The 123,046-nt window shown below is 44.9% G+C and overlaps 1 protein-coding gene across 4 annotated transcripts; it reads right to left on the bottom strand.

The window, feature by feature from the left end:
- Positions 1-2,178: 2,178 nt before the first annotated feature.
- Positions 2,179-118,259, bottom strand: Not1 (CCR4-NOT transcription complex subunit 1). Of its 4 annotated transcripts, none has more exons than XM_089579803.1 (42): positions 117,744-118,259; positions 111,670-111,777; positions 109,374-109,472; positions 107,349-107,529; positions 95,101-95,244; positions 94,538-94,650; positions 94,200-94,255; positions 93,733-93,958; positions 88,355-88,525; positions 87,277-87,404; positions 87,063-87,198; positions 86,167-86,274; positions 80,942-81,184; positions 80,345-80,496; positions 78,377-78,536; positions 77,905-78,199; positions 59,886-60,058; positions 59,682-59,806; positions 59,494-59,604; positions 56,186-56,264; positions 55,899-56,114; positions 45,363-45,506; positions 45,126-45,305; positions 44,831-44,947; positions 44,629-44,739; positions 44,193-44,540; positions 42,470-42,625; positions 40,360-40,500; positions 38,017-38,172; positions 33,396-33,542; positions 33,216-33,320; positions 32,969-33,085; positions 32,650-32,859; positions 23,075-23,499; positions 19,893-20,136; positions 18,132-18,371; positions 16,340-16,744; positions 16,016-16,273; positions 14,243-14,492; positions 11,666-11,798; positions 9,304-9,438; positions 2,179-2,422 (listed from the first exon to the last, which is right to left on the bottom strand). In XM_089579803.1, the coding sequence occupies exons 1-42, from the start codon at positions 117,843-117,845 to the stop codon at positions 2,359-2,361; spliced, it is 7,212 nt and encodes a 2,403-aa protein (XP_089435929.1). In that variant the 5' UTR covers positions 117,846-118,259; the 3' UTR covers positions 2,179-2,358. The 4 variants fall into 4 exon arrangements, with proteins under 4 accessions (XP_089435929.1, XP_089435928.1, XP_089435930.1 ...); XM_089579802.1 differs by having other exon boundaries at positions 77,905-78,202; XM_089579804.1 differs by having other exon boundaries at positions 16,340-16,723; positions 77,905-78,202; positions 117,744-118,256.
- Between the last annotated feature and the right edge of the window lie 4,787 nt (positions 118,260-123,046).

Genomic DNA, 123,046 nt, shown 5'->3' on the forward strand with positions numbered 1-123,046 from the left:
AGTTGGGAGATAGCCACCTGTACACAGGGTGCCCTTATGCTCAGAGTCAAATGTTTCATCAGTCTTACCCATGCAAGATGGCTGCATCTCAGATATTAAGGCAAAAGCCTTTAATGCCTCATGCTGTCGTTAGCAATCCGTGTCGGCAGATGTGTCTGCGTTTTTGACGGGTGTCCACAGAGATATGTGAGACAGTTACTGCATAATTTCCTTTCCTCAGTACAGCCCCTCTTTTTTCTTTCATTGCCACTTCAAGAAAAAAAATAACGGAAGTGAAAAACAAAAATAACAAACAAAAAATAAAAAATAAGCAAAATAAAATATAAATAAAAAGTAAATAGAAACAGTGGCCAGGAAACGCTTTCGCCTTGCAGCACTTTAGAGAGCCAAAGTGCCCCCTGAATTTTCTTTTTTCATAAAATACGCCATGTGTTCGCAGTGGTCTTTGGGTTCCCCAAGCACCTAAATCCATGCATGCCTCAACCTCTGCACTTATTTTGGGACTGAGCATACTGTTTCACTGTACAGCCAGTCATTGTTAATTTAAATTGGGCATTTTTTGAGCGGCTGTGAGTCCGCATGTCTGGCAAGGAAGCCTATAGACGCGAGGGCTTCTCAGTACCTTTTGAAAGCTGTTTTAAAGGTGCACTGAAGAGGAATCTGAACTTGTATTTTTGCCGCGGGAACTCGATCTACACGTTTCTAGCATTCTTAGAAACTGCGACTTATTGCCCTGTACGGCCGATTTCCCAAATTAAATCGAATTAACAGCCGGCTCCCGCCCTTTTTTTTTTTTAATTCTGCCTCGTACGGTGGGCGGAGTCGACCAACGCGTGGAGTGCCTTTCACCCAGTCCCGTGGCGGCTTGCCGCTCTGCCATCGGCGGAGTAATACGTAGTAGTCCGTAGTAGCAAATAGTCCGCGCGTATTTTTATTTCTGCGGGCTTATTTTGCGGCTATATTATCTGCGAATGAAACTATTTATTCATGGAAACCTAAAAAACAAAATAAAGCGAAAGCAAAGACTCCACGGAGCTGGCTGAAAGGAACTTCACGCGTTGTTCGACTCCGCCCATCGTACGAGGCAGAATTAAAAAAAAAAGGGCGGGAGCCGGATGTTAATTCGATTTAATTGGGGAAATCGGCCACACAGGGCAATAAGTCACTGTTTCTAAGAATGCTAGGAACGTGTAGATCGAGTTCCCGCGGCAAAAAGACAAGTTCAGAATCCTCTTCAGTGCACTTTTAAGTTCCCCCAGGGTTAAAAATATGAGAACCCCTGAACTAAGATAAGGCAACATGTAATGAACTGCACCATATGCCCGAGGCATTTTCTGCAGAAAGGCAGCACAAGGAGCCGATTTTTTTGTGCACAGCTGGACTAATGTGTCAGCAGAGCACGAAAAAATTAGAGCAGTAGCTTTTTGCCTTTTTTTAGTAATGCGAGCACCGTTTGTCTGCCTCCTTACTCCTCTTACTCGTTTGTCACAATGGATTATCAGAACACAGTCAACAAAGGCAGCAGAAACTTAAAATTGTTGCACAACACCTTTACGAGACAGTATTTGCCAGTATGTGAAGTTCCTCACGATAGACAAGCTGTGATCGCTGGATTTAATAAAGATGGGTGCTTGAATAGATATGTGAAATCTCCAAAGAAGAGCACTTTCTCCATTTCATTGTTTTCGAATTAAACAGTTGCCTTTCAACATAATGAATTCCTAAAAAATTCTCCCTGCCAGGAAGCAACAGACGGGGAATTTTTTTCAGAAATGTGTGCACCGAACCAGTCAATCTGAGTCAACAATTGGTTTGCCCATACTGTTCATGAATAAACAGATTTTCATTCAAACTTGTACAGTTTAATAGTCTGCCTTATGTTGCTGTTCCTACTTTTAATTACTTTTCTCACTGTTGGTGCATGCCACAGCATCATACCAGAATACAGAATGGCTCAGTGGGTTCAAACAGTGATTACCACAGGAGTGCAAAGAAAACATTTGCAATATGAACAAAAGCCTCTATCTGATTCCGTGAACTATAGATTTTATTAACCATGCACGTCTTACAGCTTTTCTAAAACTGCATGACAGCGCAAGCAAACATACATTTGGGACCAGTCAAATTTAAATGCATAGTAGTCAAATGTTTCAAGAAACAAACGGGCCTCTGCAGTAGTCCACTTTTGTCCACAACCGTTTATTTACGACAAAATGACGGACTAGAAAAAAAAGGCAAATCTAGTATTTTTCTTTTCCTTATATACAAAGTTTTTATAAAAACAAGCAGCATGGGCTGCTTGCAGTCAGTAGAGAAAGAACACAAAGCCTATACAAAATGGGAACCTTCAGCTTGATGCTAACCAGAAGGCTCCGTGGGTGGCTTCTGCTGCATGCAAGAGCGTGCCACCGATTCGAAGAGCCTGCAAAAAATAAAAACACGCAATATTACTGCTGGTGAACAAATATGCACAGAGAAGGTACAGAAATGACAATATACTAGGTGCTTATGAATGTCAGCAGAGAAAAATGCAAAAGGGAGCATGTTTTGGAGCACCACAAACCCTTCAAATCCAATCTGGTGGCTGCCAAGTGTAGATAAATTTCTCAGCAAATATAACTAGTAATGGATTTCAAGCACATAAAAAGGTGCGTGAAACAAGTTTAGTTTATTTATTATACAACAAATGACCATCGAAGTGATGCAAGACTAGTCTGGTGCTGCCTTAATGATTTTCATCTGTGTACACCACTTTTCGATCAAGATTTTGCCAGTGGTGGGAATGGTCAAGAGCATTTTGAAGCAGGCTAACTAGTAGAAGGCGAAAATTCAATTTGTTGCAAAAGTGTACAGGAGAGTACAAACTGAGAAGTGAGCACGGCATGCCTTGGCATTGCATAAATGGACAATGCAGCTCTGCTGCGTAGAGATTTTGCCTCTTATTATTTGTTTTGTTCTCAAGAATAATTGCGTCATAAAATGTGAACACAGGAAGATAGCATACCTACAGCTGTCGCTTCCATGCCATGCTGAAGATCAACGTGTGTGGGATTTTTTTTTTAATAACGTGTGAACGTTTTGTAATATGCTGTCAGGGTGGCAATGATTCACAGTCATTTTGCCACATGCATGGTTGCCTGTTTTATAACATGTCAGTATATTTCGATTACCTGTGCACTTCATGGATTATTAAATTCTGTATAAACTCGATTGCTTCATATCTGCTGTCAATGTTCGCCTTTTGGACAGTTGTGCAGTGCTGCAGAAAGTTTGCTCATGTGATGGAGGACCCCAAAGATCTATGGTAAAATTTACACCCCTTGCAGCGGTTCAGCCAAGTTCTGCCAAACTTATTTCTTAGACCCACTGCTTAAAGATGAAAAACTGGACAGCGGCACCTCAGAGCTGCACTGATTTATGCAAAGCGCCCGTGCATTGCTTGAGTGCGCAGTGATCTCCTGCCTTTTCCATACAACAAACTATTTAATCTGCAGACATAGCTTACCTATATTCACATGGTAAATGCCTAAGAAACACTGAATATAAAACCATTTTATAGTAGTAGCTAGTGCCAGAGCCCTGCAGTGCTGATGTCGTTTTGTTGCCTCCTGACTTTCCGCTGCGCACCTACTGGCAGCTTCTGTCTCTGTATCAAAACATCCTCGGAAGCTTCATTGCTACTAGAAAGGTACTGAAGGTATCTGGTAGTACTACTAACAGTAACAGACTTCATTTTGTGCACTAGTGCCTTGGTTACAATTCTTCGGATAACAATCGTGCTCAGTGAAAAAAAAAGAAATGCTCACATGACAAAGAATTTAATGAGTCATGAAGCACTGTACGGTAGCCATGCAGGTACCCCCTTACTAGGAAAGTGATGGCAGCAGTTGATTATTGCAAGGGCAAGGCGCAACAAGCCTGCTCACAAAACGGAGATAAGAAGAGCAACCCGAGATGCAATTGCAAGTGGGACCATCTTTTCCATGCTCACTCGCAATGATTGAACACAAAGCATTGGTTGTGGAATGCCATCAGAAACACAGCGTTCATGACGACACGCAACCTGCTTAGCCCTCGTGTATCTGTTTAGCTGGGCTGCAAGTCGTGTGATGGGCCCAAACACTGTCGCGAATTGAAGGCGCATGAACGAAGCCACACCGCTGAAGCCCAAGTGAGCTGGCCACAGGCTGGCTTTGAGCCCGATCTTTCTGTCGTATGTCTTTTTCTCATCTTCTGTGGCTAAAAGTGCACAGTTTCTAGATTGTAACTGACGAAAATTGTGAACGGTCAAAGCAGCCACCACGAAAAAAACCGCAGCTACACAGCCTGCAACTCATCTGTTCCACTACCCTTCACAAGCTAAGTTTTCGCGAGTGCCAGGTCTCTTATTATTCATAACAATCTAAAATAAGAGAATTGCTGCCAGTCGGGTTCATGGCTGCAACCAGCTGTTGACTACATATCATGGTATGACACAATCACCTGCCACATGATGTAGCAATTAAGTCTTCCTACCCGCAAGCATGCAGCGAGGGTATTGATTTTATGCAAGGCCTGGCATTATTTCCCGCGGCATTGTGCCGCATGCTTGCAGTTAATTCTATAAGCCCTTTAAGGCCGATATTATTTTTAATATAGTCTATAACTTTTTTTGATAGGGTGGCAGGATTCTCAGGATCAAAAACTTTGTAAATTATATGTGCCGTCATAGCAGGTCTAATATTATCGTGATGACAAAACGGCAAGCTTACTCATAGACAAGTGCAGTTAAGATACTGCTGTTCACAAATTTCACGCCATTTCGCCGTGAGTTCGGATAAAGAAGAAATTCGCAATTTTGGCATGTTTTAGAGGTTAAAATAGTTAAAACAAAGTGCAGCATGAAGCAAATAGTAATTCAAATAATTTTGAAGCGAATAGTTCGAATCCTTGTGGTGCACAAAAAAAGGCTGACTGGCACAACAGACTGTTTCAAAATCATGTATTTTTCGAACACACAAGGCCACTAAATGAAAAAAATAAAAAGCATGCACTGCAGCTTTGTCACACTCATTCACGCTGTGTCGGCTGTGTCGATGTCCTACAAAAATGGCCACCGGTAATTGGAGTCGACCTACATGCAAAGTCGATGCATTTGTGGGGTGTAAGACCTCTCTATGGACCGCCCGTCTACTGGTTTTAATTGCAACTGCATCGTTGTGCAGCTGTTGCTTTTAGGCGACGGCTCCAGGAACACCTGCTAGGCGTGCACACTGCACCTCGCGCCCAGCGCCACCCGGCGTCGGAAAGGAGCACCCATCTCCATGTGCCTCATGCTAGCTTCCTCTCCTGCTAGCACTGTCTCACTTGATTTGCAAACTTCACGCGCAAAAGAGCAGCTGCAACACCTACACTCAGCTCTGACTTATTCCACGGAATTCAAGGGAGCCGCACATCCTCTGATTACAGATTTAACATAGCGCAATCCACGGCCGCTTCTGCTCGGAGCCAGTGTGCATGCACAGAGTGCCCTGAGGACGCCACAAAATGCCATGCGGCAACCAGCTGTTAGCACGCCTGCTGTCGAGACCAATCAGCACGTGCTAAAGCGGATCAGGCCATGCTAAATCTCTCTACTGATGCACGCCGCCATTCCAGTTACGGCGCGTGCACACCGCGGGTAGTGTGGCTGCAGATACCTGGCAGGTACAGATCTAGGCACCGCACTCCGTTTAGTACAAGCCTTTGTGATCAGCCGCATTGCTTACATATGCCCTTACCTACGTCTCACGACAGCTGAAAGAAAGAGAAAGTGGAGGCTATAATCAGAAAATGCGTCAAACAAGCAGTTGGGCTACCCATCCACACAGCGATTGGGAAAGCGTTAGGTCTCTGTCCTCATAACACCTAAGTGAGATTATTGCAGTGGTCGCAGTCTTGCAATACGAACAGCTACCGGCCACACCGACTGGCAGACACATTCTGTCCACACTAGGTTTAACATACGAACTACAAGGCGGACCAACAACTGACCTTCCCAAACATATATGCCAGCTTCTGGTCATTCCACCGATACCTCGGAACATGCATCCAGATTTCCACGCTGAACGTTGTGCAGAGATGGTCATTCCACCAATACCTTGGAACATGCATCCAGATTTCCATGCTGAACGTCGTGCACAAAGAGCCAAATCGTTGGGCAAATGTTTTCTTAATGCTACTTCTGTGGTATATATATATTGTGATAGCAAAGCCGATCTAAATCATATGATCTGGAACTGCCCGCAGTACCCGCCCGCGAGTCACTTCATATTCGACTCTGAACATTGGGAGGCCCTAATGCTCAACCCTGACCCAGGAACATATCAAGCTCCTCCAGCCGGCTGAAGACACCGCCGCTGCCCAAGGGATAGCGGCGGGGGTTCGGCTTCGGGTCGCTCCTCTGTATTCGCTGGAAACAAAGTTCCACCACCACCACGCTTCTGCCTGCCCACGTATGCTGCCGCCACCATGCGCAGACCAGCTCCAGCATATGTGCGGGAGTGCAGGCACGCTGAACCAAAACCACACGAAGCCTAAGTTCCAGAAACGTGATTCACTCGAAACAAATACTTCGAGATTAAAAGCACCAACATTCACATCGAATCAAATTCTTTCCTAAATTCAACCGGATATTCGAAATGACTGAATATTCGCATAGGCCTAGTAAATACTATTAGCAAAATGTTTGAATATTCGCACATGCCTAGTCCATAATTATTAATTTAGAAGACATCAGCCAGTTGGGGGAAATCGTTTGTATGAAGAGGGCCAAACTAAAGGCACCTTGTGAAAACAAACAGCACAGTTCAACAGCTTCCATCCGACAGCATAATACGTGGGCCACGCGGACAAACTTAAGGCAATTATTAGGTGCTTACTACTGGCAATAGCATTCGTGCGGTGCCACACACATAAATCTAATGGTGTTAGCCTTACTGCCATTCGTGACCTACAGAGTTTGCACAACTTCAAGCAGTATGTACTCTTGTCCCCATTCCACACGCAGAAAAGCATAGAACTTTGTTAGTAACAACTTCCTATCCAGTAGCAAATGGTTTCTTCACAACTTTCAGTCAGATCAGGCATCTTTACTGCATTCTGGGTGCGAAGGGCACCATTTTACTAGCCCTTCTGAGATACTCTCGGCTCATGTACTGAGACAGTGCGCTCATTAGCACTGTTTATATTCAGGTGAAATTTTGACCGTCTTGCAGGCGTATCATCATCATGACTTCCATATAATGACATTAAATATGGATGTATAGCACCAACTCCGAAAATAATGACATTAACAAACTTAAGGCCCTTGGCATTTACTGCCTTTTCTTGTGCACGTGTGGCACGGGTATAACATTGATGGTGAAGTCTAACTGTACGAATTAACAACGAAGGTGACATCAACACGAAAACAAGCCTTGCTGCCAATTTTGACAGCCATTGATAATTGCCATTGGCATCTTCAGGCTAGATCAACTAGTCTTAAAGAGACAGTGAGGACAAATTAAAACTGGCCTGTACCAACAGATTACAGTCAACCGAAAATTCGGACCCCTGACTATTGGACATGCTTGATTATTCACTTTTTTGCGGCACTGCAACATGGCCCATAGAGCCAATGTATAAGACCATCTAAAATTTCGGATGCATCGCAGCTGACTGCTCGATTTTTCGGACCTTGCTTGCACTCGCCGCCATAATGTGTGTACAGTGGAATTTTGTTAATGAAAAGCGCAAGAAAGATCGAAAACTTCATAAAAAATGAAAGCTAAAAGAAGCCCCGTAAATGGCGGGGCTGATATTATCCACAAGTCAACACACTGCGCCTGCATGGTTTCGAATTCAGACCACTCTTGGACGTCGCCCGCCGCACAAACTTAACACTAATTGCAGTTCGCAAAACTCGTCTTTCCCAAGTCTTTCGTCCCGACTACATGGAGAGGAGCCAAGAGTGTGGGAGGCGTATGGTTTCACGGAGGCGGCGAACGTAGAAGAAAATGGTAGTGCATTTCAAAGAGAGGTAGAGAGGTTAGCGTACCTACGCAAAACACATCGCAATCCTTACGTTTCTATCGTAAATCTGTCCAGAACTGCCATTTTGATAACAGGCAAGATGCATATCATTATACACAAGCCACTGTAGAGTGCTTGTCACCGGTGACGATGCAGATTTTGGCTCTAGTCACTAGGCCTTATTATGGAAGCCAACGTTGACGCCTTCTTGTTGTTCCACACTCTTCAAACCACGGGCGTAGCGCAGTTCCCGTAGCGGCGGGTTCGCTTTCGTGTCTAGACTTTGTCCCAGCCCATGCGTTCGTCGGCGATGTACCAAAGGCAGTGAAGCCATCACACACCGAGCTCATGAAAGCGGTCGCAGCGTGTCGCGTATGCAGGTGACGGGCGCTGAGATTTAGTTACAAGGAGCTTCGGAAGCACACATAACCATTGACCGCATTGTCCGGCATATTAAGAATAAGTGTTTTTTGTTTTGTTTTTTTTTTCCCAGTGAAATTTGATTTTTCACAGAATTTTGCGGTCCCTAGACGGTCCGAAAAATCGGTCGTCGACTCTGCCACATTCTAACGATAATGGCGCTACATTCGCTAAAAACTGTGCTTTTATAAGCTTGGAAAACTAAAAAAAAATACAAGTGTTGCCATCACTGGCTGATTTTGAAAGTAAACTATGCTGTATTGACACTGATTTTGGGGCGTAACGTTAATCATGAAGCCTTTTTCAGTGGACGTCACGTGCCCAAATAATGTGGCGGTGAACTTTTTAATGCAATTTTTTCAGCAATAAATCCATCTTTTGCTGCCGGACAAACACCAACATACCTAAGAAAGGCCATAGAACAGACTTTTACTAAACAGAAAAATTGGCTGGAATTGTCCTCAATGTACCTTAAGGAGCGCAAAATGCGTGGATGCGTGCCTACTATGCCTGCAAACTGACTTCGCTAGCCTATTTCCACTGCTTGAAGTATGTTTTTTTTTTTTGCTACAAGCAGCTGGAGCAGTTGGGCAGAAAAAAGAAAATACCACAAAGCAATAAGGTTGTACTTTAGAGCGGGGCTGAAAAGAAACAGAAGACTTCTCAGATCAAAGTGCTGTCGCATGTTATGATCAAAAATTTACGAAACATAATACACGTATGCGTTTCAGTGCCCTCCAGTGCAACAATATCAGAGAGCCATATTCTTCAGATGCTTCTTTGTAAAGCAGTGGAATTAATTTTTTTTGAGGCACATGCAACATGCACTCATAAATAAAATATTCCACTTACTTCTCAATCTCAGGTGCACAGCGCACAAACTCATGGGTCCAAAACTTGAAAGTTGGGTTCTTGATGAGGTCAATGAAAGTTACTAGGAGACCCCATGGGTGTGGCCGATTTACAATGAGACGCTCTAGCAAAACCCTGAATAAAAGGAGAGCACAAGAACACATATTAACCAAGAAGAAAAAACAGTAAGTGCTAAACGACACAACAATCCCCTGCTGGTTATTGCATAGCTTTAATCATCAGGCTGTATATATTTTACTTTCTTTCAGTAGGCAACACAATTTCCTTTTATTGTAATGAAAACAGCACATGCACACAGCATAATTTACTGCACTCTCAGCTTCAAGCATACCAACATCGAATTACCGGGTGCATGAGGTACTTAACACTATGTTGACTCCAGGCACAGAACCATATGTCCAGCAAAAATAGACGTATTTCTATCAAACCATTTCCAGAAATGCTCAACGAACCTGCTATCCACAGCAATAACCAATTCAATTACCGCCCGCATGTTCGAATCAGGCGGTCCTTGGAAATGTTGCCCACTGAGTCGGCAATGGTGGCTTTCAGCACGTCTTTCATGTTATGTGGCTGTTTGTTGGCCTCCCTCTCAACAACGCTCCAGACATATACTAGTCCAACTAATTTAAACCTGGAGAACTAGGGAGCCACAAGTTAGGAGCGACATGGTCGTGAAAGCTGTTGGCCAGCCACTCCTGGGTAATGCAGGCAATGTGGGTGGGAGTCGAATATTGCTCAAAGACATAAAGCCTTACTTTTGAAACAGTCTCTATCCAGGGCTTTACAATGGTGTCAGTCACCTCCACATACACAGCAGCATTTATGCAGAGTCCTTCCGCAAAAAAGTGTGGTGGCATGATGTCACCCTCGTGGCTGGCAACAGCTAACAATCACAGATAACGGAAATATTTTGCACGCACCACTGTAGGCACCTCATCACAGCTTGCGCAAAGCCACCGTTCATTATGACCATTAGCTTTTTGGTCTTGGTAAAAGTTCTTTTCATCTGACAAAATAAAATAGAAGATGATAATTAAAAAAAAAAAGAGGAGCATTCCACACTCCTCAGGCTCTTCAGCTTGCTTAAAGCACCTGGACCGGAGCGGAGAGTTTCATCGGACATGTATTGCCCCCTCCTCATGATGTAGGAATGGTACCTCAAGTCTTCGCACACAGGATAACATGTATTGCCCCCTCCTCATGATGTAAGAATGGTACCATGAGTTTTTTTGCACAATGAGCCCGACATCAACACTAGCCGCTTTTAGCATACCAGAGAGATACTAGCAGAGACATATACCGGTTTACCGGACCTCTCCTGCATACATGCAGTGGCACTGTTGGGGTCAGGCAGGACCACTCCGCATGCGCAGCTAGCATCCGGTAAACAGATATATTCCATGCTAATACATCTCCGGTATGCTAAAAGCATCTATTGATTTCGAGCTCGTTTGCAACGGCCCTCACGAACTTTCCTGGGTTATCAGCTGCTGGTTAAAAATCATGCGTTCTAGCAACAAGACTGCTGACTGTGCTTTTTTTGGCCACGGATGCCATGTCACTGTCAGAGCACATCAGTTCCTTCTGTACTTTGTAAACAAAGACTTCGCTGCGTTCAGAAAGGTGGCACTTTCCAAGTCTCTGTGGTGCGCGGCCAGGGTGAAAAACCTGAAGAAAAACCTTGAAACAAGCTGATGAACAAGTGCTGAAGACCAGCTCCACCAGCCTCCAGAGAGAGAAACAATGCCTAGATGCGTAGGCTCCCATTGAGAGCGCCACACAAAAGTTGCAGAAATTCTATGAATGGCTAGTACTTTCTTCCTTGCACAATGCAACACTTGCATGACACATATAAGCTTCACCACCAAGAAGATATTGCAAAACTTGTGCTCGTGCAAATAGGGGCAGCTCCCTGACCATCCTAATCGCTGTTGATGTCCATTAGCCTCCAACTGCTGACCTTGCAATTGCATTTTTTATGCGTCTGTTGCCTTGGGGTACACTTGAACGGACGATAGTGAACCATCAAGAGAGCGACAAGGAGTAATGCAGAAGCAGTTTATAACATTGCCTTAGGGTTCTACACAAACTGTGCTTCTTCCATTTTTGCCACCCTGGAAATCAGGTACAGTAATTACAGTAATTTGAACCACCTAACAAGGACAAACACCCAAAACTTCACTTCCCCTCATTAGTAACCATACTCTTTGTAGCCAACAACTTGAAGTTGAAATAACAAACCATGCAAACAGCATGTTTTATTACTACATGAGAACAACGATGAAAAAGCAGAAAAGAACAAAGGCCTCCAAGGTAACCTGCATTTCCAGCAACTTGCCTTGTTATTTGTTCCTGGATAGCTTCAGTGTTGGCTTCCGCAAATAAGTACAGCAGAGTACAGCTGAAGTAGTGCGTGTGACTGTTCGGATACCGCAGCTGGTTTGCAATCGCGTTCAAGAAGAGGTACCGTCCTGCATTAAAATGAAATGGTTTTATATGCACTCAGGAACGAAATTAGAAAGGCAGTGCACTGATGTCCCACACGCACAGAAACACCACCTCACTAAAAAACAGCTAACTAAACTCAACACAATACACCGAACAGCACTACATCTACCACTACATACTAGCACCACCAAACTGCTACAGCCAAGATTACAAACAACATAAGAGGAAATAACTGAGGTGCATTTGTCCAATCAGCAACAAAAACTGAAATACCCCAATGCATTCTGGAACAACGCAGAAGCGGCTCCGCCTGGCTGCGATCAATCGAGATAAATCTGGTCGCTTCTTGTATCACAAATAGTGAAAAAGCGGCGTGCCGGCAGCTTCAAGAATGAACAAATAAACACTAATGATTTGTGGCAATATGGGGCCCTGGGCATGAAGGCACCCCCAGAAATCAGTGCATTCATGCGTTTGCCTCTGAAATTAGCACCTGGGTGCCAGCGGATAGCCTCCCCAACCTGCACCCATACACTCACACCCCAAATGAGCCTCTCGACTACTGCACAGTCATACACCTGAGTTGGCGAAGAGCTTAAGCTGATCGACTATGCAGAGAGGGCTCTTTGACTAAGAATAAGGCATTTAAAATTGCTTTTAAATTAAGTTTATTCTCTCTCTTTCTCGTGTTAGAAATTACTGCATATGCCCTGCAGTGTGGCAATGCTAACGGCACTGCGAAGCACCAATATCCCACCCCTTTGAAAAATATAATTCACACAATGTTAAATCTCTGTTACAGAAATTTTTGTCAAAATTATTAGTTTTAAAGGAGTATAAACACCTAACTTTTGGATGCGTGTTTTCTTCTTTGTAATGAGGCGTAAGGCATTATTATGCATGGATTACCACGTGGTATTCTCCTATGACTGCTAAATAATTTATAATTGAATTTCTTATGCTGCTTTGGTTTCAACAGCCCATTGATGGCTTTGACGTCAAAGAGAGTTACTGATCATGTGAGGCATGAAAACTGCAATATACTCCGTGCTTCTGCATTTGTTGTCATTCTGGTTCATGAGGAAGGTTGGCTTTAACATTGGAGTAAATTAAAACGACGAAGCAGCGATTATATCGCGATTTTTTCATGTCTCACGTGACATATAACCTCTTTGACGTCACAGCCATTGTTAGGCTGCTGAAACCGAAACCAAAACAGCATGACAGAAAAATCGATTATAAATTATTTAGTGGTCTAGGCAAATACCCCATGGTGATTCATGCATAGTAGTGTCTTTTGCATCATTGTAGAGAAGAAACCATACCACCAAAATTAGGGATCTATACTCCTTTAAGGTTTACTTTGGGACAAAATTTTATTTTTATCTAAAGCAACAAAATTCCATTGCACTAGAAAGAATTAGTAAGATCATTTTTGTAAAAGAATTTCACTGAAAGTTAACAGACAACCTTATTTATCTACAAGCAAAAATTCCTCTTCAGAGCCCTCAAAACTATTCCAATCACGTGCTGGTTTCTAGCAGTTTGACACTGAGCATTGCTAAAAAGCAAACGTGAAAAATAAATCAATGCACATATTTATCTAGACAGTTAATCACATGCACAGTATACATTTCTCTGCATGTTATTTTCTTTCTATGGTGCTGTGTCAATCTAAACTTGTTTGCTTTCAGTTATAAAGACCATGCAGTATTTTCAGGGAGAAAAAAAAAAGTAATGGCAACATCTGCATATTTATCTTTTTTCTTTGAAAGTTTTTTTTTATTATAAACAGATATCTGATTTGATTTGAAATAAAAGATTTCAATAATCGCAGATGCCTAGAGTTAATGCATTAAGTAGAATCTTGTTCATACAATCCCACTTGACACGAATTCGTAAAATGCCCTGGCCAGAATGCATCCAGTGCAATGGGCAGAAAATCGGATGTTAAAAGCCTGACCAGATGAACAAGTCTTCACGCACTATCATATGGCCACAAAGGAAAAAAAAACACTGTAAAACTTACACAAAGACAAACTTTTTCTGCAAAATAATTCGAGATAAACTTAAATCACTCAAAATTCAATAATTCTAGACCCCTTGTGCATAACCTGACATCTGTTTCAGAAAGTTTAGATAGTACAGGAATGAGCGTCTTGCAATGTTTCGGCACTTTTTTTTTTGGGGGGGGGGGGGGGGGACCCCGTTTGTGCTTAGTGCTTTATAATGTTGCACACTAAAGGGAACTGGAATGCCTGTGACAACTCTTCACTAGGACACTAAAGGACCGAACTCTTCGCTAGGACCGAATAAATGCATTCATCTTGCTGCAGGTTGAGCAGTGTTTTTGCATCAGCCTAAAATATACAAGGAAAATTGCTAAAACAAACAGCTTTCATCAGCAGCGCTTCAAAATGACATATAATATCAAATTAAAAATTTTGCACAACATGAGCATTCTCACCTTCAGTGTCCAGGTCAACAGCCAAGTTCTGGAATATGTCCATGTGTGACGAATGAGTAATTGTGCTCATACTGGGAGTCAGGCTCTTGCTCTGAATATAAGCAATGGCCTGGGTGCCCACATAAAGCACCAATGCATTCATCAGTGGCACATTGTAGTTAATGCCAGGCTCAGTTGTTGCCTGCAGGTTGCTGCGAAGTTCTGACAGAAATGTCACAGGACCACGTGTCTTGATGTAGGAATCCAAATCCTGCAACGAAAGCCAAGGAGTTTTACTTGCAATAACATCCTGTGCCATTTTAATCGAAAATGTCCTCAAGCACATGCAAGCCATTTTTGCATATTACTTTACCCCAAACAAACTTCTCAAAGAGGCTTATATCCCTGTCAAGCAGACAAAATAAAGGCACCTGCTAGCATGCACTCAAGTTGGACACACTTTGAGGGCCAAGTATAAAGCCTCGGCGGCGATTTTTTTTTTTTCCATAATAAGTAATATATAACAAAATGCGCACACAAGTTGACTTTACCTGTTACTTATATAAATCCTTTATTGGTGCAATGGCTTGTGATAGTGACCAGCAAAAAATACACCACAAAAATGCGCAGTAGTCCGCTATGTTGTTTGTGGTCCGGATTCTGGATGTGCTAGGAACTTGTCTTGGCTTGCTACACTATTACCATTAAACAAATTTAATGTAATCGTGGTCAAAAACTAAGTTACGCTCATTTTGCTCATGAGCTCTACTACTCTAAACTGGCATAATTCTGAAGGTTTCGCTAACAGATCATCATTTTGAAAAATTTTGGTTTTAGCCAGCTGCCACTGCCGCATACAGGAGCGCACTCTGCTTTCCTGTTCAGCATCACATAACGTAAAGTGCAACTGAAGGGCTGAAGCACATGTTGGTTCTTTCTGGCAGTGGAAGCACACACTTTCACACTGGCAGTCGCTAGCTCGGACAAGCAGTAGATAGCCTGGCAGCAAACCTTCGATAATCCCCAGGGCGTGTGGAACCCGAAACTATGGTACTGTTACAGTTCAGTTTGCAGCTAATCACTTGGGCCGTACGTGAATATGGAAGGCAGGGTGGAATGCTGCATTTTGCTTATGATCTCCATTGGCTTCAGGCTGCTGCCCTTGTGATTGTTCATTACACAATCAATGCTTTGAATTGTGGGCCCGCCGCAGTTCCATCTCAAGGGAAACTACAAAACTAAGTACAGTGGCAGGACAAAGCAGGGAAAGGGATGGGTGGGGGAGGGGGGGGTGTCGCTCGGTACGCGCAGCAAGCAGTGAGCGGTGGCGTGCGACCAGCACAATGCTGACAATACAATTGAGCATTGGCGTGCAGCTATAAGTAAACCCCGCCAGCTGAAAACAGATCTATGTAAATTCTGCATACGAATTTTCTTTGTTTTGGATGATACACACTTAGGATATGAATATTTTTCACGACTCAGAGATTCGCATGACAGACTCGACTGTAGAGAAAAAGTAAACAAGCAGACAGTTCTAGCACTATATGTTTTGCCAAAAATACATGCTCTCTGGCCAGCTTTTTGTGAGAATCTCATGCAGTTAGCTCTTGTGGGAGCCACTGGCAGTGAATAGCTGGCGAAAAAGGCAGCCACTTGCAGTTAAAGCTTAATATATAGCAGGTGTACTGCTTTCACATGTGACACCAATAAAATAGGCACTGCAGTAAAAAAACTATCACAGTGCTAACAAGAACAAATGCCTGTCTAACACAGATTTTACACTGCACTTGCCTTTCTGAAGCTCTGGGGTTGGATAACTGTAGCAAAGCTTGGGAGGACTCTCGGCGCTTGTGTGATCTCTGGCAGAACTTCCACCTTCAGGTTTGGTGTGAAAGGATCAGGCAGCCGCATGTGTCGGGGAAAAGCACTCAAGATCAAGTTGCGCATCTGAATGCAGTTCGCTGGAATGAGGTCACAGAAGCCATAGTGGTAGTCGCAGAGGAACTCTGGGAAGTCATGCAGCAGCACCAGCAGTACTCGCAATGTGCCCTGAAAAAGAACGAGTCGTCGTCACTTGCTGGAAGCAGGCCTTTCAGCCTGACTTTCATGCCTCACCTTGTACAGAAGCTGAATAGGCTTCTCAAGGTCCACATTGCGCAGGAAAGGGGCCAGGAACTTGAATAAGTCATTAAGGAGCTGCGCAAACATTCCCCAAGCCTTCTGCTGTGGAGTCAGGGCCAGCACACGGCCAAGGAATACACGGTGAGAGATGAGCTCCAGCCAAGAGTAAGCAAATGCAGGGGCCTTGCATGGCTGCAGAACATGCAGCGTGTTGCAGAACGCCATCAGCACAGGAAGGCCAATGGCTTCCAAAACTGGCTCAGGGGCACTCAATTCGAGGAACAGCATCATAAATATGCGGTGGTAAGGAAGCTGCTGGAACTCCAGGCCCCGTGACTCATGATCCTGAAGCAACACACCAGCCACAATCCCAAGCACCTGCATGAATGAACCACGGTGCTAGAACAGATGTTTCACCAGATGGATTTTAGTTGGTTCTAGTTCGCCACCAGTGGATAAGTGATGCTAGAGACACCAGGAGCGTCTTTATATCAGACCTCTCTCCCACTTCAGAAAGACCCAATTTCAACCCACTCAATACACTCCAAATTCTTTGTACAGCAAGTGAAACAAACAACTTTTTTATCTGAAAAGTAGGCATTTTTCAAGGTTATGGACCAACAACATATGAAGTGACATTACAATGATCATTTTGTACAGCTCTGCACAGCACCAAGAAGGCAGGTAGCGTGCAATGGCTTTTGTCATTGGGCCTATCGGTATCAGAGCTGTAATCTCGAAACCGGCGATAACGAAACAGCTCATGGTTTCAGACTTTTATATAAGCAGAGAAGTGGAGCCAGACATTGATGTGTGAATTGTTTAAGTTCGTGTGGTCCTCACTTCGAATGGCACTGAATTTTTCTTTGCTCGCCACTTTTGAGAAGTCATAAGTTTCCTCTAAGCTTCATTGCCTTGTTTTTGCACATTGGACTTGAGCTGACTTGGGGGAAAAAGATCTTCATGAACTCTAATACCACCCAAGCATGCAGAGCAGTGAACGTGCATTAAAAGTTTAAGCATGCAAAATTTAGCATGTACGCATTCCTGCTACTGTGCGCCTAACACTCGGCAGGGAATGCCAGTTCAGCCATATGAGCATCCCACATTGCTTGAAGCTTTGCCTTAATCAAACAAATTTCTATATTGGAATTGGAGATAGAATTAATTCAAGACAACCAGTACTGCACTCAATCAGCAGGGCCATGTTGATATGTTCCCAGTTCATACATTCAAACTAATGAGCAATACAACTGTCCAAGAGGGTCACCCTTTTTCTTCTGCTTCATACATCCCTGGGTTATATGATTTTTCGGCAAGTACATGCATGGCTACGTCAAGTCTGACTGTACGCCATGTTCAGACATCGCGCTAGCATACTAAAGAGCAGAGTCAGGAGTCGCAGCAGTGACTAGCTGCTGCCAGGGCTGCTGGAAACATACCACCAGGCCAAGCTTGGGGTACAAGACGCGAAAAGCAGAATAAAAGCAGCAGACAGCCTCTAGGACATCTCCACAGAGCACGATGAAGCATTCAGAAAAGACATAACATGCCAGCAGGCCTTTTCCACAGGGTATAAGTGTAATGGGGCAAAACACCCAAAAACATGACGAGATCCCAGCTACTTTTGCCCTCGCTTGCCTCCAGAATGGATACTTTGAGAAATTTCTTTCAAGGTAAAGACAATGCAAGTGTGGACAGAAGTCTACAAGCAGTAGAATGGCCTGTTTAGTAAATGATTCTCAATGATCCCGCTTTCCCAGACAATATACTCCATAAAACTCACCTTATTGAGCAGGTTAACCTTGGTTGTTGGATTCGATGCATCCCCGCTCAGCTTGACCAGCAATGCAATTAGACGCATGTACGCATCAAGAGAGTTGAAACACTTTGAGCGAACAATAGTCGCATTGCTGGGAGTCTGCTCCATGAGGGCCCGGTAACAGTGCTCCACACACATCTCAGTGCTGAGGCGGAAGAATCGTGTGATCAGATCATCTGTTTTCAAAATGCCTTGCACATTCATCTGCAAAAGGGTTTAAAAGTTAAAATTAGCACCATATGAGTAACGCCAGACGGCCAAAAAACATGCTATTCAGCTTTAAACAAAATCCATCTTGGAGTGGCACCTTTGAACGACTTTCTTAGCACACATGTGAATAAAAATGCGATTAACATTATTCGTATTTTCCCGCTTTCGAAGTGGATGGATGGATAAGGCTGAACCATTTAAATCGGGCAGTGGCTCACGCCACCTAGCCATGAGTGCTTTTAGACAGCTAGCATCATCCAGTGAGTATTAGAGGAACCATTATTTGTTTCGATTTTGTTTTGTTTCTCCACCACGTGGCGATATTTAAAACCCCTCTGGCATCCCCTCTGGTGTCAGATGATGAGCGCTTGTAGTTTTCATGATGCTGTCATGGTGCGTGCCACAGCTCCATGAAAACAGCATGTTTCTGTAGATTTTGATGCATTTACGTGAAAGTTTCTGGATGATGGCAACAACAGTGACACAGAATACAACTTCGTGTCCACATCCTGTGAACCCCAAGGTTGCCCTTGTTGCTCTTCCTGGAGGTACATCTTCGGGAGTTTAGAATAAGCCCCAAAGAATGGAGAAATACAGAAACTGTAAAATGTGCTTATGAGAAAAGAAAAGTCGAGCAGGAAAAGAAGTTTTTGAGAGGCATGTGCAGCCAATTTGTGTTTCTCAACATCAAGGAAATGTTTTGCACGGTGCCGCAATACACACTAGGGTTAGCCTTTTTTTTATGTATCAAGAAATTCTGTACATAGAATTCTAATATTTGCTAAGATATAGCATAGGTCACTCATGAATAATATTAATATTAGAAAATTTCTTTATCTTTTGTTTGCGCAAAGAAATGGTGATGTTTTTATATATAGAGAGGGTGTTTTTTTTTAACCGTTTACAGATTTTTAAAAAGAAGGCACTGATAGCATCGTGGGTGCCGCTTTCACAGAATGCATATTCAGCTTGGAGGACACAAGTTAAGGAAATAGCAGTCAAAGTTAATTAATTAGCCAAATTTTGTTAATTATTTTTTAAACTTCTATCACCAACAACTGATACAGTAAAGAATCTGGTATAGTAAGCATTTTTGCTGGTCCAAGTGGCTTAACTATAGAGGGGCTCTACTGTATTGTACTTTTCATTTCTCGCTATGTTATAGTTTGGTTTATTGGGGTTTAACGTCCCAAAGCGACTCAGGCTATGAGGGGTGCCATAGTGAAAGGCTCCAGAAATTTCGACCATCTGGGGTTCTTTAACGTGCACTGACATCGCACAGTACATAGGCCTCTAGAATTCCACCTCCATCGAAATTCAGCTGCCGCGGCCGGGATCAAACCCGCGTCTTTCGGGCCAGCAGCCGAGCGCCGTAACCACTAAGCCACCGCGGCAGCCTGAACCGCTATGTTACGCTTAGACCACCTCATCTCACTTGTGCACACAGAGCAGCTTACAGCACAAAATAGCCTAAGACCATGTTCAAGAAGAAAGTTTAGCAGAGCCTAGCCTTACCTGCTGTACAAATATCTGGAAGGCTTTAGTGGAGTCTTTGCCAGCAGTGGGAGCATTGTACATCGACACCCATTCCCGCAGCAGAAATTCTGTCTTCTCGTGCAGACCAGGTGGGTCGTCGTACTCACGTGCCTGGCTGATGCCAGAGTGCATCATTGACATGGGCCCACTGCTAGGCACACCCCCGTACTCCACTGCGCCCCCACCACTTCCGCTGCGCAGCATCTCCATCACTTGAGACAACCTGAAAACACATCACCTTTTGAATACCTTCTAAAAAGGCCAGCACAAAAATAAAAAATAAAATAAGACGAAAAGACCCACATGCACTATATAAACGGTTTCCTATGCCTATTTTCAGATAATTTGTTTCCTAAGCCAAAGTCCACAGGCCCCAAACTGCACTTCCATTTCCAAGTGACCAATTCATGCTCTATAGTACAGTATATGAGGTTGTGTTCTAGCCCAGAGGTTGTCGGTTGACGAATTTTTATAAGCCAAAACAACACTGGACTATATCAGTACACCTCTATGGAGGGCTATAGATTATTCTCAACAGCGTGCAATTAAATATCAGTAGACAGGTTCCGAGAGGCAGTATTCACTGTAAACAACCTATGTCGAAGTCTAATAACTAAGGAGAATGAACACTGTGTGCCAGTGCTCCATGCTTCCAGAAGTACTAGAGGACTGTAGAAGATTCGCAGTGTGAAAAAAATTTTTTGAAAAGAATTCTTTTTCAAAAAGAAAAAAACTACACATGCTGCTTAACAAAGAAAAGTTATTTGACTGGCCAAATTTGAGAGACACACAAAAAGTTGCCAAAAATATTACACATATCCAGTGCAAAAATATGAGGATAAAAAATCAAATATATGTATAGTGCATTACCATACAAAAAATGAGTATTCAATTTTATAGAACTTTTCATGCTAAACTTTCTGGCCAGCAAAAAGAAAAAAGAAAAAAAAATCGGTTGCTTAGGCACAGCACTTTTGTCTATTATGCAGTGCTGTGCAAGGTCAACACTGACCCGTCTTGCAGATAACTGTCCTCTACACTGCTGGTGGCATGAAATTGTTCACATGCCCGGCAACTTCAGAGAGGCCCTAAAAGCAGTGAAACTGCTCAGTAACGGCAGAAACAAAAATTACAGAGGGGCATCTGTCTATATAGTCCGGGCTGGGAGGAGCAACCACCTCTGTCCAAATTGAAATAAAATAAATGGACGCCATTTTTTGCACAAAGCTGTCGCCTGCACCTAATGAGTCAAGTGTCGATGCTGTGAAATCGCAAGAACACTGTTGCTGCTCAGCAGAGCCAGTGCAAGGAAAGGACGCAATCTTGGGTGCCATGGCTGCATGACTGCTCTGTGTTAACAGGTTTTGTGTGAAGTTTAAAAATACTCCCTCATGCAGCTAACAAAAATCAATTCCGAATCTAAAGTACAGTCCTTTTGCAACCTACTGAATGGAGTTACTGGTACAGAAGCGACCTGGATTGCTTGAATGGGGCATTTTATGCCATTGTTCAACCTGAACGCTTTGAATAAGCTCGGCTAAGAAAAGAGTTAAAAGGGAGACACTAGTAAAATGGAAAAAAATTCGAACAAAACTGGCATATTTGGGTTCAATATGCCCTAACGTACTCTCAGTGGACACCTCAACTGCGTCATGAGGAAAATCATGAGTTAAGAAGGTAGAGAGGAAGAAGTATCGTAGTGGAGGGCTCTGGAGTAATGTCGACTTAGGGTTCTTTAACGTAAACTGACATTGGTCTTATTCGACCTCCAACTACCAAAAAAATTGACATTATTTGACGCCTCCAGAGCGCCGAAATGGCGAGTTTGGAGCAAAATGTGGCAGAACTTCGTGCTTGTCTGTTCCCACAACCACATCCCCTACGGCTGCTATCTTGGTCATGTTCGAAAGTTGGCCCTGTTCTCTATATCCTGGCATTACTCACTATTGTGAACTTCTCTTGGAATGTCCGCATTCAGCCATTTTCTGAGGTCTCTGCTATGACCTCTGAATGGCCAGTGTGCACACTTCAAATGCGATTTTCTTAACTTCGCGCTTTTGCCGATGTGGGTAGCCTTACGGAAGTTTTCGTTATGTTTTTACGGTGTAATTTCAATTTTTTTCTTGTATTCTATTTTTTATATTCTATTATATTCTATTTTTTACAGCTCAGTCAAACATACCAAAGTTTCTGAAAAATGTCACCTAACTATAATTTTTAATTACGGTGCTTTGAAATAATTGAACATTCTTAATAAAAAAGATAGCTCCGCATGGCAGGTCTTTGGCTACAGCTCCATTTTAATCAAAACCAAAAAATTTTGAGGGAGAGAGTCTTATTGACCCGTAAGAAACTGTCTAGTTAAGCTTCATTATTTTCTCACAATATGGGAACTCATTGAGATACACTCAAACTAATTATAATTTTGAAAACAGGAGAAAAAAATACATATACACATTCATTTAATTACGAGAACTCTAATAAAAATTCTCATTTTAAGAGCCACGTCTCCCCTTAAAGGTCCAAACACTCTTCTACGGCTCAACATGCCATGCACAACTAAGCATGGTTGCTGAGGTCCATGGTGGTGCACCCCTCACCACCATCTATCTGTTTTCACAAATGTCCCCAAGGATGCTTGAAAGATATCTCCTTATCCCAGTATCTTTAAAAATAACTCCCGAGGAAAGGTACTGCCGCCCCAGAGTGGAACTAGCCTACAGCATGCAGCAATAAGTGAATGATTGCAACTGCCTTCAGTGCCCAAAGTAGGCATGTTACCCAATTCTACAGCTAATGACGATGCTTTCAGGCCACCAGAACCAATATGCTGCCAGGTCACCGATTAATTTATTACATTTATTATGCCACTGCAGTCAGTACAACACATCAGGGACAGCATGGTGGAATGTACAAGGCTTCTCTAATTTAAAAAAGATTTCGAGTCCAAACCTGTACTCATGCCTATGAAATTCGTTGTAGTCAATTTTATGCAACACATCTACTAAGGTGAATAAAAGAAACCTTATACATTGCTAGCATTCATTTTAAGCTTAATCCAAGTGAAGTTTTCTGTCAGCGCAAGTGTGCATGTGCCACCCAAGCTACCCAGAATCACATTATCAGCCCAGACAAGGGCAAAGTGCAAGCAAGCTGCTCACCCTTCCTGTGGCTGCCTGGAGTGGGCATTGATGCGCACAAGCGTCTCCAAAGTATTGCACAGGTCCGACTCCGAGAGGTTGTAGTCACTATGCCGGGCTTCAGAGAAGTAAAGTCGCACCAGTTGCTTGGCAAAATCGACTGCTGGGAAGTTCATGCCATTCTCCATGGACTGCGCCAGATGAAGGTCAAAAGTGGGCAGCACCAGGAGGCCAGAGCGCAGCAGGGGGTCAACCACGTCCACATTCCAGCGGATCTCCTCGCGCAGCTCCAGCAGAAAGCGTGTAATGTGCTTGGCTGCCCATGGATGACCGTAACCTTCAGCCAGCGTCTTCAGCACTGCCAGGTGGGCATCACGAAAGCGCACTGCAGTCTCGGGGTCTGCTCCCAGCGAGTGGCTCAGTCCCTCAGCCATGCTCTCCACAGTCTGCACACCACAACAACGGGTATTGGTCTCACCTAACTCTTAACCCCTAGAAGCACAAGATTTTGAGCTAATGTCTTCATATAACAATGTGTACTCCAAAGCTTTTCTACATTAGCAATAAGCACAAAAAGACTGTTTTGCATACAGTATAGTTCAGTCCACATCACGATGTGAAAACATATTCATGTGTTGAAACTGACCGCTCGCCACGGCGCAGAGCATGCAAAGGTAATGTTTGCGGATGAGATTAAGAAGTTTGCGGGGATACAGTGGCGGCAACTGACAAAGGACAGGGTTAATTGGAGAGACATGGGAGAGGCCTTTGCCCTGCAGTGGGTGTAGTCAGGCTGATGATGATGATGATGATATGCACCGACCACAGCGGCACAAGGACGCTGCGGGATGTGGGTTAATCAGCTGCAGAACAGTGCGCGTAGCTAACCGGCGTGCCCGGCTATCAGTGGCAGTGCACCTCAAGGTGTGAATGCTAGATTCTCTGCTTCTATGTTGTGGTGGGCACAGTGCATGAACAAGGCTTGTATAGTAGTAGTGAAAACATTTATTATTTTTTTTCAAAAGGAAGGGTTAGGGAGTAGGGGGATGGGGATAGATAGATGTGGAGCTTCAGTGGTCGGTATTCCCTAGTCCAGGATCCCGTTGGCCTCCGCCGCTGCCTTGGCCCTCGTCACCAGCATAAGCTGTGTGCTCGGGTCGGAGTCAGCCAGGAGGGCCTCCCACTGCTCTAGACTATGGCTATTTACCTTTGGTAGTAAAGGGCTTTTTTCGCAGCCCCAGGTGGCGTGGTACGTTGTGGCATAGCCCCCACACCACACGCACTCTTTCGCGTATCTGTTCGGCCACATTTTGTGATACATGGCTCTGCTTGGGTAGGTGTCTGTTTGTAGTCGTCTGAGTGTGGTGGCCTGCTCTCTGTCGAGGATATCCGCCGGAGCCGAGTACTTCTTGCGCGCTCCCAACAACGCCTTCATTGCCTCCCCGTAAGATTCTGGCGTGCTGAAGGGTTCGACCGGCAAACCCGCCCTCCGGTTCGTGAACCCTCGGACAACGGTGTCTGCCATGAGATTTCCCTCAACCCCAGTGTCAGGGACCCAAATGATGGTGTGTTGAATGCTTGTGTTGTTTGATCCATGTCTGTGTTGTTTTTGTTCGAAGAGGATACTCGCGGCTTTTCGGCCGATCCTTCCATCTCTGTATGCCCTTGCTGCAGCCTGAGAATCCGTCGCTATCCAGTAACTCAGTCCCTGCTGATTGGCTTCAGTCAGGGCTAGAGCTATGGCGATCTCTTCCGCTGCTTGTGTTGTCCTTGTGCGCACTGATGCACCAGTAACTATATTCCCATTGGCGTTCACTACTGCTACCGCCCTAGCGTTTTCCTTCATTCTGTACTTGGACGCGTCAACATACAGAACCATCTGTTTTTTCTTTAGGAACCTGTCCAACTCCAAGGATCTCGCCGCCCGTCTTCCTTCGTGGTTCTTGGGGTCCATGTTTCTGGGCACTGGTTTAACCAAGAAAGTGCTCCTAATTTGGCTGTCAATGTCTGTCTTGTCTTCGCCCTCGTCTTCTGCCGGGTATCCTAGCTTGACCAGTAGTGCGCGGCCAGCGGCTGTTCTTTTAAGTCTTTCCATTTGAAATCTGAGCATGGTTTCGCTGTGCTCCTCATACGTGCCGTACACCCCCATGTTCATCAGCTTCTCTGTCGAGGCGCAGGTCATGACGCCTAAAGCTTGCTTATACGCCCTTCTGATGCATGTTTCCATTTTGTTCTTTTCCCCTTTGTTAGGTTGTAGGTACGGAAGCGCGTACGTCATCCTCGGTATGATGAGCGCAGAAGTGATCCGTAACGCATCTCGCTCCTTCACCCCTTTTCTCTTGTTCGTAATCCGGCTTAACATCCTGCATATCTGTTTCGTGGAGTGTTCCAAGAGCTGGATGGTATGGTCCCGTTTGCCTTTCTCCTGCAGCCACATTCCCAAGATGCGAAGCTTATTTGTCCTCCTTACGGGTTGTCCACCTATCTCAAATTCTATCGTTCCCCTGTCCTCTTTATTTCTGTGAAGTCTAATAAATTCTGATTTTTCTGGGGAGCACTGCATGCCGCTAAAGAAAGCAAATTGACCGATCTCATCCGCCGCTCTTTGCAATATTTCTTGCTTGTTTCCCGTCGATCCTTTTGTCGTCCACACTGTGATGTCGTCCGCATAAACTGAATGTTCGACGTCTTTGATGTTTTTCAGTCTCCTAGTTAATCCAATCATTGCTATGTTAAAGAGCAAAGGTGAGATGAGGGATCCTTGTGGCGTCCCTCTGTTTGGCGTCGTCTTCTTTTCTGACCTAATGTTGTTGATGCCGATCGTTGCTGTTCTGTTAGACAGGAAGGCCTTTACGTATGCGAAGATCCTCTCCCCACAGTTTGTTGCCGAGAGTTCTGTGAGAATGGCATTGTGGCCGATGTTGTCGAAGGCCCCCTTGAGGTCTACGGCCAAGATTACGCCTTCTCGAGTGCCCGATATTTGTTTTAGTACCGTGTCTCTTAACTGGAGCATCACGTCTTGCGTGGAGAGCCCCGTTCTGAACCCGAACATGGTATCCGGAAACAGACCGTTGTCCTCCATGTAAATGCTCAATCTAGTCTTGACCACTTTCTCGTATAGTTTACCGAGGCATGAAGTTAGGGAAATGGGCCTAAGGTTCTCCAAACTGGGTGTTTTCCCTGGTTTAGGTATCACGATAATCTCAGCGTGTTTCCACTCCGCCGGGACCGTGCCCCTTTCCCAGTGCTCGTTGATTAGTCCAGTCAGGCTTTCGATTTGGTCATCACTGAGGTTTCTGATCATTGCATTTCTTCCTTGTGAATGACCTGGCAGCCGCGTATACCTCGTAGTCTTTTATCGGTTCATCCAGCTTCGAGTTCCTTGTCCCTGAATATACCATGGTGCAGGGTGGCACCTGCGTGCTGCCGACGTACCTGGACCAAAGAAAATCTGTAATCTGGGCGTCCGTTCCCTGAAAATTGTGCGTGATACGTTCTATCGTTTTGCTGTTTTCTCTTTTTGATTTTGTCGGGTCTATGAGGTGCCTGAGCAGCGCCCATGTTTTAGCGCTACCCAAGTTGCCGTTTAGTTCATTGCAAATTTGGTGCCAATTATCTCTAAGTAAATTTGCAGTGTGGTCTTCTATCTCCTTATTGATTTGAGCTATTCTGAGTCTCAATTTCCTGTTATGTTTTTGTTTCTTCCATCTTTTCGTCAGCCCCCTACGAGCCTCCCAAAGATGTAGCAATCGTTTATCCGCACGTGGAAATTCATCGGTGACCTCTAGCTCCGTAGTATTGTCTCTGTGGACCTCCCGTAGTCGTTTGGTCCACTTTTCGATGTCCGTTATCGCAGTTCTTCCGGCTTCATTCTCCAACTGTTCACGGAATTTTTTCCAATCTGTGATTTTTGTCTTTCTCTGGATTGTGCTGAACCTTGTAAGTTTAATTTGAGTTTGAATTACGTAGTGGTCACTTCCGAACTGCTCCCCGGTGTTAGACCATTCGTAGTCTAGGATATTTCCTATGATGGTCAAATCAGGGCTAGTGTCTCTTGAAACGCTGTTTCCGACGATTTCCAGCCCGTGCGTGTCCACTCCATCTAGGATGGTTTTTCCTTTCTTTGTATTCATCTTGTAGCCCCACTCTTTGTGCGGAGCATTGAAATCTCCTACAATCACAAGGTGGTTTTGTTTTACCAGGCCGATCACCGCTCTAATGATTTCTCTGAAGTCATGTCTCTTCTTGCGCGGTGGTGAATATATGTTAAGTACGAATAGGCTCTTCTCCCCGCGCTTCTTAGGTATTACCTCTATTAAAAGGTGTTCTATATCTTCTTCTGGTGTCGTGTGCTTGTGCGTAGTGACCCCCTTCTGACATAAAATGGCCACTTTTTTAAATCTTTCATCTACTATGGTGTCGTAGCCGACTATCTTCGGCGAAGTGTTAGTTTCTTGCAGCGCTATTACAGTAGGAGGGTGTTTATGCTGCATTACATGTATGTTGAAATCGGTTTTTTTTCTAAATCCTCTACAGTTCCATTGCCATATTGTAAATTTTTCTTCTGCGTTAGCCATGATGTGACACTACTGCTGCGCCGCGAAGATCTTCGCGCTTTCGTTTAGGTCGACCTGTTCCGGTGCTCTCTTGTTTTGTCTCCTGAACAGTTCTGCCAATCTCTGATCGGTCGCGTTCAGTCTGCTCATGATTTGTTCCAGCGTCGTCAAGACTGTTTTCTGTTGCTCCTGTATTTGGTGTAGTGGTATAGTAGCATCTATTTCTTCCCTTACTTGCGGTTGTACGGCTGCTGGCCCCTGCGTGCTTGTTTTCGTCGTGGGCGATTGTACTCCGTGTACTTTTCCTCGGTTTGTATCATTTTCTTCTCTTTGTTGTCGCTGTTCTATAAACGAGAGCCTCCTTTTTAGTCGTTCATTTTCCTCTCTAAGTTCCCTGTTTGTTTTTCTAGAGCTTCGAATCTAGCCTGTATCGAATAGTCTAGAGCAGTGGGATAGACTGGAGACTCGCTCCCAGACTGACTCACCTTCTTGGACTGCTTGGTCTTCTGTTTAGATGCGGAAGCGCCATGAGCATTCCCTCGAACCCAGGCGTTGTCGCCACCGTGGTCGGTGGTTCTCGCGTCTGCTAACCCCGGAAAGTCTCCCTCTTTGAAGAACGGCGTTCGGCTTCTGCTGCCGCCGCGCCTGTTCCGAGACGCAGATCTCGAAGATCCGTTCTTTTCTTTCGTTTCGGCTTCCTCGCTGTCGAACCACCGCGGCCTGTGGCCATCGTGGTAACTGCTTTCTTTTTTCTTGCCTTGCTGGTTCTGCTGGCCTTTCCGCTTGAGACGTCTCTTACATCCTATATCGCCCGTGGCGTGAGCTTCGCCGCACCACTCACACTTGGGCTCCCCACACTCGTGTCCGTCGACGTTGGCACGTTTGCATCTAAGACACTGCGGAATGGGTTCTGGTTCCGGGCAGACGTCTGATCGGTGCCCCTGCAGGTGGCATCTGAAGCACACCTGCTTCGTAGGTTGGTAAGGGTAAACTCTGTACAGTCCTCCCATCACTGCGACTGTCTTGGGCAACCTCGGTCCGTCGAACGCGATGAGCGCTGACTCTGACTTCCCGAGCATTCTTGCGTAGACTGCACGAATTCCCGGCGTTGCTACTTGGATGTGGTTCATTAGGACTTCTTGCGTGGTGCCGGCCATCACTCCATGCACCACACCCCGGACAGTTCCCTCCGCCGTGGAGCAGTATGCATTGAACTCGAATTGTTTGTCTCCGAGGCACAACTTCCTCGTCTTTGCAGAGCTTCTGCCTTCGCGCCATCTGGCGTCCGGACTATTATTATGTTTGAGATGGCTTTCACCGCGACAAGCATGTCGCCGATGTATACCAGGTTGCATTCCTTCACAAGGGCTTGTATGTAATCGCTGGGCTTGAAATCTCCCACTCTTAGGTTGTGGCTCTTCGGTCGGAATACGATTTTGTATCCTCCTTTCGGGAGCTGTACGAAATCTCGCCTGTTACCAGGGAGTGTCTTCAGTTGGTTGTTTGCAGCGGACGCCGGTGGCGCGTTCGGGACCATGGCGTTCGGTCCCGGCGTCCCAGGTTTCTGCTGCTGTGGCTCGCTCGTTCCCACTGGAGTCTTGTTTGCCTCCAAAGGTGTACTTGCCTGACCGGTAGCTTTCCTATCCTTCTGGGCTCTGCGCTCCACTAATTCCTTCATCACTCGCCACGGGGTCTTGTTGACTGGGTAGACTCTTGGTTGTTCTTGCGGTCCCCTCGTAGCTCCAGCGTTGTTGGTGCTTGCAAGCTCCATGGCTTGGGGCTGGTCCGTACCCGGGTTATTTTCAATAACCGGGGCCGTAATATGTGCCGCAGTCGATGCTGATGCCATGCCGCCGTCGAGGCTGCTCAGCCCCGGTAGGGCCAGCGAAGCCCATGCGTCTCCTGCTTCGGCCACGGCCGACGCTACGTCGGCGTTAGGTGTAGCGTGGCTCTCGCCGCCTCAAGATTTCAATGTCCCGTAAGTGGAAAAATATTCTACTCACAGAGATAAAATTGGTGTCCAGATGGTCCTCGTAACTTCACGGAACACATCCAATGAACACTTTGCATTAAACTGGGGTTTTCCGGTCAAGAACACTGACGATTCACGGAGCCCATGCAGAGCACGTCCGCGTTCCCGCGCAGTTGGGTGTCAACCCCCTGTGTCAGGCTTGTATAGAACTAGCATTTTGTGTCATGGTTTGGTACCAGCTGCGGTGATCGTTGGGCAAGCTCATGTGCTGGCGCGGGCTGACCAGGCGAACACTGTACACTATCATGGATGGTCGTCGTGGCGTATGGGCCTGGGCGTTGTTATGTGTTGGCTGTTGGTGCTGGGAGTGCTTCGCACCCAACCAGACTTGCCTGATCTACAAGTATTGTTTAAGTATTTTCTCTCTTCGTATGCATGCTGGTATTTCATTACAATGGCCAACTGCTCAGTATCATCGGTGTTGGCGTAAACGCTGGACTTGGCGTGAAGAATCATTTTCGCATCGCTTAGCTAAAAGTGCCCTGCACTAGTACTAGTAACTAAAACGTCACAAATGCACTCTTGGTTTCCTTTTGGTCTCTGGGATCGCACATAGTGGTGAGAAGCTCTGCAACCGAACATGTGAACAGGGGTCCGATTCCAGACTTTGGAGGCAGTTTTTGTGATGCAGGCGAAATGCGGAAATGCCCTTGAGATTTCTATATACATCAGGGAACCCAGGTCACTGCAGTTAACCACGTTCTCAGCACGGTGGGCCTCATCACGTCACAGCGTTGGTTCATTACACCGCTGAAGCAATGTTTTAATGTATTTGGCCCAAACGTGGCAGTGTGCATGTTGAGGCCCGCCGTTTATCTTTAAGGGGGGACAGTGGTCTTGAAAAAAAAATTTTTATTAATGAAGTCACAGTTACGAAATCTTCAGGGAATATGTATTTTTGTGTGCCGATTCTAAATATGTCATTTAATTTCATGTAAAACAATTCCTTGAGCATTTATGCACTTTTTATGCAAGTATTTTGCGGAGAGTTTTGAAGAAAATTTGCTGCGGGAAATTCGCTGAAATGTATGCCATTGGGTTCTCTTGACACCAAGGAATACAATAAGGGTGAAATTGTCTTCCTGCCTATCATAGAACTTAGGTTATAGAGTTTTGAAGTTGTCGCTTCAGAAATGAGAAGGAAAGTGTGTATTCCTGTTTCTGAAGTGGCAGCTTCAGTCCCCTATAACTCATGTTCTATGAGAGCCAGGATGATAATTTTACCCTTATTGTATTCCTTGGTGTCAAGAGAACCCAATGGCATACATTTCAGCGAATTTCCTGCAGCAAATTTTCTTCAAAACTCTCCGCAAAATACTTGCATAAAAAGTGCATAAGTACTCAAGGAATTGTTTTAAATGAAATTAAATGACATATCTAAAATCAGCGCACAAAAATACATGTGCCCTGAAAATTTCATAATTATGACTGAATTAATAAAATTTTCTTTTCAAGACCAGTGTCTCCCCTTAAGAGGAGTTTTAGTTAACCGTGCTTCTAGCAATTGTGAGGATGAAGGAAATATCTAGTAATGAATTTATTTCAACGAGCTCCGAGGGACCACAGGGCCACATCCTAGATGCTGCTCCACCGATTCATGCAGTACTAGCAAGTATAAAACACGAGTTACAGTAATATGCCTCCATGTCGACAGCACTTTCAATCCTTCTGTGCATCGCCACACTTAAAAAAGCACATATACACACCATGGCACCGAACAACCACACAACGCCTGCATTACAGCCTCTGAAACTCTGACTCGACAAGCCTATGTCGCATGGTGCCATCTGTCCATGTTCAAATGCAGCATGAGGAGTGGCAAACAAGATCTGGTCGTGCCGTCGGGCAGTGTCAACCACCAAATACAGTCAACGACCGAAAAATCAGAGCCCCAATTTTTTCGGACATGCTTGATTATTCGGACTTTTTCACAGCACTGCTATATGGCCCACAGAGCCAATGTATAAGAGTGCCTGAAATTTCAGGTGCACTGCAGCTGACCGCTCGATTTTTCAGACCTCGTTCGCACTCGCGGTTTCAAATTCAGACCGTTCTTGGACGACGACCGCCGCACGAACTCAAACTTTAACACCAGTCACAATTCGCAGAACTGATCTATCCATAGTCTTTCCTCTCAACTACAGGAAGAGGTAGCAGTGAAGAGCATGGGAGGTATACGGCTTCACGAAGACAGCCAGCGCAGAAGAGAATAGTGATGCATTGCAAAGCAAGGTCAGCGTACACATGCAAAAGAACTGCAATCCTGACTATTCTATCGTAAGACTGTCAATAACTGCCGTTTTGATGACAGGCATGATGCATATACACAAGCCACCACAGAGAGCACAGCGCCAGTTACGATGCCAATTTTGGGTCTAGTCACTGGGCCTAATTAACAGAGGAGAGCGCTTGCTCCAGCCATTTGTTGGTTCTTATAGTTTCCCCTTTTTCGCATTCCTGTAGCTCTGGACCCTTCGTACTGCGGGCACAGCGCAGTTACTGCAGTGGCAGGATCACTTTCTTGTCTAGACTTAGCCCCAGCGCATGCATTCATCGGCGACGTGCCGAAGGCAGGACAGCCATCGTATGCCGAGCTCATGAAAGTGGCCGTGATGAGTGCTATACACAGACGACAGGCGGCAAGATTTAGTCATGAGGAGCTTCAAAAGTGCACGTAACTAGTGACCACAGCCTCCAGCATATTACAAGTAAGTTGAAGTGTTTTTTTTTTTTTTTGGTGAAATTTGATTTTTGAACTGCCCAATTTTTCAGACAATTTCGCATTCCCAGAGAGTCCAAAAAATCAGTCGTCACATGTGTATTCTTGCACCGTGGTATGCACACAATGCATACAAAAACAATTTCAAATTATTGAGGTTTTAGCACATTTAAAATAGCACATTCTCGGACACAATTTTAACCATTTATCGCTCAACAGAAAACACCTACATGCAAGAGAACAAGCAGAACAGTAATGGCTGACTGCACCGAAAAGTGATGCGACACACCTTCTGGAGGAGAGCCATGGCTGTAACAGCTTCTCTAGAGTTGCGTGCCATCAGTACAGCCTCATGCAGCACATGCAGAGCTGCAACTTGTGGGTTTGAGGGTACAACTGTGCCCAAAAGACCATGGACTTGCTGCTCCAGCTCGGAAACAATCTTGTCATACAGGTGCGTCATGTCATCAACATTACTTGCAAAGCCACTCTGTCGCACCTAGGAAAATACAACATCTCAACATTTGCACAAAGAAGAAAAGCAGAATACATAGCTTCAGAGACATTAATCGTCTCCAAGGAATGAAAAAAAAAAAAAAAAGACTAACCGCAGGTTTTGGGAGAAACAAAGAAGGCTGGTCCCTTTCAGAAATCGGTTGAAAACCTGGAATGTTCCGGGCAAATTCCTCATACACAGCCATCTGCTGTGGAGTCACACAACCAACCTGCACACACATGAATAAAAAAAAAAATGCTAAGAACAGTAAGAAGAACAATGTGTCAACTTAGCTCTAAAATTTATTCTTCATGGGGCAATTGAACAGGAGGAGCACAGTACTGCTCTGAAATCCTTGCCTTGAGCCGAATTTGCTCGGGCATCCGTTCTGCTTGGTACGTCAGGACAACAGGATCACAGTAACGCCGGCCTTCACTGCGAGCACTCTTGCGAAAGTCGTATTCCTAGAAACAAAAAATTGCAGATATAAGTGCACTGCACTACAACAAACCTGTTTATGAATGGCAAAAGATACATGCCTGGCTAAGCTTCTTGTCAATTTCAGGAATGGCCTTTTCAATGGCAGTCTTCTGTATAAAACAGCAGGCGAGCTCCACATTTTCTTGAGCCACCACTGTAGTTGCCTGCTCCAGGAGCTCCTTCTGAGGAAGGGTGGCTCCTTGAAGCTACACAATCAGAGAAAAAAGGAAGTTGGGTCAGTATTAAACATAGCAATGCCATTATACACTACATACAATGAAGGTTATCAAGAAACAAATACAGCCACCAGCCAACTTTTCAGAATCCTATAATTTAAACTTGCAGAGTATTCTGGACATTGTTGAAGGACTACTGTGCCCCTCAATGCAATGTGTACGACTTTACAGAAGAAAAGTTTGTATTCCTAAGAGGCAGCTTCAATAGCCTATAACTCAAGTCCTATGATATATGATAGGCAGGATAATAATCTTACCCTTACTGCATTCCTTGATGCGAAGAGAAACCAATCCACACCAACACAAGAGTTGTGTATGCAAAACTTTTCGAAAATTTGTTGGCTAAATATGCTGGTAACACAACAAAGAATACAAGCAAAACAAAACTAAGTTGCTGCACTGAGCCAGAAGTTCATTACAAAAAATTAAAATATACAAAATGTTGTACATGTTCTTAGCCACCATTTCTGTGATGTTGAGATGAGTACATAATACACCGCACTTTCCGTGGCCTTCCAAGTATGACTGCTGAGCCGCTAGAGAATGCAGTTGCGCGAGGACATGAAGTGGAGGTAGATACAAGATATGCTGCACATTACGCTTGTTACGAGTTCTGTTCTTTTTTTACAGCAGAGCTTGCAGTTCCTCCTTTCCTATATTTTTTTTTCTCGGTGGGTAGCGAATGGGTTCTATGGGTGAAAAAAAGGGTGTGGCCTTCCTCGGCATTATCATAATGCAAAATCTGCTCGAGCATTTGGTAAAACATCTTGGGAGTATGTTGCGAAGACCCTAAAGCACCAAATAAAACCACTCTCATCATTTACAAATCGAGCACACTACACAAAATACGGCCTGAACGTTGAAAGAAACACACGTGGGCTGGTGCCCCAGACCTCTCAGACGAAGTCTCTAGATCAAAACTGAAATCCGACCATTCTAAGCGGTTGACTAACTCACCACTTTTGCTCTAAAAAAAAGAAAAAGAAAGACAGCATAGAAACCAACGAAAGTGCTCAGTGTAGCCTTTTGACTTTGAGGAGCGCGTGGCAAAACGGACGCCCTGATCGGGACCGGCAGGACTATCAGTTTCATTTTTCAGGTCACCTCCTCGCATTAGAAAAGGACAAACCAAAAATTGAAACCAAGAGATGGTGTTATAGAAGCAAACTAAATGGCGCAGCTTATCCAGGAGCACACTTTAAATTTTTTGCGGCAGGTTCAAAACATTGGTCACATATGAACAATGGCCTGTGGTGCGGTAAAGAAAGAGTTAACAAGCTCTTCATAAAAAATTGAGTAAGTGCTGAAAAAACTGTTTTACATGAAATTAAATGACATTTAGAATCAGCACACAAAAATACATGTTCCCTGACGATTTTATAACTGACTTTAACAAATTTTATAAGACTCTCTTCACCCCTTAATTTTCGTTTTTCAGTTCCCACAAAGTCCTTACCAAGTCTGAAAAACTGGCCAGTGTCTGTACAGTCACACCAATGAACTGTTCAAATGCTGCAATTTTGGACATGCTTAATTTTCAGATTTTTGCATGGATTCATTGCACATCTCAAAGTCAATGTACAACTGTAATTGAAATTTCAAACATAGTGCAACTGCTCTCCAGTTCTGTTTGTTTGCCACACCAACTGTAACTGGCATATAACTACTGCTTTCATTTGAGTAAAAAATGTGAATAACAAAGTACTGCTGCTTTTGACATCTACTATGATATCTAAACACCACTTTGCCTAAGGATTAAAGATGATGCCAGCAGATTGGTTTGGTTTTACCGGGTTTAATGCTCCCAAGCAAATTACGCTATGAGGGCTCCACACAATTTTGACCACCTGAGGTTCTTTAACATGCACTGATATCACACAGTACCCGGGTCTCTAGCATTCACCTTCGTCAAAATGCAGCAGTCGCGGTAAGCAGGACACCACTGATGCGAACTGTGACAAAAACCTGAAAGAACCTGTGCCCACATGCTCCGTGTGCTCAGCATGGTTTGTCTACATTGCATGTAGATATAGAAGGCCGCGGTCTGAGCTGTTCGTTCGAAGTCCATCGATAACATTGAAAAATGTGCTTTCTTCGAGGCAATGGAGATGTACAAACATAATAAATTCACAACTATTTCGCTCTGTAATCTGCGTGCAGCAAGCGGCTATCATAGAAATACATTCTTTTTCCATCTCAACGTGTTTGATGCTATTAAATTCATTGCTCCTTTTAAATAGAATTCCATGTTATGTCGAACTCATAGGTTTTTTTTTTTTTTTTGCGAGTTCAATATACAGTAAAAGCTCGTTAATTCGACACTGACGGGACCGCGAAAAATTGTCAAATTATCCGAATGTCGAATTATCGAATGAACAACAAAAAACATTGTTCGCCGCAACAGGACGTATACCATTATTTGGCAAGGAAATCTGTAATCACCGTCTGCTTTTTCGAGCGAATTTGAGTGACTACGATAGCTCTAACAGCTGCCGGGTGCTCGGCGGCACACGCGCCGTCAGGGATTTGTTCACAGAAGTCCTCCCGCACAGACAAGGCTCCTGCGGCTTCTTTCACCAAGGCTTCTGCGGCTTCTTTCACCGTGCACTTCGGCATTTGGGACAACTGCTCACAATCGTAAATCGTCGTCTTGTCAGCGCCTGTCACTTCAATTATTTCATCCTCGGTCAGCTGACAGGACACAAAGGCGTAGCGCGCAGGCCCTGCGCGCTACCCACCCGAAAGCAGCGCGGGGAGCGGGGAGGAGGTGGGGAGGAGGTGAAGCAAGCGCGGCTCCCCGCTTATCTGTTTTTTCAGCCAGGGTCCCCGGGGAAGGGGAAGGCATTGTTGCTGGGACGCGCGTCTTATCTTTTCTCTTTATCTTTCCTCTGATCTTTTAACTCTCCTCTATCTGCACATGGCAGCGGTGGTGGCTCCGCTGAGCCAGTAGGCAATCCCTTGCATTTTCCTTTCACCCTTCTCTCAGTCGCAACAAAACAGCAACAACAAGCAGCGCAGTAAACACGCTGACAAAGCGCGCATTTACCAAAAAAGGCGCTGTAAATAACCGGGATCGTAGCGACTACTGCGACAGAACAAAGCACAAAAAAAAAAGACGCCAGCCGCTTCGGCTGCCACTAACTCGCTTCCTCGGATGGATGGATGGATGGATGGATGGATGGATGGATGATAATATGACCATACAGATGGCCTATCACTATCAGCGGTACAGTAGCGCCGCTCATGGCAGTGTTTTTTCTTTTCGGTCTCGGCACACCGGCTTGGCGGGCTGCGGAGTGAAGTCGAATTAACCGACGCACGGCAAAATTTGTTCGAATTAACGAGAGTTTCGCCCCATAGACTCCTATGTATAATTGTAGGGACCTCGCGCGCGCGCCGAATTATCCGATTTTTCGAATTAATGGGGGTCGAATTAACGAGCTTTCACTGTATGCAGGTTCAACTGTAGCTGCTGCTACAACAAGAGCACAGGCAGGTTGTATGGTCACGATAATGACCCATCAACCAAATTTTAGTTGCAATGATTTCTAACTTTGCACTACACCTCTGTGCATGTCCTCCAATGTTCCAAGTGGTCAGCAAAGTTGTCCTCTGACTTACTACAATCTGCGTGATAGTGAGTAATGCCTGATAGTGTTCCAAAGGAGGTACAACAGAAGTGCCAGGTTTTCCAGAATGTTAAGGGGGAGCAACACGGGTCTTAGAGGTAAAAAAAATTGTCAAAAAATCGATTTTTTGAAAATGCTATTTTCGAAATGTGCTGTTTATTCCTCACCAGTCTGCAAATTTTGATGCTTCTAGGATCAGTACTTTTCCCGCAGTACCAATTTATACCGTCGATGTCGACTGAATCTGATCCGAAATTGACATCAAAATGGCACTTTTTCCGTGGCGCGCAGCTCCTATTCTATGCATACTATTAGGGCCATCTTGGTCTCGTTTGAGAGAGTGGCCTTTCCTCTTCAATTTTTCACCTCCAATGTCTCCGTCTGCTCAGTGGTTCGAGAGAAAAAGAAGCACCAAAAAAAAGATCAGACGCGCAACCTCATTTGTTACTCAGGGCACGTGACGCGTGTGCGCTAGTGGATTGGCTGAATTTGTCTTCGTCGTCTGCAAGACGCGTGCGGCCACTGCACACCCGAGTGACATTTTGTTTTGTGTTTACGCCGACGCTGTGCACGATGAATCGCAGGTCGGCAAAATTTCGCGCCACACAACTGCCAGGCTGAGTGAATGCTGCAACAGCACTGCACTGGCGTCAGTGAGTCTCAGAGGAGTAAATATCCTAAGCTGTAGGCAAAGGGGCACTGACTACATCAAATATGTGGTATAATTTGCATTGCAAATTTTGAGACCAAAAAATCTGCAAATTAACCCCAATTTTGAATACACTGTTTTCAGCTATTACGGTATATGCACTTACCCTCAAAGCAGTGTGAAAGGCAGCTTTAAGGTTGTTACTGATGGTCATTAACATAGGATCACGGCAGGTAATCATGGCCATGCCAGCTGTCAGGCTTCGCACCATGTGGTGGGCTGCTGCACGCAATCGGGACTCCTCAGGATCTAATGCAAAGTCCTGCAAAATGTATAAGCAAAGCAAGAGTGCACTTCATGAAGGTCATGCCTAGACACAAGACGAACTTGCTTAGGGTGTTTCCATCACACTAAAAACACCTCATAATGCTCCACAGTTCTTTCATCACTTCCCAGTCAAGGGTGCTTTTCAAAAGCCGAGTCTCAAACATAGCACAGACCAAAAACGATTGCTCTTACAGGTGATACAGTTGAACCTCACTATATCTTCTCATAGGACAAAAAAAAAAAAAGAAAAAAAAAAGATTGTAGCCTATATCAAACTGTTCCAAAATATTCGGAACAAATGCACGTAAACTTTGATTTACGTTAATAGGACTCTGTATGACCCGATGTGTGGTACAAAACTTCTAGCCCAAGTTACTTTCATCCGCCCAGTCTTACATTCAGTAACACAGCCCGGTTCCATTTCTCTAGAGAAAACTTTTGAATATCTGAAATGGCACAAAGAAAAGCCGTGTGATCATGCAGTCGGGTGGGTACTTGAGCTGCACAGAACATGGGATAGCTGTGACAGTCCAGCTTGCGGTGCACATTTCCAGGAGCAGCCACACAGAAGTGGCCAAGGAGGGTAATGTGGAAAGGCCAGCACACTCTTAATTTAATTTCTTTGCTTAGCATGTTTTCAGGAGAAGAATCAATGCAATCAAATTACTCAACTCTGCAGGCCTTGACATGCTGTCCAGTTGAGCAAAATTACATTGTCGATTATTTTCGTACTGACTAATTAACAACTTGTGCAAGATATTTAAAAATTTTGTTCACAATCACTCATGGAGAACTCAACACAAGCATGCACTCACAATTGATATTTTGTTACAATAATACTTTACGGTACTCATATTTTCTGCAAGTAGTCTGAGGTTAGGACCAATTGCACCCATTGATTACGCAGCCAACAGTTGACAAATTTATCGAATTTGCTGAGAAATCTGTTGTTTGTTTCGGCCTAACTTGATTTGTTCATAGTATGCTCTACTACATTATAGTATTTCTCTTTGGTACATTTGAAAGATACAAGTCCAGTTCCTTTGTTTCCTTCAATTGCTTTCTTTGTTGTCATTTGTTAAGGCTCAAAACTGAAGCCAAAGATATTGTACTCAAGTATATATTTTTGTGCCACACTTATAGAATTCCCAAAAGGGATTGAGAGTATTCTCAAATGAGTACAGTATTTTCCAGTCTATAAGTTGTAGCCTAACAGTATTCTGTGGTGTGACTATCTAGACAAAAGTCAAGTCATGGAAAAGGTGACTAAATGTAGTAGCTTTCAGTCTGGTGGACCCATTTTTCACTCTACACCACTACGATACAGAGAAGCCTGCCTAACTGGCATCTGGTCTACTGCGACGGCCCGCCAGCAGTGTTGTGCAGGAAAGCCAGCCTAACTGATTTTTGGAGCTCTGTCTTTGACAGCCTTCGGAATCACTGCCAACGTCTTCCAAACAGCACCAAAGGTTTAAAAAAAAAAAAAATCTTTCTCTGCCCTCTAAAAACAGCCCCCTGAGTTGCTGTCTTTTTACTGGCTGCATTGTGCTGCTCTTGCATAAGTTTCTAAACACATTTTTCATCACGAAGTCTGGTTTCTTCAAACTATATTAAGATTCTCGACTTATTCACTACTATAATGAGGTTCAACTACATTTGTTTGGAACTGCTGAGACACAGGGGCACTTGACAAGATCTGTGGACCAATATCCTGTGCACTTTGTTATGTTTACCGAGTAAAAAATACTACCAGGTTCTAATCCACCTCCACTGCCTGTATTACAAAAAAAAACAAGTTTATGTCTTAAAGGCAACTGCAACATCATGTGCCCAGTTCCAAGACGACAGCCTAAATATATACATACCACATACTGGATTCAGTTTGGAATAAAGTAAGTCCTTAAGTGCACTGTCATTACGCCAAGTTTCAAAACAAGCAAAGTACCAAAATTTTCAGTGTATCATGCACTGTAAAAATTTAAGCCTCCTATAAAAAAAAAGTATAATAGGTATAGATGGTACAAAAAAAAACACACAAAACAAAAATGTTGGCACTGAACTTCTTATATGACCCATACCTGCAGATCTAGTTAATGAAGTGCACTTTGTGGAGCAAAATAACGTAAAATTATTTGCTGCACTTTCACAAACAATAACCTGCAAAACAAAAGTAAGAACACACCTTTCGTACAATCTGGTCACATGTTGTAAGTGCGATCTTGAGAGAACGTTCTACCACTGGCATAATCCATTCCTGGATTGCCCGATCTATAGCTGTGCGCACATACTGCTTCAGGTGAGGGTGTCCCTGAAAGAGTGGAAGCTGAAAAGAAAATGTTGTGGTATATTGCACATTGCACATTACCTGAAGGATATAGTAAAACCTCACCAATTCACAGTCACTGGCACCACAAAAAATGGTCTATTAAAAGAGCAAAGCAAAAAATTTCTGGGGAACACGCTACCATTAATGGACAAACTTGTGACTACAACATATTGCTGCGTAAAAGTCAACCCCCCAATTTGTAGCCCTTGCTGGCCAAAAAAAGCTGACTTCAAGTACAAGTCTTCATACTTTCCCTTGCACCCCCCCCCCCCCCCCCCCCCCACCCCCTCCCCCTCCACTGTGTTTCATCCCGTCACTGCATTTTGTTTTGTAGTTTCACGCAGGACTGCATCGCACGGCGCGTGCAACTGAGAGCAAGGACAGCAGTCTGAAGCCAATGAAGATGAAAAACTAAAAGCAGCGCTCCAGCCTGCGTTCACAGCCACATGCAGCGGCCCAACTGACTAGCAGCAAACCAAACTGATAACAGACCTGTGCTTTTGGATTCCAGCGTGACGCACACCTTGGAGATTATCAGAAGTTTGCTCTCATGCTATCTACGGTTTGTCCGAGGAAGCGACCACTGACACAAATGAGCCCAGTAAACAGCGACCAATTAGAATTTTCTTCAGCGGAGCCTACATGCATATATATTTGCAACTTTTTTTTTTGACGCATAGTCATGTGTCCTGCCAGGAACAGGCATCCGCACAGGGCACATAGTACCTGCCGCTCATCCAAATTAACCTTGGACCCAACAAATAGGTCGGCTTCATATACAGGTTCACCCTCAAATGGGGTGGTAGTTATTATGAGGAAAGGTTGACTTATACGCAATGGTAATTAAAGTAATAAAAGGTACCCGTAACCTAATCCCCTAGCCATGGCACAATGCAAGCACACAGTCAACCCATCATCGGCAAGCAGCAAGAATTGTTGCGCCGGTATCCGGTGAAACCGGTATCCGCGGCTGTGTTAGTAAAGCCAACCGTGCCATACACTAGTTTTGGGGCTGGGAGTACTGGGGCAGGAACGATTGGCATATCAAGCATTGATATCGCTTTGTGGTGCTGCCTCCTAGCTCTGAGGGGCCGTTGCTTCAGAGGTTCACGGCAAAATCAGGACCGGGCAGTCCCGCGCAACACCACAATCTTCTAATTAACCCTCGAATGGTTTTTGCCGTACATGTATAGCAGTGGATTTCCGTCCAAAAGGGTTTTTGCCGTACGGGAACGGTGCCAACATTCCGTTTAAAATTTCGCTTTCTACTGAAAATGTATGCTCGTGGGGAGGTGCTGCCACCTTCCAGGACCTACAAGAAGTGTTAGAAAATTGCTTATGATAACTGCAGAGATTTTAGAGCAGTGATGCAGAAATTTAATGCATCTTTCTACAAAATGAATCTGGTGGCTTGGTTCTGAATGACTTAGAGTGCATTAGTAAGAAAAGTAATACGGAGGTCACGAATACCACTAGCATAACGCATTTAGGATGAATAGAGGTTCAAGGTAAAAACAAGCCTAATTACATTTTACAAGCAAGTCCACCTTATATTTATGAACAACTGCTCTCATAAGGTTTGGAAAAAAACTTGGAAATATTACTAACAATTTCGGTGATGCACTCGTTGTACTGCAAGATATCACCATAAACAATAAGCGCTAAGTTGAGTCATTAATGTTCAGCTGATTTTTGCCATATTTTTAAAGAAAACTAAGATGGCACCTGAACTGCTTAGGATAAAATAGAATTCAGTGTAAAAAAAGACTGCCAAATGGCAGTCCACACTACATCCAAAAAGTCACATATATATCACAATCTAAATATTTACTGTATTTGGTGTTCTTATCTGCATTTTATAATAAGCAAAACAAAGTTTCATTAAAACCTCATTAAACAGTGATAAACCCTGGCAACAATGTTCGCAAGTTCTCGGCTTTTATAATAGCAAGCCAAGCACCCTCACCTGGCTGTTGATCTGTATGTGTTGAGCCAAGTTGGTCATAGAAAGCACATTGATATCATGGTAAGAAAACTGCGGTTGGGGAAAAGCAGCCATTGATGTTCCAGTCACGCCCATTGAAGAAGAAACCTCCTCAGTCTGTGGCTGCGCCAGTCCCACCTGCAGGAATTGCAATATACGTGCATATATATGAAGTTTGAGCACATGACAACAGCAGACATGACGAGGTATCACAGGATTCTGTTTTATTGGAAGAACGAAAAATTGACAAAGGTGCAACATCAATATGGAATGAAGACAAAGATAAAGCCTGGAAATATTATTTCAGTGATCCGCAATTTACTTCTGCCCCTCTAATAGACTCCTCACCTAACTGGCCTCAATTACATAGGCGCTGTTCTATATGCGCTGTCGCTTTGATGTCCGGCTATGCTGAGTGAGGCACTGCCAGCTACTCGAGCATGAATATCAATTACATAGCAACATACATACAACATAAATAGCATACATACATACATACATATATAGCAACATACAATTACATAAAACAACTGAAAATAACACCACAAGTTCTATGACAAGTTCAGCTGTCAATGGCAACAAACCGACATTGTTCCCTCACAAAGCGACAAAATGACACTGTGCAGACTTTCCAACAAGAGCACACACAGAATGTAGCAAACCTCTCCTATGGTGAGGCTTTTCATTTTCTTGCCTTTCATGCGGCGGCATCCCAACAAATCAAGAACAAGAGTTGCTGCTTCACACAAAACAAACTGAAGACGAGCATGCGTTACTACACTGGGCTTGAATAGGCAGTTTCTCGTGCAGGCCGCTAAGTGCCGAAGAATGATCTGGAGCTACGTAAAGGGTAACTTTTCACTCTTATTACTAGTACAGAAACTCTTGTTATGTGCAAGTAAATACTGAATGGTTCGGTTTATCAGGGTTTAACGTCCCAAAGCGACTCCAACTATGAGGGACACCATAGTGAAGGGCTCCGGAAATTTCGACCACCTGGGGTTCTTTAATGGGCACTGACATCGCACAGTACACGAGCCTCTAGAATTTCGCCTCCATTGAAATTCAGCCGCCGCAGCCGGGATCGAACCCGAGTCTTTTGGGTCAGCAGTCGAGCGCCATAACCACTGAGCCACCGCGGTGGGGTTAAATACTGAATTACTTAGCAGCCAAAACAACAAATATTATTGTCCAAGTCAGCCTGCTTTCCTCTCAATCCCCACCATATATGCCAATGAGAATTTTGGAGACAATGAGGGAGGGGGCGGGAGGGCTGCATGCAACGCGAGGAGTCCAAAGGTCGTATTTGTCTATTTAAAGAGAGACGTTCAACAAAACTTATCTCACTTCATTAACTTTCTGCAGTATGTTTTCCAAACAATTTTTCTAAAGTGGTGGCGCTTGATCAATAGGAGTTTTTAGACTGTCAAGGTTATGTCATAAGTCCCAGCAGCCTCTGCTGGGACTTATGCAAATTAGGTGCGCTAGCACTTTGGTTTTCATATTGGTTTCAGTGGAGGGCACACAACAGCGATACCCATGGTGGGCAGTTTGCTCACAGCTCAGTGGGCCTGTAATGACGTCACAAGGTCATGTGACCTAGGTGAGCACACAGAAGAACCACACAGATATAACACCAAAGCGGCTGAGTGGAAGCTTTAGTTCCAATGCACTACAATGGCAAGACGCACGCAGGCAGGCTTACCTGTGCCACAGGCACTCCAGGGCCCGCTGCCGCTGCCACAACCCCTGCAGGACCCTGGGATGCCAAGGGTGGTGGGGCAACAGAAGGTGCTGCAGCGGGAGCCACCACGGAAGGGGGCAGTGGGGGGCTTTCCACTTTATGCCTAGGCGACAGTTGTGGGTCTAGCCGTTTGCGACGCTCCTGATCTTTCAGGACCAAGCCGGGCTTCAGATCATTGATGTCTAGGTTCAGGGTCTTGCATAAAACCTCAATCTCAAACTTCAAGTTCAATTTCAACTCTGGTTCTCGGTGCAACTCTGACAGTACATCTAGAATTCCCATGGTCCAAGGATTTGGAGGCTTGAAAACCTGGTGAAAACATTACACGAGAGCATAGTTTAGGAGCCACCCAGGGGAAGGAAGAAAAAAACAAACAAAAAAGACAGCTCTAACATACCCTGCTCTTTGCACATGATTCCAGAACTTTCGCAATAAAAGGTACTACATAAAGCAGTTCCTGCTGCCCTTTGTGGTACGCCTCGACCAGCAGGGACTTGACATCCATGTCCTGAAGAGTACAATATAAATGGGTCCATGAAGTTTCCATGCTGTGTTTAAGAAAAAAAAAATGGTGCACCAGAAATTAATGCAACACTTACAACTTGTAGTACAGGCTTGTTCTTTGCCATGGTCAACATCCCTAGCCAATGACCAAGGCTTTTCAGCAAAGATCGGTCAGAAAAGTTGGCAAGAGCCTTATCACTAGTCAAAAGGACCTGTAAATAACAAAGCAGTATGTTAGGAACCAGCCACCAAACCATACATAGAAAAGCTTCATGCACAACACTGAGCAATTAAATTAGCAAACACACTAAGCAATCCTTTGAAAATTGGATGTAGCACTATTAGGAAGACCACAGACAGAGGATGACACAACAAAAAAAACAAACTTACTTTTATGTTGCGAAAAGTCTCTCGCAGCACAAGTTTAGAGAGCTCCCCAATCTTGAGGGTGTCCAGAAAGTTGGCATACAGAGTATGGAAGTTAGGTTCAATGGACGCCCGCTTCATCACCATGTACTGGGCAAACCATGGCCAAAACTCTTCTTTCACCACCTCTTTGAACTCCTCAGTCTGCGAACATAAAAAGACACTTAAGGCGCCACTGTTAAATGCAAGCCCTCCACTTACCTTCTGGGGAAGGTTCATCTGGGAAAGGTTGTTGATGATAAAGGCCACCTTGTCTTGAACAGCTTCTGGTGGTATCACGAGCTTGTCATCCTTTTCTGTCGCTCCCAACAAAGTGTCTATGTTTGTGGGATTTGCAATAGATGGCTGCGCAAAACACAGTTCAGGAGAGAAAATCATATCAGGTGAATGCAAACTCTGTGGCCCTTTTTTTCTTTCACAGTCCCAACATTACTTTATGCTAAGCAATACACTTAAAGGGCCCCTGACCATGTTTGAGCATTTTAAATAAAGAAGTGCAGTACATAGATCCAAGTGGTTACGGTCACCTCTGAAAAATATTGGAGACATGTGCACCCTGAAAAGTGGTAAAAATGAAAATCGAAGCCAATTCACGTTCTCTAGCAACGAACGCCAATTTCCCCGTCCACTCCAGTAATCCAAAGTGCACCTGTCGCTGAAAAAAACTAAAGTATTTCACATGGTTTGGTTTGGCTTATGGGGGTTTACTGTCCCAAAGCAACTCAGGCTATGAGGGATGCCGTAGTGAAGGCCGCCAGAAATATTGAACAGTATTTCACTTGGTCCATCACACAGACTGATGGGTGACTGGCAGATGTAACATAGAATGAGGCACTTTCCACGAAGCCTTAGTGTCTGCTCACTGCACCCATGTCTTCTCATTACACAAACACACAAGCATGCATATGCACAATCATGCACACAATTAAATGCACACGTATATGTGAGCACACACACAAGCATTGGTGTTTCTCTTCCATGCCCATGCCTGTTTCTGCATTATCTGTGCACTCTACCACATTTGTTATCTGCCTTGTTCCCACTATGCACGCACTAACTCCATTTAGAAAACCTGCGCTGCCCAGGTGGCACTGCCCGTGGGCCACAACCAAGCGTGGGAAATTACAGGGACAATGGCTGACAACTACCCAGGTGTAACAAATTTTTAACGGGACGGTGGTCAGGGGCCCTTTAAGACAAAGTATGCCCTTCACAAGCAACTAACCGTATCCCGTCTCTCATTCGGAAGGTGCTCCCTTGAGCAGTACTTGTTAACAAGCCCCTGAATGTCACATAATGCTGGAAGTGGCGGTGCTTCGGGACATGCAGCCGGCAGGAATTCGGCACCTTCACTTATATCAATCTGTGCTGCGAAATGCTGAGCAGTGCCGTGAAGTGCATTAGTGCATGAGTAATATAACCAACCCCTGGGCAGGACAGCATGCTTGTTTCCATGCAGGGAAGGACGAAAAAGGTTTGCTTATCACGCTTTATCTAGCCTTTGTTTCTCATTTTTATGCATCCTTATGCTGAAGTACTGACACAAAATTTCAGTTATATGAGCAGGTAAGCTCATTAAAAAAAAAAAAAAATGTGTGAAAAAAGACTTCAAGTAAAGACTTGGACATTAGCACAATAAATATTACAAAATACGCTGTGAAAGGTCAAAAAGCTTTAGCAAGGAATCAGTGTCTGATATCATCCTGCTCCTGGCATAGCAGGTGTCCAGTGAAAGTTGCCAAGCCAGGGCACCAGTGAATGCAGTCAGCCCGTGGCAATGCAGTGAGCACTGCTATCCAGTAGTTATGGCTTTAACGGTGGTGGGAATAGACATGACTGTTTCAAAGCGGGCAGTGTAGCAAGCGAAAAGCCACATACCTTCCAGTGCATCATTTGTAATAAACTAAACTCATGAGCACTTAACTGCTAGAAAAACGAATACACAGCATGAAAAGAATTTCAGCTGGAGTTATAGCTAGCATAATTTATTATTATTTACAGCAACTGAAAGACAATTGCATCCATTTAGTCTCTTCCTCTACAGTGAATATTGTTTGGTTGTTAAAACAGTCACTTAGGTTTTCCAGCTGTGTATATATATCTGGACAGACGTCCTTCCTCGACAGCTTTCTATGGGTGATAGCATCTAATTTAACCCTCCTTAACTCGAACTCGCACACAGTTGAGCCCACTCATAACGGCCGCAATTATAGCCAATGCTCACTTATTATGAACAATAGTGGATCTACAGTGAAAAAAAAAGGGGGGTTATGGCACTGCGTCCCAGGTAAAACTAACAAGTGTGGCCATACCATTCAGATATATTGAATGAGGAGGTGCCATATACTTGCTCCTGCAGCCAAAAAACGTGCTTTCCGCCAGCGGGGAGGCCGAAGAGCATCTCCCAGCTCCTCACATCCCACCCCAAAGAAAGCGTCAACCCCCGAAAAACAATAAAAAAAGGTGGCATTGACATTACAGTTAACCGCCGGCCAAGCACGTTCCGACAGGCTACAAGGTCAATCGTTGCGTGCTTGTGTACAAGCTGGACGAAGCGGCTAAAGTGGAAGCAGAAGCGTGGTCAGCGCGAGCCAGACGCAGTGTTGAAAGGGAATCTACTGCACACGGCCAGTGATCAACCAATGACAGCGATTTGAGAAGATCCGCTTGGGCAGGCGAGTGAAGCCTACCCAAATGGATCTCCACCTTCTGCACTGCTACCCCATGCAGGCAGCACACAGACAGCAGACTTGCGTTCCACAAACACAAACACTGCGGTAGCTTCGTCGCTGCATCTTTACAGCTTTGTCGAGGATCGAAGTTGAGCATACTGACTTACCACAAGCCGCTATGAATGCCTCGATGGCTAATGCATTTTTCGCGCCCCAAAAGCAACTCGTCTGCAGCAAGAGTCTCAGCCAGAAGCAATGACCACACTGGAGAGGTTACAAAGTGGTTTGGTAGGGTCTGCTTTGAAGAAATAGACGTGCACAACACACTTTTTAAATAAATAAATGCCAATTTGTGCGATTTTTCTATATTTTGCCTGTAATAGGAAAAGTCCACTTACTACAGACTCAGGATACAACAAACGCTACCCGGGTCATAGTCAGGTTCGTTATAAGTGGGCTTGACTGTATTTCTAAATACTGGTTAGGTCAAAAGTTTTTTTTTTTTTTATGTCATGTAGTAGGCGCAGCGTGTTAGCCACTCTTTATCTCAAAATGCAGTCACGATGGAATGCGAATATCTGAAAACCTAGCCAGTGAAAGCGTGCACCCTTTGTTGGTTGATGTTCTGCACCGCACTGTACTTTGTGCGATTTTGGTGCCTTTAAGTGCCCAACAGCCATCTGCAATGGTCGAACAGGAGTTTGCCTATCACTAATGAGTGAACAGAAAAACATTAATGGCTCTATTTCACCAAAGTATCGGTGCGAGCACAATCTGTAAATGGGCATTTTGGCCTGGAATCTTTTGCAATAGTACCTTGTATCTGATGACATCAACACGAAAATTTGCCGCAATATTTGATATAAAAAAAATCATTGGTCCCACAATTGAGCTAGTTTTAGCCCCATGAATGCAACTACAATAACCTGCATGAAGGCAATAACACATTTACAGCTGAAAAGCTTTGTGTCAGTAAACTTACAAGGTGCTGCTATACTGTGACAGACCGAAGGCACACGAAGTGCACCTCCCTTTATACACAAACACCGAAAAGGAGTGTGGCAGGCAAAACCTACAGGCAAGGATTTTACTGAGCAAAAATGAGAAAGCCAAACAAGTAGCTCAAAAGTGAGCTGTCATGCCCAGGGATGTTTACAGCAGAGCAGAAAAGATCATATACATACAGAAAACCAAAAGCACGAGCAATGGCAGAAGAACAAAGCATATAGCCAGATAGCAGAAGTAAACCTTTTCTAAAACAGTGTGAAAAAGATGAATACAGTAAGCACTATGAATGAGCAAGAAACTTGCAAACTGCAAGTGCGACTGGGGGCGGGGGTTGTGCCAATTGGCGCCAACTTTCTTTTTGGCCAGCAAGGGCTACAACCTGAGCGGTCGACTTTTACGTCGCAGTATGCGGTAATCAGAATTCTTTCAGTACAGGTAGTGCATTCCCACAACAAAATTTTTTGCCTGAGTCCATTTTTCTGCTGCGGTCGATTAATTCAAATATTTTTCGCAGTCCCAATGACTTCATATTACCGAGGTTTTACTGTATATGCGATGACACTAAGTGGACATTTTTTCCCCCGCCCCATTGATGGCTTTGTGCAATGAACTCTTATTACTCACACACCCCACATCACAAGAACTGCTTCAAGTAACTAAGTGTCTTAAAAAGTGGCTTGTTACTTCTCAGAAATTTTCCAAGGTTGAGGTTGAGCCAATCAACTTACTAGGCTGAACACTGCCATCACTAGCATAGAGGAAAATGTGTGTGTGTGTTGAGCAGAATTTTATGGAACATAAGCAGCTAAGGCTACCATACACCAAACAGGGTTAAAAAAGCCCATTGTATTAAATGAACTATAACTGGTGAAATCTATAGTCTGAGACCTTTGCTTTTTTTAAGAACTTAAAAATGTGGGACAGATCATTAAGTGCATTTTCACCTAAGAGTAGCATTGGGTGAGAAGGGATGTGGCAGTTACAGAAAACAATTTTTCTCCCGAGTTTAAGCTTTAAGCATTAGAATAGAATGTGGTTTAGTGTCAGCTCATCTAAATATCTTTCACAATGAGGTTTGTCTTGTTTCATGATTAAGAAATTATGTGTCAGGTGTGCATGTCCCATTCAAAGAGATAAGATTACTTCAACGAAACGTTCCTGGTGTCTCCATGACTTCCATTATTCCAAGATTGGCTTTTACAAAGTAGTTTGTTCAGATCAATACCGCACTCCCTCTGCCATTGTTCTTCAATTTACGATGTATTAACTTAATACAGTTTTTATGACGTATGTTCACATTCTTGATTGCACTGCTCCGAGCTCATATAGCACAGCAGTCTGCTTTCTCATTATCTATGCCGACGTGGCTCAGGACCCAGCACAGACTTGCAATAGGTACTAGTGCCATGACCTTTTCTATGTTGTGTGTGCTGCTTCCTACTAAGGGTTCACTGCGTTTCTTGACTGTAGTGCTGTGAGTAGGCTCAGGGAATCGGTATAGATTCTGCAGTTTTTGATGTTCTTTACTATTCTGCTCACAGCCATACACATTGCATAACATTTGGTAGTAAACATACACACTTAATTTGGCAGTAATTTTCCTATTTCCCCTGTACTACTGCACTTCCAGCGTGCATTAGCAGAGCAGAAAAGCATGTGGCAAGTTACCACAGGTACATAATGATTATGAGATTTCCAAATCCTTGTTTTAGGTAGAATCTGTATATCTGACACACTCAAAAGCTAATATATTGATCCCGATGAATTTTTTTCTGCAGGTCTGTGAAAGTTTTGTTCATATCAGAAGTTTTAAACAAGGACCCCTTATGAATTTTTGCTCGTAATGGTTCAAAGAAAAAAGAATAAATAAGGGATATGCAAAATTCAGCAAGTGCGCGTTCCCACATAACTATGTTTCCAAGGGCAAGATGGTCAACTTCTGTATAAAAAAAAAAAACGAAGGCTACAGGAGAGGCGCAAAGGGTGTGGATAGAACGGGTGAAACGTATTTTGGAAGAATAAAAAAAAAAAAAAAGCTCGTCTTTCTTGCTTGCTTCAGCTGAAAACGCATTGTCAGCCATCTTGTCTTGGAAAACATGTGGGAAAGCGCAATTGCAGAATTTTGCATATCCCCCATTGGCTTGAAACTAGTGTCCTTGCATACTCTTTGATGTGCTCACCTTTATCACACTATTTTGTAACACTAACAGGCAAAAAAAAAAAAACAGCTAGAAGAATGCAAACAAACATTTAGCCATGCAAATGACACCTAGAAGGTGCAGGACAGAAAAAGAACATTGTTACATTAAGCACTATTTTCTGTGCTCATCAACAAAAATTGGCCAGGAACATAAACATGCTTGTTTTCTCCAAATGAACAAAAGCTATAAGCACCACAGTATGCTGGAATTAAGCTCACAGTTTATGTAGCTTGTGCATACACTAAGCAGACTTTAGCCTTCTGGTCAAAGCTCATTTGTCATTGCCACAACCATACTACAGGGTCATTACATCCCAAAACTGCATGAGTGCCAAAACACCTATCGCAAAATTTTTTAAACAGTACACCATTTTGGCAAGATTGAAAAACAGCCATAATATCACTGAGACTGGATGGTACTTGATGCAGAAGTAATCTAAAAATGCTGTCAAATATAGTAATCTAAAAATGCTGTCAAAGAATATTTGGCCCCAGCCTTCGATAGCTATGCACTTCTAGTTATCACTTTGTGAAAAGGTCTTTAATGTTTGCTTGTCCACCACTTTGCAAATGCCCATGCTTAGCCACTCTTTAATGGAATGCCCGTTTCCGGGCCACTCATTCGTAACCAGACAAAAAGAAAGTGAATTAACTGAACGCACTAATTAAGTAATAATCCAGAGAAAACACTGTCTGAACTGAGTGGTTCTGAACTGAAATAAGCAGGATATAGTAACAGACTACCGACTGAAGGATGCTCTGACAAGAGGTAGTTATACACAATCAAAGTTTTAACCTTCACAGCAATACTTTTTTTTGAGCTAGTTGGTTGTAGCATGACATGTTTACGCAAAAGGCGTAATGGCGCTAAAAAACAGCTGCACAGTTGCAAGCTCGATATTTTTAGTGACAATTTGCATTTCAGATCGATGCCAATCCAAACAGTCACTAAAAATCTCTATTCATATTACTTCATTCACCTATATTACTTAAACATTAAATCTGATATTCACAAGAAGAATGAACCTGCTAGTGTGGACAATAGGAGAAAATTCTGCATTTCTGCTCATACTTCCAGCTTTGATGTGACCATAAGGACAGTATGGGAAATGAGGTGTGAAAAAATAAGGTGGAACGGATCTGAAATGGTTGTAAGTACCTAGAGGAATAAGGATGTAATGTGGAAAAAAAAAAAAGATTTATAAGGACATGTACTTCAGCCAAATTAAATTGACTGCCTTTGGGTGCTTTCATTTCTTATACTACAAACAGCAGATTTATGATAAAAAAAAAGGCCAGTAATGACACAATCCTTATATACTCAGTACAGAGAGCTGCCGAAGGAAAAAATGCATTACAACCACTCTGTTTCCTATTTAATGTGTCTATGCTAAAGACCAATTATTTTTAAACAATACATCTTGTCTGAAGCACTGTTTCTTGCTGCATTTCACTATAGTCAGATACAACTCAAGTCTGCAGTGTACGTGTGTATGTCCTCTCATATCCAGGGCCACCAAACAGATTTCCTCCGTGACGAAAAGTAGAAAGAGTAGCAGAAAGTTGTTAATGTTTTCCTCATTACCCAAACAAGACGCTAATCATTAGACGTAATTATACACTCAAGAATAATTGCTTGCCCGATATAGTCAACAGTAAAAAGCTCCTACTGTTCACTGTTGTGACAATTCATCAGAGTAATACAAGATGCTGCAGACCATAGCCCACTGTTACCAACTGCAGTTTCTTTTTTTTTTTTTAAGTTGCATCCCGCTACAGCATTAGTGCATGCAAACAAAAGTCAACAATCAGACTGTCCCTACTCTTCTCTCTATAACAAAGCTAAGTTCAGAAAGTCCACATTGAGAAAAGGTAGTCTTAACAAGGTTTACATAACATCTCATCGGCTAATCCTTAAAAATGGAGGGATGCAAAGATGCCGCCAGAAAAGAATGGGCTTTGCATGAGATCAATAGTGAGTGGCTTTCTCGCCAATGCTAACAGTAGCAACAAAACTCTCTACGACAAACAATGAGCAGTGTGCACATCTTATGACCGAAAACAAAAGACTACCCTATCAGAAGTGCTTCTGCCTGACCCTGCAATGAAAATTCTTCTGCACTACTCTTACCTCTCCTACTTTTATTTTTCAGCAAATAAACTGTGTGATGCAGCTTTGAAGCAGTGACCAACAGACCCCAAGTTGGATATTAGGCATGTCTTAAAGGTGACAGGCACGAAAGCCACAAGGGTGCTGACTTGGTTGTGGATGCAGCAAACCTTATGGTTGATGAGCCACTATAATGACCCGGTGACATGCAAAACTAAAAAAGGAGAATAGGGATGCAGCCAACCTCCACCTTGAGCCCCTGCAATGACCATGCAAATATTGAGATATGGTGTGAGTGTTGTGAGAATGCACAGTCAGCACAAAACTTTGTTGCTTAGCCTAACTCCCATATCCCTTACAAGCCACTTCAAAATGCACACTACACTCAAGCAATAGCAGCAGCAGCAGCCCATCCATTCCATACTGCATGTACTGAAGATTCAAAAAAACAATGCCATTAACAATGCAAATAAAGTTGAGTTACCCAACTATTAATGAAAAAGAAAAAAAGGAGCACTGACATGTACATCAGAAACACAGCCACAAAGCTATTGCAGTGACTCCTGCACAGTAGAACCTCATTAGAACCTCCTGCACAGTAGAACCTCACTAACCAGTAATATGCGATAACCAGGAGCAACAAATTTGCCTAAAAACATACCCAACAAAAAACTGTAGTGTAGCAATTACTCAAAAGTCCATTTCTGCCCTTGGGACAAAAGTGGTCCCTTCATCTGCCAATGCAAGAGCCTTGTGAAGACAACACCAGCACTGCATATAGGTCAGGTTCAGAGCTAGCCTGCCCAAGATAACGCAAACGTTAGTGCAGACAGCAAGAAAGGAACTAGCCTTAAACTTACTTGCCAACTCGCTGACCGGTTTTCAAGCACTGCATCTAGCACGAATTGCATCACAGCCAAGCTGCTTCAGATGAGGTATTAGCATCACTCGCTGAAATCATTGGCAGTCCTCAAAGCACAAAACAAAACCACGTTTACTGCATGGACCTCATTTCAAATACTGAAATGAACACTGTATACAAAAGCAGTGTGCTGTGCAAGGTTCTAAGTCCAATTTGCAAGTATTTTATGCTTGAATTGCTCGCATCATAATTCAGAGGAGGCAATAAATAATTTTTAAGGGCTCCTTGGCTTGCCAATAATAAGCCACGATATCTGCAACGATACTTGGTACTAATAGTCAATGTGAGTGTGCTTGGGTGCAAGCCATGCCTTATACAGTTTCTACAATAATAAGGTGCACAACAGCGAACAGCGAACAATAAACAGAAAAACACTATGCGAATACACGCAACCTGATTAGCTTAGGCAGCATGTTGGACTTGGTTATGCACAACGTAACTATGCCAGGGCTGACAGCTGTTGCTGTATCACTTCTCATGGAGGCTTCTTGCCAGTGCTACAGGAGTTGTAGCCCTTTTGCTTCCATACATCTTTACGCTCTATGACATTGCCATTATAAAAATCACCGGCATAATCACTATTCTGTCTGGTGACATGCTAGGTGGACAGCACATCATGATGGCAGCCAAACTGATAATTTTGAGCCTGAACGCAAAAAATGGTGAAAATGTCGTGCATCATAAGCTCAGTACATGCTAAGGCACTACGGCTTGCCTATACATTAGGTTCAGTGGGCCAACAGTCGGGGATTAGTTACGAAAACATTTAAACTAAACATTCTTTAAATGGAAACAGACAAGGTTCCATTGTACCAAAAATGTATTAAATAAACAGAAAATAACCCCCTGTTACTAAGCACATACATTTAGCAGATGGAGGAAGACATTCACACAGCAAGCTTTCATACAAAACAAAAACAGTGGACGCACATGTGAAAATGACAATGACATGTGACAATGTAGCAAGCGATGCCTGAGCAATGACAATGTAGCCTGGGAGAAATCACGAAGTGTACAGTGCTCTGTCCAACCATAGTATTGAAGACTTAAACACAAGCACAGCACACCTGGCTAATTCCACAAGGTCAGTACACCACTGCATTGTTAAGCAGAGGTGCTATGCTTTAAAACAAGCGTGATTAGCATTAGACAGCACCACAGACTAGAAAACATACTGTATGGATGTACTTAGGAAAACCACAAGCTGTGCTATGAAGTACCCCTCTTAAGTGATAAAATCTTACTGAAATTTCCAAAGACAAAACAGACTAGCATGTGATAACGTGATATAAAGTGGTTGGTTGGTTTATGGGGTTTAACGTCCCAAAGCCACCGTAGTGAAGGGCTCCGGAAATTTCGACCACCTGGGGTTCTTTAACGTGCACTGACATCGCACAGTACACGGGCCTCTAGAATTTTGCCTCCATCAAAATTCGACCGCCGCAGCCAGGATCGAACCTGCGTCCTTCGAGTCAGCAGCCGAGCACCATAACCACTGAGCCACCGCGGCTTCTAATACCTGAGGCATGCAATGCAGAACAAAATGCCTACTTTTTAACAAGGGCATTAACATCAAGTTAAACAGTACATCCACAATTCACGCTCTTGTGCTTTTTTCCTTTAGCATGGGTTACTGATGCAATGGTGCTAAGAACAGTTCCTGAAATGACCGCCACATTGAAATGTTTTACTCAGCTAATGCATAAATATAAAAACTCTGTCCACAGGCATGCAAACGGATGCTAGAAAGTACAGAGAAAGCAGCTTTAGCTGAACATAACTGTGCATATTTTCAGGTACATATTAGCTTCTTGCCAACACTCACCTTGCCTCCAACACTGGTGGGTTTGGCGACAACTCCCGCTGTAGGTGCCAGGCCTGCACTGGATGTGGGCACAGTTGCAGGTGCAGTGCGTACTGCTGAATTCTGGGGCGCTGCAGCTGGGTTCAGTCCCTGGGCCAGCATGGCAAGATTACCTGGCAAAGTTTGGCCCTGAGGTCGATTCAAGGGCTCTTGCGACCTTGCACCGCAGTCGACATACTGCAAGAGCGTATCATAAGCAAGGAATGCAGAACTTGCAGCATATGAAACAAAGGAAAGCTATGAATTACCTCTCTCAAGTGCTCAGGAAAGTCTTTGAAATGTGGAATAGATGCCAAGTGCTGGCAATACTGTGGGTAGTCTTTCAATCTGCACCACAGGAAAGAATATATATATATACATTCACCACATTCCACAGGTTCAATCCATGCCACCATGACTGCATTTCAGTGCTGGCAAAATGCAAAAATGATGCATCTCTTCTGCAGTCCTGCAATACAGCATCTCTCACAACCAGAATGAATCTCGTCAAAAGGTACCAAGGAGCACTGCATGCCTTGACTTGTGCGCTTTCCCAGTTAAGCTGCATGCAAAAAAGAGCATGCAGGCACAAAGTCCTTGGAAAAATGCCCAAGTTCGATAAAGATAAACCCAGATATATCGAACTCAGAGGGGGATGATGAAATAGTTCCGAAACACTAACAACAAGATTAAAAAAAAAAAATCCAGTTAAGTGGATAAGCTTATCAGTAACCTAGGAGCACCCATACATTGCACCAATACATTGCAACCACGCCAGTCATGCGCTTCTTGCACTGTGCCGCCTACTGGTGTGCTGGCAGCGCACAGCTTGGCAGGTGTTTCTAGGCATAACCTGCTTTGCATCAAAGCCTCAGTGGGCAGTGTTTTGAAATTAGTTCCTGCCTATCATAAGATGTCTTATCCTGTTACCAGAACACTATACATAAAATAATCCCAATCAAACTAAGGTGCAGTTTGTTTCCGCAATGCCTTTGGCAGTGAAGCATCCCAGGCAAGGATCACCACTAGAGCTTAGTTAGGCTGGCATTCCCACATGAAGGGGATGCAGCATTGAAAATGAGTACAAGAGACCAGAAGCCAACCTCAAGCATAGCCCACGTTCACCTTAACACAGTTTCATAGTGCTAGTGCTGCTATCAGGTGCCCGAAGTCGCGCAGCCGACCCATCTTCACAGGCAAAAAATGATTGAAGAGTGCTTTAAAGAGAAGCACTACTTGTAGGGGTGTAGCATGCCATTCAATATATCGAATGTTCAGCTTAACACAAGGTCAATAATCACGACCACAATTAGGTGCAATGTTTTAGCACTGTTGCTCAAGGGAATTTTCTGACTGGTTAACATAGTCAATAATCTGATATACAGTTCAACCACTTTATACATAACAGCACACATCGGGGAGCAGTTTTTGTCACTCAGAGCATGTTGCACTAATCTATTAGGAGCGAACATGCCTGTTTAATTTTGTGCGCATCACATCTGGTGTGCCAAGAACGTTCATGCCATCCAATACACTACAGCTCAACCTGTTGGCAAACTTTTATGCACTGATTCACTGCAGAAAACTGCATTTAGCCCCCTGCAGCTTCAAGTTGGAAAAATGACGAAATATTTCAATGGACTGAGTTCCAAGCAAGACAAGTGAAGTACTGGAATTGCCAAGTGTACTCACTGATCACGCATTGTAAAAATTTAAGCCTTCTTTCAAATGTTATTCCATACAGCGAACTATGTTAGCAAACTTAATTATAATAAAAGGAGCTCCATGTTGGCTCCCCTCTTCCGATGCGTCCCCTCCTTATGTTTGCCCAGCTGCCTCGACAAACGGATTTTCTTTGCGCACTGCAGCGAGTTCTCCTAGAACCTAGGCCTCTGTTTAACAAATTTGAAAACCTGCGAACAACCTGCAACAGTGGGGCGCTGAAGCCACATGCGAGCGGCGGTGAGGTTGTGCAGTGTGGTGCACTAGCAGGATTCCTTGTTGGTGGCTGCATGACTTGCAGGCCGTGGAAACCGCTGGCCATTACAAGCTTCTTAGTGTAGCAGTGGCACGAGTGAAGCGCTGATTGCATACATGACGCCTTATGACAGAAAAGCGGCATGTATGCAGATGGTCCCCTGCTTCAGCAGTATTCAGAGGGGAGCCCAACGCAGAGGAATGTGCATGACTTCACTGACCAGCAGAACTCCATCCCTTGCACCACATTCACACGGGCAGACAGGAACCAAGGGAGACATCACTGTTACCATAAACTGCCGGCCGAAACAGAGGACACTACTAAGAGCATCCAATAAAGCCAAGCTGTGAACCTACATAATGAGAACTCCACTCGCTCCTCGTCTAGGAAGGTGGGGAAAGGGGACTGTTCATACCGGCCAAATAAACAATCTCTTCCCCACTGCCAAAGCTTATGTCACTGTGCCACTCCTCAAAGGCATGACGTTTCCATCATATGATGTGCACTCACCTTCACACGGGGAGGGACACATCGCCCATGTAACCGTTTTAAGCAGATCAGTGATGCATCATGGGAGCACACCCCGCTATGATAAAGCTCTCTGTACTTTCTAACGTCAGAAGGCGGCAGAATGTAGGAGTGGGTTTGAATGGTGGGAGCGTTAAATATGCACGCTGTATGGCACTAGAGGTTGCAGAAGAAACGAAAATGCATGGTGCTACAACAGTGGGAGGCAAGAGCTAAAATTCAGCATGTTTTTTTAAGGGCTTAGCAGGACGGGCCATGCGCAGCAATGGTAATACCAGCACGAACATGGCAACCACCACATTACATTCCTTTGACATACACTAAAATGGGTAAGTCAAGTTTTGTTTTTTTGCACACTTTGGTCACATTCGTTTTGGATAAAGTGGACAGAGTCATTTATGCAAATGTGCCAAATATGGCGAAATATGGTTTTATTCCACCAGGCTCCATTTTCATCACTCCCTAATTGAATTGAATCAATAATCCATGCCAGTGCATAGGGTAATAGCCACTGCAAGCATGAGCATTTACAGAAATATCTTGGTGTAACATTAGCACACCTTAATAGAACAACACCCGTTTGTAGCCGCATGCAGCAACTGTAATGCAATGGCGTAGTAAAACACAACTAGCACAGCATTCCCACCCTGCATTAGTATAATTTGCCTCACAGTTAGCTCATGCCTCGACACAATAAGCACGGAGAACTCATTTTGGCAGTGCGCTCCAGCCAGTGCACCACTCCACTACTGTGCCACAACGCTACCCTGAAAGATTCCATGCTGGTCAGTCACTCTATTCAAAGGAACATTAATTGAACATGTTGCAGTGTTAAAGCCACTGTCTAGATCAAAAACTGAAACCAAGGTCAAAAGCAGTCTCCATTTTTCCTTTCAGGCTAGGAAAGCACAATATCAATACAGCAGCCCAGTGAAAAAGTATTGACGGAATTCTGCTTCATTTTATGAAAAAATTTTTTCTGAATGGTCTCAGTGCAAACCAAGTCTTGCTAAGCACCTAGAAAAGGAAGTTAAATTCCCGCCGAGAAAATGCCAAAGAATGATAACTAACCTTGTCTTGAACCTGTCCAGTGCAGTGATGCCAAAGTAGTACATCTTGGTGCCATATGGTTTGCGAAGTGCATCCAGCACATAGCGGAGAGCAAGGCCCAGAGCCATGTACCTATGAAAGTAGTCAGTGAATTTCAAACTTGTCATAAGAAGTAAAACTTCCTTGAGAATTGTTTTCCAGACACTTACGTGACAAGGCTCTGTTCAATGATTCCTCCAAACAGCTGTGCTGTTATAATGAGCTCTTTTTCTGGATACTGAGGAAAGAATCTATATTCCTCAAAAAGGTTTTTGATCATGCAGTTAAATACATCCTGGAAAGAAAAACCAAAATAGCACATTCACTGATTCCTGGTCGAAAGCACTGCCACGCTGGCACCAGTTTATACTTACTCTCTCTGACTTGACGGGAGACTCTTGAAAGCGCTTCAGCATATCCAACACCTCAGCAATGGATAAGGTGGGGTGTGGAGGATGATTATAAATACGCTGAAAATATCCATTGGCTTCATCCTCTATCTCCTTAGACACTGGTTGGTTCATTTCCGGGAGAATTGTTGCCACATCTAAGGAAAAAGGAACAAATGTAACCTATCACCAGCTAACAAAATCAGTCTTTTATAAAACAGTAGAAGGGGCCAGTATAATAAAGTAAATCTATTCAGATTCCACTCTACTTTTATTTTTCCCACTCTGTCATTGGCTCAAGTTATGCTGATTCCCTAATTGACAACTTGGAGAAGAACGAGCGCCCTCTACAATTTTCCAACCAAAAACCCTCGTTCGCAGACGGCAATCTCGCAGTCTTCTTCGAGAAGGGAGGGGAGAGATGTCCCTTTATCTGTATGAGAGGGAAGTTGTTGAAAGGACACAATAGAGCTGGGGCGCGAACGCGAGGACCGGGTCGAGGCAGGTACTCGTCAAGGGAATGCATCATTGTAACCTTTGCACAACTTCCCTTTACACTCAATCTCAAAAGCTGGTAATGTCCGGTTGGGCTTCAGGTCCACAGAGATTTGGGGGGCAGCCCCGCACACCTTTTCAAAGAAGGATACAGCGGGGGGCTGCTGACTCATCTCCCCTCGCGCTAACCCCTTCAGGCAGCAGGGCAGGAAGCAAAAACGTGTCTGTGAACGAGGGTTTCTGGTTGGAAATCATGTTCCTGTAAGTCAGCTTTCCTGCAATTTCGCAAGTTGTCCATTGCTAGTCTTGAGCAAAATAACAAAGAGCAATGATGGGGCAAGGCATCCCTTCAACTAATGCTAAAACTGAGAAAAATAAAAAAAAAACAATGGAATCTGAACAGAATCCAAATATGCAAAGATGGGGCAAGGCATCCCTTAACTAATGCTAAAACTGAGAAAAATCAAAAACGGAATGGAATCTGAACAGAATCCAAATATGCAAAGATGGGGCAAGGCATCCCTTCAGCTAATGCTAAAACTGAGAAAAATCAAAAACAGAATGGAATCTGAACACTATCACAATATTTCCCTGGCTCAGTACACAGTTAAAAAAATGCTATCTGTGAAGCCACCTCATCTGCTGGAAGGCCAGCAACAGTAGTCTAGTAGGCACACAAGGACAACAAGTATCTCTTAAAATGAAGAACTTGGCAATTAAAAAGATTCTGGGCGTCCTTTAGTCATTTCATAGTGCTGAACTTGGTTAGGCCTAGCTGCTGAAAGCAGTTCCTAGGCGTCAGGCACTGGCATCGTCTTGCGTGTAAATTCACATGCTACCGCGCGCCACAAGCGTATAACGCCTCAGGAGCTGCTCGTCAGTACAGGTGCACCGCCTCTTTCGCAATGGCACCAGCTCCGTTCAGCGGCCTTCAGTTAGGAGAGCCCCACCAAGTAAACTGCTATCATTCAGAATCGACCAGAACCGGCCCCGCGACTCGCCGCGGTGAATGTGCTCTAATATATGATCGTTGGCAAATATTTAATAAGAGTTTCAGCACACCGCAGACGCGATGGGCGCTGCGCGCAGCGCAGAATAGCACAGACGTGAACCACAACAACGTTGACCGGACCGGCCGGGTGCCATGTGCGCATGCGCAACGGCTGGGCAGACCGCGCCCTCGTGTATGCCTTCACTTGAGACATAACTTCACCAGCGAAAGAACGAGACACCAGGAGAAGAACACTTCCATCCCTTAAGCCCAGGAGGCCTTATGCTCAGGCGGCCTCTCCGGTCCATGCCGCTGTGGCCACGCCACTGAATCAACTCTCTATCCAGCTGTAAACAGCGGATCCCCGGCGGCTCAAGCAGGCATCGTAGCAGTAGTACAACCTGAGGCCATGGCACGATGCGCCCTATAAACCATGGTCGTCCTCTACACTACTTCCTATAAGATCGGTCGCGCAGGACTGCTTTCAGTCTCGAAGTCCCGATCAACCAACTTTTCCTGCGGTCAGATGTCACTCAGCAGTCTTCTAGAAGCCTGAACTCGCAGACCGCGACCACACGGAGCCCACACATAATGTATATAAACAGCCAATGAACCCGTAGCGTAGTGGGGAGCTAGGTGTCTGAGGGCCCTATGTCGCCGTGCGTGGACTTACCCATAGCGCGATCCACCACGCAACCAGCGTCGCCCTAGGTCCCTCGTTGGCTCCTTATTCATACCTGACCTCCACGCCGTGCCGTTACTGTCCCCCTATGCAGATGACACTCTTCATGGTGACTCTCAGCAGTAGAAGGCCGGACGCGATCCCACTGGAATCCACTTGCCCGCGTATCCACACGAGTGCACAACAGCCGCTGCCACGCAAGCCTCCCCTCATTCAGCTGCACGATCGCCTGACAGGAGCGAGTCCGTAACACTGACTTTTTCTGCCCGCTTGGAGGCCTCAGTGGGCCTCAAGCGCAGCCGAATGGCCACCCGCCGTTTCGCACCGCTCTGCCACGTTATCCTCGTACAATGGCACAGGCCCACACAGAGGGATCGGCCAAGAATTCGGAAGCACAGAGTTTTGCAGATGAATTTTTTCATGGCCAAAAATGAAATGATTGCAGGGGAAGAGATACGAGAGTCGTGGTCTTATCTGTCGCAACGCCGATGGCAACCCACTCGCCGGCCTCTGTTGGCTTTGAGCGCAGCCGACCCCAGCGCCCCAGCCCATTCGCGTTCGAACTGCCACGCTACGTCATGGAGGGGCTTTATTACGGACTAACGGCGGTTCTAAGTGTACCCGACAGACCGCGAGTGAGTCACACTGGCCACACCACATCGCCTTCGCCACCAAGCGCTTAACGGGCTCCAGCCATCCACGGCTCCTTGGCGCTGAGAGCGCCCTATCAAACGCTTGACGGCGAAGCATACGTGCCCTTCGCGGCGCGCATATATGTGTACCGCCAGTGCTGGTACACATATACTGCCGTCGTACACTGCCGCCGCGAACCTTGTTCAAGCACCTCTTAAAGCAGCGCATGCACAATCTCCTGTTCCAGGCAGCCCTTTGCCACTGAGGCCTAGCACACTGAGCGATCCCGAAGTGCCGCTTCGGCCCAAGCAGCAAGACAGCATCGACTCCAAGGCCACTAGGAGGATCGCTACCATGCGCAATGTCGGCGAGTCGAACCGCGCCGCGGTGTTTCGTACAGCGATGTTACAAAACCCAAACTAGTGGGCTGTGCGCCAAGAGTAGTGTTCCACTTAAAACCTGTTGCATTAATTTGTAGCAGCAGCAGCTAACCAACCACAGGTTATTGCAACAGCTTGAAGTGCAACATGTCTAACTTGGCTGTCTAAGTTAGACAGCCAAGTTAGACATGTCTAACTTGGCTGAATTTTGATATTGCCAACAGCAAGACCAGTGTTGTATTTAAACACCACTACACTTAGCTCACAAGCAAATACTACAAATTAAAACTTCTAAAGGCTGCCACAGGTTTCTATATTCGTGCTCAATAATATTTTTTTCTGGACAAAAATAATTGCAGATTCCTTTAGAGATTTGTTATTTTCGCACGAAACGCAACCAAATTCGGCCCAGTTAAATACTTTTTTATGCTCATTTTAAAAATAAAAGTTAAAATTTAACGGATATTCACAGGAAGGGGGGGGGGGGGGGGCAACCGCCGAAAATTTCTGAAAATATCAACTTTTCGATCTTGCCACATTCGGATTCGCGAGGTTCTTCTCCAGCGACAAGTGAAGTTCGGGGCCCGGGACTAGCGTAAGCTTTTAACAAATTGCCCGATAAATGTGCCGCCACGGCGCAAGAACTCGCGAGGATGCACCAAAATAAGCCCATTTTCTACGCCTGCGCCATTCAAGATTAGCTGCCATAATGCTTTCTGTTCGGTTTCGTTTGATGTTTGATAGCGCACTATCAAACATCACTTTCGCACTAACGCGGCGGCCTCTAAAAACAAAAACAGGCGCGGCCTCGCGATGCCTGAACCCCAAGTGGCGAAAACGGCGCTTTTTCTTGGCTAGTTTGAATTTCCCGCCACTTGCAGTTGCTTTTGGGTGCCGCTATTTTGAAACTTCATCAGCGTGAACAATCGCAAAGTCAAAGCCGGGAGCCTGTGAGACCGACAAACGCGCAAAAATTCCGCAGACCGAAGGGAAACTATCCGCGGTTGTCGGCGCCGATGACAACGAGCGATAGCGTAGGGTGGTGTCAAAACGCAAACCGCCGCGCCGGCGCGCAGTCCGGCGTAGTTGGTAATCGGCTGTGTCAACCATGGTTCCTTGCAGCTTTCATCAGCGGCGCTTACCGCCAGTGATTCGAGAGAAAAAAATTGGCAGTGGCTTTGCGCTGGTTAAGCCTGGATATACAAGCGAAAAGCTGCAGTTATGCTTTGATTGACGTCATGGCTGTCGCAGTTCGCGCACAATGCTGGGAGCACCACGGTAGCGGTGTAGATTTTGAGCCAACCCCCTCGCTACCACTTCTGGGTCTTCTTTTCTTCCTTCCATGACGAATGTCTGCGCCTCTTCTACGGCCGCCGCCGCCGCTCACGCGTTATCGCAACGCCTTGCGAAAGAACCTTCTCTTGGGAGGAAGACCGCCGTCCCAAGCGGTTACCCGATGGCGAGGAGAAATAACGACGGAGCGCGCGCCGCGGCGCGCGGCCTCATCTGTCCGCCGCCGCCGCTCGGGCGTTATCGCGACAAGAACCGTAAGCAGCGGCGAAGGGTAAACAGGTGGAGAGGAGGAGGAAGGGCGCGCCGCGGCGGCGCCCAGGGGTGGCCCAAGCGAAGCGTGGTGTTGACGAGCCCTTTCGCTGAAAAAAAAAAAAAAAAAAAAAAAGCCGATAGGAAGGCCGCCAGTTCTTCGGTGGCATCTGCGCGCGAGCGAGCGGTGCGGACAGGAAGCTTCCTATCGCGCGCGACGACGCCGGTCGGGTGATGCCGGCTGACAGCAGCGGTTTCTTTTGATAACATCAGCTGATGGTATCTGGGATAAGCGAAACCCTCGAAGGACCGCGTGGCGGACTTCGAGCAGCGATGCTTGTGAACAGAATAGTAATATCGCGGTCAAATTAGGCGGCCGTTTTTTTCCCGAAGGGGCTCTAAGAGTTATCCCATGAATTTATTATCTGAAAGCTAATAGCATATTTAAAATCAGCGGGGAAAAACTGGAGACGACTGAGCAGTTTCATCAGGATTCGATCAAAATCGTTGTTGTTGTTGTTTTGCATTGTCACACTTTTTACTGTATTGCCCCTCCTGCTAGGGCCAGTTTATTGGCCTGCAGTATCAATAAATAAATAAATAAATAAATAAAAGCAAGAAAGTCAATGCAGTCTGGAAAAGCACCTGAGCTGAAGCAAGGCATTAGCATACAAGCCTGCACTGAAAACGGACAGCAGGCATGGAAAAAGGGCCAATCAGGTGAAAACAGCCAGTCAGATTACATGCCTGAGGCTTGTTAGCCAGTTCAATATTCAAATGTGTCAATATTTTTCACTTTCTGCCATGAAATTTACTTTTAGTTTTAAAATGTATTTCCTTGATTTTTCAAGACAATTTTGACACACTTGTGATATTGGAGGAAAAATAGCTTCCATTCTATTTCAGCTATGAACACATTTTTTTTGCCAGGAAGATAAATGAATGTAGTATGTAATATGCTCAATTTCAATGCAATATTTATTTCAGAAATTTTTAAGTGAGTCATATGTGACATCCAAAGATGACATTTTTTTTCTAGCAACTGATGAGCTGTAACTTCAGCAAGTTGGCCTATAACATTTATTTGCACCTTATTACACTCCTTAAGCACTCGACTGTTTCTATACTCTAACCACTGTGTTCTGGTTTTTCTGATTGGATGCTAATTTTTCTATAAGCAAAGAACCCAGCTTTTAAAGTATCAAAGACTACTTGTACTATGGCAAAATTAATTACACTTAAATAAGCAAAACGTGAAAATTTGTTTCAGATCTATTCATAAATAAAAAAAAGTTGTCTATCAAAAGTAGCATCCCTCCTTCAGGGGGCTGCAGGAATTAAAATTTTTATTTTCACATGAAATGCAACCAAATTTGCCCCAGTTATGCACTTTTTAGAGAACATAATTTCGAAAACTATCCCATACATATACAAGGAAATCAAAAGCTTTACAACACTCTCCAATATCTTAGGAAGTCATGTGCAAAGGAATCATCCTACTGCCTTTGGTTACAATGTGCTGCGGTGATGAGCTATAAAGCATTTGCACAAAAAGTGAAAACCAACAAAAGCAGGCTTGAAGTTTATTCCTGTGTTTGCCTCCTTTATCGCCCTGTATGCAATTCCTTTTGTCAGACAAATGCAAGACTACAACCAATGGAAGTGCTGATCTGATCTCTTCCCTTCGTGGCAATACTAAGATGTATCATACTCTATCATCGGAAACCTGCAGAATTCGCGATGCACCGGGACCATCAGAAATGCAATTCGTTCAAATTTTTGATGACCACACATAAAATAAATGTATTTTTCTACACTTGTACAGCATATTTTGCTATATTTTCGTCACGATACAGATGGAGACCCGAGAGTCGGACAAAAAAATTAATTGCAGAATTGAAAATTTTGAACAAATTGGCCATTTCATTTGCCACGTACCCCCTTAAAAGAGGCTCTGAAACACCTTCCGAGGAGAGTACAGAACATAAACTCGTTCAATCGCAACCTTCTCTCGCCGTGAACACCTGAGCCAGATAATACACTTCCCACAATCACACAGCCAACAATCGCGCGCGAAGGTTGGAGAGTCCTTTCCGGCGACTTTTTCATGCTCGCGCCCTCCTCCGTCGCACGCTCCCGCGTAATTGTGTTCAGAGATGGCCATTAGTTACGATTTTTTCAGGCGTCACGAAACTACCATGGTGCGGCCAGTCAGCAGCGTCACTCCAGCTGGTCAGGAAGCTTTGCACCCCGAGGAATTCTCGCGCGTGCCAGCAGAGAAGTGCTGACCTTTGAGTGTGCAAAAAGTGACAAGGAGAGGGAAAGGCACGAAGATGCTGAAATTCAAAATTTGATAACTCGTTTTGATACTGGTTTTGATACAGATAACTCAGCTTCTACAAATGCATTAAAAAGAATTCTTGCTGGAGGATATTCACGAAGTGGCACCCTGTAACATCCCAAGAATAGCCCACCTTTTTAAGAGCGAGCCCCTTTCAGAGTCTAATAAGGCAGATCAAACCTAATGCCCTTTGTAACACTGTCATAGGCTGTGTGTCCCATCAGGTGAGGCATCGTTTTGACATTTTCAGATAATGGTCATGTAACTGCACAGTTGTTTTGGCATTCAAACAAGGGTGTCTGCCATTACCATCAGCAACAGACTATGCACCAAGAAAATAGGGCACATTAACTACATAAGAGAAAAAAATACTTTTTGACAGCCAAAGTACGGGGCGTGTTCATAATACAAGCACATTTATTATGAGAGTAAAAATGGTAGCTCTTTTTCATAGCTCACTTCTGATATATTATCAATGCCTCGTGCACACTTGGATAAGAATTGCAGAGAAGCGTGCCTAGATATTTTTCCTGGTTTTTCAGAAATCATGTTCATAAAATCACATTTTTCACAAAAATATTTTTGTAGCTTGGCAGCTACAGAGTAGCAAACACGATCACATTAGCGCTACTGCTATTAGTATGCATGGGTATCTCCTACAGGCTGCTGAAAGCAGTGGAAGATGAAAAGGCTATATGCAAAATCAGCAAACCAAACGTAAAATTGTGTGGCCTTATTAAAGTTAACATTGCATGAAGCAAATTCCACCACATTTTGCGGTGCAAGCACTTCCCCCAAAAGTGTTCAAGCTTCCACACTTCTGCCCACAACTTATACCACTGCCACACAGCCAGTCTCAATGGCCATCGAGTCTCAAGACTTCAAAATTCCCAATTGCTATCGAACTCGAAGGAATTGTGCCGCTGCTACAGCATTCGGAGGCACGTCTTCGTTTCATTTCTCAGTGCGCAACCTGCGTCAAGGTCAAACGCTCACGATCGCACACTAATGCTTTCGTCTTCATGGCACATATGCAGCCTTGGGTGCCCTCTTTTTTTTTTTTAAGAAAGGAAATCTTACTTCGCACAAAACAAGCCCAGATATATTCTTCTAGACATACAAGCAGCACTAGATATCTTTCACAATAGAAAAATCTTTAGTCTTATTGCACATTTTGCAACAGTCCAATGAGAAATCACGAGACTCCAAGTCTTCGTTCTACACTATATTGGATGGTTTGGTTTGGTTTATGGGGTTTAATGCCCCAAAGCGACTAAGGCTATGAGAGACGCCATAGTGGAGGGCTCCGGAAATTTCGACCACCTGGGGTTCCTTAACGTGCGCTGACATCGCACAGTACACGGGCCTCTAGAATTTCTCCAAAACACTATATTTGGAGGTTGGAGTTCTCAGTTTATATTTTTTGAAAATTTGGTGCAGTTTTTTTGCTGCTTATTTGATTATGCAATTTTCATAACGCATAATATCTGCTATGGGTGAACCACTTTTTTTTTTTGACAAAATGTGCTATCCGTGTACATTAAAGGTCACTTAAAAGTTTATGGCCTTTTGCCAGCATGAAGCAAGTAGTAACGGAATGTAAATGATAGAGCCGCAAGACAAAAGCGCAAGGAAGTTTACTACAAATACTCTGCTGTCAGGCTATCGCTGGATTTAGTGAGAGGATGGGGCACCAGGTGGTCTGCCTGTTACCGTAGCAAACTGCCAATGAACCACTGCGGTAGTTAAAAAGTACACTTTTTTTTGTGATGCTTATGCATGGTTTTGATGTCAGTGTCCTTACCCTGTCTAAGTGGGTGATCTGCAGAGGCCTGTAACCAAGGCAGTGAAGCAATGCATCAAAATGCACAACTGCGCTGATGTACGAGTACCACTAGCTCACCATGGCCCTGGCTTCCGCATTTTGTCAATTTTTATCTCTCATTGAATGTAGCTCCTACTCAACCGCTGGCCAGATGTGGCGTGCATGTCAAGCTACTGTCCACTTTCGGTTACCAGTGAATTTCGAAAATTGAAGGCAGCATACTTTTTTTTTAATTCCCCAGTTAGTAATGAAAACTACAACTCCAACTATATTTATGTAATCATGATGAGACCATTTATCTACTGTGCCTCGTATGTGTGCTACAAGCATACAAACAGAAGCTCTATGAAGGTGGGTGATGAACGACCTCCTTAAAGGAGGAGAAGCTTGTGACTATCAAAATTTATGCATTGCCACTACTACTCTCTGAAAAAGCCTCAAAACACTTCGTCAACCTTGATAAACAACTATGAACCAGAAGGGTGCCTTGCAAGGAATGTCGCCCCAAAAATAACTTCCAAAGTGCATAACAAGAGCGGAGGAAGTAAAATGTACGTTTAGGGGCAAAAGTTTCCAGGACAGGCAAGTAGCAACTGAAGCTGAGAGCTCTGTTAACTGGCTGCTCTATACCACAGTTGTGTAGGTTTGGCTTGCATACTCTAATGTCTGATGCAGTAAAACCTCATTAATTCGGACTTCAAGGGGCTGCAAAAACGTTCAAATTAGCGGAAAAGTTAGAGCTATGGAATGATCCCCCAAAAAACTGCCGAAAACCGTTCACATCACAGTAAATTTATTTCGAATGGTCACCTGATTTTGAAATCAGAACTGTGCGGCAACATTTGCTATACACAATTTCATCAATGCTTTATTGCGTGCACACTGTGGGTAGTGTTGAAGTAGAAATGCTCCAAAATGGTAAAGGCCTCTGCGGAATCCTTCGAGGTGCGACGCGGTTGCGGTAGAGCCCCCACACAAGCGGCAGCATCTCGTGTAAGTAGTCTTCACTGCACAAACAGTGAAACGCACGTGACGAGCGCGCAATCGAAGAACCACGCAGACATAAGAGAGGGAAACGCGCACTGCTCCCGAAGCAGCGAGAAGAAATTAAAAAGTAAGTAAAGACCAGCAACTCACCTATCAGCGCACAAAACGGCATGCAGGTGTGCTCAGCTAGTTAGCCGATGCGCAGAGGATAGTCGCCGTACCGCAATCTTGCGCGAAGCTTGAAAAAATTTAACCGTAAATATGCATTCGTACCACTGTTCGGAGGCGGAGCCCTATGGTCGCCATCACGCCCTGCTGCTATGCACACGTCAGAGGTACATAGGCAACACTGCGCCACGCAATTCAGATTTGAGGTGGGCTTTTTGAATGATTGCTTGCGTGTCAGTCATACCTCGACACAGCCTCTCTTCAGCAGCCCAGCCGAACTAACCGGTGCGAGACCCACAGCGTCCTAATTAGCAAGCATGCAATGCCATAGAGTTCATTCAGCATTGGCCAGCGCCACGCTAGCAGTCTGAGTTATCCGATTTCCGAATTGACAGGGGCAGAATAAACGAGGTTTCTCACATGTCCTTGAGATTTCTGACCTCAATAGTACAGCTTCAGTAGTTCCACCAGCTTGAATTCTCTTATGTTTTCCCTCCACTTGGACATCGTGAAACAACGTCTCGCCACTCCACTAAAATGTAACTCGTGACGTCTACACTGAAAACGACTCAGTGACCATCATTTTGAAGTAATATGAATGAGAAGATCATGGCTGATATGAATTTCGGGATGATATGAATTCGGAAAACTCCTTGGTGGCACTGCACTATTTACAATGGGCAGAATTTTGGCCGTTCCGAACACTATCCCATGCTACTCCGGATTATATGAATGCACTAGCCACGACCACAACCTCGAGCACTACGCGCTGCCCAAAAAAATCACTGGCACAAGATGGCCAGCCGCGTGATGCACACCGCAAGCAGCAGGACGCGATTGCTGACATCATGTGTGAGTGGTGGCACAGGACCCACTGGTCTCCAGTGCTGGAGTTTTTAAGGTATAGTCCAGAATACAGAGCCGTTGCGGCCATTTTCTACTGACTAGCGCACCACGGAGCGGAGTTTCTTTGAGGACTGTGGGGCTGCAGTAGCTCTATAGCTGTGCCTGTATGACATTCGTGATTAATTCCACAGCATGGTTGCATTGTAGCACGTTGTTGCGTTATCACAGATTAATCGATGCTTTAATAAGGACATACATTTTGATATTCATTTTAACTATCCCAGCGTTTAGCAGATGCTCGCACTACTGGTGTCGTCTTGGTACCCACTGCACCGAAAACTTTATTGGACAATTGCAAGCATCAGGTGCAAGGCTCGCATGCAATTCCAATGTGCTCTTCACACTTCCTGCCAGCCATAAGGAACCCCAGAAATGGGGCTGCATTGTCACTTGCACAGTGGTGCACCAGTTGCGTCAACAAGTCATCACTGTGAGCACAGCCCAGTCGCAAAGCTAACAGGAAGTTTTGTCGTGCTTTATTTAAACACCACTTTGTTAGAATCCTTTTTTACAGCTAAAGCTCTTACAACTTTGGTTTAACCATACAGCCCAGCATCCTATAGGGGAATCTGCAGCATCAGCTGCAAGACTAATCATTTAGTGAATTACCATATATACTCGTGTAAAGGCCGCACTTTTCTTCTGCGGTTATGACGGGATGCAGCCCCTACACGAGACCAACATTTTTCCACAAAATTTTTTACAGCGGAGCCCCAATTAAGATGTCTTTTTAATGCTACGACATGCATTTTTGTGACGAATTAGCGCAGTCCTGATGAATCCTTCAAATGCATAATGCATTGAAAGTTTGGATGATAGGACGCGCGCCCGACGACCGGCACAAATCTACCGCTACAAATAAAATAAGATGCTACATCCCTTTGTTGGAAAACGCCACGCAATTCTAAGTTAAGATTAAAATCCTCCGAAGATCTGGCGCTCAATTCACGGCCGGTTTAGAGCGGCGCGCCATGCGTGTGACCTGTGGCCGCCAATATGAGATGGCGTTTGCTTGGCTTGCTTTTCCGCACGTTTCACTGTCAAAGACCTCGCGAAAATCAATTATATGTTCATTTTTATGGGATATTATAGTGAACCGGTAACAAGATTAGACCTTCTATAGTAAAGAGTGACTAAATTCAAAAGCACTTTTGCTGCGGCTTGGTTACGAAGCACGCTAGGTCTAGCGACACCGGGCGAACGTCTCACTAGTAAGGTGCCCGAGCCTGACGGACGGCGTGTCGCCACAAAGACACGCACCGCTAGTATGGTTGCACCCCATTCTAGTTTTCTGTGCAGTGTAACGTTTTGTCCTTTCTGGTGCAAACACCAAGCACACAAGACAAGTCAGCAGCACTGCGACACCGCCTTTTCGTGGTTCCAGGCAAAGTCAAACGCGCGGGATGATTCGTGTGGTCGTGCAAGCAGTTCGTGCATTAGCTCCCAATCTAACGTACCAAATAGGCAAAAATTCATCATCAGCAGCAGCCTTGCTACGCCCACTGCAGGGCAAAGGCCTCTCCCATGTCTCTCCAATTAACCCTGTCCTTTGCCAGCTGCAGCCACCGTATCCCCGCAAACTTCTTAACCTTATCCGCCCAGCTAACTTTCTGCCGGCCCCTGCTATGCTCCCCTTCCCTCGGAATCCAGTCTGTTACCCTTAAGAACAGCCAGTTATCTTGCCGTCGCATTACATGCCCTGGTCAAGCCCATTCCTCCCTCTTGATTTCGACCAGGATGTCATTAACCCATGTTTGATCCCTGATCCGCTCTGCCCTCTTCCTTTCTCAACGTTACACCTATCATTTTTCTTTCCACAGCTCGCTGCGCTCTCCTTAACTTAAGCTGAACCTTTTTCGTTAGCTTCTACGTTTCTGCCCCACAGGTGAGTGCTGGTAAGATACTGCTGTTATATACTTTTTTCATGATTCAGATCTGCGGTCACTACATGCCGTGCCACTTACCGTTACCAATGCAAGCAATAGCAAGCGCTGCAGCTGCACGTGAATGCTGAAGATGAACCACTGGCGATTTTCGCCTTAACAACCTTCATTCTGTAGCTAGCTGTTCTGGCTACCTCTTGCACATAACTACGTGATCGAGTCAAATCAATGACACTACCTTCCAATACATAAAATCCTCAACCCGTGAAAAAAAAAAGACAGACATGCAGCTATCATAGATGGATGCGCACACAGAAGAAGATTGCAACTATCGCTATAGCCGTGGCCTCGCAGTAAAGCACCCACCTGGGTAACGGGTGTTCGTGGGCTTAAATCCCACTGCCATCAATTTGCCCACCAGTTTTCTCAAAAGGGTACAAGCCATCGCTTAGCCTGGTGCTTAGCTTCCTAGGGTGCATGGCTTGGGAAAGGAGTCTGTGCCATCACCACCCGTCACTGTAGGCTTGAACAGGCACTTGGAAAAGGGCCACAAGTGGACTTAGCCGCAAGAGGAGATTTATGTTGCTTGGAAGAAAAACATATCCCTGGCTCGTCAACGCAACGGTTTGATCCATGATCCTTTCTCCAAGCATTTCACCACAGAAAAGCCAAGCACCAGGCCAGGGGAAATCTTGTGCTCATTAGAGAACAGGTGGATAACTGGGGGCACTGGGAATTGAACCCATCCCTTCCCGAATGCAAGGTTGATGCTGTCACAAGGCCACCACTTTCGTTAACAATAAACAACACACCAGCGCAGAAACCTGCTTATAAGTACCGGTTTCCAGTTCATGCCTACTTGTTTGACTACCCTCGGATATGATGTCAACAAGAAACAATGTGCATCAAATAACTGCAGTACTGTATGCTACAAAGAAAATACGAGTACTGATATGCAAGTACTGGGCACACAGCTACACGCATTAGGTGGTACAGCGCATCAACGACAGAAATGAATGACACGTTCACACAAACATGTTCTACGCGCGCCACCCCCTAACCCGCAATTCACTGGGCCTCAGATGCCAAAAGATGGAGCCTGGCGTTGAGAGTAGGAGTGCGCACACAGCCTGCATGCGGGAATGAAACAATCTGCTCTATAGCAGCGCTGCCTCCTAACGGCAAAAAAAAAGTGACGGGGCAGCACAACGCTGGCTCAGTCTATGCTGTAGCACATATCCTGCTAGCTTTCTGCATCGAATTGTGCTTTTTTCCGTCCCTTTGCAAGTGTGAAAAGACTCTTCATGTACCACACACCTCGGTATGAGCCGGCTGAAGCTGAAGGTTTCGAAAAAAAGTGCTGCATGTGCCTTGCAGTGAAATGTTGAAAGCATGTAACGTTGATATGGCCGTGCAGCCCCAAAACATCGTTAGCATCGCTACTGCTGCACGCGTCATAGGCTGCCACTAACAAGCTAACAAAATGTTCGGCTCTGTTTTCTTTCAAAGCCACACAAAGCTGGTACATATTTTACAATGGATACAGGCAGACCGGTGCACTGCGAGAAATGTCCTTTGCGCCATGCTGGCAGCTTTGCTGGATCACAGCTGAAATATACGGTTAATGACCAGCTTCCTATTGCTTTTGATTCATTGCTCTGAGAAAAAATTGACCATTAACACTTTGTGCACAAACAGGACACGTGTCCCACTTGCTTCAAGTGTTAGCGAACAGAAACCGATGCGCCTGTGTACCATATTTTTGCATGCGGAATATTACCAAACTACCAAACAAGCCAGTCGGTGTGTTTCACATTTCACTAATAGGCCTCCTTGGCATTGTGTGTTATTACAAGTGTGGGTGTACAATTCCACGAGACTCACCTTGGCAGGAAAAAAAATTTGAAGAACTGTTGAGCTTTTGGGCCTTTCCAATCAATCAACTAACTGCCTTATAACACTTCTTGAAAAAATTTTCAATTCTAATATAAGTTGTCTAATACATCCAAACAACTAAGGTAAGGATACATACCACATTTGAGCCCTTTCTACAAAGTCATCGGTACAACTGTGTACCCCCTTTTATACAAAACCAGAAGTCAAAACAGCTTGAAAGTAATGTTATTTAATTCCTACAGTCATTCTGAGTGCAATTTTACCATTTGTATGCATGTGAGACATGCACACAGCAGGCACCTCATAAAGGTTTGGTTTGGTTTATTGGGGTTTAACGTCCCAAAGCGACTGAGGCTATGAGGGACGCCGTAGTGAAGGGCTCCGGAAATTTCGACCACCTGGGGTTCTTTAAAGGGGCCCAGAAACACAATCTTAGTTGACTGTTTTGCCTGTTGATCGCATACACTGAGTTACAATTGGGCTATTAGCGTCGGTAATACCGTGTATATTCCATTTTTTAATATTTTAATATCCTCCCAAAAACAAATTCATGGCTCTGATGGTGTCCCCACACAGTGGCGGGTTTCAGCAATGGATGGCAGCGGATATGACATCACCTGGCACGAGCTTGATGGTTGGACAAACAGTAAATATATTCCAAATTGTGGGAATATATGGAGACACATTTTGTCGCCTGTCGGTGTTTTATATTACATCCACAAAAACAACTTGTTCGTCTTAGATAAAAGCCCTGCAAAGCAAGAAAAATTTAAAAAACACCACCAGGGGCTCTGGCATGGAAACGACGCTGCCAGTCACAGCAAGAACGAGTTACAGAGAGCAGGCAACCATGGAGTGCAAACTTCCACGACGTGCTCTGGCAGGCTGTTTTGATTGGTTGCGCCAGGTGCCGTCATTGGGAGAGCGAAATAGGAGCGGGAAGCCCCGCCAAAATCGAGTTAAGGGCAGCGTTTTGTTTGCTTGTATTTTGAAATTTCTTCATTGAATAACTCCCGTTCCTGTGCATCGATTCCTGTAATTCTTTTTAAGTCAGCATCTGTGTGACAAAGAATCCACCTGAAGTATAGCCGGTATCCCCCCAAGCAGTGTTTCGCAGCCCCTTTAACGTGCACTGACATCGCACAGCACACGGGCCTCTAGAATTTCGCCTTCAAGAAATTCAGCCGCCGCAGCCGGGATCGAACCCGCGTCTTTCGGGTCAGCAGCCGAGCGCCGTAACCACTGAGCCACCGCGGTGGGGCGGCACCTCATAAAGGGTGAAGCTATTGTATTCAGCAGTTGCATGAGTAGAAACTGCGCATCAAGCAACAAGAGGTAAGGGTGTACGCAGCAAATCACTGTTCGCAAAAAACTTTTTGACACCTCACAGCAAAACAAGAGACTGAATTTGGAGTAGATTCATTATTCGTAACCTGTCACTACAGTAGCATTTTGACCATTACGAATTGCCGTAGCTAGCCGCATGCTCAAGCTGTCAATCACTCTAATAATGCCAAGTGCGCAAATTTGATGCAAAGTCCCCACTCCTCCAAAAGCACAGGCTCAGAAGTTAGAAGTGCACAATTAAGTTAATGGCAAGACATTAAGCAACAGACCAAAGTTTGCACTTTTTTGCTCAAATCTCGTTTTTGGCGATGAAAAGAGCACCAGGTGCAGCACGATTCAAATGTTGCTACAGACTTACATACGGCTTTACATGCCACTTTTCAGTTCCTAGGAGCACAAAGTGGGCTTTATATTTCCCAAAAATACACGCCTGACTTTTTTATTCAGCAGCATGCAGAAAGCAAAAACTGGCGCAGGACTGGCAAAAATATCACTGGCGGTGGAAAAGTGTCGAGCAGAAACATGCAACTGCTTGTGCCTGAAACTGGTTATTTGTGCTGCCTATCACTGTTGCGATTTCATTACTGAAAACTTTTCTGTGTTCACACACTTGAACAGTTCCCTGTAAAACTTTCCTAGAGCTTCACTTTGCATGACACTCTGAGTGCACTGAGACTACCTTCAATTTCTGCACGCTGTATACCTGCACGCTGTGTACGTGGTTCTGGGCAATTTCTCGTTTTTGCACAGCATGCTAACCCTCGAAAATATTTTCAGCACCTTAAATTCATTGTAATCCGTACCATAATACAACCAGAAGTTGCTCATTCTGAAGCAGAAGAGGGGGCTTAGTACAAGCCAGCAGACGCATAGAGGGCACTTATTAGCACTGTTTTAACAGTGCCCCATGGGCAGTGCAGGAGACCTATGCGTTGCCAACATCACAATCGCCAGTCGCGCTGTACACACCGCAAGCAGTAAGCGGTGCCGCACAGCTGTAAATAAATCCCGTCAGCTGTAAACAGACCTGCGTGAATGCATTTCCCAGGCTTCTGCATACAGATTTTGTTTGTTTTGGATGATTAGAATTTCAGATGATACGAGTACTTTTCACGGCCCCAGAAGATTTGTATCATTGAGATTCTACTGTAAATGGCAGTGTAGCCTAAACTCTGAGATCCGCGCAAAAAAACCATGCAGATGCACCACGGTTTACTCCAGGAACCAGCCGTTTGTGCCTATTCTAGCTTGTAAAAAGTTCAGTTTCAGTGAAAGTAGCACCTTTGTCACCAAAACACTTTAATCTATCGATACAGGCCAACTTTAATTTCACCGCAGTGTCTATTTAAAGGGCACATATCACTGGTTATGCAGGGGACCACGTGTGCCGATTTTAAATGGACAACTGTTCGACAACAGCATAGAACAAGGCTGAAAAGCTACTTGACGAAATGAATGTCAACTTATTCTATGCTTGTTTGTAGGTGTTACACACCACAATTTCTGTTAACAAATATCACAAAATTTTCTTGCTTGGATTTAGGGCCAAAATAGAAGTTTTTAGACTACTGCACCCTGGAGGTTCCTGCATATCAGCATGCATAATCCTAGAACTTTGTGAATGTGTTGGGCTTGGAATGTAGGTTCATAACAGAGCCACAGGTACAAAAGCGTGGCACCCAACACAAATACATTAATCAGCTGCCCTTGCAAGATTCCAAGATGCGCAACACACATTTACAAAGGGGCATTTCAAGCTTGTGGAGCAAAAGCTTTGAAACTACAACTATTTCCATTTTCACCAGGATAAAAATTAAGGGTTTTATCATCTTCCAGGTCTGCTAGCTCTGGCACACTCCTTCATACCCACCTCCATGCTCACAAAGCACACCTGAAAGAGCTTCCAGAAAGCATGCAACATGACTTGCCTAGTTGTGAACCAAACTGGGTTCCAAGGTTGGGCACTACACTAGAGAAGCTCGCTGCTTGAGCTGGTGGTGGCGGTCCAGTGGATGGAGTCCCACTTGGTGGGGCCCCAAAAAGCTTGGCTGGTGAGCCTGGGGTGGCAAATGAACCACCAAAGAGCGGTGGTCCTCCTCCCACTCCAAGAGGTGGGGGTTGAGCTGCAGCAGGGCCACTTATAGACAGGCTCCCCAAGGAGCTCAACACTTCAAGCTGCTGCTGCTGCTGTTGCTGCTGTTGTTGCTGCTGCTGTTGCTGCTGCTGCTGAAAGGCACAATTTGCTCTCATTAGATACGAAAGCTATCAAATGCAGCATTACAAAATGACAGGTGCTTACGCTGTGCAAGTAAATACAATATTCAACCAAGTTTTTAGCATTGCTTTAAACAGTAACAAAGACTTACAACGTTTAAGGAACAAGGCATGAAGGATACTCACAGGAGCCTGAGATGGGTTGAGGCTGGCTGCTGGAAATGCTGGCTCCAAGCCTCGTGGCGTTTTGACAACACCCGGCGGGGGTTGGCGTGGCTTGTTCAGCAGAATGCTACAGTTTCCTGCCATTGTCAAAATGGTTTCCGAAAGCTCTTGACTCACACCACTGCAACATGAAAAACATGCAACAGGAGGCACCTTCACTCAATCAAACTCTGAAAAAATTGCAAAACTTACAACAGCACAAAGTAACAGAAGCACATTATGGAGCACTTTTTTAACAGCACTGTACAGACCAAAATAACAGGACACAACCTGACAAACATCAATGTACAATGACGCAGTACTTAGTTTTATTTGAAGTACAAAAAATTCACCACTAAATTAAATATGGAGACCTTATTTTCCCTTTTTCCCCTTGAGCAAACTGAATAGCTGAAAAATGAAGCTAAACAACTGTCGGCTTCTTCAAAAGTGTTCTTAGCTTAAACTGATAATTTCGAAAGGTACAATTATCAAGCTATATTTTAAAATATTAATTTTACTTTGAAATTTTTTTTGCTCGGAGACATTTTGTATCAAGGACGCTCGAAAACTGCTTTTTTTTTTTTTTTTTCCACAGTGTGTCAGAAGTTTTCCAGCTGAAAAAGTTCTCGAGTTATTTCAAGCTTTCTCTGGCTAGTTTATAAACAAATTTGAGGTATTTTTATGTTCCAGAATGTTTTCAATATTTTTTCTCATAGACATATGATCTAGTCAATAAATTTTTTCTTAACTTTAAGTTTTCTGCACGTCTGCAGATTTTTTTCGCAATATTCACACCAAGTATTTGCATTGAAATAAATGTCTTTAGAAAGCATATTCTATTGCCATCATTTTCATGCATTTTGCATTTTTTTACACCTCAAATATTTAGAAGGAAAAAAGTCTGTCCAAGAATTATAAAAAAAAACGGTTATTTTTCCCATGGTAACGAAAGAGTTAAAATCCACACTGTCAGCCAAAGGATTTTTTTTGTTTTCATATAATCATGAAACAAACAAAATCCATGGGAAATGCATGGGTAATGCATTAAAACAAATTTATTTACAGACGACAGGTGCCCTGGAAGCTGCAACATTAGGCTGATAAATGAATTTCAAAGCATTCACAATATAGTTGAAAAGTTGAACCCATGATTGGGTGCATATCAGGGAGTGGCATCACTAAGTATGCAGGGGCACAATGCACAACTGGTGATCACGGTGTTGACAACATGCAAGCTTCATGCTGCCACTCAGTGCGTGTGGGCATGCAATACGTGACTGGCAACCACCGTAGTAGTGGTTTGCATACAGCAGTCACAGCTGTGCGCAGAACACGCAACATCATCCTATTGAGACCTCTCCCCTACAATAATACGGGCAGTCATGGCTCCCACATTTGTAACAACCATACTGATTAGGGAGTATGATTTTTAGACACGGGCTAAATTCTCTGCTTTTCCATTAAAGGGCTTCTCTCTCTCTCTCCAGAACACCAAAAAATCTGCACATTGTATACACTGCACTTCAGCCAGTAAAAAATTCTTACCGTATCAAAATATGTATCAGCCATGATCATGCAGAGATTCCCATGTATGCACACATGAAATGCAACTGCCCTTTGTAGACTTTTTCACCTCCTTTTTTGAAATTATCAGCTGCCAAGTTGATGATGATGAATTTTATGGCGCAAAGGCATCTATGGCCAACAAGCACCATGGCACAAGGTGACGTCAAAGACCCATTTCCCAAGCATTTCATCCAAAAGAAGCCGAGCACCAGGCTGGGGAAAGCTTGTACCCACTGTATCACCGGTGGGTACCCGGCGGCACTAAGGAGCGAACCCCTCAGCTGCCAAGTTGGAGTGCAGCCCTTACACAAGTGCAGATATTACACGAGTGCAAACAGCATACTTTTCATTATTATACATAACCGATTAATTTTTACTTACCCAGCATACTGCTGGAGACAGGAGAGCATAGTTGCCAATGTTTCGGGTGGCAGCTGAGCACTTTTGGGCAAATTCTCTTCCTTGACAATGCCGCCCATTATCTGGGGACACCTTCGCTTCAGGAAACTGACACAGGCTTGTATGAAGGGCTCCTGAAATAAAACAGATATTGCATGAGTTTAGAAACAAAGAAGTCATGCAGCAGCGATACACAGTTAAAGAACTATTATAGGACAGTACAATGAAAAATGGCAGGAAATCTTTGAAAGGTAAAGCAACACATGACAATAAGGCTTCTTACATATTTATTAAAAAAAAAAAAAAGAAATTTTCTCAATAGATACTGGATGCATAATGATAAGGCTGAAATAATGATGTCCCCAGGAATAGGATTCTCAGGGGCCATTACTTCAGCAGTGCTAAATGCAACATCCAAACTGATGGCCGCAGCATACTCAAAATTCCTCATATTAAGGTGATAATCAGGCACCAGAGAAACATTAAAGGCATTCATAAGAAAGAAACCACAGAAAGAAATAATGCTTTCTGCTTGAACATAAGCGGATCAGACGGAAAAACAGCACCTGAACAACATACCTTATGCTCGAAGATCTTGTCATTGAGCCACTTGTCTAACTTGAGATACTCCCTCCGAGAGGCCAAGCAAGCCAGGTCAATGACCAGAGGAAAGGAGTTGCTGCTGAGCAACACTGACAAGGCCTTCAGATCCTGAGCAACATCCAGAATCCGTGAGAGACGCCCCTGCTCACTTTCTCCGCCACGCATGTACCAGTCTGCCATGGTGTGCATAATCAGGGGGCGAACTACATTGGCATGGCTCTGTAATACATAGATATGTACAAAAGCAAAACAAAAGTAAGTCTCAAGCTTCAGGTCGCTTTGGCAGAAATGATGCACCAAAATACCACAATGTACTGACACATATTAGTGTTAATAGGCACCTTTGGCAATACCGTGTACTGTGTCACCATTACTTCGAGTACCGAAAGCCTGCCCACTGCAGTCCGTACGTGCTGATTGGTTCCCGATGCAGCAGGTGCGCACTCAGCTGCCGGGTACCTGGTGCCCCTCCAAGCGATTTGCACATGTGCACTGACAGCGCGGGGGCTTCCACTACTCCGGTAACAGGAACACTGTACACGGTATGCTAAAGGAGTTTAATAAGGCATTTTACACCATCACTGCCTTCAAGTGCTAGTGAGTGTTGTGCTGGGTTGAGTTTTATGGCCCATAGGTAACTAAGACCATCATGCGCAAGCTCAAGGTATGGTTTTGGTTGTGTTGGGCTTAGTTTATGGTTTGTGGTTAATAGGGGTTTAAAGTCCCAAAGCAACTCTGGCTATGAGGGATGCCATAGTGGAGGGCTCCGGAAATTTCGACCAGCTGGGGTTCTTCGTGCACTGACATTGCACATCTTAAAATCTTAAAATGAAGGACGGTGACTGCAACAGCTTCATATTTAGTTTTAAGCTTGATTTCACGGGTTGCAACACCACTCCGTACTATAATAGCAACGCCTCCTGAGAGCCTATTAGCTTGTCTATTCTTCTGTTTGGGACCTAAGCTGGTCTCCTGTAGGCATAAAGCCACAGGGGAAAGTGTGTTTAAAAGCTCTTTTATGTCACTGTAGCTATTTAATACTCTATGGCAGTTCCAGTGTATAAGGAACGTCATGTCGGACGATTTTTGGGAGTGTAGTAAAAAATTTAAGATACCAGTTTTGGGGCTGCCATTACTGAGCTCTTATCTTTTTCACTCAAGAGTTGTGCCGCCTCTGCAGCAGGGACAAGGCAAGTTCTGCATTGTGTCCATTGCCTCGCTAGAGGCTCTGGAGGCCCGCAGAGAACCCACGGGTGTACGGTTTATAGGCCTCTCCCAACTGGGGGGAAGCCTTGTGAGCAACCGACTGATGGGCCAGCGGGCAGCCTTCGCTGCATCTGCCAGGGACGGGGGTGGCCCTGCCTCAGGCTTTGCCCGGGCAGTGGCCGAAGCCCAGTGCGGTGTGCCGCCCCTGCGCACCACATGGCCGAAATTTGTTATTGCAGTGACATGGAAAGTTGAAGGAAATCGAACATTTGGCACATGTTTGGCGGCCACGACAGCTCTGAGAGCCATGGCCGAATCTTTGACACTTGAAGCATCATCTGGGGTTTCGAATGTATGGTCTTGCAGTTACTCTAAGATACCCTACTTTTATGGATCTGGGGAGTTGGCTGGAGGCAAATGTCAGGACTATGTGATTTGTCGGTGTTTCCTTGTTGTCTTTGCAGATCTCGACTCTACGGACATCGCTGACGTTCTGGTCTTTTAGACTCTCCAATATCTCTTCTTCGGAAAGATTCAGAAAATCGTGTTCAGATATTATGCCTTTGACTGTGTTTAGTTTGGTTTATCGGTGTTTAACGTACCCAAACGATTCAAGTTGTGAGGGACGCCGTAGTGAAGGTCTCTGGGAATTTCGACCACCTGGGGTTCTTGGCACCCAGGTGCACTGACACCACATAGTACACGGGCCTCTAGAATTTCGCCTCCATCGAAATTCAACCGCTGCGGCCGGGATCGAATCCGCGTCTTTCAGGTCAGCAGCTGAGCACTATAGACTGTGTTTAGTGGTCAGCGAGTAGTTATGGATACAGGAATGTCTCCAAAGGACACTATGGTTAGGAGTTTGGAGCACTGTACTTTGTAATGGATTTGGAGGAGTAGGTCGCCACTGGCTAGCTTCATCACCTTGTAGCCAAGGCCCGGGGCATCAGTCAGGGTTTATAAACAAGGAATGGAGACATTTTCCAAGCTGGTTGGTCTGCATCTTCACTATGTGCAACATGACACCTAAGGAAAAGTTATTTTGTTTTTTTGCAGGAATTCTGCTGTCATATCGGTCCGCACTCTTTTTTGAGGGCGACCATTTTGTGGGAGAGGGGGAGCCATGAAATGGATGCTTTTCTTGGCCGTAGTGCCACCCACCCACCAAGGAGCCCAACACAGGGAAGGGCCAGGATCTTGCAAGCAAGTCCTGTCCACGCTGGCTGTACACCCCATCTATAACCAAATATGACACAACGCAGGGTGACTGGCCACACAAGGTTAACCCTTGCTGCCAAGAAAAAAGGAAAAGCCAAGTGAATAGGAGACAGGAGGGTTGTGAGCAAGGGATAGGAAAGTGAAAGACAGAGGGGAGGATAGGAAAAGGAGACTGCCAATTTTCCCCAGTCAGGTCCGGCCGGAAGTGCAGTCTACGCGAAGCTGGGGCCAAAGTGGTGTCTTGCCTCCGCCGAGGGGCCTTAAAGGCCCAAACGCTCGGCATTGGCTCAACCACCAGGATCCCCTTTTCCCCGGACACGGCTGAGCCACACACGGCTAAGCCCGGTTGCTCAGGTCCGTGGTGACGCACTGCTCAACATTATCCCCCTGCGGATGCCCAAGAACCAGTGGTGTCGCAACTCACTAGGCTTTTCAAAACGGTTCAAGTCACCCAACTCTGAGCATTAGAGCACACCACAGAATTTCTGTAACAAACAGGATGACAAAGCACAGAAATACACTCCGCCCTACATCAAACCTTAACGGTGCTGAAGTTCACTACCTGTACCCAACGACAACCAAGCTGCACAAGACACAGCTGTAAAGAAGATCCAGTATGAGGAATGGATCAGGAAAGTGCTGCCCCAATCTGCCCCAGGCTGCCTTTTTAGTTGCGAGTAGCAAGTAATGTTAAGAGATGGAGCGGGCCCCCTTGGCAATATCAGCAATGCGCCACAGAGAAGCACACTTTTACGGCATTGTAAAGACCAGCCTCTGCACCAATGCACTGCTCATTTGACCACATCCCAAACCACAACTTCCACAACCCTTGCTACACCCTGCTCAGTGAACCCACGGCTGCTGGGTATAACAAAGCACAGCACCTCATCGCACCACCAGGGCTTAGGTCAAATTGTGTACTGAAGAGGAACTGGCAAGACCCCCATTTCCCTTCATCAGCTTAGTCAGCCGTGACTCCCAGACCATCACAGATGCTTGCAATTTGTCCATAACTATTCAAGAGGGGAAGCGTCTCATCATTCTACCAGCTAGTTAAAAAGCAGCAGAGCTAGCTGTGTGTTTCATGTAACAAAGAGCAACGAAGCAGCACTGCCTTCACTGAGACTTCTATTACAGCTGAGCAGGCTGCATTTCACTCGATGGGTGACGAATGTGAGCAGAAAGCACCCTTTCCTCAAACTCCCGGGCAGACCTCTAGAGCTTAGAGGTTCTGCAACTCAAGAGTGGAGGGCTCACCACATGCGTGGCGCTACAGCAAAGCAGTCTCAAGCTGCAATGGTTACCTGGGCATACAGGCAACGCAGAAGAGACAGCCAGAAAGCTAGTGAAGGCTCTGCATGACCAGAGTACCTGAATTTTATCAGCAGTAACACACTTTACAATGCCAGCTCGTGCAAACCCAAAACCAAGACTCCTAGACCGATGAGCATGTAACATCAGGTCAATGGCCCTGTTCTTTCCACATAAGCTTTCACGAACACTTAAACGCGTTTATACAGTATTTCGCGTCATGTCAAATAACACATCACAGAGGTGCCCACACACCTTTTAGTCACGCAATGGCAAGCATGACGATATTCAGAGAATCCTAGCACAGAAAAATTTTGTGGCCACATAGTTCTGGTTTCCCTTTTCTGAGCCTAGCTCTAGACCACAGCGATGGAAGCTCGGCAGCACACCAGCCAGTCAGCCCGGCAGCACACCAGCCAGTCAGCCGAGTCAGTGGTGTTTACAGTTTCTATTCAGAAGGAGCATTACCATTCTGGCGCCGACGTGTGTGGTGGCACCTCATCACACTCAACGACGCCGCTTGTGAGCAGGCTGCATTGCTACCGCGTTGCACCGTGAAGGGGGCCGCAGAGGCCTTCACCATTCTACAGCAGTTCTTTGTTGGTTGGTTTTATAGGTTCAATGTCCCAAAGTGACCCAGGCTACAAGGGATGGCGTAAAGGAGGGCTCCGTATAATTTCGACAACCTGAGGTTCTTGTGACATCGCACCACACACGGGCCTCTAATTTTTTGCCTCCATCGAAATGAGCACCATAACCACTAAGCCACACCGGTGACAGCTCTGCGGTAACAATCCCGAGAGTGCGCACACAGGAATGTTATCTGACGTCAAGAGTAATCGTCATTGCTCCACAGTTCTCATCTCAAAAGCAGACTACAGTCACCCTGATTTTTGCCAAATATATTACTATGATGCACACAGTTTCTGGCAATTTTGGAGGAAGATTCATTAATTCGGCCCTACAAATAATTCGGACATTTTTCCTGTTGCTTTGAAGTCTGAATTAATGAGGTTTTACTGTAATTTGTCGAGCAGCATCGAGAACACCAGACTTGTTTGAGTATGACTGAGAATGACAGTACACAATTTTATATCTACTCAACAGGACAATATAAAAGATTATTATTTTATGGGAGCTTTACGTCTCAAAGCGGCTCAGGCCATGAGGGCCGCAGTAGTAAAGGGCTCCAGAAATTTCGACCACCTGGGGTTCTTTAACGTGCACCAACATTGCACAGTACAAAGGCCTGCATCCTTCGGGTCAGCAGCCGAGCGCCTTAACTACTGAATCACCGAGGTGGCTAAAAGATTAATTAGAGCAGGCACTTAGCCATGATGGTTGTCACCGGCACCACTTTTAGGCACCACTTTTAGGCATCACTTTTAGGCATCACTTTTAGGCATCACTTTTAGGCATCACTTTCGCCACAAGAAAATTTAAATTACATAAGTTCTTCACAGTACCTGAACATTCCAGGCTGCTTGCAGTACTATGGCAGAATTTGGGTGGTTGCTGAGGAACACAAACACGAGATTTGTCAAAAGCTCCTGACGAAAACCTTGCATAGGTCCCTGGAAAACAAAAGAGCAGTTTTTGCACGTGCATACAAACAATCTCGCAAGGCTCAAAACAAGCAGAATGGCAAGTAATAACACTGTTACATAGCAGTGACGACAAGCAGAAACGTAATTAATTGAAAACCATGGAAGCGTACTGTTTACTTGGGCACACTTGTATTCACAATGAAAAAAAAAAAAGAATGCAACTCCAGCAGCTGCAACACCAATACACATACTTGGAGCTTGTTGGGACCAGAACAGCTATGGCTGCCAGCCATGCTCCATTCAAGCAGGGGAATGACTGCAGCTATACCCAAGGTAGTGCTCCCTAGTCTGGGGCCCCATAAGTGTCGCCCACTGCCTCGGCACATGTCACCAGCCAGAGCTGATGGTCGGTGGTAGTGCGATTCATTAGCTACTCCCAGTGCATATGTGTAGGGATGGGAACAGGAATGAAGGAAGGGATGCCATATCATGTGAAAGAATGAATGACAGTCCCCAGAGCGTGGTTACCATTGTGGGCTGAGTTGGGTAAATGTAGGAAAGAAAGCGATGTTGAAAGTCATAGCTGCAGAGTTGTCTCCAAACCACGACCTGTGTCAATGGGTAATGGTAGGATTATGAAGTTGGGAGTGCCTCAGCATCAAGTGAGCCAAGGCAAGAAAGCTTGTCTTATGCAGTGAAACAAAGCCGTGCCAGTAGTGATGAACCAAGAGCAGTGTTTAAAAATAAACGAAAACTCACAGAAATACTGAATATTTTGATGAGTGAAAGGTCACAGTAAACATTTTTATACTCACTGAAGTCTGGAGAAGCCCAAGCATTAGCAAGTCCGGGCAATGCTGAACAGGATATTTGAACAAGTCGTGCACATGAGATGAATACTGCACTTTTTCTGACAAGTTCAGGAGAGTCTCAATTAGGTCAAGAGACTTCCTACAAAAAGAAGAAAGGAAACTCTTTAGAACTATGTGGGAAAAGGAAAAAGTCTTTTGGAAGCAAAGGCTTGCTAACCAGTTCGCGACGTCTCTATTATCATCTTCTGGAAGTGCCTTCAGGATTTCCATTGACACAGGCCGATATTTGTAGTCAGTCAGGCAAACGATGTCAGAGTTTTTCATTATCTGATGGAACAGAGACACCTACATAGAAGCAGAAAAAAAAGAACATTTAATAATGCTGCACTGTGCTACTTTTTCAATGCACTCAAATTCTGCAAACTTAGCCTAGGCAGAATATGTAAAATTAGTTTGTATCACTTGGAATTTGCAATGAATTACACCTTTTGTGACTGGTAATATAGACGCTGATCCAATTTTTCAAATTCTGCGGGACCCGGAAAAAGGTCCAAATAATTGAACAGTCTTTTTGAAAAATCTGTGAACTTCAAAAAAACCTTTTCTGCGAGAAACAGACTTTAAAACTCGCGAAATTTGCCACACCACATGTTCCACTTGCAAGCAATATATTAGACTATAACTGAGCCACAGTCACAGTTTCGTCATGTCCGCACCACCTCTCATAACTATACCAGACAGTGCGACGTGGCTGCATGTCTGACGTAAACGAATGCACACGCTGCTCGAAGCAAGAACAGTCAGTTTGAACGGGCAACGACACTCGCGAAGACCGAGAGGTCCCCATCCTTCCTCCCGCATCCACTGCCCCACCCCGCGGGTCCGCAGCTGGCGTCGTCCAAGCCGTGGCAGACGATAACATGTCAACCTACTTCTCAGAATTAAACTTCCACTTCCATTTTTGTCTGCCAGATACCTCAATTAACTTGTTACTCTTAACGACGATTGCAATATCTTCTTCAAGCATAGCTCCAAGTACTTCCGTTTGCACATTAATTACTGGTAAATAAATTGTTCACGCCGACAAAAACGCCAAAATACTTTCCGACTTTGAACATAGTGAATTGCTACATTAAATCATCGGGAAAAGTCAGCAATTCATTCGCTGAAAAAATATTCCACAGGAAATGCCATAAGAATTGCTCATGTAATGACTAAGCCACCACAAACGACTTTGACAGCTCATCTCAGAAGAATCCATCTTGTTCTCTAGCACAAACTTATACATAACCCACCTGAGAGTCAGGGTTTCTCCAAACTCTGTACAGCCGATCTGTAGGGAAGGGCTCACTGCCTAGCCCTCTACAGAGGCCATGCCAGAGCAGTTTCAGACCTTGTCGGTCCTTTACGAAAAACCCTGGGAAGTCCAGTTCACTAACCACATCTTTCCAGTTCAAAGTTGGTACCTGCAAAAATTGGGTAAATTAAAGCCCACATCCACAAACAAGCACTTAAATATACAAGAGCCCCAAATCAATAATACAGCAGCAAAGAGACACAAAACAACAAGGTAATTACAATAGAACCTACCTGGGATTTGGCTACAAGGAAAATCTACATAGTACCATTCTTGGAATTTCATAAAAAATTTGTCATGGTTTCAGGCCGCTCAGCCTCCAAGAGGGATCACTGAACCTTTGAAATTCATGCAACAGCTAAAAACTGACAACTAATTGGTCAATACCAAATAGTATAAACGACAGAAGCCATGTTCCTTAAATGGACCTCTTCGTCAATTTTTATTCCTGGGCTATTTGCTAGCAACACGCAAGGACAGTCCCACATCTGCTTCTCTCGGACAGCCTGAAAGCTGCCAGAAATGCATTCACTTTTTGCCTATGACAGTTCGCAGACTGCACGGAGCATGTCACGGTGTCATGAAAAAGTCAGGATAGTCGAGCATGTACAAAAAATTGGGCATCCTAATTTTCGATCAGTTACTGCGCATACGGACATTTTCAGTGCCAGGATCAGTGTTTCCGCACACTGTTCAGGAATTTTTGTTCGTTCAGTTTTCCACACCATCAGCACACTGTCATCAGCCATGCAGTATTCACTGATACATTAAAAAAAATGCTAAACAGCGCATTACCTGCGAGACTTATCCAAAAACACAGAGATTGTGAAAAATTACTTAAAAATGAAATACTGAAGGTTTTAATGACCATCTACCTACTAAAAATGACAATGAGCACTTGTTGGTGCAATGTCAGAAGACTTTTTTATAGCACTCGTAAGCTTCTAGCCTCATTTACGTAGCTCTTGGCTACTAGACCGGCAGTGAAAAGGGAAAAAGTAGCCGGGACAGCTTTGTTGTCACGTTTATCATTTTCAAATGTTTTGCCCCATCTCATTTCTGCACTGCAGAGAAGCTACTCTGGCAGCTCACTGCGCAGAGCAGATGCCTGTGTCGCGTGCCCCCTCAACCTCCACTCGTCGGTGCATTATCATTAGATGGCTTGCCCAATCGCACTTTTGCACTGTGAAGGTATTCCGGTAGCAGACTGCCACTGCACTTATAGAAGCTCGTCATGACACATGACAGAGCTTAACCTACTCGTATGTTCGCGCACTGTTTATGATACTTTGTGTCATTACACTCGTGCTTTGCAGAGGAGCCATCTGGCAGCCAACTGTTGCTGCCTTTTTACTGGAGTTGCATGCTACAAACTCAGCCCTCTTGTATGCTAGCACACCTTGTATTGTCACTAAACCCTAAACATATCTTATGATCAGAATTGGATGGAAGTCCTGCTGTGCTAATGAGGAGAGAAAATGTCTGCATAGGTGCTTTCATGCATCACACTACTATAATAACAAAAATGTGTGATACTGCTGATGACTCTCGAATGTGAAATTCAAGACATACTTTTGTGTGCAGTGCACTTAATATGCACAAGTTGGCATGCGATGTGTATATATCGAGAATCTCAGGTACGTGAAGCCGTGTGTATGCCGTGACCACATGCATGTGCTCTGCCGTTCATGGCGGATACGGTACAGTTGCCTGAATGCCAAGCTTGACAGCATACGTTGAGGTCCACTTCTGGGAAAGAGCTAATTAAATTAATTCACATGTATACTGATGGCCTCCAGGATATGTATTACGTGAATGCCAACAGGTAAAGACAGGATCGGCATGGCTCCAGAATAACTGTTTCCATTCCAGCATTGCAGTCACCTGCAGCCTACCCATATGATCTGCACAAGCAGAGGGAGCAGGAGCGCACATGTAGAATCGCTTTGTCAGCATCTGTTATCAATCTAAACTAGTGGCATTACTCATGCTAAAATCTGAGTTGCCATGTCAAATAGGTTAGCTTATACACGGAGTCCAAATGCAATACATAGCGAACAGCAGACGACAGAAGAGACAGCAGGGGAGCCCAGTCTACAATGGCGATTCTGCAGGAAACTCCTGGCAATTAGCACGCATGGCTATAACGCACATGGCAGTTTTTTTCCGCGTGCAATCGAATATTGGAATTCTTTACCCGGTTCTACTCGCTCTCTTCCTTTAGAGCTGTTTTTAGCGGCTATTGAATAGTTTTTCTGTTTCTTGTTTGCACTCATACTGTTTCGGATGTTTCAAACGTTTGCCATTGTTGTGCTCCATGTTTTCCTACATTGTTGTTCACACCCGCCCCTGCAATAGCCCAATAGGGCTGCAGTATGTATAAATAAATAAATAAATAAATAACGATATCTTCTGCCAGAGTGGAAGCCACAGCCAGTCATTTAAGAATACAGGACTCGTAAACCAAGAGGGCCAGTGGCAAAAAGCGCTGCGCTCTTAGCAATGCCCTAGCAGCACCACTAAGCCATTATTCCCTTCACCATAGGTCTAGCATAAACTTTAGGCCCATGCAAACCAGCAAAAGAAAAGCTCGTATGATGACCCCATATGCATTGCAGCTGTCACCGTAATGCCAGTCAGCTCATAATTCTAAACCTTTTAATGTAGCACTTATGGGAGCCTAGTCCATATACAATCAAACTTCATTGTAGCGAAAAGGTAAAAGATTGTAAAATAGTTTGATAAAGTCGAAATTCCTAATGTAAGATTGCGCCTAAAACGCACCCAACAGAAGCACAATTTAGATGAAGGAACTGCAACTTAGTCAACTCTTACAAGAGAGTAACTAGAGACCTTTTCCAAAGTTTTAACGCTGTTTTGAAGCCACTCGTGGTGATTCCAGAGACCGTTAAATACAGAGCGCCAAATGCCAGTCAGGATGGCTTCCCACACAGCACTGCCAGTACGCGGTGGCGGCAGGTTAAATGCCTCCACCTCCATCTGTATCAGGCTCTGGCTTCATCACATTAAAGCAGTGTCGCGTGAAAAATGGGATGCCAGGGTGAAAGCTACCGCTGTTTTCACCACCTCCGAGACAGCCAACATTAGTGCACGATGGGTACTGGTAGGTTACAACCAACTGTGCCACTGGTTCCCGGGGCACTATCAAAGGGCGCAAGAGAAGCAACTGCATGCCGACCACCTGGATACCAAATGTTCATGCTGCCATATCTTCCGTGCCACTGTTGGCAAGTGCGAGATAAGGGTGCAAACCATAGCACGAACCACGGCACGAGCACTTGCTGCACCACAACCAGCCACTTCTGCAGCAAGGCAAAGCGTGCTGCTTGCTGGCCGAGCAGGCGCACCTTGCCAGTAGGCAGTTCGATATACAGTAAAAGCTCGTTAATTCGACACTGACGGGACCGCGAAAAATTGTCGAATTATCTGAATGTCGAATTATCGAATGAACACCAAAAAACAATGTTTGCCGCAACAGGATGTAACCTTTATTTGGCAAAGAAATCTGTTATCGTCGTCTGCTTTTTCGAGCGAATTTGAGCGACTACAATAGCTCTAACAGCTGCCAGGTACTCCGCGGCACACGCACCATCAGGGATTTGTTCACAGAAGTCCTCCCGCACGGACAAGGCTTCTGCGGCTTCTTTAACCGTGCACTTCAGCATTTGGGACAACTGCTCACAATCGTCACCTTCCAACGAATCGTCATCAGCGCCTGTCACTTCAATTATTTCATCCTCGGTCCGCTGACAGGACACAAAGGAGAGGCGCGCGGGAACTGCGCTACCCATTCGAAAGCAGCGCGGGGAGGAGGGGAAGCCAGCGCAGCGTGGGCCGCTTATCTGTTTTTTCAGCCAGCCTCTGCCGAAGCAGAGGGGTTGTTGCTGCTACGCGTCTTATCTTTTCTCTTTATCTTTCCTCTGATCTTTTAACTCTTCTCTATCTGCAGGCGGCAGCGGTGGTGGTGGTGGTGGCGGCTCGGCTGAGTCAGTAGGCAGGCCCGTGCAATTTCTTTTCCTCCTTCCTCTCAGTCGCAACAAAACAGCAACAACAAGCAGCGCAGTAAACACGCTGACAAAGCGCGCAATTACCAAAAAAGCAATTACCAAAAAAGGCGCCGCCTTATGGTTAAATAACTGCGATCGTAGCAGCAAGAACACGTGGAAACGACGACACACGCCAAAACGAAGGCCGCCGCTAACCTCGCTTCCCTTGCCCTCTCTCACGCTGCTGACGATGATGACCGTACAATGGCCTATCAGGGTACAGTAGCGCCGCTCGTGGCAGTGTTTTTTTCTTTTTGCTCTCGGCGCACCGGCTTGGCGGGCGGCGGAGTGGAGTCGAATTAACCGATGCACGGCAAAATTTGTTCGAATTAACGAGAGTTTCACCCCATAGACTCCTATGTATAATTGTAGGGACCTCGCGTGCGCGTCGAATTATCCGATTTTCCGAATTAACAGGGGTCGAATTAACGAGCGTTCACTGTATATCCACTTTATGGCAAACCATAATCGACACGTAAAGACTGCATCTCATAATGGTTCATGATATGTTACACTGACGTTTCACTGTACAGGTACATGGTACGCACTCTTGATGCAGTACCTCCAAGCAACCTTTCAGTACAGTACCTCCAATCAGTTGTACAATCCCCTGCATGGTGAAGCAAGCTAGACTACGGGCAGTCTGAATGGGCTGGCTCTGCTCCTTCGACTTTCTTTGCAAGAGACAATCTACTACATCTATCACACCAAACACTCTCTACACAACTCCATGTCTCACTACGCAATTCACGGCTGAATATGTCACAAAAAGCAACTTTTTTCAGATTTATGTTTTTTTTTCTCACATGGCTTACGTTCTATAACCTCTGAAAAATGTTTACAGACTTCTTAGCTCTCTAGACAACGTGAGAGAATAGTTGGAATGACTACTCAGAATTTAAAATGATAAAAATTTGAAAATGTTATATTTATGAAAACTCAACTAATTCATCTGAAATTATTCGGATTAAAGTGTAAGGCCTTTTATTCACACACAAAAAAAAAATCATAGTGATGCGTAAAATATTTTATTTTGTACAAATTTTTTGTTAGAATAGTTTAACTACCATTTAAAAATAAGATGGCAGCCATGGCCGGAAAAAACTTTTCGCCCAAAACAAGCTGGGATAATGTTTGGCACAGTAACGCAATACACCATGATTTTTTAAGGAAATCGAAGATAGTCAAGCACGAAGTGTGGATCAGTCAGTATATTAGAAAAGGGCAGTTAAATGGCTAGTAAACCAACCAGGTCATAGAGTGCTTGGATGAAGACATCAATGTTCCAGGTGACATTGCTTGCACTAGCATCCTTGTCAGCACCCCAAGCAGATGTTGTTGAGGATCCCAGGCCCTGGAGTGGCTCAGAGAGCCCCGTATGAGTGTTGGCCATCATAGACAGCACCCGAGCTACCATGCATGGTCCCGGGTCCCGCAGGCCCATCTGTACCAGGCTCTGGCGACAATCCTCCACACTGCATCCACATAAACAAAACATCAGCCATCACATCAAAGAAAGTCCCTTATAGTTGCAGGCACACATATAAAAGTAAAAGTTTACTGACCACAGGAACAGGCTGGAGTGAGAGAGAGACAAAGTATAACAATGACATGCCCATAAAAAACAATGCTGTGAACAAGCAGTAGATAAGAAAGAAAAGATGCAGAGTAAGAACACGACAAACTGCACATGATGCGCGAAGACATCAGCCTAACCTTGACGTGAAGGCATAGCCGACTTCTTTGATGACGTCTACATGTGACAGTTCCATCTGAAAATGAATACACATAAGTAAAAAGGTTAGTTGGTTCACTTACTCAGTTAAACATCCCAAAGACACTCTGGTTATGAGGGACGCCGCAGTGAAGGGCTGATAACTGTAACCACCTGGGGTTCTTTAATGTGCACTGACATCACACAATACACAGGTCTCTTGCATTTCGCCTCCACCAAAACGCGACCACTGCGGCCAGAATCAAACCTAAGCTACTGCGGTGTGAAAAAAAAAAGACTGACATGTGCTTAATAAAAGCTGACACGAGGGCACACTTACTGGTTTTGACATATTTGAAGATTGTTCCGTCATTCCTTTTACCATCAGCACATCTGAAGCTTCGCCGAAAAGTAGTGGTGCTAAGACTACTGGAACTCTATCCAGAGGAAAATCTAGACACACAAGTGGATTTGAAAAGAAACCACAAACACTATAAGAACCCATGTCACAAACATCTTATTTAGAAATCAAAACATCACTTTTTTACCATATGAACTCAATGCATTCTTTCATTGTTCACAGCAATCAATATTTCATTCAATGCTCACGAAAGGTGGGTTATCCTCAGAGTATTCTGAACATGGCAGGACATCAGTGACCAATAAAAATATTCACCGATAATTTTTTTTCCAGTGACTTCAGCTAAAAACTTCACTGCATCACCAGCCAGGGCAGAAAGAATTCAACACAATATGGTGCGATTAATAACAGCTTGCTTTCATTTTAATCTGCTTTCCCTAAATATGTACAAAAATGCCTCAGTAATAATTGAATCTCCTCTCTCTTTCAGACAAGAAAACTGCAATTAGCTAGCACTAAAGAGCTGAGGATTGGTTACTCACCTTTGCGAAGATTTTCGAAGAAAGCCTCCTTCAGTTCATTAGTGACACCGAAATGCTCGGAGTTTTTGTTCAACAACTCTACAAGCAAGTGGTGAAGCACCTCAGGAGTGCAATCCTGAAGGTCACCCTCCTGGGTGGACGAGTCTGCGAATTAGAAATGGAGGTTTCCAAGTTCAAGTCAATCAGGGTAACACCAACTAAAAACAACTTGCATGCAGTACTGCAGCAGAAACAGCCTCATGTGACTTGAATGACAGCTTGCTTTGGTTCTAGATCAGTCACATGCAGCATGTTACGATTTCCGGAGCCCTCCACTACGGCGTCTCTCATAGCCTTAGTCGCTTTGGGACGTTAAACCCCATAAACCAACCAACCAACTAATGAAGAATTAACTTTTCAAGGCTACTACACTTATGTTGCACAGTCACAGTAAAACTCAAAAAGCAACAGTGCATAACAGCATGCCTCTACTTCAGTAAATACAAACTGCCTTGCCGCCTCAAATTTTCAATGGACAGGTGTTTCCACATTTTGCCCACAGTAAAACGCTGCAGAGGCAGTCTAATACAAGAAAACCAGAGTACTGAGACAAACAGCAGAATGATGTAGTTACTACAATATGGAAAGTCACAAACTACATCAATCAGCTGACGCTTGCCTTAGCCATAGCTCTAACCGCATAAAAGGAGTAATTGCCAACTGGCATCAATTTGAGCACAACCATAGTGCTACAAAGAAAACCTAAACAGCCAAAGAGGGGAAACTGTCGTGATTTGTGGCCTTCGTCGTGGGGAAGACAACGCCATGGCAGCAGCGAAACGCCGACAAACCCCGAGACGCGCATTGGGTGAGCGCCTGGATTGCCATGGAAGCCACGTCCGTCTGCCCGGTTGAGCGAGCGTTTCCCCTACACCGAGTGTGAACGCGCGTTCGTAATGTGCGAGAACGCCGCTCATGGACATTCCGGCGTCTGCGCTACGGTGATGGCATCGTTCCCCCCCTCTCCCAGCGCGTGACGGTGGTGTGATCTCTCGGGAGTGAGTGAGTGCATGTGTGTCTGTGATTGGTGCCAGTGAGAACTTCCTTCCCCTGCAGGCCCGGCCCCCATCTAGGGACCCTAGGGAGGGGAACTCAAAAAAAAAAACCTCGGCAGCGGCACGGCCGAGGGGCTCTTTATCATCGAATGATCTCCTGATGAGCTGTCGTGATGCAGCGTTCCTGCAGCTCACTTGTAAATATGTAAATTCCTGTATAAAGTCCTCTCTCATTGTCTTTTTCCAGCAGCCTCGTCTCAGACGTCCCTCATTCCCTATCCGGCACACGACCATGCTACCTCGTCTTTAACAAACTGGTGGCAGCGGTGGGATGCTGCTACCTCGTATGTAACAAACTGGTGGCAGCGGTGGGATGCTGCTACCTCGTCTGTAACAAACTGGTGGCAGCGGTGGGATGCTGCTACCTCGTATGTAGCAAACTGGTGGCAGCGGTGGGATGCTGCTACCTCGTATGTAACAAACTGGTGGCAGCGGTGGGATGCTGCTACCTCGTCTGTAACAAACTGGTGGCAGCGGTGGGATGCTGCTACCTCGTATGTAACAAACTGGTGGCAGCGGTGGGATGCTGCTACCTCGTCTTTAACAAACTGGTGGCAGCGGTGGGATGCTGCTACCTCGTCTGTAACAAACTGGTGGCAGCGGTGGGATGCTGCTACCTCGTCTGTAACAAACTGGTGGCAGCGGTGGGATGCTGCTACCTCGTCTGTAACAAACTGGTGGCAGCGGTGGGATGCTGCTACCTCGTATGTAACAAACTGGTGGCAGCGGTGGGATGCTGCTACCTCGTATGTAACAAACTGGTGGCAGCGGTGGGATGCTGCTACATCGTATGTAACAAACTGGTGGCAGCGGTGGGATGCTGCTACCTCGTCTTTAACAAACTGGTGGCAGCGGTGGGATGCTGCTACCTCGTATGTAACAAACTGGTGGCAGCGGTGGGATGCTGCTACCTCGTCTGTAACAAACTGGTGGCAGCGGTGGGATGCTGCTACCTCGTATGTAACAAACTGGTGGCAGCGGTGGGATGCTGCTACCTCGTATGTAACAAACTGGTGGCAGCGGTGGGATGCTGCTACCTCGTATGTAACAAACTGGTGGCAGCGGTGGGATGCTGCTACCTCGTATGTAACAAACTGGTGGCAGCGGTGGGATGCTGCTACCTCGTATGTAACAAACTGGTGGCAGCGGTGGGATGCTGCTACCTCGTCTGTAACAAACTGGTGGCAGCGGTGGGATGCTGCTACCTCGTATGTAACAAACTGGTGGCAGCGGTGGGATGCTGCTACCTCGTATGTAACAAACTGGTGGCAGCGGTGGGATGCTGCTACCTCGTCTGTAACAAACTGGTGGCAGCGGTGGGATGCTGCTACCTCGTATGTAACAAACTGGTGGCAGCGGTGGGATGCTGCTACCTCGTCTTTAACAAACTGGTGGCAGCGGTGGGATGCTGCTACCTCGTCTGTAACAAACTGGTGGCAGCGGTGGGATGCTGCTACCTCGTCTGTAACAAACTGGTGGCAGCGGTGGGATGCTGCTACCTCGTCTGTAACAAACTGGTGGCAGCGGTGGGATGCTGCTACCTCGTATGTAACAAACTGGTGGCAGCGGTGGGATGCTGCTACCTCGTATGTAACAAACTGGTGGCAGCGGTGGGATGCTGCTACATCGTATGTAACAAACTGGTGGCAGCGGTGGGATGCTGCTACCTCGTCTTTAACAAACTGGTGGCAGCGGTGGGATGCTGCTACCTCGTATGTAACAAACTGGTGGCAGCGGTGGGATGCTGCTACCTCGTCTGTAACAAACTGGTGGCAGCGGTGGGATGCTGCTACCTCGTATGTAACAAACTGGTGGCAGCGGTGGGATGCTGCTACCTCGTATGTAACAAACTGGTGGCAGCGGTGGGATGCTGCTACCTCGTATGTAACAAACTGGTGGCAGCGGTGGGATGCTGCTACCTCGTATGTAACAAACTGGTGGCAGCGGTGGGATGCTGCTACCTCGTATGTAACAAACTGGTGGCAGCGGTGGGATGCTGCTACCTCGTCTGTAACAAACTGGTGGCAGCGGTGGGATGCTGCTACCTCGTATGTAACAAACTGGTGGCAGCGGTGGGATGCTGCTACCTCGTATGTAACAAACTGGTGGCAGCGGTGGGATGCTGCTACCTCGTCTGTAACAAACTGGTGGCAGCGGTGGGATGCTGCTACCTCGTCTGTAACAAACTGGTGGCAGCGGTGGGATGCTGCTACATCGTATGTAACAAACTGGTGGCAGCGGTGGGATGCTGCTACCTCGTCTTTAACAAACTGGTGGCAGCGGTGGGATGCTGCTACCTCGTATGTAACAAACTGGTGGCAGCGGTGGGATGCTGCTGCCTCGTATGTAACAAACTGGTGGCAGCGGTGGGATGCTGCTGCCTCGTCTGTAACAAACTGGTGGCAGCGGTGGGATGCTGCTACCTCGTATGTAACAAACTGGTGGCAGCGGTGGGATGCTGCTACCTCATATGTAACGAACTGGTGGCAGCGGTGGGATGCTGCTACCTCGTCTGTAACAAACTGGTGGCAGCGGTGGGATGCTGCTACCTCGTATGTAACAAACTGGTGGCAGCGGTGGGATGCTGCTACCTCGTCTGTAACAAACTGGTGGCAGCGGTGGGATGCTGCTACCTCGTCTGTAACAAACTGGTGGCAGCGGTGGGATGCTGCTACATCGTATGTAACAAACTGGTGGCAGCGGTGGGATGCTGCTACCTCGTCTTTAACAAACTGGTGGCAGCGGTGGGATGCTGCTACCTCGTATGTAACAAACTGGTGGCAGCGGTGGGATGCTGCTACCTCGTATGTAACAAACTGGTGGCAGCGGTGGGATGCTGCTACCTCGTATGTAACAAACTGGTGGCAGCGGTGGGAGGCTGCTACCTCGTATGTAACAAACTGGTGGCAGCGGTGGGATGCTGCTACCTCGTCTGTAACAAACTGGTGGCAGCGGTGGGATGCTGCTACCTCGTATGTAACAAACTGGTGGCAGCGGTGGGATGCTGCTACCTCGTCTTTAACAAACTGGTGGCAGCGGTGGGATGCTGCTACCTCGTATGTAACAAACTGGTGGCAGCGGTGGGATGCTGCTACCTCGTATGTAACAAACTGGTGGCAGCGGTGGGATGCTGCTACCTCGTATGTAACAAACTGGTGGCAGCGGTGGGATGCTGCTACCTCGTATGTAACAAACTGGTGGCAGTGGTGGGATGCTGCTACCTCATATGTAACAAACTGGTGGCAGCGGTGGGATGCTGCTACCTAGTCCTTAACAGGGCTCGAACCCAGGACTATAACTTGTGCAGGGCAGCTGCTCTACAGCTCTGCTAACTGGGACGCCTAGCAGCTGGCAGTGCAAGGCCTAACTGATTGACTCGAAGGGGGAGACTATGTATATAGGGAATCTGCCAATGTGAAGCAGATTTCAATTTAAGTAGTAATTACACATTAGCAGCCATCTGAATGCAGCCACAAGCCTGTTACAGAGGAAACCAAAATGGCCTTCTTAGAAACTTCACAACATCTACTCCATCTCTGAGGATTCCCTAAATACAATGGAACAGGTGTAATTTAGTTCAATTGAAATGACAACTAAGGTAGGAGAAAAAGTGCTAATGCAAAACCAATTATGTCTGAGGGTTCAAACTCAATTGTCTCCAAGCTATCTTTTTTTTTTAATTTTGTCTCCAAAACGCTCAGACTGCCCTCATTTTTCAACATATTGTACTGCAGAGCGATATTCATAGCGAATCGACTCCACGACTGCACCACTCCTGCGATTTGGGGCATGTTGAAACCACTGAAACACTGCTGAGGCAAGAGTGGATCAGCTTGAAAATGTGCGACTGCAGTATCCTCAGTGTTGAAAAAACGTAAAAGCCACTAAGTGCGAGGATAGGCAGGTATGGGGTGTGAAAAACCACAACAAAATTGTTTCACAAAGCAACTTTAAGACAGAAGCCACAAAACAGCCAAAATTTTCTACTGACAGAAGCATGCAGGTGCATTCTTTTCTGGTCATTTTTCTCCAAACGCTGAAAGCAACTTTCACAGAACGTTCTCATAGGATTCGCTCTTGGATATAGTTGGTACACTGCCGTTGCAGGCCCCAGAAATGGCAACCATCATTTTCGCAGCACTGGTAGCAAGTAACCGCAACTTCTCCAGCAGCAATGGGTTCATGTAGTCCCACTGAGCCAATTGCCGCTCGAATCCAGGATTGAGAAAAGGAATCCATGTCCCATCTATTGCAACAACTGATATAGCACAGCATACCAGGCAAAATTACTTTTGCAAAGTAGTTAAATTACACTGCTAATTACCTTCCTAGAAATCTCACAGAAGTAATTAAATTATATTACAAATTACTGCTCTTAAAAAGTAATGATATTACATTACAATTATGCGCCAAAAATAATAAGTTTCGACACAAAGAAGTTGCACATTGGAAATAGTTCCAATAAATTTTCAGATTTCTCTGCATCGCCACTGAGACTGAAAGCTGGCGTCGGATATTCTGGCCTTCTCTAAAGAAATGGAGGCCTAGTCCATTGGACGGCCACTCTGCTCACGTAGATGAGGTGAACTTACTCGCAAGGTTTGTATAACTGCTCGCATCACTCTTCAATCGGAAGTGCCTCTTCTGATGCGTTTTATGATCCCAACCTCCTGATTTTGAAGAACTTGTCGTACGCGTAAACAGCGGGAGTGCATCCACTGGTAGTTCACGCTCATCGTCTCGGAAGTGCACCAGGGCACAGACAAGCTGCCAATTCTGCTGTTCAATTTACTTGTTATCAAGGCACGTTGGCAGAAATAAATTGCATGTCACGGTGACACTGTCGCCTGTGTTGCCCTTGAGCTAAAAATAGCGCTTCAAATCTGGCCACAGAAGCTAGTTTTCCCAAAAACTACCAACCTTCTTTGTTAGACATCAGTTGATTTTTTTTGTCAGTGCACGACGTGGCAGTATATATGAAGCAGTCTAGAGGGAAATACTTGCTCTAGCACTCGCAGTGTGTCTGCGCATAAAAGCAATATGGCGTGCCATCATCACTGAGCTCTCCTGTTGGCCCTGCTTGTGTGTGCGACCGTACAGAGCTGGAAGATGCGTAGCTGCCATAGGACTGATGCACTGACTCTTCCCCCAGGCGGTGCTGATGCTTGCGCACACATAGCACATCGCTTCTCGTCCACGTTCGCCGCTTCGCTGGAATGCTGGCTATTGCTGGTCACGCGTATTTAAGGCGAAAGCTTTATATGGCCCACCCGGCACCGTTGTTGGCATCCAGGAAAAGTTGTCCACAAAACCCCCAATGACATCATCAGGAAAGAAAAAAGTGGCAAAAGTGCGGAGGATTGAACCAAGGACCTGCAGGCAGATTGCGAGGCAAGCATGCAACCCATGGGCCACAAAACCACATTGCTTCGTCACAAATAAAGGTGAATTAGTGTATGCTTTTCCTATGCTAATGAGTGCTGTGTTGTTGGTTTATTGGGGTTAAATGTCCCATAGCAACTCAGGCTATGAGGGACGCCGTAGTGAAGGGCATCGGAAATTTCGACCACCTGAGGTTCCTTAACATGCACTGACATCGCACAGTACACGGGCCTCTAGAATTTCGCCTCCATCGAAATTCAGCCACCGTGGCCAGGATCGAACCCGCGTCTTTCGAGCCAGCAGCCGAGCGCCATGACCACTGAGCCACCGACACGTTTCTGGTGCCTGCATATTTCCATTCTGCCAAGATGGGCTTCACGGAGTGTAGTTTGTTGTTCACTTCATTTTCCCAAGCCGCTTGCCATTTATCTTTCAACTTGGTGAGTACTAACTTCATGCAGTCTCTAAAGGGCACGTTGGCTTTATTTATTTCACCGCTGTAAGCTTGTGATGCGCACGTGTCTGCTCTCATTTTCCTCTATCCCGATATGGCTCAACACCCAGCAGAATATTATCCTGTGACCTTCTGTTGTGAATTATTCCGACTAGGGGCTCAGCTGCATTTCTAGAATGGAGTGCATGGAGCAGGCTCAGTGAATCAGTGTAAACTGTGCTATTTTCAACATTTTAATTCATTATTGTGCCCACAGCTACACACATTGCATAGCATTCAGCTGTGAAAATTGATGCAAAATTTGGCAGTCTTATTATTTTTTCCCATTGTCCTTGTACTGCAGCATTCCTGAAATATTTTTCCGATTTTGAGCCATCTGTCTGAGCTTTAGCTCTTGCCTTTTTTGAAATTTACGAGGTTCTCCTGTGTCGGGTACCTGCAAAATTTACCCCAAGCTCTATTTTGTTGTTTATTCACATTCCTTGCAGTACTGAGTCCACCACACTTTGTGGTTTTGTTGCACCACTCCTGAAGACTGAGGAATAGCTATGAGTGTGGCAGTTATGATACAATTCGTGAACTCTTCATTTATCTGATCGATGCCGAGATTGTCTAAAACTATTTTCAGTGGCTTTTGCTGTAAAAAGTTGCCAGTCTGCTAAATGAAGCTTCCAACGTCGCGGTTTTGTTAGGACGATTTCTGGTGCAGATGTTAAACTGATTAGTACAGGGAGGTGATCGCTGCAATATGGGTCGTCGATGACATCCCATTTAAAATCGCTAAAAACACGTGGTGAACTAAAAGACAAATCTAAAAGCTCATTTTCCCCGAGGTTGGGGAGCAGTATGTGGTTTTACCAGAGTTCAATAAACAAATATTACTGCTCAGAATAAAATCCTCTAATTTGACCACTGGTATCTGTTTTTTCACTTCCCCAAAAAGAGGAATGTCCGTTAAAGTCCCCAACTACCAGATAAGGCTCGGGCAGATACGCTAAAACGTTTTCTAACTCTGTGTGGGGTAACCTTCAGGTGTGGCTCAAGGTGTACAGAGCACATTGTAATAGTTTTCATGTAAGTAGAGTGGCTGCTAGAGCCTCTAATTTAGTTGTAAGTTTCACTTCACGGGCTTCTATACCACTTAGCATGACGATGGCTGCCCCTCCCGACAGCCTGTTCGCAAGCTCTCAGTCATGGCCGAATAGATTATATTTTTAGTAGATTTGTATGCTGGGGACCTAGGTTAGTTTCCTGCAGGCATAAAGCAACAACGAAGAATGAAGTTAAGATGTCCTTTATGTCATTTAAATTATTTAAAAGTCCCCTGCAGTTTCAATGCATATTATGAATGCCATCTTGTTTAATGTATGTAGGGTGAAAAACTGGGTTTAGATTGGCCCCATGGTTTGGGGCTTGTCTTTTTTTTTCGATCCAGGGAGTTCTGCCGTACTTGTGACATCCACGGCATGGAGCTACCCTGGCTCGTGCCCATCACCTCTTCAGAGGCGCTGGACGATCGTGCAGACTGCACACGTGTCTTTGTGTGAGGCCTTTGTGAGGACAGAAGTCTTGAGGCCTGCTGCCCCGAGAGGCAGCATGACCTGCTTTGGAGGTGGTGGAGTAATGTTAGCTACTTCCACCTGGGGCGAGGATGGCTCTGCCGCAGCCTCCCTAAGCGAGGTCTGGGCAGGTGCCAGAGGCCGGTGTGATGAATCGCCCCATCCCTCCACATCGGCAAAGCTTGTATGCACAGTGAGAGACAAATTGCTTGCCATTCTGATACAGTGGAACCTCGATTATACGTCCCCCGGTCATGCGACGACCTGCATTTTACGACGAATATGTGCGGTCCCGGCAAAACCCCCATAGAGACAATGCATTAAAAACCTCGGTTATACGACGCAAATTTTAGAAGGACCCCGCTTCGTACGACGTCTGGCTCGTACCGTCCTTCAAAAAAGGTCGTCAGCAAACGCAGGCCGGGATGTACCGTATTTTCGCGATTCTAAGCACCCCCCCCCCCCCCCCCCCCTATTTTCGGAAAAAAATTTCTGAAAAAAAAAACTTTGCATGCGAATCTAAGCACCCCCTTTTTTGCGCGGAAGAGAGCGTTGCCGAGGCCGCAAAGTGCACTTGCTCTCTTTTTCGTTGAGCCTGTGCAGTCGGAGTCCCTAGGAGGCGCGGCCTGCGGGTTGTTGTTGTTGTGACTGAGAGAAGGATGAAAAGGAAATTGCACAGGCCTGCCTACTGGCTCGAGCCAAGCCACCACTGCTGCCAAGTGCAGATGGAGGAGAGTTAAAAGATCAGAGGAAAGATAAAGAGAAAGATAAAGATAAAGATAAAGAGGAGTGTTCTTTTGAAGCGCATTTCGCGCATGTTTTGTGGCCGCAGCAACTCTGGGAACCATGGCCAAATCTTTGGCAAACGAAACAACGTCTGGAGTTTGGAATGTACGGTCTCACTGCAATCTTTGTGTACCCCACTTCAATGCAGTCGGGGAGTGTGGAACAAGTTAAAGCAAGTACAAGGTGCTTGGCAGGAATTTCTTTGTCATCTTTTACTTCGATTCTTCCTACGCTTGTGATATTTTGATCAGCGAGACCATCCAGCATTTCCTACTTGGCGAGATCCAGAAGATCAATTCCCGAGATCAACCTGTGGACTCTGTTAAGCGACCTGTGGGGTGTAACAGACACACGAATGTCCCCAAATGACAGAATTTTTGAAAGTTAAGGAACTTGAACTTTATCACAGATCTCTAGGAGCGCATCTCCGCTAGCTAGTTTGGTCACCTTGTAACCGGGGCCCAAGGCTTCTTTCAGACATTTCGCAACTATGAATGGAGATATTTTCCTTGCTCGTTTTTCTGGATCTTCACTGTGAACAACATGGAATTTCGGGAATGATACTTTTCTTTTTGGAAAAAAGTCTTCTGCATCATTCCACCCTCTTTCGAGAGAGCGATCATGTTTAGAAAGGGGAGGAGCCATAAACAAATTAAGTTTTTAATTAAGTTTTTTGGTCATGGTGCCAGCCACCCACCATGGAGCCCAACTAGGGGACGGGACAGGAACTTGCAAGCAAGTCCTGCCCACGCTGGCTGTACACCCCAACTATAACCAAATATGATGAAACTCGGGGTAGTTGGCCACACAAGGTTAACCCTCGTTGCCAGGAAAAAGGCAAAGACCACGAAGTGAGGAGGAGTGAGGAGAGTTGTGAGAAAGATAGGAAAGCGAAAGATGGAGGGGAGGATAGGAAAAGGAGACTGCCGATTTCTCCCGGTTGGGTCAGGCCGGAGGCGCCGTTCACGGGAAGCTGGGGCCAAAGTGGTGTGTTGCCTCCGCCGAGGGACCTTAAAGGTCCAAACGCTCGGCATCGGCTCAACCACCAGGATCCCCTTTCCCCCGAACACGGCGATGCCACACACGGCTAAGAGCGGGTGCTCGGGTCCATGGTAACACACTGATCCCTATGCTAATGAGTAGGTGTTTCATTAGAAAAGGAAAAATATAAATTAAAAAATGAATGTTTTCGCCTTCAAAGCACATAAGTGATCTTAAGTGCCCTCTGCAATTTATGCTTGCTTTCTGACGCTCAACGCCGCAAATGCGAGGCCAAAGCATGGCATATACAAAAAGCAGCACGGACTCAGTATTCATCAAAATAATTTCACTAGTAATTACTTTTGCCAAGAAATTACTTCTCCAAAGTAATGCATTACATTACTAAATTATCAGCCCAGAAAAGTAATGAATTACATAACAAATTACCTAGAAAGTAAATAAATTACTGTAATCTAATTACAGCAATGCCATGTCTACCATTACTGCCATGTCTCCAGCACGGTTCATACCATCATGTGTCAACATTGACAGACACACTAACGCGTGAAGCTCTAGCATCAATAAGCATTCACAGAAGCCATTTGGAGAAAATGTTCTCCATTTCCAGGCCTCCATGCAATGGTGTGCGCAGATCTTATGGAGATGCTGATATTGACAGCCATGTCTTTTACGGTTAGTCCCAATCCCACATAGCCATTTCATCTCCTTGAGCAATCGTGTTGCTCAAAGAGCAGGTTTATGCCCAAGGCTCCTTTGGTTCCACATATGGGATGTTCAGCCTTTATTGAATAGCACCCACAAGAGCACATTTTCCACCACAACGACACACTTCCCACATGTCTTACTCAAGTGGAGATGAATTTCAATTGGGTTCAGTTCATGCAAGCGGAGAAACCAGATGAGCAAACTGTTCTTGTAGGAAAAATTTATTTTCAGTCCTACAGTAGACTCCTTTTAAAGGAGAAAAAACCTGCAAATAACTTGAGAATGTTCATCCTGCCACGAGTGCGGAGTGAGAACAAGCCGTTTGCTCCCTATCTAGCTTGATCAGATATCCTCACCCAGCATTCCTGTGCACCGGTGGACATGAGCCAACCAGCGCGCAGAAGTGGTCTTCCCGGCACCACCCTCCGCATTTCTAACCCATCTGTCATAATGGCTACCAATGCCACCTTTCGCCGGCACTGGCAGCACAATTTTGAAATTACTGTCAAAATAATTGCTGCATTCGGCATGAATCTTCAAGTTTCTGATAAAACAAACTCTAGGATCGAAGCTAGCATGTCCTTGCAGCGCCAGAGACGTCGTTTGGAAAAGCTGCCAACAGTGAGGGCAGCGAGGTAAATGAAAGTTTTTCCTCTCAGCAATCATTCAAAGGCTGGCTCATTGCAATGCAAATAACATAAGAAATACTTAGAATTAGTCTTCTCATGTGTTTCAGCTGTAATGCAAAATCATTTACAAGATTCAAAAGCAATCAAATATGCTCCAACGATCTACACTGCCTCATCTGTTTGCAGTGTTCTGTCTCTTATACAATACGTTTGCTGCCGCCTAAGTGTGTATGCACAACATTGAGAACCATTTCAGGTGTATGGCTCATGTGAAATGATACCTTGAAAAGCTAACGTGAAGGGAAAGCTTACGATGGTTATAGAAACAAGATTCCAGCGGCAACAGCCAAAATACATAGCAGCTGGTCAAGGAACTATGTACTTTGGCCTAGCTGCTACTCAAACATACAGGGTATGATCAGGCCAGAAACAAAAACAGAGCTCGAGCTCTCTAACTTTTATAAAAGGGAAAACAAAAAACACCTGATAGAAAACTATATATCCCACTGCAACTTTCCATCAGCCATTATAGAAGCCAGTATTCAGCCTTTCAGACCTCGAATGCATGCAAAGGCTTGGGCATAAAAATAGGTGCCACCACTACAATAAATTAGACATTTGCATTTAGGACACTTACCAGAGTCTGTGTAAGACCGTAAAAGGTCAGGTAGCTTGAGCCGGATGAACTGTGTTGCGCACTGACAAAGCTCTGCACTAGATGAATGAAGCAATGAAGTGCCGAGAACAACTTCTTGCACACGATTTAACCTCAGCACACGGCTTATATGGGGCAGCAGCAAAGGACTTGGTCGAAGACTCTGTGAACACAAACAAACATTCGTCAGGAACATGCTCCATTACCACATCCATGTCAGTATTTGCTTCCGCAAACTTGAGTTTGAAAACCACAGACATATTCAGTGCTCTTTGTGCACTTCTGACAATTTATCCAAAAAAAAGCTCCTCAAACACTGTCAATGAAACCTCCCAAACTGAGTGCAAATGAAGACATGATTAGAGCAATGTTGATAAGTCAGTTGCCACTCCTGCCAGAGACAGTTTGAAGCTGTGTGTTTATCTCTGCTCGGTCATACTGCGTACCTAGCAGCTAGCCAGCACAATCAATAAAACACGGTCAACCCAATACAGTGAAAATGGCATACAAGGTAGCCATACTATGTTTTAAACTATGTTGACGCAGTTTTGCATAGGCTTTACACAGGCCCTCGGCTCAGCCAGGAGAAGGGCATAAATATGCACGGGTTGCTTGTTTTCCTCTGGATAGGTCGCCCCTTGCAGTCCACAAGCAAGGGCATACATACCACAAGTTCAAAGCCTTACTTAAACTCAAGCTCAGTTTTACTCAGCTCAAAATTACTCAAATGAAGTGAAGTGAAGTGAAAGCCTCAATATTATTTAGTTCATTTTTTTCTTTTACATTGTTAAGTGTGGGATTGCATGCGCCCCTTGTTTCATGCGTTAATGGCTAGGTGGGCTTTTTGTATACACTGTTCAAATGAACTTGAAAGGAGTCTAGCCAAGCCATTTACTCCAGCCAGCTCCTTGGGCAGAGTCTCCGAAGAGCCTAAGCAATCACACAAAACAGCATCTCAATGACCGCAACCACAACTCCAGGAGGGCCACTGCCCTTCAAAACATTCTGGACGTCTGGGAATGTAACTACTTGGACTGAGAACTTTCAATGTCATGACCACATTTTAGTAATGGTCTAATTGCAGAACTGAATATAGAACTGCCATTGTTCTTCCTTTCTCTGCATCACAAATTATAGTCTCGTTCATGCTTGTTTTCTGTTACTGACCGTTTTATCTTTCTTTTGGGGCAAGAAATTATTTTTTTTTGTTAGAGCACCTCTGTCCCATTCACTATGTTCACTTACGACCGCACTGATATCGAACGACCTTATCATTCCTCAGTGGCAAATTTGTGCCGTCACTAAACCCATGGCACACAGGCAATAGTAGTTCATTCAATCACCAGCTGGCCTCTTCTTTTCAAAGCACTCCCCTCTGCAAGCATCACGATCAGAGCGGGGGAGGGTTATGCTAAGACAAACAAATTAAATTCAGCTCAGAGAGTACGCTGAACTACCAATACCATGTGCCAGATGATAAAATTCTTCACTTCATCCCCAACGATACAGAAAATGCAAAGTGTACTCTTTTTGTTATATTTAACATATAAGTGCAGTGCTTAATTGTGTGACAGCTGTGTATGAAACTATCTTAAGCTCCACACATGGCTGTCTCCTGCAGACTCATGATATCGGGACTTAGTGGATTTTTAAAAAGTCACCCTTTTTCTGCTCACAACAAATGAAACCAGTTTGAAAAACTGTCTCTGGATCAAGCAAACTATAAATTATTTTTTAATGCAAAAGACAACAATGTACAATTTTATCACACAGTTTTGGCTACTACGTTTCCTGGCTTTTATGTTGTTTTTTCCGCAATCCCATAAAAAGAACTAGCAACGGGGGTCTACTGTAACTAAAATGATGTTTTTCTTTTCTTTTTTTTCCCAGAGTTAATAATTATGCCAGCAGCAGGTTCATTTCACACGAATGCACAGCTCACAGTCACCATACAGCTAAGAAAATAAAGTTTCAATACAGAATACTTGGTCACACCAATCAACTCACCTTTTGATGATGAAGAGGATTTTCAATAGCAAAGCACACGCTTGACACAAAATTGGGCTTCGTAAGAATGGAGCTGAACTCCTGGATCAAATACTGGGTCTGTTGGATAAAAAAAGAACAACAGTTACAGCTCCTTATTTTAGACTGCGTACATGCAACATGCATAGGACGCAAAAATCTGGAGCTGTGGAACAAAGAAACAAAAGCTGAAGGGCACAGTCATGTGAGGCTGCTGCAACAGCTTTTGTTAGGTATTTCAGAAGAATGGCCTGAGGGGCGAGTTGGTGCATGATGAAATGAACGGCGGCACAACAAGGACACTAACAAGAGAGGGGACACCTTATGCGCACATAGGAAGGACTTGAACACATAAAAGGGCCCACTGTACAAGAAAGGTACTTCAGAAGAATGGCCTGAAGGGCGAGTTGGTGCATGATGAAATGAACATGTTCATTTCATCATGCACCATCATGCATCTCGGTGTCTCAGGCTCTGTAGGCTTTTTGTCTTGCTCTGCTCGGTCGTCAGAAAGTCTGCCAACAATATTAGTTAAGAGTAGGATTAGTTGAAGACGACAATGCGCAATGCACAGAGCGTGAGAATGTGTATATTAGTCTGAAGTCAGCATTAGTTGAAGACGACGATGTGCAATGCATAGTGCAAGAGTGCGTTGCAGTTGAACACGAGGCATGATTGGCTGCAGTGATAGCCTAGAGCTCTCGTGCAGTGGCCAGAGACTGATCTGTTCGCGGCATCACGGGTTCGAATCCCAGTCACAGCAATGTTTACTTTTATTTATGGTTTGACTCTGTTACACCATCGACAGTGACGCGGTTCAACCCACGAACGGGCTGCGCTCTAAAAAACCATCAAGAGCAAGACTAACAACAGCGAACAAAACTGAATAACAAGTGGCAATGCAAATGCTGTGCAAATGACAATAGCAAAGCACCAGTTAAGTCCCATCAACACCAACCCCATCACCATGAGACCACACTTCCTGCCCGAGGCCCACTTCAGTCATATCATGACAGATGACATACTTCAACCAGTCCTGACCAATTTTAGCGGTCTGAGGCGACCAATGAGAGCTTGTGACCTGTGTTCCAGTCATCTAATGCCATTAAGCCCGCGAAGTGTTACTTATACAGCAGTCCTTATAAAAAAAACAAGCCTTTCTGCCTGTGCTCTGACATGAGCTAGCCTTCTTAACTCTTCAAACTTAAAAACAGTTAAAGACAGTTCCTGATGAGTGGATGAGTGGGAAAAGTAAATATACATAAGAATACAAGACCAAGGTGTGCACTGCAAACCTTACTGCTACAGAAAGTACCACTGATGATAGCATCCACATGACTCAACCGTAACAAAAAGCCCACACAATAGAACCCAGAAGCACCATGCCTCTTAGCTGCCAATGTAAATGCATTAGAATCACAATGATACGAACACGGTAGATATGAATTTCAGGATAATGCGAATTTGCAAAATTTCCCGGCCGGAGTGCATCGTGTACAATGTGCAGAATTTCAGATGTTCCGAATACTTTCCCGCGACACTACAGATGATATGAACCCGCGAGCTGCGGCTGAACCTTCAAGCACTAAGCACTGCCTTCAGTACATCACCAACGTCCCAACCGCTAGTGGTACAGCACACAGCGCAAGCAGTGAGCGGCAGCGCATGGCCTGCACATCAGTGATATTGCAAGCGAGCGTGGGCGCACCGCCTGTGCATCACCAACGTCATGATCACGAATCACGTGCGCACCATGAGCAGTGGGCTGTAAATAAATCCCGCCAGCTGTAAACACACCTACGTGAATGCATTTCCCATGCTTCTGCACACAGATTTTGTTCATTTTGGATGATTAGAAATTTCTTACATTTTTTGCAAACCCATGAAATTCATACCATCGAGATTATACTGTAAAAGAAAAGCCACCTTATGCGTTTTAAATGAAATGAAATCTAGTAACACACATCAAGCTGCAGTTTGAACAAGCAATGAGAATGGGTAGCAAAATGCATATACACGTACAGGGTCAATCACACTTAGAGGGAACACGGCTCCGCGTGGCCACGTACCTGCAGAGTGCCATTGCATCTAACCCATTCATGAATCAATGCAGAGTGGCGCACGAGAAGAGGGACCTCGACGTGGTGCTTCGTGTCGTCTGCCCCTTTGCACGGGTATGCTGCCGGCTTGGTCGCAATAGTGCTCCGCGTATGCGCAGCCGCGCGGAGCTGTGTTCCCGCTAAGTGTGATTGGCCCTGTACATGTACTGCCAGCTTACCTGATGGAAGTCCTTTCCGCTACTTTTACCATCCCCACTGAAGTCAACGTGGGAAAAAAGGCAACGAAGCAGATGACGCTCTGCCTCAAACCCGTGCAGGGCAACAAGCTGAGAAGAAAAAGAAAGGCAGCAAAATACACATGAAAAATGCATATAAGATAAGGAAGGCATCTAGTGTAATTTTTCAACACATAAGGGTTTTTTTCAGCAAAAACTGTACTGAGCACAGAAAAATGCTGTCTTCTTTCAAGAGCGAACAAGGCCAAGATCCCACCTCCTGACAATTAGTAAACACTCAACACACACTAAAAAAACAGAACTAAACAAAACCTATAGAAGGTCAAAAGCTACGCCTTGTTTCAATAAGTGTGGAAACATCTGTCACGGAAAATAACAGGGGTTTAACATAAGATCATGTCAGATCATCAAGGCACATAATGATTTTTTAGATTGCAAATATTCAAGCAGCTTATTCAGGGGTAATATTGGCAATACTGTCATGACCCAAGAGCTGTGCAGGTGGGCGCAGAGGAGAACCCAAGAATAAGGGCGTTTAATTCGATTCAAATTAAGGAAATCGGCCGCACACGACAATAACTCTGTTTCTAAGAATGCACAGGACAATAACTGTTTTTAAGAATGCTCGGAACGTGTAGATAGAGTTTCCGCAGTTAAAAGACGAGTTCAGATTCCTCTTTAGTGCACCTTTAAGTTGTGGAGTTTTAACGTCCCAAAACGACATATCAGCTTTGAGGGACGCCTTAGTGGTGGCTCTGGATTAATATAATGTGCGCTGATATCGAAGAGAACAGAGAAGTCTTTTGCCCATCAAAATATGGCCACCGGGGCGCATTAAAGAACAATTTTGCAGTAATAAAGCAACTTCAGCAAAGGCGATCACCCCAGCAGTCAAACACATTCAACCTGATAAATTTTTGGTTTGATAAAGTGCATCTTAAAACAAGGAAATACAGGTACCACTCAAATGTTAAAGAGCAGGAGGACATTCGCAGGTCAGAAGAAATATGCACTGGGTTTTCATCAATATATGACTGTTATATAAGCATGGCACCACTCAGACATGCAATGCTCATGAGAGGCAGCAACCAAGTAGGGCTGACCGTGTCCAGTAGGTGTGCATTAAATATTCCTAGATCCATCTTAACTTATCTGCAGTGGAGTGGAAGTCATGAGCATAAGGCAACAGCTAGTTGCCTTATGCTCATGACTTCTTTTCAAGTAAGCACTTTTTAAATGATTCTAAAACGGTTTTTGAAAAACTACTTTTTCCAACTGCAAGCTTAAAATATATACAATTTTCCACCCGAAAAAAAAAAAAAGGCACATACTTCATAACACAGCAGCTAACTGTTAACTTATAAATATTGTACAACACCACAAAGTCCAATGGCAACAAAGACCATTTTTGATGGCACTGAGCCCATTTCACACAGATTCCACAGGAAAAGCATTTACAATAGTATGTCATGCCGCTTAAAAGCTGCTATCTTAACGGCTAAATTTTTATTGCTTTTTGGAAGAAGAGAGGTATATTTAAATATTTTTCAAAGATTATCTATGAACCTAACACCCTGAAGGAAAAGGTAGATAGGTCAACAGGAAGCTGTATAATGAGACAGCTATCTACGTGCACTCACCCACAACCTCGCGATACAGAGAATGACCAGGTATGTGGCAAGGGTATAACACTCGCAAGAAAAATATTTTGGCCTTTAAGTAATTAGTTTTGAAATGACAAGTAAGTATTCCAGAACCGTCACATACTTAAACTAACAACTCAAAACCGAAAACAGCACTGCACTTGCGTATATCAAGACACTTCAGGCTTCACTAGGGAAAAGTCACAAAAAGTACTCCATTTCATGTATGACAGCCCAAAAATCTTGACTCTGCAGCAGTCTCTACCATTCCAACAATGAAATCATGTATGGGGTTCAAAAATTTTTCAGCTCCTTATGTACTTCAGCACATGGCAGGATCCAGCAAAATGACCAGACTTGCAGTGAAACTTCAGCAAATAACATGCTGCGTAAGGCTGATCAACTTGCTTGTACCAACTATTCAGGTACCAGCTTTCTCCATTTATTGGTTTATGGGGGTTAAACGTCCCAAAGCGACTCAGGCTATGAGGGACGCCGTAGTGATGGACTCCAGAAATTTTGACCACCTAGGGTTCTTTAATGTGCACTGACATCACACAGTACACAGGCCTCTAGAATTTCGCCTGCATCGAAATTCAGCCGCCGCGGCTGGGATCAAACCTGCACCTTTCGGAACAGCAGCCGAGCGCTGTAACCACTGAACCACCGCGGTGGGTAGCTTTCTCCATTTAAATACTGTTAAGAGCAACAAGATTTTCTGCGAGCAGACCAGGTATCCAGTAAAAAAAGATCATAGAACATTATAAACTAAAGCAAGGCATGAATTACTTCTCGCGACCTGACACTGTTGGGCTACAAATGCTGTAAAAGTACACAGTGGGCCACAAAAAAGGAGCCTGCTTCAAATAATGGTGCCACATTCTTTGGACGAGGCTGTAGCCTCTTGCTTTGCCTGAAGACGTGCTGTCGTCTGTGTGCTCTGTTTTGGTTTTATTTCACCTTACTATTCACTATGCACGTTCTGCCAGAAAGATGATATTCTCCCTGCAACAGCAAATAGTGACTGTGGAAGGCTATGTGCAAAATGCAACGATTAAGGAAACGAAAGAGGCCTTCACTACGGCCACTATGTTCCCTGAACTTGCCCACATCTAATTTAAATCTGCAGCAAAATTTAAAACTGAAAGTGCACGCTAACAATCCGCATAGCATGGATGTACTCAAGGAAAACATAACAAGCCCTACCTGCAGGGTCACTGCTGAAGAGCCGTAAGCTATATGTTCAGATGTGCCCAAAGGTGCATAAGCATGGATGGGGACCACTTTAAGCACCTGCTGTAACTTCTAGGCAAAGTGAACAAAAACAATCCCCTTGTTCGTCGTTCTACTGGAGACAGGCTGCCTTTCCATGGCCCACCTAGTATATGTGCAGTCCTCAACACGCGTCTTCAGTGCACAAGTGATGCACTGTGCCACAGAGAAGTTTGACTTCCACTGTTGCATTCAAGGTACAGGGTGGTCCACTCTAAGTGCGAACACGGCTCCGCGTGGCCGCGCTCCGTGGAGCACCAGCGGATCCGGCGCGTTCGCGCATCGAAGCAAAGCCGCGCATGCGCACAGGGGCCCGGGGGAGGAGCTTCGTGTCGTCTGCTACAGCGCTGGCGCGCACCTCGCTTGCATTGCTGGTAGCAGACGACACGAAGCTCCTCCCCCGGGCCCCTGTGCGCCTGCGCGGCTTTGCTTCGATGCGCGAACGCGCCGGATCCGCTGGTGCTCCGCGGAGCGCGGCCACGCGGAGCCGTGTTCGCACTTAGAGTGGACCACCCTGTACAGTCATGGTGCCTGCGTGGCTTGTATGCGTGTGCATTTGTGCACTGCCCACAAGCATACTCTTAAACCTAGCAGGAACAATCAAATTTTCAGTTACATGCTCTGCTGTGCATCACATACTCTAGGCAAGCATACTGGGCATTGGGTCATGCTTGTGAGAAGCTGTTCTAAGCATGTGCGTGACCACTTCGCACTCACTTGCTTTGGAGTGCATAAGGTAGATTGATAGATAGCTGCTCCTAGACGATGCCTGCGACAGTGGAATAGAATATGATGCGGACAAGCGGCTGCAATACCTCAGACTTATACCACTGCAGTTACGCAGTGTTGAAACGAAATAACTAAGCAACAGTGGCATTTGTAGAAGTTACCATAAAACGTACGTGGGATTTACGTTCTTGCATGCTCAGGAATATTTTCAATCAATCACCTAATCAGAAACAGTAAAAATCATCCATTTTACTGTTTCTTCAGTCCGAAAATATAGTGGGTGATACACTGGAGCAATGGTGATAGAAAAATGCTAGCCACAGCTCCTGGCAACACAAGCAATATTGCCGATTCATGGGAAATTTCCCTTATTTGGGGAAAATTAGAACCGCAAAAGGAAAGAAGGAAATTAAAGTTTATCTATAAAAAGTGTAGGAAATTTTTGCGACCCCAGTAAAACTGTTGTTTTGGATGCTGCACTCAACCAAATCAAGACCGTGAAAGCTATGATCTGCAAGAAAGTGCTGTCAGTCATTATACTTGGCTGCATAGCATACGTTGTGGTATAGTGACCAGAATATCTGTGGAATGAAACAGCGGAGGGCTCGCGCTTGATTTCCCTATACCCTGATGAGATGTGGTTTAAGACCTCACAAAGCAGGAACTCCAAAGACATGGTGATGTTCCCTGACCTAACCAAGTGAAAAGGTACTTTTTAATGAGCCACACTTAAATGCCGAATCGAAATAAATTTTCACTGCAATTACCAATGTGAAAGCTAAGAAGAGAAACTGGATGTGTATGGCTGCCATTACTGTGGTGGTTGTTCTGCGCGTGTCACTTGGGAACCGTGAGCTCATGTGGAGAGCTGCTGGCCCACCTTTGCAGTAACAAGAAAGCATATGTGGTTCTCCATAAAAGATACAGCTTAGTCAAGTTTAATTTAGTTTAGAGGGCTTAACATCCCAAAGAAACTCTGGGTGTGAGGGACAGCGTAGTGGGGGGCTCCAGATAATTTCGACCATCTGGGGTTCGACATCACACAGAACACAGGCCTCTAGCATTTCACCTGCATCAAAATGCAACCGTAGCGGCCGGGATCAAACCCGTGTCTTTTGGGTCAGCAGCTCAGCACCATACCCACTGAGCCACCGCAGCGGCTTTCCATAAATTATACAAAACTAGTTGGAAAAGGTTTTTATCCCCGCAGCGTGCATCGGAATAAAAAGAGCATGAGAAACCGAGTTTCCTTTTTATGCTTTGTAGAAAATTTTGACCAGTTTTTGTCTATTAACAGTCAAGAACAGAGGTCTGAATCACACGAAATCGCTACACGTAGTGCCCTCGAGATAATTTTGTTAATTTTGTAGTATTAACAGTTAAAATAGAATACAGCTCTCCAGGAACATTTTGTATGGGTCAGCTTGAATGAAAACCACCTCTGTAAAGTGAGGTTTTGGTTTCAAATAATGAGTATGTGAACTTTAGACCCAACTCTTAATCGTTTATTGCCTCTGCATTTATTTATACTTAATGCATTCTTTGCCGCCACTCATTCAAACTATTATTTGCACAAAAAAAATAATTTCTGGGAAAAAATAGCAAATTTTGTGTCAAGATGGGAAAAGCCAACCGAGCAATATAGCAACATTGGACACAAGTGACTACATGAACTAGTCTGTGAGCACAGTGGTGAATCATCAAGCAAAACTTCATTTCGGCAATGGCACGCTGCTACTTTAAAGTCAAATGGGAGCCACTGAGAAAACGTCGCCTGAAACGGCAAGGTGAAATAAGTACATGATGGCTCGAGAAATCTGCCAAGTGCTGGGTATCAGATTCGCAAGGCCGCGATGAGCAAGCCAGAAGAGTGAGCAACCGTGCCAACGTAAATGGCCCGTGGATACAGTGCATTCTAAACGTAGTTTGCCGCATCTCGAATATTTACTTTTAGACCGCCACCAGGTCCTGCGGCTAACCTCTCTCCGAATTGCGCAACAGCCGCTGACCATTATAGACGTCACGAAGGATTAAAAAGCGACATCACGATAGGCAAAAAAATTGATAAGCAAAACGGCTAAAAACTCGCGCCTTGTTGCCTGACCTAAAGGTAACTGCTGACTGAACCACTTCCCCATGTCGCAAGGACACAGGTCAACCTCTTCATTCAAAGCACATTCCAAATACTACAGAGGTACGACGAAAAACGCCCGTGGGGCAACCGCTATCCTTTAACTGCTCACTGCACTGGGCTGTCGACACATACTTACCCAGCTGAGGTTTAGATTACCCCTCAAGTTAAATGACGTCAGTGGCCATGGCGGTTATCTATTCCGCCATGTAAAGACAACTTAGAGCGCGAAGCACGCAACAAAATCAAGAGAAGAGAGCTAGCTCCATGCGGCTACTTACGCGGGATATCTCTTGAACACTGGACTTGAAGTTCTTCTTTGTCAAGCTGGACACAGAGTAACTAATGTAAGACAAAGCAAAAGACAACGGATCTAGGTTCATAGTTCCATGAATACCACACCGAAAGCTTCAAACTGCTTTGAAGCTTTCTTCCATTTACACGAGAGGTTCCTTGTAGTGCTACGCTTGCTCCGAACAAAAAAGCACAATGTCCGTGCGATGTCCAACATCAGGACCGGTTGGGAACACTTCACTCCATTATCATTACGGCGACGCTCGACAGCTCGTAGCTCGCCAGACACGGCGCCTGCCGCGATGATTGCGATGCGACAGGCCAAACTGAAAAAGTCCTACCAACGCGACCGGTCGTACGTAAGCCCTGCTGCCGCTGCTCGCCGTTAGCGCAGCCAACAGAAAGGCCTTGGCCCAGGTAGCCCTGAAGCCACGCTTGTTCCACGACGTCACGACTCAGCCAGTTCCGCTTCCGTTGCAGCTCAACAGCGGGCCAAGTCAAAGCCACCTAGACACTTCAAGTGGGCGGTCTGCATGCGGTCTGGCAGCTTCTGCAAATCATGGCAAGAACGATCTCAAGCACCATGATCCCAAGGCTCGCTTCAAGAGTTTTTCGCGCAAATTATGCTTCGTATATATGTACACAAATATAATGGCTGACCGTAAGAAATGTCGCGTGAGAAATTGGGCGATGAATCATTACTTGACGCCCCGAAGCACTTGCAGATGCACCACTGGTGCCGCTATTTCTTGCGCAAGGAAGTAATGCCCAAACAAGAAGAAAAACCAAGCTCGTTTACAAGTTTTTTTTTATTTTTCTTCTACGTAACCTAATAGATTTCCAGTAGGCAACATTTTCATGCAGCTAGCGTTTAAAGCACCGCTTAAGGCTAAAGCCTTTAGTGCCTCATACTGTCGTTAGCTGACGCGTCGGCAGCCGTGTCGACAGATTCGTCCGCCTTTCGGCGTCACTGCTTAAAAGGCTCAAGATTCCAGCATGAATAAAGGCGCATCTAGTGAATGCATGGCTTTCATAAATAAAATAAAAGAAGTAAAGTCAAGAAAATAAAAATAAAAAAATAAACACAAATAAAAACAAAATAAAAATAAGATAAAAAAATAAATAAACATCGAAATATGAAAAATAAACAGTAAATAAAAACAGTGGCCAGGAAACGCTTTCGCCTTGCAGCACTTTAGAGAGCCAAAGTGCCCCCTGAATTTTTTCTTGCTCCGCGGCGACGAATGCGAATTCCACAGGACGATCAAGATAGGGTTAAAGTGTACTAGAACAACGTTACTAGCATGTTACTAGAACCTACTCAGTTTCGCAGAGTGTCCCAAGCGGCGGTCACGAGAACTAACGGCGCTGCAGTCGAGTCTTGCTCCCTGCCGGGCGCGTCGTCTGCTACACGCAGCGCGGAAGCGTGGAGCGGCCGGCACATATGAGGTTTTGGCGAGCTGCATTCGCGCTCTACATGGCTGCAGTAAAATAATACTTCCATTACGGCAGCTTTTGCTTCGAAGCTGCGTGTTGTCTTGGAGAAAACGTTTGTGTGATGCGAAATTAGGCTGTTAATATTGTGAAAAAATTGCAAAAACGCTGAAATGACTGTCCATGGAGTCATCGTTGGGATACCCGCTATTGCATCCCGGTGCAAAGCAGGTCAGCATGAAGAGGCCCGATGTCACAAAATACTAAAACAAAATTCACGGGCCACTTTGACGATCTAAAGTGCGCGAGGCGAAAGCCTTTCCACGCAACTTTGGCCGCACGGCCGTTGGCACACACGAGGTGGCTATGGGGCGACTTGGTTTGGCTAGCCATGACAAATTGGGTCGAGATTAATTAGTCATGACCCATGAATAACTAGTCATGATTGATTAATTACGAGCTAGTTATGTCCGGTTAATGACAGGCTAGTCATGACAAACCAGTCAACTACTAACTGCTGGTTAATGACTAACTTGTCATGACTGCTTAATAACTAACCAGTCATGACAATTAGTAATTGGTCATGGTTAGTCATGATTAATCCGTGATGACTAACCATGACTAATGGCTAACCAGTCATGACTAACCAACCATTAATGACTAATTGGGTCATGACTTGACACATGACTTTCTAGTCATGATTGGTTATTGACTAACTAGTCATGACTAGTTGGCTAATGACTAGCTAGTCATGACCAACTAGTCATGATTAGTTAATGACGAACTAGTCATGTCTGGCTAATGACTAGCTAGTCATGACCAACATTACTAGAACTTGGTTCTAGTAATGTTGGTCATGACAAAACAGTCATGACTAACCAGTCATGACGGGTTAATGACTAACTAGTCATGATTGCTTAATGACTAACCAGTCATGACTAATCAGTCATTAGTCATGACTAACCAGCCATGACTAACCATGACTAATGGTTAACCAGTCATGACTGCTTAATGACTAACCAGTCATGGCTGCTTAATGACTAACTAGTCATGACTAACCAATCATGGCTAATTGGGTCATGACTAATTAGTCATGACCCATGACTTACTAGTCATGACCCATGACTTACTAGTCATGATTGGTTATTGACTAACTAGTCATGACTAGTTGGTTAATGACTAGCTAGTCATAACTAGCTAGTCATGACCAACTAGTCATGATTGGTTAATGACGAACTAGTCATGTCTGGCTAATGACTAGCTAGTCATGACCAACATTACTAGAACTTCGTTCTAGTAACGGTCATGACAAAACAGTCACTAACCAGTCATGACTGGTTTGTCATCGCTGGTTAGTCATGACTAGCTAGTCATTAACCAGACATGACTAGTTAGTCAATAACCAATCATGACTAGTAAGTCATGGGTCAAGTCGTGACCCAAATAGTCATTAATGGTTAGTCATGACTAGTTAGTAATTAACCAGTCATGGCTAGTCATGACTGGTTAGCAATTAGTCATGGTTAGTCATGACAGATTAATCATGACTAACCATGACCAATTACTAATTGTCATGACTGGTTAGTTATTAAGCAGTTATGACAAGTTAGTCATTAACCAGCCATTAGTAGTTGACTGGTTAGTCATGACTGGTTTGTCATGACTAGCCAGTCATTAACCGGACATGACTAGTTCGTAATTAATCAATCATGACTAGTTATAACCAGTCATAACTAGTCAACTGCTTAATGACTAACCGGTCATGACCAATGTGTCATTAGTCATGGCTAACCAGTCATGACTAATGACTAACCAGTCATGACTAGTAATGACTGGTTAATGAATAACTAGTCAATCATGACTGACAGGTCATGAGTGATTAATGACTAACCAGTCATGACTGGATAGTTAGTCATTAACCAATCATGACTAACTAGTCTGAGTTAATGGCTAGTTTAAATGCCAAATGAGTGACTTCAAATGCCAAAGGCCCTGGTTCGATTCTCAGCCTCGACAGTTTTTTTTTAAGTAGTGACGCCGAAACGAGGACACATCTGCCGACACGGCTGCTAACGACAGTATGAGGCATTAAAGGCTTTCGCCTTAAAATTAACCGAGAAGCAGACGACACAAAACGGCTGTCGCGAGCGCTCTCTCTAAAAAGGGCGCAACAGGGCCAGCGAGCCGCACCGAGCGGCGACGAGGGAGCAAGACTCGATCGCAGCGCCACTAGTTCGCGCGACCGCCACTTGGGACAGCTCTCCGGGCAGAGCTGTGGAGTCTGTTCTAGTAACGTTGTACTAGAACTAATAGGGTTCACGAGTTCCACTAGCCGTTTTAGAGCAACTCGCTCCGCGGCTGATTTAGCCGGAAGTCCATTAGCTCTACGCGTTCCAGCAAAGCATGAAGGTGCGTTCGAATTCTCTAGACGTCCGACAAGACGTCTAGTGTGACGTCTAGGAAGCCGTCAACATGTGCCTAGAATATTGAAACTTGTCTACTGCTCACGCCAACGTAGTTCGACAGCATTTCGACAGTTTCAGTTTCGCAGCTCCTCTCGGGAGGCGGCTAAAGTGGCGGTCACGGGAACTAGCAGCGCTGCAGTCGAGCTTTTCTACGTTGTCTGCTGTCGCGGGAGTTTCGTTCGCTGCAGTTACGACAGGCTAGTCAGATTTTCAAGCAGGTTTTTCGTGTGATGGTGCTGTTCGTGTTGTGAAAACGTGTTTGTGGTGAAATATGTGCACTTGGTGACTTCAAGCGAGAGGTACACATGCCGTCCTGCTTTGCGCCCGGCTTCACAAGTGGCAACAGAAACGATGCCACCGATCATCATTTTTTCAAACCGCCTCGCGATGAAAGCGAATTTAAAAGGTGGGAGCAGATGTTGCATCGCAAGGACAGACGGCGCTCTCACACGTCTAAGATATATGAGCGTCATTTTGAGCATGAAGGTATTATCAAGGAGTAAAAGCACGTTGTGAACGGGCAAGAGGCCCGAATTCCCCGCGGAAACTGGGCGCTAGTGCCCGGTACCTGCCCTCGACTCTTTCCCAGCCTTCCACATCGATTCTCATAGCCAAAAATTGTGAAATGCAGGCGAAAGTCATCAAAAACGCGTGCTGTCATGCAGACTGATAATTATGTGTGAAGGTCCTTAAAGCGACTGTATACATCCTCCTCAGGCGAGCCTTGCGTGGAGGCAGTCAGCCCGGATGAGCAGTTGCCTCTTTCCCGCTCGGCGGAAACCAGTATTACGTCAACTGCACTGACGATTGGTTACCTGGCGACTGCGACTCTACCATCTACGGAGCGGCAACATGAATCTATGCAGGACGAAATAACTGAAGGTGCGTGTAGTTTAACTTCTACTGCAGAAAGCTAGCGGCAAGCCGTCTAGTGATTCCCAGGGCTGTTATGTGGAAAAGGATGGTAGCCGCTTCGAGAACGGCTACAACAAGCTACACAAATAGCTGTTCAAAACTGTAGCTTCTGTCACTGACCTTGAAAACATAATTCTGCTGGAAGCAGATGGCTTATCAATATCTGTGCAGGAGTAAATACAAATACTGATGAACAACCGACGAAGTCGGAAGCTGTTCATCACAAACACTGTTATGTTTTTTCGAAGAAACTAATCTGTGCGCGTTGCTTGCGTTTGCGAAGACAGGTTCGAGCGAGGAAGAAAACGGCAGCGCGCCTTGTGCAGTGCCACGTTCAGATATCGTTCGCCCCAACCCCAGTGGTTGTACCTTTGTGCCCTCAAAGCGGGACAGCTTTTCGCCACGCACCAACAGCAGTTATGCCATATTCATATCCTTATTTGCACATGAAAAAAAAATAATTTACCTGCAAGTAT

Source organism: Amblyomma mixtum, chromosome 3 (assembly GCF_055824585.1).
Source record: "Amblyomma mixtum isolate Tamu chromosome 3, ASM5582458v1, whole genome shotgun sequence".
NCBI classification, from domain to species: domain Eukaryota; kingdom Metazoa; phylum Arthropoda; class Arachnida; order Ixodida; family Ixodidae; genus Amblyomma; species Amblyomma mixtum.

Bases quoted from the DNA above. Each gene is read 5' to 3' on its own strand.
- Not1 (XM_089579802.1), bottom strand. From the start codon at position 117,845: ATGAACCTAGATCCGTTGTCTTTTGCTTTGTCTTACATTAGTTACTCT. The intron at 81,185-86,166 runs GTACTGTGAAGA...TATGTATTACAG, and splicing joins AAGCAGCCTGGAATGTTCAG to AGCCATGCCAATGTAGTTCG. The intron at 16,745-18,131 runs GTGAGTTTTATG...CATCTGTTCTAG, and splicing joins AGGTTAACCTGCTCAATAAG to CACCGTGGTTCATTCATGCA.